Source organism: Lissotriton helveticus, chromosome 1_1 (genome assembly GCF_964261635.1).
Source record: "Lissotriton helveticus chromosome 1_1, aLisHel1.1, whole genome shotgun sequence".
NCBI lineage: Eukaryota > Metazoa > Chordata > Amphibia > Caudata > Salamandridae > Lissotriton > Lissotriton helveticus.
This window is the reverse complement of record NC_136057.1, coordinates 1,273,213,477-1,273,357,655: the sequence shown is the minus strand read 5'-3', so window position 1 is coordinate 1,273,357,655 and position 144,179 is coordinate 1,273,213,477. Positions and strand designations below refer to the sequence as shown.

Below are 144,179 nucleotides of genomic sequence, written 5' to 3'. Positions count from 1 at the left end.
GTCCATCCTTGTACACAATCAAATATCACAGGTCATGAAATTTGTGTGTTCTTCGCATAGTTATACTATTACTACTGGACTGCAGTGCCCGAGTGTTCTTTCCGTGTGTTGGTCCTGGCCGAACGGCAGCGGTTTAAAATTATTATGTATCGGTATTATGATTGGGTGTCTCATAGCAACTCGTTTGTGATGTGCTGCCTGTGTACGGTGGTGTTGAATTATCTGACCCAGAGGTCAGACCTGCCCCTAAATGAGAAGCCACAGTCACAGGGGAGGCAAGCAATGCAATCATAAGAGCAGTGCATGTAGCGCTACTGCAGCATGGCACGTGTTTAAAAAAATCTGCAATGTTGTGCACACTACCACCTCACAAAGGATATCCATCTTTTTGTTTAACCTTGTACACTACCACTAAACTGCCTTGCAGTGCGCAATGTGTTCTTTCTGTTTTATTCCGGTCGAAAGGCAGCAGTGTGAGATGTTTAAGGATCGGGATTCAGATCGGTGTGCTTTACTGCGATAAATAGTATTTAGTAACTAGCGTGTGGTGTTCTACCTGCGTGTAGTGTTGTTGAATTATGCGACTCTCAGCTTAGGCCTGCCCCTGAATGAAAAGCCATAAGCACAGCAGGCAAGGCAAGCAATAAAGGCAATACTAAGCAGCTCATGGAGCGCTGCCTGTGCACGTATTAAAAAATCAGCAATGTTGTTGATATTGTGGCAATGTATGTAGATTGTCTGTGTGATGTGGCATCAAAGGAAAGGTGCCTGGGCTAATTCCTTCACCAAAGTAGTTTAAAGGTCTGTGTTTCAGTCTTAACAAATAAATTAAGTCTGAATAAAACTACCTAAAGCAGACACTTAGGTCCAAATTCAAGCAATAAATACAAACCATTTGTTAGCACATAAATACCTGGCCAGGTAACTGATCGAAGGACATATGGATTCGGGCTGTAGTCTGCACTGTGTAAACACTGAGAAAGGAAATCCATTATAGGAAATGACTCTCTTTATTGGTGTTATCATAACTTAAGTTTGTTATAAAGAGAAGGAAGGCTTCTACCATTCAGTTTAATACATACGTAATTACATGTTAACATTTTGCTCGAACCATTATGATCATTTTAATTTTGCAATGCCCACGTGTTTGCTTGTTATTACATAATCATTATTGTAGGAAAATGTTCAGCTTTAAGTGCCAACCAGGTGCAGTGCAGAGAGTGACAACCCTGTGTCCAGGTAGGATAATGGCAGACGTTGCTTTCTGCATTGTACAATTTGAATTTATAAACTACATTAACCGTTGAACAATTTTAATTCACTAATATATGGAGTATCTTTATGTATTTTAATATTTTAAGTTTCATTTTCACACGTGCTTTGTAAAAGTTCTTGGTTTCTCAAATTTGCTTGAAAATGCATCAATTTGTCCTCTTTAAAAATAAAAATTCCTACAGGACGAATCCCCCAAACCCATTATATGACAGTCTGTCAAGCTCACTCACTTGCCAGTGGCACTGAAGCCAAACTTCCACGCCTAACCACTTTCAAATGTCACCAGCCGCCACTGCTTGTATGTGTGCTACTTAATGCGGCACACACAAGTTATAAAATGTCATTTTTTTTCAAAATGATTGTTTATGTGCAGGAAGGGCGACCTTCCTGCACATAAACAATCATAGGCAATTTGCTGTTCTATGTGTGCTGCACAAGGCAGCACACATGGAAAAAGCAAAAATGGGAAGAAATTAAGCATTTCATCTTGTTTCGCCTGTTTAAGACCAGGTTTTATCTGGTCTTAATTTTGGAGCTGCCTTCTATTTATGCCACCCTTGTAAATAGGGTGCAGCATCAAAATCAATGGGTGTTGCGGTGGGCATTCCATCGAAACACCCATTGCCCTCCACCTCCCCTTTCATGCTAAATACAGAGTGAAAAGGTACCTTCTTTACAAGGCCGCATTAAGCTACATTAAGTGGCTTAACGCTGCCTTGTAAATAAGGCGAGGCAACTATCGCCATCACAACATCACTGAAAGTGATGCTGTAGTGGCGATAGGTGCTTGGAAATATGCCCCGTAGTTTGGTGTGCATGCAAATCCAGCATTGCCAATCCCTGGTGAGTTGCACTAATACTTATAAAACAAGGACAATGGAGGTACCAATGTGTGAGGCGGACTGGCCTCAAGGGTTCTGTGACCTCAGTGGCAGATTCACTGTTGCTCTAGGGTATGCTGCTTCGGCCTGCCCGCAAGACTGGAGGTGAACTTCAGTATGGGTTGTGGTGGACAGGCCTTCAAGGTTAACCCACACTTGCCACCACTAGGTTAACCCTGCTGGTGCTAAGACACCAGGGCTTCTATGGGCTAGCAGGGCCTTCTAAAGTCTAGCACGGGAATCTGCTCCCTCAGGAGTGTGCTCTGGTGGACTGGTTATGAAGGTCGAGCCTGGTTCCTAAGTTCTAAAGTTGGCAGCTCTGGCCATGGTGCCACATCCTCTCCCCACTGAAAACCATACTTCCCCACAGAAAAACTCCCACTGCCTTTAGCTACAATACAATTGTGCCCTGCTATAACCTCCTGGATGCGGCTCAATTCAAATTACGCACTAGACAAGAGCAATATGCTGCCGGAATAAGAAAGTACCACCATCCTGGAAAAAGCAAATAAATAGCGAATGCAAGAATAAGTAAAGAATGTGAAAAGTAAACAACATGGGTACCTTTACCCTTTTACACTCATTATTCAGAAATAAATTATTGTTTTTGCCTGGAAGGGACACGTTTCAATGTCCTTTATTTAGATCATTAAAAAACGTAAGCAGTATGGTTTCAAAAGACCACTTCTCTGAACACAGAGCCACGGTACACATTTTACAAACTAAAATAAGGACAACAGCTGATTAGGATCACATTTAACGTTTTTTACTCCACAGGCCATTACAAAAGTGTCTGCCAGGATACCACTACCAGACCGCAAATATAGTTCTCGGGCATCATGTCAATACATGTTTTATTAGCTTTGGTGCCAAAGCAGCTACTTTTATTTTCTTTAGAGGGTCTTAAAACGGCTTCCAAATTGCTGATTCATTTGAATAGGTGCACACTAAAATGCTTTGCTAGCCTCTAAACACTAGCGTGCTTTTTGAGCTCATTTGTGGTCTACATTTGTCCAGCTAGTCGCAAAGGACTTGTTAGCTGGACTAGTGAACATTTTTTGGAAGAACTGCTTGCCCTCTTTGCACTTGAGCACCAGAGCGCTAATCACTGTTTTTTTGTAACTTTCACCCTTATCAGTGTTTATTCTTGAAGACTCTCCACTCCCTGACTGATTACACTGCCTACCTCCCATTTGCAGAATCTGGGTTTTCTCTGCAGCAATCAGGAGGCGGGAGACTAGTCTTGACATCGGTGGTCTCCCGCCTATATCGGGAAGGATGGAAGGATGCGGATTCAGCGGGCAGACTGTGTTTAGCCAGGCTGCAAATTGCGCACCACCATGTAATGGAGCGCTGATCTGATGACAAGGCGTCTATCTCTATCACTTCCAGCATTTAAAGGCACGCCACTTTGAGGGCCTTATAAGAAGTGTGCTAACAGCTTGCACGGCTAGGAGCAGAATGGAAAGCATGTTACAATGCAGCCTAGCACAGTCAGCACTTTCCAGGGCGGCAGTAAAGATCCGTAGGTAGCGTGTACCTTCCCCGTACATGGGCCGGCTGACCAACAGGGGCTCATAAGGGGAGAGCCCTGGCCTGGGCACGCGGAGTAGAATCTCGGTGCTCTCACCGCTGGTGCATCCGGGCTCATGGCCCCAGACACCGTCATCACCGCAGCCTGCCTCCTCCAAAAATATGCATCTCTGGGGGGCAACAGTGGCTCTCGCTATGAAGCAGCAGCGACACTCGGCTGCATCTCAGGTGGGGGGGGGGGGGGGGGGCTGGCTGATGGACACCTGAGAGCGCTGCAACCCCTGCCGTAGTACTGCGCTGCCGTGAGAAGTGCAGTCAGTGTTCATGACAGTTTATAGGACATGCGTCCTTTCAAAGGGACAGCGAAAGGCACACCACCAGGATGACAGGCCCAAAGAGGCTTCAAACACGGAGCAAGCCCGCCCAGGCCCGTCCTGATGGCAACAGTCATCAAGGCTCCGCACCGAGTGGCGATAATGGGCACGGACGCTTCCAGGCTTTCCCTGCTGTTCATAAATGCGAGCGGAGCTCGTGGTGTGGTATGGTGTGCGTGGGAGCAGGGGTCTTCAAACAGGAACCGCTTCACCCCACGTCCAATGGCGCGTCGGAACAGTACCTTCCCTGAGCCAAAAAGCTTCCTCAGAAGATACGGCTGTGATTGGCTGTCTGTGTCACGTGCTTTCAGTATGTGTTATACACACAATTCACCGTATCCAATTCATTCACATCCTTATCCAGTTCATTCAGCATTCTATGCAACACAATGTGATTCTATTACAGGACCGGAGGCTTCAGATTATGCTTCTCAATCTTTACTGCATAAAACACAGCAGCCAATGAAAATGTATATTTTCAGTAAACATTAACACAAAAACTTCATTACCCATGAACACACATGAGTATAGGCACGCCCCCACAGTCCATAAGAACCCCTTGCGTGCTCCCATCACCCTCTTTCTTTGCTGCTCACAAGCCAGAGTTAAGTGCACCTTCCCTGTCCCCTCACTCTGCTTGTTGGTTTGGGGGTGCTTGGGAGATTGTTTGTGATTATGTTGGAGTTAATGCGGGTCGTTCCGCTACATAATTGAGGACATAGGTGCTATCTGGTGTGTTTATTGTGTATTTAGTGATATTGTGGTGCGAGGCTGATCGCGAACGCTCACCTCGCGCAGCGCTCGTGTTGGGCCGGCTTTGCCTGGGGCAGCTCCCGCTGTGGAGCGCGCGCGTTCAGCGCGATCAGGACGGTCTTTGACCGGCGAGGGGCCGCCGCGAGCGTCAGTTGGGCCCGTTACCGGCAGTCTGAGGGCGCGCAGGAGCTCCCTAATGCGCCCTGCGTAAAGGCCGGGTGGCTCACGGCCGACGCGCGCGCCCAAAAACGCTGACCAATTGGGCTTGTTTTTAGTAGGTTTTGGTAGCGTTTTGGGCGGCGCGCCTCGGCACGTTACCTAGGCTTACTGGAGCACGTTTTGCACGTTCCACACACCGGCTTGCCTCTCGTTTTACCGCCAGTACTGGTTGTAATAATTCAGGGTCCAGAGTGAGCACACACTCTGTATACTTTCAGGACCTAGGTCTCTGACCTTGCAGACTACAGCTTTGCTGAGGGGGTTTGGGTACAGTTGAGTGTTTATTATCTACTTGTGTGCAGTGGGCTGACCCCCCCACCACCCCCAAGATCTGCCAGGGTTTAATCCCTGTGTTACCTTTGTCATTTAAGCACCATGGAGAATTGGGCTAAGTACCCCGAAGAGGGGGAGGCAGATGGGGAGGAAACAAATGACGGGCAGCAGGAGGCTGTCCTTGAGGATAATATTGTCGAAGCATTGGATGCCTCGGTCCAGGCTTCAGTTAATCGAGCCATGGAGACGAAGGTCCCCCAGACTGTGCAGCAGGCACTCGCAGTGGCCCTGCGCCCCATACGCAAGCAGTTGGAAGGCTTTGCTAAGCGTCACGGCTATGATAAGCACAAGAAGCAAAAGCGAGCTATTCCCTCTACCTCTACTTCAATTTCAGACGAGCGCCAACTGTGGCCACAAGCGCAGTCCATGGCTTCCTTGCCGGATCGAGACGCCCCAGCTCAACCACGTTCTGGCGGCAAGGCGAAAAGTAAGCGCCAGATTGTGGTGGACACGGATACCACCACCACTAATACGGATACCACTATGGACACTGATTCCTCGGAGGAACAGCCTCCGCCCTATAAGAAGGCCAAACCGGCTCCCAAGACGGTGGAAGACAAGGCCCCTAAGGCCTTTCACTTTGATCCTTCCGACATCATTCACCCTCGGTCTTCGGACTGGGTCCCGCCAGCGGACGTCTCTGACTACATTCACGACCACCTCCGGAAGAGTTTCACTCGGGAGGTACGCAACCGACTGCGGTCGGAGTGCCCGTGTCCAGATATTCCGGACAATGTCGCTGACACACCGGAAATTGACGCAAGTATGCTGACATTCTTAAAGAAATTTTCCAAAGACCCTAAAAGAGGGCTGGACAGAGCCTGGCGGGGCTGTCAAGACAAAATGCTTGATGTTATTGGCCCCCTGGCAAAGATCTTAGAGATGGCCCTGGCGGCCAAGGAAGGGACGACTCCGGTGGACCCAGACATCTTGGCTGAGTGGACTCAGCGCGCGATTTGCTTTCTGGGCAACACAAATTGCGCCGTCTCTTCGGAAAGGCGCAAGTCCTTGCTAATGCGAATGGACGGCAATTTGACGGAACTGGCGGAAGCAGAGCCGGGTCCTCTGGCTGGTGGTTGTCTCTTTGGAGACCGTTTCGTTAAAGATGTCACCAAGTATGTCGGTACTTTCACCGCATTAGATAAAGCCCAGAGCGGTATCAAGCGCTCCCTCACGCAGGGTGTTTTCAACAGGGCCGGGCGAGGCGGGGGTCGCTCGTCAGGCCGAGGGTTCCAGAGAGGCTCCCAGAGAGGGGATTTTGGCCGCAGCCGGGGTGAGTGGGACTCTACCCGCGGTGGAACCTTCTATCCATCTCGAAGAGGCTTCAACAAAGGACGTTTCCAGTCGGGAAACAACAGGGCGAGTTTCAAGGCCCATCAAAGTTCCGGTGAGTGTCACAGATGTGTCTCTTCTTCCATTGGGGGGTCGCACGCAGCATTGTCTTCTGCATTGGCAGTTGTTGACTCAGGACGCTTGGGTCTTGCAGACCATTCAGGGGTTCCAGCTGGAATTCTATTCTCCTCCTGCGCAGGCGTCCACCCCGCCACCTCTCCATTTTTCCCAACTAGATCACAGTTTTATAGACGCAGAGGTGGCAGACTTGCTGAGGAAGGGCGCGATCGCTCCGTGTCTGAAGAGCCCTCGCGGCTTCTCCAGCAATGTCTTTATAGTCCAAAAGAAAGGAGGTGGCAACATACTAGTGCTCAACCTCAGAGAATTCAACCAATATCTAATGTACAACCATTTCAAAATGGAAGGTATTCACATGTTAGGGGATTTGTTACAGGAAGGAGATTGGATGGTGCGGTTGGATCTGAAAGATGCATATCTTTCTATTCCAATTTTTCCTCCGCATCGCAGGTTCCTGCAGTTTCTTTGGAACGGCCGTTGGTACGAGTATTTGGCTCTTCCTTTCGGTCTCTCCTCGGCTCCCTGGTGTTTCACCAAGGTCATGAAACCAGTGGTAGCCTACCTCAGAGAAAGGGGAGTGCGAATGATCATTTATCTAGACGACATCCTGATCATGGCACAGGATCGGTCTGTGTTGCAACAACAACTGACCATGACTACTTCCTTGTTGCAACGCCTGGGGTTTGTGATAAATCTGAAGAAGTCCGTGGTGATCCCTGCTCAGGTGATAGATTTTCTGGGGTTCACGATCAACTCCCTCACGGCGCAACTGTGTCTTCCACAGGCGAAGTTGAGGGAGCTGAAGAAGGAGATCACGAAGTTACTGGACAGCCAATTGGTCACGCTCAGAGCCCTGGCCAGAATTGTAGGGGTCCTGGCGTCGTCAAACCAGGCGATTTTCCCAGGTCCTTTACACTACAGAGCCCTCCAACGCCTGAAGATCAGGCACCTTCAGAAGGGTCTCTCGTATACGGACTCGGTCCCGCTTACGGACGAAGTTCGGAACGAACTCCAATGGTGGCTGGGCCACGTGGATGCCTGGAACGGCAGGGCGATCTTCGGGTCGCGTCCAGACGTGATGATCGAGTCAGACGCCAGCAGGTGGGGCTGGGGCACGCGCTGTGGAGAGGTTTCCACAGGCGGCAGATGGTCGTCCCAGGACCTAGAACTCCACATAAATTGTTTGGAACTATTGGCAGGATCGTTCGCGGTCCGCACGTTATCCCCGAAGCAGACGTCATGTTGCATCCTCCTGCGTCTGGACAATGTGTCCGCAGTGAGGTATATCAACAAGTTGGGCGGCACGAGGTCGTCTCTTCTTGTCCAAATAGCCAAGGATTTCTGGCATTACTGCCTTCAGAACCAGATATCAGTCATAGCGGAGTACATTCCGGGACACGCCAACCAGGTGGCGGACTGGAACTCCAGGCACTTGAGGGATTACAGCGACTGGAAGCTGCTTCCCCAGGTCTTTCTCCGGTTGCAGTCGATTTGGGGTCCATTTCAGACGGACCTGTTCGCCTCCAGGTTGACGTACCAGATTCCCCGGTTCTTCAGTTGGAGACCGGATCCGATGGCGACGGCGACGGATGCATTTCTGCAAGATTGGTCGCTAGGACTCCAGTATGCCTTTCCCCCCTTTCTGTTGATTCCCAGAGTGATGACTCAGGTGATACGACAAGGGGCGGAAATTGTCATGGTGACTCCGTGGTGGACATCACAAGCGTGGTTCCCCAAATTGCTGCAGTGGAGCTGCGACCGCCCCCGGCTATTGCCGGATTTGAAGTGGTTGTTGCAGGGCCCTCGTCAGGAACAGCACCCATTGCTGTTGGAGGGCAGATTAACCCTGATGGCATGGAGGCTTTCCGGGAACAGTGGCAGCTGCCAGGAATTTCGGACAAGACTGCTGACTTTATCAAACAGGCTTGGGCACCTTCCACCAGGAAGCGATATTCCGCTGCCTGGAAGAACTGGGTGGATTGGTGCGTGGGACGGCATCTGGATCCCGTGGGGACAGAGTTATCCCAAGTTTTGAACTTCCTATCCGAGAAAGCGGCGGATGGTCTAGCTTATCGTTCGGTCAACAACTTTCGCTCGGCCATCTCGGCGGGACATGCCCGGGTGGACGGCAGGCCAGTAGGCATGCATCCGGTTGTTTGTAAGTTGTTGAAGGGCATCAGGGTGGCCAACCCTTCCAAACCCAAGTATACGGGTTTGTGGGATGTTTCGGTTGTAATTTCCTTACTCAACAGTTGGCCGGTTAATTCCCTCCTGTCCAGGAAGCAATTATGGGCTAAACTAGCCATGTTGCTTTGTTTATCGTCTTGCAGAAGATCTTCGGATATCAGAGCGCTCGACGTAACAGGTAGAGTGTTTACCCCGGAAGGGGTTTCTTTTCATATTACAGGTCGTACTAAAACATTGTCTCGACATATATCTTATAATGCTTTTCCTGAAAATGAAAAACTATGTGTAGTCCAATGTTTAAAGACTTACGAGGAATGTACAAAGGCCTTGCGGCCGCAGGGCTGTTCCCAATTGTTGATTGCTATTCAAAAGCCCTTTAAACCGGTGGTGGCTGCCACTATTGCTAGATGGCTTCGGTTCATTATGAAGGAAGCAGGTGTTGATACAACAATTTTTGGTGCTCATTCTGTGAGAGGCGCGATGGCGTCGAAGTCTTATGGTTTAGGATCAAGTATCCAAGATATCATGCGTTGTGCAGATTGGTCCTCTGATTCAACGTTTAAGACGTTTTATTATAAGCCGGTGGGAGATATTACTTCAGTGGTATTTACTCAGAGTTAAACTAGCATAATCTGAAGCCTCCGGTCCTGTAATAGAATCTAAAATTTGCTAGCATTCGCGACAAGAATTTTCAATTCTATTAAGGACACGGAGGCGAGGATTATCCCACCCGGCTTAATGTACTGTTTGTATTAAGCTTACCCACCCTTTTATGCAAGAATTACGGTGGTGTTGTTTCCTTTATTTCAGGATCTGATAAGAAGTCGGACTGATCGACTCCGGAGGTCAGGATGTTACGCCTGAAGCTGTTCTTCCACGTTGGAGGATTGTGACTGTTCAAGTTTTGTTGGACTTGTTTCGCCTCAAAGAAAGAGGATGATGGGAGCACGCAAGGGGTTCTTATGGACTGTGGGGGCGTGCCTATACTCATGTGTGTTCATGGGTAATGAAGTTTTTGTGTTAATGTTTACTGAAAATATACATTTTCATTGGCTGCTGTGTTTTATCAGTAAAGATTGAGAAGCATAATCCTCGCCTCCGTGTCCTTAATAGAATTGAAAATTCTTGTCGCGAATGCTAGCAAATTTTAGATTCATATTCGATTTCAGTGATGCACATATTAATTTTAAGAACAGTGTTATTTGATTCACTGTTATTTATATCAATTTCAAGAGTTCTTGCATTTAAACCATTCTGTAATGTTAATTTTTTTATTTAGTTTCAAATGAGCTTTTGTGTTATTTCAACTCTATTCAAAACAATACACTTGCCTACAACAAATGACAGCACCTTAACAAATGGGACAGCATATATTTTAATAGATTAACATTCCAGCAATATCCCTCTTTTCGCAGATCTTTTTCACACATCAGGATGGCACCTTTAAAGCATAGTGGCATTCATCAAAGCTGAAATAGAGCCGAGATAGCACATTCAGATACTATTACATTAGGAGCTTTTCTCCTGGAATCAGTGTGTATTAACATTCCCATAATGCCTCCATCCCTCCCCCATTTTACTCCTAGGGGACTCCACATTCTAGCTGCCATCGCTCCAGGAGGCACGCACCTGCATCTGCGGCTAGGGGTAGGAACCTATTTAGCGCTTAAAGCAATACCCAAACTCCCGCTGCACGGGCAGTGGACGGGTATGTTCTACACCCATCACAGCCCAGAGGAGGCTTGGACCACACTCTGACATTGTGATCTGGGGTGAGTGCTCTCTGATATTGTACTGGAGAGCTGAATAGTGTGAATCTGTTAACATGTTTGGGTATAGCTCTACCCTGGTTGCTATTCTTTGGATACTGCCTGTGGTGATCTTGAGGTTTTGATAACACCAAATTACAATGGGAAAACGCACACCCCAGGAGGTTGACGCAAAAGCACCTTCTCCCTCTAAGAATACCAGCATCGATAAAATGTTGCAGAGGACTATGGGGATAATTTCCACAGAAATATCCCTGACTAAGAGGACATTGTCTCTGGGAATCCCAAATGATGCAAGCTTGGATGGCTCCTTATCATACAGCCCAACTGGTACAAATAGTACAGTGGACCATTTGGGGTTGGGTAACAACCAAGGAGGCAAATCCGGTCCCTAATCCAACAGGGGCATACCTGAAAGTTACATCTCGACCTTCTTGAGCCACCAAACGACCTAAACAGCAGCACACGTCTCAGTTCCCTCTAGCCCTTGCTAGCTCATATGCTAACTCGAACATTATTGACCCTTATAATTCCAGCCTAGAGGGGACCATGCTTACACCTTCTTTTGCTGTGGACCTCATGGAGTCCTGTTTTGGAAAAATTAAAAAATATCTGCATAAAGAACTTTCCTCATTGACAGTGCAATTGGAACCCATCGAAATGGGTCTCAATTGCGTTTGATCCCAACAAAAGCAAGTTGTATGTTCAATACCAGTAGCAGAGAATGGTGCCCAGATTATGACCTCCAAATGCCAACTCAAACTGTTTAAGGACTCTAGCACTAGCTACACAGCCACTTTACTTAGAGATGCTGTAATTAGCCATGGTAATGGGACTGAAGTTGTGGGTATTTTGCACATATCAAAAGTGTTAGGAGTTAATAAGGCCTCATTGTCCTTTAGGGGAGTGGGAGTGGTCTCATGGCTAGACTGCCAATCTTGGAGCTGGGAAACCAAGGTTGGAGCCTCGGGGTCAACTCCACATCCTGTGATTCTGGGCAAATCACTTAATTTCACCGTGCCTACCAAAAACATAAAAGTGTCCTGTGTATGTAACTGGTGCTTATGTAAAGCGCTCCAATACCTTTGGGTCGAGATTGCGCCCTGGAAGTGCTGCTCCGCAAAGAACGCCAACTAATCAGGAGGAGCAGTCTGAGTATGACTGTACGAAGCTTTACAGTCATCAATATGAGAAAAATCAAAAAATACGACTCACGCTGCCTGGATACTGAGCGCCACTCGCCGCAAACTGGATACACACCCAAAGTTAGTGCTTCAGAGTTGTTTTATTTCCCTTATGCCAAGACGCGTTTCGCAGCACACAGCCGCTCACTCACTCGACAATTTTGTGATGCCCAGAGATTGTTTTTAAAGTGACAGTGCATACTAAAACAGGTTACCACGTGTTCGGCTCAATAATAGAGCTAAAAGACATACTTGTCGAACTATGAGGTACTGTAAACGTATAACTGTATAATACATTTCTGCAGTTTGAAACATCTTGTTAAATGAGGAGTTATAATCACACTGTAATAGTGGAATAGAAAAGTTAAAATTTTCATCATATTTTATATACAGTCCCCTGATAAGATGCCTTGCCATTAGATAAATACCCCGATGTAATTCACGTGGACAAAAGATCCATTGTGCAAATAAAGTGCAATACTGTGCAAGTGCAAAGTTAATAAAAAACATTTTTTTGAAAGCAGATTCCTCTGCTTCTAAATAACATCATATATATATATATATATATATATATATATGTATAGCTCCTGGGCCTTTGCTGTACAACACATACATATTTAAGATCTATACATATGTGTGTGCCGCCGGGCATCGCCAAATGACACCATGGGCCCTTTTTCCTGCTGAAACTGCAGCTGTACCTTCACCTACCACCGCCCAACAGCCCTACCCACCGCACAACCGACAAATAACGGACCCCATGCCTCAGCTGTATTCCGCTCAGCACACGCTCCCAACACAAAAACGCAGTGGAGATCTGGGATATACTCTACTCGACATCGACCCCAACATCACCTTCCTCATAGAAACCTGGATGAACTCCACCTCTGCCCTGGACATCACCATCACCATCCCGGATGGCTACAAGATCATTCACAAGGACAGCATCAACAAACTGAGTGGAGGCATCCCCATTGTACACAAAAGTACCCTCCGCCTCAATACCCAATCGGACGACTACTTAACCAACATGGAGCACCTCCACTTCCAGGTCCAGACCAACCCGAATACCACCCTCTGGAGCACCCTCATCTACAGACCCCCCCCCCCCGAGCCCGTCCACGGTTCGGCGACTTCATCATCGACTTCATCGCGCCACACGCTCTGGCCTCCCCAGAATACATCCTCCTCGGTGACTTCAACTTTCACCTGGGCAACCTCAATGACAAGAACACATCATCCCTGCTGGAGAACCTCTCCACTGTCGGACTCAAACAATGGGTCTCTTCCCCCAACCCACTGAGCAGAACACACGCTCAACCCCATCTTCTCCACAAGGGACAACATCACCTTCAGCCACACCTCCGAGCTCCTTTGGATCCACCACCCCTGCGTCCAAACCCATCATACACCACTGCGGCCAACGCTACCCTTGCAGAAGTTGGAACAAGGTCACTGAAGAACAGCTCACCACCTCCCTCAGCAAAACCCCACTTCCAACATCTGCAGACATTAATACCTCAGCATGCAACCATCATTGATGGATCTCTAACTGCGACAACACACTGGCTTCCCTAAAAATAAAATCCAGGCAAGTGACATTCCAAAAAAAGCCAGCTGGTTTTCTCCCGTCCTTCATGAGTCCAGACGCCACTGTAGATGGCTCGAGAAGAGATAGAGGAGCAGCAAGACCCCAGAGGACCACTCAGCCGTCAAAAACCGCTGTCATCGCACACCACCACCTCATTAGAACAAAGAAAGTGGCCCTACAAGATATGATCAACACCAACGTACTCAAAAGCAAAGAACTTTTCGCCAAACCCAGCACAGAGACAGGAGACAACCCACCCTCCCAAGACCTCTGCAACAACTGCAGCACCTTCTTCCACTACAAGATGAAGGAGATATATAACAGCTTCAATACCCAAGACCCAGCAACCACCGCACCTAATGACACCGGACCCCAGCAGACCCTGCTCAGTTGGACTCTCCTCATTGCTGAAAACACCCTTAAGACCATGAAGAACATTCTTTCTGGAGCCCCCTCGGGCCCCTGCCCGAACCACATCTTCAACAGAGCCACCACCTCCATTGCTCCAAACTCTGCTCCAAACTCTGCTACACCATCAACTGCTCTATCAACTCCACCATGTTCCTGAAAGACTGGAAACACTCAGAGACCAACCCCTTGCTGAGGAAACCCTCTGCCGACCCGTAGGACCTCAAGAACTTCAGACCAATCTCTCTGCTCCGTTTCTCAGCCAATGTAATCGAGAAGGCAATCAACGTCCAACTTTCTGAGTTCATTGAAGCGAACCACATCCTGGACCTTTCCCAATACTGCTTCTGAAGCAACCACAGCACGAGGCCGCCCTACTTGCAGCCACAGATGACGTCTTCACCCTCCTCGACCGAGGTGAAACTGCAGCCCTCATCCACCTGGACTTCTGTGCTTCCTTCAACACCATCTCCCACCACACCCCATGCACAAGACTCCACAAAGCTGACATCCGCGACAAAGCCCTGGAATGGATCCGCTCTTTCCTCATTGGCCAAACACAGAAAATCAGACTACCACAGTTGCACTCTGAACCCACAGAGACCACAGAGCTCCTCCCTGAGCCCCACTCTCCCTGAGCCCCACTCTCTTCAACATCTACATGGACCCACTCACAACCTCCATCAGGAAACACATTCAACATCTCCGCCTATGCCAATGACACCCAGCTGATCCTCTCCCTCACCAACAAACACACTCCGCCTGGGACAACTCCTGGTGGCCCACAGACCTTGGATCCCTACATGTCTACAGACCTTGGATACCCCCATGCCCACAAACCTTGGATCCCCCCCCACACCCACAGATCACGCATGAAACCTCTGCATCATTCTGGACTCTAGATCAACGTAGTCTCATCATCCTGCTTCCACATGCTACATTTGCTCCGAAAGATCTTCAAGTGGATCCACACCGAGTCCAGAAAGATGGTCACTCACACACTCATCAGCAGCAGACTCAACTATGGCAACACACTCTACGCCGGCATCAATCAGAAACTCCTCTGCAGAACATTCAGAATGCCTCCGCCAGACTCACCCTCAATATCCCCCGCCACGGCCACATCACTGGCCACATGAGACCTCCACTGACTCCCAGTCAACGAAAGAATCTGCTTCAAGCTCCTCCTACAAAGCCCTACACGACATGGGACCTGCTTACCTCAACCATCGCCTCGCATCACACTCACCCACCAGATTCCTCTGCTCTGCCCAACTGGCCCTGGCCACATTTCCGCAAGACCACGGCCGGAGGACGATCCTTCTACTACCTCGCAGCAAAGACCTGGAACACCCTGCATTTCCACCTCAGATAATCATCATCACTGCCTCAATTCAGAAAGGACCTCAAGACTTGGGTCTTCGACTGAACCACAGTGCCTTCTACGGATCAGCAGTCCCCCCTACCAGCGCCTTGAGACCCTTACGGGTGAGTAGTCGCGCTGTACAAGTCACATGATTGATTGATTGACTCATGTGTCAAGGGTTGCTTTTATTCAATTCAAAGCTGTGATACAGTGCCTGGAATGGTACAACACGTTGGTTATTTTATTTCTTGGCATGGATGGCACTAGCTAATCCTGTGTGTAAAGACTTTGCTGTAAAAATGACAGAAGACTTAGGGCCTGATTACAAATTTGGCAGTCCAATGGACTGCCAAACCCATGTGGCAGTGCGGCTACCGGCAGTCCTACTGGCATATTATGAGTTTGATGGTCGGACCGCCGTAGGACCGCTGTTACCACAAGGTTACAAGATCCCTGTCAGTCTTGCAGCGTCTGAGGCCCGCAATATGCTGGTGGTGCATATTACGAGATTCCTGACCGCTACAGTTTTCATGGCGGTAAGCCCACTATGAAAAGTGTGGTGGTGAGGAAACTAAGGGGGCCCTACGTGGCCCTCTGTTGCCTCTGGCCAAGAGACCCATGCAGGGGGGCACATGGTTTGCACCCCTGTCTGTATGCACCCTGTGTTCCAGCTTGGCATGGACTTCACAGTCCATGCCATGCTGGAAAATGCTGTGGCGGTTGCATGCTGCCTCCTTTCTAAGGCTCACCGCCATGGGCCAGCTTACCTCTGCAGGACTGCCTGACCTGTATTTCAATCAGAATATGGCGGGCAGCTAGACTACGGGTTTGGTGGTCTTGGAGTATGGCGCTGGCGTGGCAGCCCACTCCAAGACCGCCAAACTTGTAATGAGGCTCTTAGTCACTTTATAGCTTGGAGTGGATGGAACTGTACAAATCCTATACTTAAAAACTTTGCTAGAAAAATTGACATTTGAGGTGAGCAGATTTGGGGGTGTTGTAGAGTGCACCATAGAAAGGAACTGCACTCCATGTAAACTTGGGAACTACCCAGAGTTCCCTACTTCCTCTTTTGCATAATTTAGACATCCTGAAACGATAAAGATATATACATATGTGTGCACGCCCATGTATATGGATTTATATGTGTGTGTGTTTTCTTTTTATTTTGTACATGAGAACCCATTTTTTATTCCTTCCCTCCCTTTACATCTACCCCCTTCCTAAACCCTGAAATCACCATTACCTCCCTTTATCTCTACCCACCTCTAAAACCAAAAAGTATTCTTACCTCCCTTTTCCTCTAACCACCTTTAAACCCTAAAATCATCCTTACCTCCCTTTATCTCTACGCACACATACAAAATTATGTAATTTACAAAAATATTTACCTGTGTGATAAGTACGGTGTGACAAATGTAGAAATACCTGCATTGCAAATAGATGCATGTAATGGATGCATGATAAAGACCGGTTCCTTGTTTTATATTCTGTTAAATGTATGTCATTAATTGTAGTTGATTCAGTGTAGTCCTCATCATATCATTTCAGGCTATGTAATATTAATTTCAATATGTAATATTAATTTTAAAGCAAATCAACATAAGTTCATTGCAACTCATATTCATTTGGACAGGGGTCATATTCATTTAACCCTTTAAGTGCTGCCGTCGGCCAACGGTCGTCACGGGCACTACCTCCCCAGTGCTGCGTGCGACCGTTGGACGTCCATTCAGCACTGGATAATGGACAGCACAGCACTGGGGAGGTATATTTACGAAGCTCCTAAGGTGTTAAACATGGCTTGTATTCATTTCAATATGTGGTTATTAATTTCAAAGCATGTTACATTCATCTCAAATAGTTTCATATTCATTTTAATAAATGTCATATTCCTTTTGATGTGGACATATTCATTTTAACACGTGCCATATTCATTTCAAAGTGGTTCATATTAATCTTAACATGTGTCATATTCCTTTCAATGAATGTCTTATTCATTTCAATGGATGTCAGATTCACCTTAACACTTGTCATAATCATTTTAACATGGCCCACATCCATTTCAACATAGGTCATATTCATTTCAATACATGAAATATCCATTTTGATGTATATCATATTCATTTCAAAGCATAACATATTCATTTTGACAAGTTTAATTTTATTTTCGTTGTTGGTCATATTCATTTTAAGACATTTTAAATCAATTTCAATGGGGCTCATAGTCATTTTAATGCATGTCCTATTCATCTTAGCATATATCATATTGCTTTCAATGGATGTCTCATTCAAAATAACACATTTTATATTAATTTTAACATGAATTATATCCATTTCAACACGTATCATAATCATGTCCATGTGTATCAAATCACTTTCAAAGCAAGCTGTATTCATTTTTATTTTACTCGTATTCATTTTAAAACATGGCAAATTCATTTCAATAGACCTCATATTCATTTCAAGTCATTTCACATTCATTTTAACATGTGTTATATTTTTTTCAGTCAATGTTATATTTATTTCAATAGATGTCATATTGATATTACCACTTGTCATATAAATGTTAAGATGCAACTTATCCATTTTAACATATATCATATTCATTTGAATATGTAGCATAATAATTTCAATGCATGTCATATTCATTTTGACAAAGGTCATGAGAATTTCAGCTTTGTTCATACTCATTTTAAGGCATGTTAAATTCAGTTCAATGGGGCTTATTAATACAAGCTATATTCATTTGAAATCATCACATATTCATTTCTGTATATCTCATATTCATTGCAATGTAGGTAATATCCATTTCAACTTAATTTATATTCATTGCAACATGTGTTACATTCATTTCAGTGTATATTATAATTTCAATATGACTTATATTCTTTTCAGAATGTAATATATTCATTTCAGTAACTTATATTAATTTCAATCTGTCTTTTTCATTTTATTGTATGTCATATTCCTCTTGGCATATGTTAGTCATTTCAAGGAATGTCCCATTCTTTTTGATGCATATTGTATTTGTTTCACTGATTGCTATATTGTTTATAGTGAGGGCCATATTCTTTAAAGTATCATTGATGTATATTTCAATATGTCTCTTATTCAATTCAGAGTGTGTGTTATCCATATTAATCGCTAAGTAGTATATTCACTCTGCCAGGTTTCATATTTGTTTTGGTTCAAGTCAGATTTACTCTGCCAGGTGTCATATTTACCTTGACATATATTATATTCGTTCTGGTGTGTGTCATAATCATTTTGCATCACGATATGCATTTCAGAAGGTGTCGTTTATGGGGATCTGTAATTTGGACGCGAACGGCTTCCCATACAGTGGCATCTGAAGATATAGAACGTGGGTTCTGAAATACTTACAGATCAGAAAGCACCGTAATATCTTGGTAAGTTGTTTGCAGGAGAAAATCTATTAGGGTGCTCATCCTGTAGCCGGTGCTTCCAGCAGCCATGACGGAACACAGAGGAGGTGGCAGAGGAGTGGAGGATGCCGCTGGTCTCCAGTTGCACAGGGGCCATGATGTTGTTGGAGCCCCAGAGGTTGAGTGCCCGAGGAAGGGACTGACAGTAACTCCAGTTACTCCTGTACCCTGCAACTGGTGCACAATTTTATACTACGCCCTCTGTCAGCTCCCTGGGCAGGGTACGGGATTTCTGCAAGCCTTTAGAGTGAGAGAGGGGTGGAAGCTGCTTGGAACTGGCCAGTAACAGCCTGCGAGAGGCTGCTGTCAGCCGGTACCCATGGTGTCCTAGTGAAGGCACCTCCAGTGCTGTTTTCTGCTCTGTTGGACTGGACTATGTGCCTCTCCGTGCCCTGTAGGTGGTGGAAGGGCAGTGGAAAGGGCTTTGTTTTTATGACCGGTGTGCAAAGAGACGGTGCGGAAGTGTTTTTTTTACGAGCTCAGCTCATTGTCGAGAGATCGACATGCAACTGTGGCATATAGGAATGCTGCCCATGGCTACAGACTATGTACTGTATCTTTTGTTTACCCCCTAACTCGAAGAAATGAGTTTACTTAAAGCAAATTCCAGCTGTGTAGGAGTTTTACACGGAGGTTGCACACACACACCGACACCTCCGAAGGGTTCACCGAACAGCGCAATGATATTATTTACTGCAGGCTGGAGTGGCACTGAGAAGCAAAGTGTTTAACAATCTGCGATAGGGCATTTTTTTCCCAAATAGGCCTCCTGCTGTCACAGTCAAGAGTCCAGTCTCACTCTCAGCAAACAGTACTCCATGTTTGCAGCTTCGAACGGAAAGTGAATAGAGGAACCAACGGGAAGAGGACACTGCCTGGCTCATTTGTTACTTTATTGCAAAGTAATATTTTAGTGGCGCAACCAGCATTAAATGTTAATAATTGTAAACACTAGACGGCATCTTTATGCTTTAATTATGAAGTTTAAATTTTAACTGTTTTTGGATGCAATTGAGCTGGTTACTTAAAATGTGAAAAATCTGATACTACGTCAGCTATTCTATATTAAGGTCTCTTCCCATGAATGACAGTAGTAATTTTATTCCTTGATTTTGAGTATTTTATGTAGCGCTTAAGTTGAAAGTTAATTAAAACAAGCATCAAAGAGCATAAAACGAGACTGAAAGTACGGCCGGCCGGCCGTCCGTGAATAATTAGGGGAGGGAGGAGAAATGCCGGCCTGAGGCAGAGCGCACGCTGAGAAGCTTGAGGGAGGCTGGGCTGCCTTTGATGTGGTAATGCGAGGCAGGCAGGCAGGTGGCTGGTGGCATTGTGCACGCGCTTTTTAGGGCTTGCGCTTGCGCAATGACCAAAAAAGCACATGCACTGCAAGGAATCGCCAGTGGATATCATGCTTAGTTAAACCCTGGATAAGCCACTTTAGAGCTTCGCCAGCTATGCGCTATGCGCATCAGCAGGCAAGCCCTAAAAAACGTAGTTAAAAAAAACAAACAGTAAAAGGACACAAGTTAACCAGTAAAGATGATTTAAAGAAGTTATGCTCCTGGCTGGGACAAACACAAAATGGTCAAGGAAAGCCATCAATGAAGAAGCAAGCAATGAAAGTGCCAGCCAATGGAAAGTAACGAGTGGGCTGTAAGCCTCTGTAAGGTCTTGGTATGTTCACAATGTGTTTTAGTGACAAGATATGTCAATGAGGTTAATGATGGCCCTGTGCTTATTCCATTAATTTACCATGTGTCTGTCATCTGAGTCAGAAGCCACAGGATAATTTCCACAGATCTGAACTCCATTTCTTGTCACAAAATTTACCGTGATTCCATTGTTGGGCCAAAGGTCAAGTTATGTATAATCCAGGCTCAATTAATCAATCAAGCAAACGTGGGCTTTTAAAGCATGCTACTCACCTGTGAGGCTCTCAAGGTGCTGGGGGGAGTTGTTAGGGGGGCGTGGCGAGATGCAGCTCCGGGTCAGCCAGGTCTTGAGGCTCTTCCTGAAGGTGTGCAGGGTAGGGGAGCATCTGATTTCTTTTTTTTAACATATATTATTGGCTTTTGGTGGAACACTCATTCTCATCTTTAATTAGAATTACACAGCATAGCGTACTTAGCCATACATTGGCAAATTGCATTCTGTTTTTCACAATAGCCCAATTACAGTCTTGGTATCATCAAATTGGTTGGGTTCATTCAAACTCCCCCCCCCCCCAACTTCCCCGCAAACACTCCCTCCTCCCTCACACTGCAGGCTATTGCAAAACTCGCCTACCATCGTTTGCCACTTTTTTCCTATTAGTAGTGAGCGGTCAGTGTAGTCTTCAAATCTACCTCTCTTAGTCATATTTGGTCCATTCCACTTTACTAATTCTGTGGGCCTATGTCCCCGGGTCCCGGCTCTAAGTCAGGCTCAGCTTCGCGTCTCTTGGGGTTCCCTTGTCTGGATCCCACTCCTGGGGAGGTGCTGCCAGATTCTTGTCCATTACGCTTCATCTCCTACATCAGTGTCTCCCATGCTTGGGCCCTCTCTATTCTGCCTATGCCTAGTCTCGCGTTTCTCATCAGGACCCTACTCTCGCAGCCCGCCCATCTCTCGAGCTCCCGCCTCCATCTAGTGATGCTAGGACCATCCGGGGCCTTCCACCTGCTGGTGATTTTCCGTTTGGCTAATATGTAAGCCAGGTTCTGAAACCTGGTGGTAACTTTAGTCTTGGCTGTGTGCGGGAACATTTAGAGCAGGCAGTGTGCCGGTGTGCAGCGTACTATTTTTTCAGTGATATGGGCTGTCTCCCTCGTGACCTCCTGCCAGTAGTGAAATAACGCTCAGCAATTCCACATCACGTGGATGAAATTCGCTCCTACTTCCCTGCATCTAGGGCACTCCACGTCCCCTCTGTGGAAGTATTGGTTTATTCGTTCCGGGGTGATGTATGCTTGATTTAGCATATAAAACATTATGATCCTGAATTGTGTGTTTCTAGACATCCTTTGTGCTCTTTGTAGTATATTTTCCCAGTCCTTATCCTCTATGGGACGCTCTATATCCTCTGCCCGCGGTTCCTTATCCCCTCTAGTGTTCGGAAAGAGTCTCTTCCAATTGCCCTATACAGGCAGGTGACTGCCTTAATAACCCCACCAGCTATCCTGATATATTCACATGTGGCCTGTTGTGGTGGTTCTATCATACCTATCTGCCAGTGTCGTCTCATCGCACCCATGATTTCTCTGTGTAGCTGAAAGTGTCCCTGTGTTATATCCCAATCAGTACTGAATTCCTCAAATGGGAGCAGCTCTCCATCCTTGTAGAGATCCCCTATCTTTGTCACCCCTGCCTGTATCGTCATTGCCTCTCCATAGCACCCGGGTGGCAAAGCCCTGAGCATCATCAGCGGGAGTTCTGTCGAGTACGGGTATTCGTCCTCGTCTTCTGGAGGCACCTATTCTAACACCTCTGTATCACTTTCATTGGTGTGTATATGATGTGGTTTTGTGGTCCTCATTAGTGTGCTGAGCAGCTGATCCCTCTCCGGGGTAAAGGGTGCACCCCTCTATTTGGTGTGACCCTCCCTGGCACCCATTGTGTGAGTCTCTGCAGCTGCCCTGCCACGTAGTATTCTTCAAAGTCCAGGCGCCCATCCCTTACTCCGCCGACGGCTGTATTAATGTGGCGAGGGCTACTCGCCGCCGCCCACATCCCCAGAAAAATGCTGAAAGGTATGAGTACACCTCCCAGAACCACGCCCCGGGGATCCACACAGGCAGTGTGATGAAGAAGTACAGCAATCAGGGGATGGTCACCATTTTTAGCAAGGAGATCCTTCCTGCCACCGAGATGGGGAGTTTCCCCCTGAATCCCATATGATCTTTTATGGACCTCACCCCCCCTAAGTTTCCCTCCTGTATGTCCTGGAGTGAGTGGAAGATCTTTACCCCTAGGTATCGGAAGCAGCGAGGCTCCCACCTCAGGTCTCCCAGCCCCTCGGGTGGTTGTCGGTCTGCTACAATGGGAAACAGACTGGATTTCTGCCAGTTCATGATTAGGTCAGAGAGAGACCCAAACTCCTCAATCATATTCCTAGCCTCTCCGAGGTATTCCCCAGAGTCTTTCAGGAACAGTAGGAGATCATCAGCGTTTAACGCTATATGATGTACCTGTCCCTCCAGCTGCAGTCCGCTGTATCTCTCCCCCGTCCGTGCCACACAGGCCAGGGGCTCCACCGCCAGGGCAAACAATACGGGAGACAGGGTACACCCCTGACGAGTGCCCCTCTCCACTCGATACTGATCTGAGATCATGCGGTCAGTGCGCACCCTTGTCGTCGCGCCTGTGTACAGCAATCGCACCCAGCGCCAGAACCCCCGCCCCATTCCCATCTTCGCTAGCACAGCATAGAGAAACTCCCACTCTAGGCTGTCAAAGGCCTTTCTATATCTATGGTGAATATCACTCCTTCCCGTTCAGTTCTCCTACCCAGTTCTAAGATTGAAAGGAGTTGTCTTGTATTCAGCGTGGTATTTCTGCCCGGTATGATGCCCGGCTGGTAAAGGTGGACCAGGGAGGTCATGTGCGGGAGCAACCTGGGCTCCAGTATTTTACTTAGAATTTTTAAGTCGAGATTGGGCATCGATAAGGGCCTGTAAGCCGTGCAGTCAAGAGGGGACTTTTCAGGTTTTAGGAGTGGGATCACAACTGCCTTCTGGGTGATTTGTGGAAGGACTTCCTCCTCCCTTGCTGTTGCGTTTAGCTCCATCAGCCTGGGGGCCAATTCCTCCACGTAAGTAGAGTAGAATTCCGTGGGAAACCGTCTGTTCCTGGGGTTTTGCCCTTTGCCAGGCTCTTGATAGCTACCCTAATCTCGTACTCCGAAATGTCAGCTCCCAGCTGGTCTGCATCGTCTCCAGATATAGTGGAAAGAGGGATACCCTCTAGGTAATCACTTATTGCCTCTCCCCCGTGGGGCCTAGTGCTCTTTGGGGAGCATCTGATGTTAACTGGGAGCTCGTTCCAGGGCTTGGCTGCGATGTATGAGAAGGCTCTTCCACCTGCTCCAGTTCTGCGGATGTGTGGGGTCTCTGCTAGGGCAAGGATGATAGCGAGGAGGTTTCTTTTTGTGACGTGGAAAGAGATTCTTTCATTGAGGTATTTGGGTCCGATGTTGTGGAAAGATTTGTAGGCAATGGTGAGTAGCTTGAAGGTTACTCTCTTCTCAACAGGGAGCCAGTGGAGGTCTCGCATGTGTTGGGTAATGTGTTCATGTCATAGGGTGCCAAAGATGAGTCTGGCTGCGGTGTTCTGGCTGGTCTGGAGTTTTTGTAGCAGGAATTTATTGATTCCAGTGTAGAGGGCATTTCCGTAGTCCAGTCTGCTAGTTATGAGAGTGTGGGTGATGGTCTTTGTGGCTTCAGGGGATCCACTTGAAGGTCTTGCCGAGAATGCGAAGGGGTCTGAAACAGGGGAAGGCAATGGCGTTGATCTGGCGAGTCATGGTGAGGGAATAGTCTAGAATGAAGCAGAGGTTCTGGTCATGGTCCGTCAGGGTGGGTGGGTTTCCAAGGGTGGCGGGGCACCAGGTGATGTCCCAAGTGGTGGGGGAGGGTCCGAGGATGAGGACCTCTGTCTTATCCGAGTTGAGCTTTAGGCAGCTGTTGCTCATCCAGGCTGCGACATCTTTCAACCCTTCCTGGAAACTGAGTCTGGTGTCTGTGGGGTTCTTCATGTGGGAGAGGATGCGCTGGGTGTCATCGGTGTAGGATACTATGCTGAGCCCATGCTGTCTGGTGATGGTGGCAAGGGGGGCCATGTAGATGTTGAAGAGAGTGGGGCTGAGCGATGATCCTTGGCGTACTCCACATTTGATCTCTATGGGTTCGGAGAGGAAGGGTGGGAGTCTGATCCTTTGGATTCTGCCAGCCAAAAGGCGCGGATCTAGACGAGGGCGCTTCCGCGCATGCCAGCGTCGTGGAGTCTGGCTGCAAGAGTGTGGTGGGAGATTGTGTTGAAGGCTGCAGAGAGGTCTAGCAGGATGAGGGTCGGGGTGTGGCCCTGGTCAAGTAGCACATGAATGTCGTCGGTGGTGGTCTTGGTGCTGTGGTTACTGCGTAATCTGGACTATGAAGAGTTGAGGATGGTGTTCTGTTTGATGAAGGTGGTCAGCTGGGCATTGATGAATTTCTTGGTGAATTTGGCTGCGAAGGGAAGGAGAAAGATGGACTGGTAGTTTTTCAGGACTGTCTGGTCAGCTGAGGGTTTCTTGAGGAGGGGTTTGACCTCTGCCCACTTCCAGTCGTCAGGGAAAATGCCAGAGTCGTAGGTGGCATTGATGGTGCGGTGTAGTTTGGATGCTATGGGGGCAGTGGCTCTGTGGAAGATGTGTGGCAGGCAGAGTCTGTGGGGGCTCCTGAGTGGGTACCCTTCATGGTCATAGTGTTTTTATAGGTGGTCTGGTCTTCGGTGGTTTTGTTGTTTCACCATTGTTTCTCGAGACGTCTGCAGGAGTGTCTGGCTTCTTGGAAGTCGGTGGGGAACCAGTCGGCCTTCAGGGGGCATTGGCTGTCAGGGTGGCGGAGGGGTGCGAGCTTGTCTGTGCAGCTGGTGATCCAGCGGTGTAGTTCCTTGGCTGCAGAGTTGGCGTTGGCCGTGGCGGAGGGGGTTGTGTATGAGGGTGGAGTTGAGGTGCTCCTCTGTGACCTTGCTCCAATTCCTTGGTGGAAGGCCAAGGGCGGGCTTGTGTGCTGCTGGTGGTGTTGAAAGAGAAGTATAAGCAGTGGTGGTCTGCTCAGAGGGGCTGCGAGGTGTGGCTGAAGTGGATGTCGGTCGTGCCTGCAAAGATGGAGTCGAGGATGTGGCCTTGTGGGTGGGGGTGGTGATGAGCTGCTTCAATCTGAGGTTGGCGATGTTGTCCAGGAGGGCGGTGGAGTCGGGGTCGCTGCGGTTGTCGAGGTGGAAGTTCAGATAACGTTGAGTATGTAGTGGAGGGCAGCGGAGTTTTAGAGGTGGGACGTCAGAGATCCAGGATTCCTGGCACTGGTAGCGGTTGGGTCGCGGACGAATGCAGACGGGCTTGCCTACGGCATGCCTTTGTGGTGCCAGCAGCGCGGCAGCCATTAAATGGGGAAGGGGAAGGGAAACGCAGTTGGGAGGCGGGACGGGAAGCAGCAGGGGCGAGGGGCCATGGGGCAGCAGCGGCGGGAAGCGAACAGCAGAAGTCACACAAAAAACAACAGATAACGGTGACAAATAACAGAAAGGAACTAACATAGGCACATTAACAGAAAAGACTGAAAGAACAGGCACAATAGCAAAGAGACAGAAAAATTGGTACAAACAAGACAGAAGATGGGCACAACACAATAAAGACAACAGTGGAACCAGCAGAAGAACAATGCTCTCCCACTGGATCACCAGGGATGAGACACGGGCAGGAGCCTGTGAGTGGAGGAAGGCCTCGAACACCTACGAGAGAGGCGAGCGGGGTCAACTGCAGCAGCACAACAGTGGAGCTGCTGGGGGACAGAGCAGGTCCCTGACCAGGAGGTCTTGCCCGTACTCTCTCGCAGCGGCTGCCAATAAATAGGGAAGGGGAAGGAAAGCACAACTGGGAGGCGAGGGAAGGAAGAAGCAGGGGGGTGGGGCTGCGGGGGCAGCAGCGGCAGGAGGGGAACAGCAGAAGTCACGAAAAAAAAATGAACAAAACAGATAACAGTGACAAATAACAGAAAGGAACTAACAGAGGCACAATAACAAAAGACAGAAAAACAGGAACAATTGCTAAAAGACAGAAAAACGGATACAAACAAGACAGAAGACGGGCACAACACAATAAAGACAGCAGTGGAACCAGCAGAAGAGCAATGCTCTCCCACTGAACCACCAGGGATGAGGCTCAGGCAGGAGCCTGCAGGTGGAGGAGGGCCTAGAACACCTACCAGAGGGGTGAGTGGGGTCTACAGCAGTGGCACAACAACAGAGCTGCTGGGGGACAGAGCAGGTACCCGACCAGGAGGTCAGAGGTCTTGTGGCCTTCTATTATATGACGGAGGCATCCTCCATGAGAGAGATACTATGGGATACGGTTTTCTGTGATGTCACTTTCTGTGACAGTAAATCCTGGGGCATCAGGCAAAGGGAGAGTACTGTAGGACTTTAGTGTGTAGATGATTGTTGTGTCACGCATTTCAATAATAATATTATCTGTTATTAAACCTAGAAGCTAGAAGAATTCAGAAGAAAGTGTATATAAAAAATATGTTGTGTGCCTTACTTTCAATTACAGGTGTTAAATGTCACTGGTCAATATTTAGATATAGAGACCTTTAGCCTGAATGGAAGCCTTTTTATCACTGATTCACAGAGTTTTCTAGTAAATACAGTATAACGAAAATAGCTTTTGCAAGGAGGCCATGCAACGGATTTGCAGGGAAAGTTGTAAGAGCAGAGATACATTTTAAAAAGGGGTTCCCTCCTAATGGTTACAGAAATAACTTCTGGGAAATCAGTAAACACTATAAGCAACCATTTAATGAAGTACAGAAATCTTTATTCAGAGCACATGGCCTTATAGAGAGGCCCTCAGTGAACATTGATGACACTTCATGGGATAAGTACAAACTCTAAGGTTTCATTACTTAAGAAATGTGCTTACACTATGATATACTCAAAACGTTATACAAGCAAATATTCAAAACATCAACAAATCATATATCAAAAACCTTTTATTGGATTTCAATGAAATCAACAAAAAACAGTCATACTTTAAACTCGCGGAAGTTGAATCATTCAACTCACGTACTTTGCGTGGTTGTCGGCACACAGAATCGTACATGTAACACGGAAAATCGTAGCAGTGATGTCCTCCAGCAGAACTGAAAGCCAGAAAATTTGCAAGAAAACGTAGTTGCACTATTTAACCCCTGAAGAAGGGTTTATTCAAAACCCGAAATGCATTGGGCTTTTATTTTTGAAAAATTGTTAATCACGGAGTAAATTTGCATAGCATGTGATTATGGTACAACATGAATGCAATGAAAACGAAGAATCAATGACTGTTTTTTGTTGATTTCATTGAAATCCTATAAAGTTTTTTGATATATAATTTGTTGATGTTTTGAATATTTGCTTGTATAACGTTTTGAGTATATCATAGTGTAAGCACATGTCTTAAGTAATGAAACCTTAGGGACATTTGGTAGAGCACCTTGCAGACCTGGGCATCCCCAGGCCTCTACAGTGCAGTTTCAGATAGGGGGTTCTGGCATCACCCTAAGCAAGGTAGCTCCCTAAACAGTTGAGTCATTCACATTTTGAAATTCACAACACTTTTAGTTGAAAAAAAGAGGTGTGCAGGTCTACTCAGTTACAGACCCATAAGTACAAATGCCCCACCCTCAGTAGCAGGTAAATCTGACTTTCCAAGTATCAGGGAGAAGAGTTTTCATGGGGTCCACTGTGAGCTGTATCTTAGGCATGTAAATCCTCTGAACGTAGTTATTGCACATTGAAAGAATGAATGTCGACTCCTGCCGCACTCAGATAGTTAACCACTTTCAAATCCAGCCGGTTTGGGAACGGAATGACATGATTGTCCTGCAAAGTGATCAGCAGTTCGTCCATCCTATATTCTACGGTTAACTGCAAGGGGTGAGAAAAAGTAGAGTTCAGTGTTAAGGTAACATTCCATGTCTCAGTCTCTGCAAACCAGGTCTAAGCCAGCCTCTCAATCAACACTACTCCAATGAATGTCTTTCTCCAGCCCCACTCCCCTTTGCCACTCCACCCAAAAACCTTCAGTCAGTGCTCATCTACCCTTCTTTGACTCTTCTGTTCAGCTTGGACTTTCTCAATTCCACCAAGTTTCCCCAAGAATTATCTTGAAATCTGCCCACATCTTACATTCAGATTCCATTTTAAAGGGCTGTGGAAGATGTAAACACATGTCCCTGCAGGAAGTGGGCTGAAAGTTTGTGATTACATGCCCTGGTAGAGGAAGATAAGAGAGCTTGTAAATGCATGTCTCTCTTGGAGAAGGTCCATGGATGTTTGCAAAAACGTGTCCATAGTGAAGGAGGACATGGGAAGTTTGTAAATACATCTGTCCAGTTGAGGATAACCGAGGAAGTTAGTAAATTCAAATCTCTGTTGGAACAGGACACAGGAAGGTTATAAAGATGCATCTATGGTGAAGGAAGATTGTAGTAGAATTTAAGTATGTGTTTATGGTGGAGAATGAATGTGGAAGCTTGTAAATGCATGACAATGCATGTCGCTGATGGAGGAGGACTGTGGTAACATGTACACACGTCATTGATACTGGGGGACTTAGAAAGCTTGTATATTCATGTCAGAAACATATTGGGATTCCATGAACAATGGTCCAAATACTGGGATCTGAAACCTATTCCTAGGCTGCAGACTGTGTCTTTTCCATTCCATATTTCCATTCCACTGCATTGATGATTCAAATTGTAAAACGGGCCCTCTTACTGAAGGAGCACTTCCAACATGAGAATAACAACATATCTAGGGCAGGCAAAGCTATTTTAGTAGAGAAACAAAATGGAGACCAAATGCAACATACACTGCTAAAGAAGGAGGATGAAGGTAGTCCACTTCACATAGCCCTCAGTCACCCCCTCACTGGCCTTCAATGCAAGAATAGACATGGTGGATATGAGACAGAGAGGAGAGGAGCTCCAGTGCCTTGCAAGTTGCGGTGACCCCTCACTGTCAGAAAGGCCTGCTCAAGGCAACGCTGATGAGATCTACCTGAGGCCACCGCAAATGACTGAGACGTCCAGAGGTCACAAGATACCAGCCGCCCAGCAAGGTAGAATAAAGATCAAAGACAAAGTATGGCTTCAAATACAGCAGTTGCATCTTCCACTTCCCAGCAAAACCTGTGATGAGCCTAAACCATGACCAACCTTTCTGTTACTCCCACATTCATCCAGTCCCAGAGGTTTTGTGCTATTAAACCCTGACTTTGAGGACTGTGTTCCATTAAACATTGCCACTGTTTTGATTCTAGAGTAATTTGAAGCATCTCTCCAGGACAACGAATATCGAGATGATATCCTTTACATTTGTGATTGAACCCAAGGCCTAAATCTAAGTTCTGAATTGAGTCTGGTTGAGACTTTGGTCCCAGTGTGCACCCCTTGTTTCATGGGGAGCCCCTGGTACACACAACCTGACATAAATCAAATCTTAAGATATGGACTCCTAACGTTTGGTATCTCTAGTGGGATGTCAAAATTGGTGCTGGATTCCTAGAAGATCCAGTTAACTGGACACTGAGACTTTGGTGGAACTGATGTTGGCAGTCTGAATATGGCATGGATGAGCCATCTGTTCGTGTGCTGAGAAATATTAAGGATTACAGTAGAAGTATTGAGGTCTCCTTTGGAACCTGGTTGAATGGTGCAAAACGGAATATTGAGACTGCATGAAAGGGTGAACAGGAACGGACTAGGGGCCAATATTTACTCAGAAGTAACACGGTGCAGCAACTAAACTTGCTAAGCCGCATGAAAGGGAGAGAGCTGAACAATGCTCTATCTACTAAGATGTGGCAGTGTTTCCTCTCTCCCTGCGCTAGCACACTTTTGACTGTGGCACCGCACACTCTCTTGCGCCATAGTGCCAGGGTGTGTGTTTTCTGCAAGGAATAGTTCTTATACTGAATGTTGACTTTTCCAGCACAAGAACTATCCTTTAACACTTTTCCTGCTTTGAACATGTGCAGTACAATGCAGCATGCATGAAAAGTAGGTAGGTAAAATATTTCTTCGTTGTGTCTGCCTAGAAGAGGCATTGGATTTTGGTGCAAATCCCTGTCTATAATTGTTTGTAGATAGGGATTTAAATCAAAACCCATCAGCTGAACTCAACTCATCAAGTAAAGTTGAGATAGCCCCTTGGTGATTCTCACTGGTTGATCCCAAGCAGATGGCAGTAGGTGTTTCGTGGACTGCCAATAGGAGAGATCAGAAGGGGCAAGGTGCACAACCGACTGAGCCACTTGGGGTAGAAACATCCTCAGCAGCACAGCCAGAAGTCTGACAAGAATGCTCAGTGGCAATTCCTGGGCCTCCGCCTAAAAACAGAAGCTGAACAAGCGCAAGTGTTTCCATCAGGGTCAAATGGGTAACTGGGACAAGGACCCCCTGATTTACTACCATTAAGTGTTTGTCTGGACAAGTCTCTGGCTCCCATCCCCATACAGGCAGGGGCGTTTTTGACGATAAGCTGGAGCACACCAGTGTTCCTGAGGAACTCGCTATCGTGAATGTGGATGCATCGGAAATGGATCGTGAAGTTTGCTCAAAGGTGCCTCGGTGCATACACCAGAAGCTCCACACTGCTTATGTGGATAGGCAGAGAGTTCAGTTCCTCTGGACACTTATACAAGTATGACCATGTGAGAAGACATATCTGTGGCCCCCAAGAAGTGCATTAATGGAGCAAGTGGTATGGCCAGGATATACACAAATTAAATATTTTCCTTCCCTTTGTTGTATAGACAACAGCAGGGGGAGAGAATGCAATGAAACTAGCAGGATTGGCCAAAGGTTGAGGATAGTTAATACAATCATGACCTAGCTCAGCTAAAAAATAACGCCGGGAGGTGAACTCTGCTCCACTCATGGAGTTTGCAAAGTTTTCCACACTCTGCACACCACGGAGCATGCGGAGTTCTGAAAAACGCGAAGCAGAGTTTTTCCCTCACTCGTGCTCCCCAACATCAAGTTGGTGAGCGCAAGCAAGGAAAATGCACCTCCCAGTAGCATTTTTGCTTGTTCACGCTCCCCAGCACTAACTTGCCAATCGCAAGTAAGAAAAATCCACCTCCCGGCAAGATTTCTCAACCCCTGCAGTCATATGAGGGGGGGGAGGGCTAAGGCAGACAGTATCTCGTGCCAGTAAGGTTGCAGGCATGCACATTCCCACGGTATCTCACAGAAGAGGGTCTTATTGGAGTAATTATCCCCCATATGTGTGAAGTCCGCATCTATATGTCTACGTCGTGGACAAAGGCGAGGTTCGCCACCATATGTACTTTGCAGCCTGTGTGGTGTCATGTAGGTCATGTGTACATAATTGAATTCGTTATACTTTAATTTGGTATTTCTGGAAATCTTTTTGGGAGATGCTAACACTGTTCGAGGCATGTGGGCTGCTGAATTCATATCTGTGCATAGATCGCCGCCTAGTGTTGGGTCCGGGATGATTGCACTTTGTTGTCCTGGAAGAGTCTTCGAAGTATCACAAGATAGGTGACTCCTCCCCTAGACTACAGTGCGCATGGGCATCTTCTCCATCCTCAGATTGTTTTTTTCCGCCATTGGGTTCGGATGCTAACTCCTATTCTCCCACTTCGGAATCGAAAACAAAACTTTTCTAAAGGCCAAAAGGCCTTCGACTTCGACGGTATTGTTGTCGCTCCGTACCTCTCCACTTGATCCACCTTTCCATCTCAACTCGGTCGTCGACGCGGGCCGTTGGGCCTTTTCGACGCCACGTGAGCCTACCGTCGATGGAAAGAAGCCCGTTTAAAAGGTGCCCACAATGCCACTCCAAGTTCCCACATACTGACAAACACTCAGTATGCAACAAGTGCCTTTCCCCAGACCATAGGGAAGAAACCTGCCCAGCCTGCGCCCAGTTCCGGTCGAAGAAAACAATTCGGATCCGACGGGCCGCCAGGCAAGAAATGCAGTGACAGGCACCGGAACCGGACAACATCTCCGATGATGACCAGGAACTACCGGACGCTCCAGACTCGGACCTAGAGATCGTCACCGTCGAGGACTACTCGGACTCCGATGACGAGATCCCACCGGGGCAAATCGTGAGTACACAGCCCCCGACACCAATCAGCCCGTTACCAAAGGCTCCGGTCAGGGCATCGCCAAAAGGCCTTAGCCAAGATCCTAAAAATGTTTCGCCAGCCCTCCGAAATCGAAACCGAAACCGAAACCTTCTGAGACCCCCGGGCCAAGTACCATCACCCCAAAGAAGGTTCCAGAGCCAAAAAAGGTTGTCGACCCGAAGGGCGTCGAACCGAAAAAGGCTGTACAGCCCTAGAGCGTCGAGCCAAAGAAGACTGTCGACCACAAAAAGGCCGCTCAGCCACAAACTGTCGACCCCAAGAAAGTAGTCGAACCGAACAAGGGCACGCAGCCGAAGGGCGCCGTACCAAAGAAGGTCGCCGACCCGAACAAGCCTACTGCTCCAAAAACCGTCGACCCGGCAAAGGTCGCCGACAAAAAGGGTGCCGTACCGAAGCCCATAGCACGGCCGGAAAAACCTGCAGACCCAAAGGCAAGTGCTCCGAAGACACCAGTCGATCCGAAAAAGAACATTGACTCGGGAAAGGACACTCAACCCCAAAAACCTACGGAGCACAAAAAACGTGTCAATCCGAAAGTTCCGGTCGACCCAAAATCCCTTGTCGACCCGAAAAAAGGGCCCGAGCCGAAGAAAACAGCAAAAGTCGTTGACAAACAAGGTGTTACCGACCCAAAGAAGCCGAACACTCAACCTAGAACTGTAGAGGAAGAACTCTTCCACCCAGATCCATCAGACGACCAAGCAAAAATATATATAAATCCAGACACTGGTAAAGTTACCATCCTGCAAAGGAAAAAGAGGCCATTGGACTCTGGCTCTCATTCCCCTATTCCATTAAAGAAAAAGGACTTTGGGACTTCTCCCTCTAGACCCTTCATCCCTTTTCAGCCTATCATGCCTACCACACCTTTTGTTCCTTACTCTCCTTACTCTCCTTCTCACCATGGGGACAATGAGGGTAACATAGGGGACGAGCCACAGCCTCAATATGACTTCCCACAAGATCCTCAACCACAAGAGGAACCATGGGAGGAGCCACCAGACCCTTACAACATCCATCCCATCCCTGATGTACCCTCTTATCCGACTAAGCCGTCACCTACTGATGACACTATAGTCTTCAATCAACTCATAGACAGGGCAGCACAGTACCACAATGTAGACATGCATAATGACCCTGTCGAAGAAGACTTCTTATTTGACACCATCCCTACTTCAGAAAAAAGTGTCAGAACGCTCCCAATGTTAAAAGGAGTTCTAAAACATTCACCTGACATATTTAAAGATACAGCCAGGGCACGGGTAATCAATCCCAGAATAGAGAAGTAGCATAGGGCAGCTCCTACAGACCCTACTTATATCAGAGGGAAGTTACCACTAGACTCACTGGTAGTGGCTAATGCACGTAAAAGGGCCAACTCCCAAACAACAGGGGAAGCACCTCCCCCTGATAAAGAATCAAAAATACTAGAGGCATCAGGCAAAAGGGTAGCAGCACAAGCCTCCAACTCATGGAGGATCGCTAATACACAAGCCCTATTATCTCGTTACGACTGGGCGCATTATGATCAGCTAGAAAGCCTAATGCAACACCTACCTAAGCCTTTTAAAGCACAAGTGAATGACCTCATACAAGAGGGAAAATTCATAACAAACGCCTTCATCAAATGCGCGCTTGACGCAGCAGACACCGCAGCTAGATCAATTAACACTAGCGTCTTACTACGCAGATATGCATGGCTGCGTATTTCAGGTTTTAAGAATGAGGTGCAGTCCACCATTTTTAACCAACCAGTCAATCAGGACTTTCTATTTGGGCCTGCTGTCGACACCATTTTGGATAAAATTAAAAAAAGACACAGAAACCGCAAAATCAATGGGGGCATTGCAATTTCAGCAACACAGAGGCTCCTTTCGACGCTCCTCGTACAGAGCAACTACACGAGGAAATACCTCGCAAACATCTGCCTCATACAAAAGTAACACACAAGGTTCCTTTAACAAGAACACAAACAGAGGAGGTTATAGGGGCAACAATAATAAGGGAAGAGGACGTGGAGGCAATAACACCAGAGCCTCCACTGCCACAAAACAGTGACTTCATCACACTACCTCCAGACCACCTAACACCAGTCGGAGGCAGACTCCAACAGTTCCTACCTGTCTGGCACGCAATTACCACGGACAGGTGGGTGAGAGAAATTATCCAGTTTGGTTATTGCCTAGAACTGACTTCTACACCACCAAACATACCACCCAGACATCGACCTATGTCCACGGAACACATCACCCTGCTCCAACAAGCGAACCACAGCACCGAGACCGCCCTCATCGCCGCCACCGACGACCTTCGAACTCTGATGGACAACGGAGAAACAGCGGCCCTCATCCTCCTGGACCTCTCCGCGGCTTTCGACACTGTCTGCCACCGCACCCTAGTACAGCGCCTCAGCAACATCGGAATCCAGGAGAAGGCACTGGAATGGATCACCTCCTTCCTCGACGGAAGAACACAAAGAGTCCGCCTACCACCGTACAAGTCAGAGGCCACCAAAGTCATCTGCGGCGTCCCACAAGGATCCTCACTGAGCCCCACCCTCTTCAACATCTACATGAGCCCCCTCGCGGCCATCGCACGCCAACACAACCTCAACATAATCTCCTACGCCGACGACACCCAGCTGATCCTCTCCCTGACCAACGACCCCGCCACCGCCAGAGCCAACCTGCACGAAGGGATGAGAGACGTGGCCGAATGGATGACGACCAGCCGCCTGAAACTGAACTCAGACAAGACGGAGGTCCTCATCCTGGGCTCCACGCCCTCCGCCTGGGACGACTCCTGGTGGCCCCCCGCCCTGGGCACCGCGCCCAAACCGACGGACCACGCACGCAACCTGGGCTTCATCCTGGACTCCTCCCTCTCCATGACCAGACAAGTCAACGCCGTCTCCTCGTCATGCTTCAACATCCTGCGCATGCTACGTAAGATCTTCCGGTGGATCCCCACCGAGACGAGGAAGACGGTCACCCAAGCCCTCGTCACCAGCCGACTGGACTACGGCAACGCCCTCTACGCCGGAACCACGGCCAAACTCCAGAAGAGACTCCAGCGGATCCAGAACGCCTCGGCGAGACTCATCCTCGACATCCCCCGACGCAGCCACATCTCCGGACACCTGAGAGATCTGCACTGGCTCCCGGTCAACAAGAGAATCACCTTCCGTCTCCTCACCCACGCGCACAAAGCCCTACACGACCAAGGCCCGAGCTACCTCAACAACCGGATCAACTTCTACACTCCCAAGCGCCTCCTCAGATCAACCAACCACGCCCTCGCCGCCGTCCCCCGCATCCGAAGAGAGAGAACAGGAGGAAGGTCCTTCTCCTACCTGGCCGCCAAGACCTGGAACTCACTTCCCACCAATCTGCGCCTGACCCAAGACCACCTCTCCTTCAGGAAGAAGCTCAAGACTTGGCTGTTCGAGCAGTAGCGGCACCCCCCCCTCCCAGCGCCTTGAGACCCTACGGGTGAGTAGTGCGCTTTACAAATGACCTGATTGATTGATTGAACAAGAGGTGAAATGCATGCTGGAAAAGGGGGCCATAAAGCCAGTCCCTTTCCACCAGCAAGGGACAGGAGTATACTCCCTATACTTCCTTATTCCCAAAAAGGACGGTTCCCTCAGACCAATATTGGACCTCAGACCCCTAAATCAATATATTTTATCGGAGCACTTCCATATGATCACACTACAGCAAGTGCTCCCGTTGCTACAACAAGCAGATTTCCTAGCAACACTAGACCTCAAAGATGCGTACTTTCACATACCATCCAGCCCACAGAAAATATCTCAGGTTCACAATAGAAGGTCAACACTACCAATTCAAGGTTTTGCCCTTCGGGGTTACCACGGCTCCAAGAGTGTTTACAAAATGCTTAGCGACAGTTGCAGCACATCTCAGAAGGCAACACATCCATGTGTACCTTTATCTGGATGATTGGCTAATACAAGCAAAATCGTACCAACAATGTGCAAAACACACGTCTCAAACACTTCAGTTGCTACACAGCCTAGGGTTCTCAATCAACTACCCAAAATCGCATCTGCAACCATCCCACACACAGAAATACCTGGGAGCCACTATAAATACCTCAGTGGCAAAGGCATATCCAAACTCAGCAAGGATAGCCAGCATGCAGATACTCATTCGCAAATTCCTGCCACAACACTCTCTGCCAGCTCGAATCTTTATGCAACTCATAGGCATGATGGCCTCCTGCATATTCATTGTCCCCCATGCCAGACTCCAAATGCGCCCATTACAAGAATGCCTAGCACGGCAATGGAACCAGGCTCGTGGACAACTAAAAGACCTAGTGTTGGTAGACAGTCGCGCTCACAACTCTCTGCAGTGGTGAAACCCACAAAACCTTTCCAAGGGGCGACTGTTCCAAGAGCTCGTTCCACAACTAGTACTAACAGCGGACGCATCACTGACAGGCTGGGGAGCCCATCTCCTTCAATACACAGTACAAGGGCTCTGGACAAACAAACAGAAAAAGCTGCATATCAACCAACTAGAGTTGCTGGCGATATTCCTAGCCCTAAAAGCATTTCAAAAATACTTGTACAGCAAGACGGTGTTGATCCGGACGGACAACATGACCGCAATGTACCATATCCAGAAACAGGGAGGACCGCACTCTCCACAGCTGTCCCATCCGGCACAGAGCATATGGAAGTGGGCGATTCCAAAAACATTTTTCTCCTAGCAGAACACCTTCCAGGGAAGGACATCAGATTGCCGACCTGCTCACCAGGCACAGCCAACAAATACACGAATGGGAGAATCACCCTCAAGTTCTCTGGCCATTCTTCAAAAAGTGGGGTCAACCAGAAATAGACCTGTTTGCCACAAAAGAAAGCTCCAAATGCCAGTACTTTGCCGCCAGGTTCCCACATCCGTTGTCACAGGGCAATTCAATATGGATGAACTGGTCAGGCAGATTTGCATACCCTTTTCCCCCAGCACCGCTGATCCCGCTGGTGGCACGCAAACTGCGGCAACACTCACTCACGCTAATCCTAGTTGCTCCCACATGGGCGAGACAACCATGGTACACAACGTTCCTAGAACTTTCAGTAGTTCCTCACCAAAGACTGTGCCTTGCTCCCCATCTTCTAACTCAGAACCATGGAGAAATAAAACACCCAGATCCCAATCAGATGAACCTAGCGATCTGGCTCCTGAGGTCTTAGAGTTCGGATACCTTAACTTGCCCCCAGACTGCATGAACATCATTAGGGAGGCAAGACGACCAACCACACGAGCGTGCTATGCAGCTAAATGGAAGAGATTTGTTATTTACTGCAACAATAACCAAATCAACCCATTAGACGCTTCCATACAAAAAATTATATGTTACCTGCTGCATTCACAAAGATGTAACTTAGCATACTCTTCTATACGACTACACCTTGCTGCTATAGCAGCATACCTTCAAAACAGGCAGCACCTTTCACTGTTTAGAGTACCAGCAATCAAAGCCTTCATGGAGGGTTTAAAAAGGGTGATCCCTCCGAGACCCCCCCTTCCCCAGTCTGGAATCTAAATATAGTGCTTACCAGACTCATGGGACCTCCTTTCGAACCTCTACACTCTTGCGAACTACAATTCTTAACGTGGAAGGTTGCATTCTTAGTTGCCATTACCTCACTCAGAAGAGTGAGCGAATTACAAGCACTAACAATTCAAGAACCTTTCATGCAGGTACATGCCAACAGGGTGGTTCTTAGAACCAACCCTAAATTCATGCCTAAAGTTGTATCCAATTTCCATATCAATCAATCAATTGAACTGCCAGTATTCTTTCAAAATCCACAGTCAATAGCTGAGAGAGCCCTACACACACTAGATGTAAAAAGAGCTCTACTTTATTATGTGGACAGAACTAAATCATCTAGAAAGACAAAACAACTGTTTGTTGCTTTTGTACCACAACACAAAGGAAATCCTATTTCAAAGTCAGGAATAGCCAGATGGATAGTTAAATGCATTCAAATATGTTATCAAAAGGCAAAACCCCCTTTAACCGTCCCCCCAAGAGCACACTCTACAAGGAAAATGAGGGCATCCATGGCTTTCCTAGGAAATATTCCTTTTGAAGACATGGACCACCATACACACTTTCACAAAACACTACTGTGTAGACGTGCAAGCAAAACGCCAAGCTGCTGTAGGCCAGGCTGTCCTCAAAACTCTTTTTCAAACTGCTGCAGCTGGCACAGGTAACCACCGCTAAAGGAGATACTGCTATACAGTCTATGCACAGATATGAATTCAGCAGCCCACATGCCTCGAACGGAATATGCTACTTACCAGTATGCATCTCTTCTTGGCATGTAGGGCTGCTGACATTCATATCGCCCGCCCTCCTCCCCGGTGCCTGTCGCAGCTGCAGCATTATCTTTGGCATGGCCATCTCTTACTTTACTATCTCCATCTCTGCCACAATGGCGAAAAACAATCTGAGGACCCAACACTAGGCGGCGATATATGCACAAATATGAATGTCAGCAACCCTACATGCCAAGAACAGATGCATACTGGTAAATAGCATATTCCTTTTGGCATTCTGAGACTGATAATTCTCGTTTAAGGACTCGTTCCCATTTGCCCCGAGGCACAGGTAATGGACTTTGGGTCATGTTTGCTAGGGACCTTTAAAACCAAGTCACTCGATGTGTCGTGGCTCCTATGGAAACCACCAGCTGCAAAACGCCATGTGTCACGGGTTTTGTCCCCCCCCCATAACCCCTGAAATGCCCAAGATATTGCTTTATACATGAGAAACTGGCCAGGGGTAGCTGGTAGCAGTCCATTAGGTCCTCCATTGAGAGTAGTGCACCCTGTTGGTAACAGTCTCCAACTGTGATCAGTCCAGCCTCTGTCCAGGCAGATAAGTGCCTTTGGATAAACTAAGTGAGGGGGTCTCTATGTGGCAGTCCTTCTATGGGTAATGCTGGTGCATACAAAGTCGTTCCTAAAGTTTTCAGCACACATCTGCGCCAGCATTTTAGTGCCCGTGCCAACAAAATCCCAGGTTTGGGGATCACTATGGAAGGATTAAGTAGTTTACCCATTAAAAGGTCTATTTGTGCCACCTGTCCCATCTGTCTTATCTCTTCTTGGTCGAACCCGTCTAACCACAATGTAATCCACGGGAGTTGCGACGGTAAAAAGTATAGTTCAAAGTTTGGAATCCCAAGAACCCCCTCTTCAATGGGACGTCTGAGTGTTGCCAGCGACAACCCATGGCAATTCCCATCTCAGATCAGGTCTTGCAGCAAAATATCTAGTTGCTTAAACCAGGAAGCCGATATGGATACCGGCATTTTTGTAGTAAAATACAGAAGCCCCGGTTACATCACCATCTTGAAGATTGCTATCTGGGCAATAATGGATAGTTTCAGCGATTGCCAAAAGGGTACACTTGATTTCAGAGAACGTAATGCTCCCCCCAAGTCACTGTCTCGCTGGTCTTCTGTCGAATGAAATATCTGTATTCCTAAGTGCCTAAAGGAAATGGGGGACCAAGTCAGGTCTAATGGCAATTCCGGAGGTTTCTCCAGTCTACAGTAGAGGGGAAATAAATGTGTTTTGGATTTATTAACTCATAGGCCTGATACTCGTTCAAAGCGTCATAACTGTTCCATGGCTTTAGGGATGCCCTCCATCCCGTTGCTGAAATACAGGAGAATATCATCGGCATATAATGAAAAAATATGTTCTCATCGCTTGACCACCAGCCCCCGCCACGTCCCACCTGTCTGAAAAGTTCTTCAAGGGGTTCAATTGCTAAGGCAATTGCTAATCGTGTGCTACCTGTCCTGACTCTTGCTGTCGGAGCTGTGTATAATAACCTGACCCATTTGATACAATCGTCACCCAAGCCCATTCATTTCATTACTGCAAATAGGAAATCCCAATGAACTGTGTCAAAGGCTTTCTCCAGATGCACCAACATCAGCATCGCTTATTGTTCAACTTGTATTACTGGGTGATACATTTCATGATAAAGCCTCCTGAGCTTACGGGTAGTGCTGTGTGTAAGGATAAACCCATATTGGTCTGCATGTACCAGCTCCTTCATATGTGGAAGAAGACTGAGGGCTAATACCTTACTGATGATTTTAAAGTCTAGGTGTAGCATGGGAAGGAGGCGAAATACAGTGACTTTGACTCCTTGCTCTTTGCTCTTTGCTTTTAGGTAGAGGTATCTCTGGTGGTTTCTGGGAGGGTTTTCAATAACCGGGACTCAGCGTATAGTTGTTCGAGACGGGGCCAGTGGCGTAACGAAACTTGAGGGGCCCCCCCTGCAAACTACATGGAGGGGGCCCCCCTCCCATCCTCTGTGCCAGTTTAGAGCTCTCAGACCAGCTACCCCCATACTGCAGGGGATGCAGAGCTATTGTTACACCACTGTAACTAATCCAGATGTTATAAGTAACACTGCATGGTGGAGTTAAAGGTTGGGCTTAGTCTGCCAGCAAGCTATCATAGGTGGCGGTTCATTCATTACAGGGTCCCTGCCATCAGTAGGCCAGGGAAGTTTGCCCAATGTTAGGTGGGTTTCCTGATGCAGACTCCTGTCATGATATACAACATCGGGCCGACTCATCGTTCAGTTATGACAAAAGTGCATCCACTGCTCCTTCTCGTTTCCGTTTTAAAACATTACACAATGCGACAATGCAGTATTTCAAAAGCAGATGTAACTACAAAGAGCACATTTTGATAATACATTTTTATTAGTAGACAATAGCAATCTCAAGAGGCATTGCATAGCTCCATACACACTGTGACCCCAATTCCACCACAGTCTCTCTCTCTCTCTCTCTCTCTCTCTCTCTCTCTCTCTCTCTCTCTCTCAGTGAGTCAGTCTCTCTCTCTCTCTGTCAGTCTCTCTCTCTCAGTCAGTCTGTCAGTCAGTCAGTCTCTCTCTCTCTCTCTGTCAGTCAGTCAGTCTCTCTCTCTCTGTCAGTCAGTCAGTCTCTCGCTCGGTCAGTCTCTCTATCTCTCTCTTTCTGTCAGTCTGTCAGTCAGTCTCTCTCTCTGTCAGTCTCTCAGCCAGTCAGTCTCTCGGTCAGTCAGTATTCAGTCTCTGAGTCAGTCATTCTCTACTCTCTCTCCACTCACTCTCTCAACTCTGTCAACTCTCTCTCCACTGTCTCTCTCTCCACTTTCTCTCTCTCTATTCTCTCTCCACTCTCTCACCCTCCCTCTCTCTCCACTCTCTCTCCACTGTCTCCCTCCACTGTCTCCCTCCACTCTCTCTCCACTCTCTCTTCCTTCTCACTCTCCACTCTCTCTCCACTGTCTCCCTCCACTCGCTCTCCACTCTCTCTCTCCATTCTCTATCTACTCTATCTCCTCTCTCTCCTCTCTCTCCTCTCTCTCCTCTCTCTCCACTCTCCTCTTTCTCCACTCTCCACTCTCTCTCTCAACTCTCTCTCTCCACTCTCTCTCTCCACTCTCTCTCTCTCCACTCACTCTCCACTCATTCTCTCTACACTCTCTCTCCACTGTCTCTCTCCACTGTGTCTCTCCACTGTGTCTCTCTCTCTCTCCACTCTCTCTCTCTCTCCACTGTCTATCTACACTCTCTCTCTCCACTCTCTCTCTCTCCACTCTCTCTCCACTCTCTCTCTCCACTCTCTCTCTCCACTCTCTCTCTCTCTCCACTCTCTCCACTCTCTCTCCACTCTCTCTCTCCACTCTCCCTCTCTCTCCACTGTCTCTCTCCAGTCTCTCTTCACTGTCTCTCTCCACTGTCTCTCCACTCTCTCTTCACTCTCTCTCCTCACTCTCTCTCCACTGTCTCTCTCCACTCTCCCTCCACTCTTTCCACTCTCTCCTCCACTCTCTCTCCACTCTCTCCCTCCACTCTCTCTCTCCACTCTCTGTCCACTGTCTCTCTGTCCACTCTCTCTCCACTCTCTCTCTCTCTCTACTCTCTCTCTCTCTTCTCTTTACTCTCACTCTCCAATCTCTCTACTCTCACTCTCCAATCTCTCCACTCTCTCTCTCCACTCTCTCTCCATGCTCGCCACTCTCTCTCTCTCCACTCTCTCTCTCCACTCTCTCTCCACTGTCTCTCTCCACTGTCTCTCTCTCTCTCCACTCTCTCTCGCTCACTCTCTCCACTGTCTCTCCACTCTCTCTCTCTCTCCACTGTCTATCTCCACTCTCTCTCCACTCTCTCTCCACTCTCTCTCTCCACTGTCTCTCTCCACTGTCTCCCTCCACTGTCTCTCTCCACTGTCTCTCCACTGTCTCTCCACTCTCCCCCTCCACTCTCTCTCTACTCTCGCCACTCTCTGTCCACTGTCTCTCTCTCCACTGTCTCCCTACTCTCTCTCTATCCACTCTCACTCCCTCCACTCTCTCCACTCCCTCTCCACTGTCTCCCTACACTCTCTCTCTCCACTCTCTCTCCACTCTCTCTCTCCACTCTCTCTCCACTCTCTCTCTCTCTACTCTCTCTCTCTACTCTCTCTCTCTCTCTTCTCTCTACTCTCACTCTCCAATCTCTCCACTCTCTCTCTCCACTCTCTCTCCACGCTCGCCACTCTCTCTCTCTCTCCGCTCTCTCTCTCCACTCTCTCTCGCTCACTCTCTCCACTATCTCTCCACTCTCTTTATCTCTCCACTGTCTATCTACACTCTCTCTCCACTCTCTCTCCACTCTCTCTCTCCACTGTCTCTCTCCACTGTCTCCCTCCACTGTCTCTCTCCACTGTCTCTCCACTGTCTCTCCACTCTCTCTCCACTCTCTCTTCACTCTCTCACTCTCTCTCCACTCTCTCTCCTCTCCCTCCACTGTCTCTCTCTACTCTCTCTCCACTCTCTCTCCACTCTCCCCTCCACTCTCTCTCTACTCTCGCCACTCTCTGTCCACTGTCTCTCTCTCCACTGTCTCTCTACTCTCTCTCTATCCACTCTCACTCTCTCCAATCTCTCTCCACTGTCTCCCTACACTCTCTCTCTCCACACTCTCTCCACTGTCTCTCTCTCCACTCTCTCACTACTCTCTCTCTCTCTCTCTCTCTCTCCACTGTCTCTCTCCACTCTCTCCCACTCTCTCTCACAAAGTAGTGTGATTTGCCATGGGCGTCCGCAAAAATATTTCCGGGGGGGCACATTTTTAACTTAATCACCATCCCCCTTGCACCCTTCTCCCCTCTGCCTTGCACCCTTCTCGCCCTCCCCTTGCACCCTTCTCCCCCTCCACCCTTGCACCCTTCTCCCCATCCGCATTGCACCCTTTTCTACCTTGCACCATTCTCCCCTCTGCCTTGCACCATTCTCCCCTCTGCCTTGCACCCTTCTCCCCTCCCCCTTGCACTCTTCTCCCCTCTGCCTTGCACCCTTCTCCCCTCTGCCTTGCACCCTTCTCCTCTCTACCTGGCACCCTTCTCTCCTCAGCCTTGCACCATTCTCCCCTCTGCCTTGCACCCTTCTCCCCTCTGCCTTGCACCCTTCTCCTCTCTACCTTGCACCCTTCTCTCCTCCGCCTTGCACCCATCTCCTCTCTGCCTTGCATCCATCTCCTCTCTGCCTTGCACCCATCTCCTCCCTACCTTGTACCCTTCTCCTCTCTACCTTGCACCCTTCTCCTCTCTGCCTTGCACCATTCTCCCCTCTGCCTTGCACCATTCTCCCCTCTGCCTTGCACCCTTCTCCCCTCTGCCTTGCACCCTTCTCCCCTCCCCCTTGCACTCTTCTCCCCTCTGCCTTGCCCCCTTCTCCCCTCTGCCTTGCACCCTTCTCCTCTCTACCTTGCACCCTTCTCTCCTCCGCCTTGCACCATTCTCCCCTCTGCCTTGCACCCTTCTCCCCTCTGCCATGCACCCGTCTCTTCTCCGCCTTGCACCCATCTCCTCTCTGCCATCACCCATCTCCTCTCTGCCTTGCACCCATCTCCTCTCTACCTTGTACCCTTCTCCTCTCTACCTTGCACCCTTCTCCTCTCTACCTTTCACCCTTCTCCCCTCTGCCTTGCACCCTTCTCGGCCCCCCCTTACCACCTCCCCTGCGGATGCCCACATGGTGCCTTCTAACAAGAGTGCTTACCTGAGGGCACCATTTTGCTGCCTCATCCCTTCTCATATGAGCTTTGCCCTTGAGAATGCTGACTCTGAGGGCCCCCACTCCCGAAGGGGATACCGACTCAAGACATTCTCCACCTTTGTCACAGTTTAAATTCAGAGAAACAATATACTGATGTTCTGGAGGCAAATTCACTAAAGAATACAAACTTTCCGTACCACCCTCATCAGAAAGCTCGAAAATATCCAACCCAAAGATTTCCTATAGGAATCAAGCTATTGTTTAAAATACTTCACAGTGGAGAGCTACAGCTAAAGGTGCGGTGTTACATGACCACCAAAGTTGTGAAATAGTACTACAATATTTGACAACATTGATAAGATAGAATCTTGCAAATGTAACATGGTGAAAACATATTCAAGGCCCTGTAATTACACAACAACAAAAGTTGTCAAATTGCACTACAATATTTAACGACATTGAGAAAATAGGATCTTGAAACCATTAATTCAAAACATAGTCTTGCAAGTGTGTGTGGGACAGGGTGTTACCCGTCTGCCCATTTTTCTTTAGGAAATGGCAACCAGTTCATGAATAACATGCATATTTGCATCCATACTCTTGTCATGAGTGTGGTATGTGCCTTCAAAACCTGCCGGAAGAACACCATCTCCATTTCCCCTCTCACAACTAGGTAGACCTGACCTCATGACTTGTTCTGCGTCCTAATTGTCAACTCCACAGAATTGTCCACTCCACTCAAACCTTGTCAGGGTCCCAGCAGTGCTCTGTGCTGCCTCCTGCTCTCTGGGGCCCCACCTCATCCTCTTTCCGGCCTCGCTCCCTCTGACTGAAGAGAAACATTGCAACTTGTTACATTGTTTCTCTTCAGTCAGCGGGAGGGGGCGAGGGGCTCAGGGCAGGCTGCAGCACCTACTTCAGAGGAGACGGAGAGAGGCTTGCTTCAGCGCAAGTCTCTCTCACAGCTCACTGAAGAGCTGAGGGGGGACCCGGGGCCCACTTCATTTACTGAAGGGAGTGGGACCTCCCCGCACCGCGGGGCCTGCGGGAGCATTTGTTACGCCCCTGGACGGGGCCAGGGTCCAATGTATGTTGTATAAAATTCAGTTGGCGTTTTACCTGTCGCCATCCCCTTTGCCGCTGTACGGATTTCTTGGGTGGTGACAGGAGCTCCTAACGCTTTACAGAGCTTACTAGACAACTGTTTCAAAGGTATTTGCGTAAAATATGTGTCTAATTTCTCGTCTGAAAGATAAGATGGCGCTGCGTACAAAGACGTGTAATGCTGCAATATTCCTGATTAATCAGTGTGGGGGAGTGTAGGGGTTGGCCGTCTCGGGTCTGTATCCTAGTGATGGGGGCAACGCTGGACTCTGCTTTGATGAGCCACGCTAACAGCCGTCCTGCTTTGCCTTCTTCTTTGTGTGTTTTAGTTATGTATTTACCTGCTATTCTGACCTGGTGGGGGGGATCCGCATTGCCTCTGCTGACGGGGGTAGAGCAGTTAGAGTCCTCTGACCGGCCGTCACGAGTAACGTCTAGACAGCGGCCATTTTTCCACTTGGAACTGCTAGAGCGGTCATTTTCGACAGTGCGTGCTCTAATTAGAACATGCGTTTAAATGGGGCCGCTGCGCAGACACACAGCGGATGCACGCAGTGGGCGCACCGCCGGCATGCGTCTGCGGCCGTCAGTGTCCCGGAAGTATCCAGCGCAAGCCACGATGCCCAAATGAGCATAACTTGTAAGCACCACCATACCTACAGCTCTCCACAACTTCATGTCCTCAATATTACCCCTAGTTGTACAACGCTGATGTTTGGACACTCTAGGTCCCTCTGGAAATGTATGCACCTCCTGCACATTTTATCTTTACGGTTCATAAACCTACCTCTCTATACTACTTTGAGCAGCTCCCTCAATTTAAAGAGGCATTAATTAATGGACGCTCCCTCCCAAAGCATGCAATCGATATATATAACATTCTAGGGGAGCAAGACTTCGATGCTCTGTTCGTAACAGAGACCTCGCTCACTGACTCCTCGGGTCCTGACATTTGGACAGCTGTTCCCATGGGTTATAAAATTGTATGGAATAATATGAATGGGGGCAGGGTGGAGAAATAGCCATCATTTTTGAAGACTCCTACACCCTGACCCAGTTGCCACAGGTGAATCTGGAGGTGGCAAAGATACTGGGGTTTACCCTTTCCCTCTCTCCTAAACAATCACTTTCCGGGGTCCTTATATACTTACCCCCAGGCACGTCTGCAGGATTTGTATCTGCACTTTGTGAAGTGGTATCCCATCTGACACTACGGTACATTGTGTCCTGTTGGGGGATTTCAATCTTACTATGGATTGTGATCAGCTAAATAATAGACATACACTAATGGAGAGCTGCACCGCCATGTGCATTGTGCCTACCACTTTGGCCCGACCCTCCCGGCCAGGCATACGCTAGATCAAATATTTATTTCTATGCCTCTTGATGTTGATCCTCTCTCTCCTTTAGTCTAGTCTGACAATCTTATGCTTAGATTCAGATGGCCTACATTCAGTAACATCCTTTTCAAAGAGAGCAACTTTCCCTGCACGGGAAGGGCCTTTTGAAAAATAAAATCGAACTCACTGAGTAACAAGCTTAATGCCACAAGACCCTCTTTGAATGGCATGATAAGCAATGATGTGGGCCTGGTTGAGGGCTGGGTTGAGTTTGCTTGCCAAGCTCTGGCTCCAGAAGGTAGGACCAAACAGCGTCGGTCAAAAGTGCCCAGGCCTTGGTTTACTCCGTCCCTAAAAAAAATCTAGATCGGCATGTAAACGTAAAGAGAGGCTATGGAGGATAAACTACAGTCCAGCATCCAAAGCATGTTATAAATGAGTGTTTGAAGACTACTATAAAGAAATTAAGTTAGCAAAAAAGCCCATTTTGAGGCAAAAATGCTAAAGGCAGGCAACCATTCTAGAGAAATTTTCTAAATTGTGAAGTCCCTCTACATGCCTAAAGTTAGTTCTAGTTAGAAACCACCCTCTGGTGCGAGATGCTCGCCTCATTCTTCCAGGAAAAGATTGGGTCCATTCAGGCCAGTCTCCCACCACCTACGATGGGATATTACACATCAGGCCCTGCCTTAGAAGTGGTAAGATACATTTAACTACAGCTCACCCTACATTACGGATATATATTCTCTGAACTTTTTTGATCCAATCTCTCTGGCAGACTCTTTGAGGGCCCTAAAAGGCCCTAAATCTGGCTCTCCGTTGGACCCTTCCCCCGCTTCTATTCTTGTCCTGGGAGCAGAGGACATAAATCCATCCATGAACCAGGTATTAAACTGCTCCCTCTCGTCTGCAACGGTTCCCACTAAATGAAACCAGTCAAAGTTTATCCATTGCTAAAAAAGGCCCAGGCGAACCCCTCAAACCCTGCCAACTATAGGCCTATCTCCATTTTCCTGGCCTTTTCAAAGCTCCTAGAGAAGCATGTGACCCAGCAGTTATCTTCCTTTCTTGAAAAAAACTGCCTACTTCACTCTAGCCAGTCAGGCTTCCGACCTACCATAGTACAGAAACCGCTCTACTGGAGGTGGTCGATTCCATTCGGCTGAGTCTGGAGGCAGACGAGAGAGCGTTGCTGGTCTTGTTAGACCTATCGGCCACTTTCGATATGGTCTCGCACCAGATACTCCTGTCTCGGCTGCACGCAATTGGCATCAGGGGTCTGGCCTGGAAATTACTGTCATCTTTTCTCAAGGGGAGGGGGCAGGAAGTCTTGTGCCTTCTGTATTCGGGCTCCTCTCGTCTGTTGAAGGTTGGGGTCCTGCAGGGCTCAGCCTTGAGTCTGACCTTGTTTAACATCTACCTCACACCTGTGGTTGCGTTGGTTGAATCGTTGGGGGCCTAAATTGTGTCCTATGCAGATGACACACAGCTGCTGTTTATGTGGAAGAACAACAAGCCCTGTCCTGATATGTTAATTAGGACCTGCCTCTCAGCTGTTTTCGGGTGGCTGGCTGAGAATCAGTTGAAATATAATGCAGGGAAGACAGAACTACTCTTTTTTGGCAAGGGCGCAGAGATACCGGTGCAAGTCTACTGGCCATCGTACACTCCCGCCCCCTCGGCTAACAACTCTGTGGTGAAAAACTTGCTGTCCAAATTTGACAACCAGTTGCTATTTGGAACCCAAATTAACACTGTAGTAGGCACCTGCTTTACTCTGTTGAATCTTCTGTGAAAATGTCTATTTTTTCTGTCGAGAGCTGCTAGACAACAGGTGATTCAAGCCCTGATTATATACCAGCTGAATTACGGGAATGGCTTCTATCTGGGCATCCTTGGTTATTTGGTGGACAGGCTTCAGCTTGTCCAGAATACAGCAGCCCGTATCATCTTTGAGCTCCCCGGAATACGCATGTGTCCCACCTTCTGCGGAGTCTTCACTGGCACCCAGTAAGGAAAAGAGTATTCTTTAAGACTCTGCTCGTTATCCAGAAAGCCCTATATGGGACAGGACCAGGGTATTTCAAATGCAAGATTAGATTTTATGCCCCACGATGAAATCACCGGTCCTCTAACCTGCTGCTATCTAACTTCGTCCGTATTGGAAAGCCAAGGACAGGAGGCAAGGCTTTTTCTTGCCTTGGACCTTCCCTCTGGAACAAAATGCTCCTCCACCTGAGAAACATTGAATCCACACCTCTGTTCCGGAAGAAACTGAAAAGTTGACTCTACTCATGCCTGTGATCTTTCCTTCCCCCGCTGCTACCCTTTCAGCTCTTAGCGCCAGGACCCTACTTGGAGTAACAGTGTGCCCTATAAATACCCCCAAATAGACATAGACATATTGTTTGTAGTTGTGGGATCATAATTTCTCTAAGATGTCGTTTTGTTTCCTCGCATTGTGTGCTTCTGTTAGGAATATAGCATGTCACAATGCATGCTATTACATTGCATGTTCTTACAACGACTGTGTTGTTAGTACACAATACCTTTGCTGCTCAATTCATTAGGAATGTCGACATGTAGGGGGCGCACTGGACTTAGGAATAGTTATATTTACTATTCCTACTCCAGTTTACGCAACAGTAGGGAAGGTGTTGGAATTCATTTCCAATACTTTAGCGACCCCAACAGCAATGACTTGCGATGTAAAGGTGATGAAGCAAAGCTTCGCATATTTTGCGGACTTGCTGTACTCATGAACCTCATTTATGTGTAATAAGGTAACAAATGTATGTTTTACTAACGTTTATATTAAGTTTGAATAAAGATCACGAAGCTTGCACATGTGTTTTACTAAAATAATTTACCCGAGTCACGTAAAATGGCCGCCGCTTGTATTTAGTTACTGCGCATGCGTCAGCCATACTCACGTGTCCTGACGCGTCTGCAGAATTGGAGGGAAATTCCTGCGCATGCGTAATACATAGCTTATACTGCTCGTGCAGTTCGCTCGTGTCATTGTTTCCATGTAGCTAACATTTAGTCTGCATAAGTATAATTCTTGATGATAAGTTTAAAGTACCAACCATGTGATGTGTTTTCATGATGACAGTATTATGTATTAATATGTTTTCGCTTACTTTTCATGTACCGCGGGGAATGGGGGTCTGAGAGAGAGGAGAGCCATATTGGAGGTCCCTTCTGCGCCTGCGCAACTCTGAGGCACAGTGGACCTTGACTGATGGAACACAGCCAGTTGGCAGTGATGTGCAAGATGTTCCTGAGAAAGTCACCTCTGCCCCGCGAGAACAGCGAATGTGGCTCCTTATATGTTACATTGTAATATTGTGCTATTGTTTGCCGTGTAGTTTCTCATGGGAACCCCAATCTAGCTAGGCGGTACCCAAGCATGCAAATACAGGCTTAAAAGGTTGTATTGTGATTGGTGTGTTACCCAAATCCTACCTTAGGACCAATCCAAACTGAGGGATTCTGACACTTTGCAACATTGGGGGGTGGTACACTGCCCCAAAACAGTATATCTACCCTGGGTTCACCTAGGGAACTCGTCCGACTTGTCTGGTTTAGCTGACCTGTCACTGACCCATCGTACTCAATAGGTGACTGAAGATACAGAGAGCTGCGGAGCACTCTGTCCGAATTTGACCATAGACTAAGGTTCTACTGAACCTTAAAGTGCTGGCGAAGCACTTTGCTGGGAGTTCGCTGACCCAATCGGGGTCTTGATCGATAGCTGCAGAGAGGGTGGAGCGCAGGCGTTGCTTCCAAACTGCGGGTGCGGTCCTGTCTTGAGCGGTCCTGTCCTGAGCGGTCCTGTCCTGAGGGTTTGCTGTCCTGTCCTGAGGGTCCTGTCCTGATTCCTATTCCGAGGGTATCCTGTCCTGTCTTGGGTGTCCATTCTGCACCTGCTGTCCTTTGAGGGGTATCCTTCCTTGAGGGTTTCCTGTCCTTAACTGACCCGTGGCCAGGGTTTGGTTTCCACACCATTTAGGTAAATATTGCTCTGAAGTTCCTTAAAACTTGCACCTTTCTATATTTCTACCTTTTGCTACAATAAAGTGACACCTTTGCATATGTTATTTTTCCATGTCTTTCCGCAACTATTGAAAGTCATTTGCATTTTTCTCATAAATTTGTTCCTATGTCTTCTCACTTGTTAGAAATTATATTTTGCATTGCAGTTTGTCATTTTCTGATATGGTCTAGAACTTCCTTACCTAGACTATTTAAAGGTCCATTCACTTTAAGCTTAGCGTGTTACTCTTTATAGGCCCTCCTATAGTTATACATGCATAGTCTGCCCATGCTTAAATATTACTGAATTGCATAGTATCTTCCCGTTGCATTTTATGTCAGTATTTCAATGATTACCCTGTCTTTATTTCTCTATAGTTATATCATTTATATTATCCTAGTTATTGAATGTCTCATTCTCGTGTATTTGATGAACGAAAATAATGAACTTTAGATAAACATTTTAAAACTTCCAGTTGTCCGTGGTCATTTTCAACAATATTTGAATGTTATTGGTTGGGTTTGTATTTGGTTGCCTTTCCTTTTACAGCTAGCTCCCTGATTCATTGTGGTCATTAGGTACCCGTGTTAGTGGATGGTAAGTCGGGTACATTGGAACAATAGTAGAGAACACACACAAATTGGTAGAGCTCGTGAAGTCACCTGGTCAATGTGTATGGTGATTTGAAAGTATATGGGCCCGAAGCCGGAAACGGCGTAATTATTGGTCGGGTGGCCTCGCGCGCTCTATCAGTTTTTCTGGTAGATCAGAGGATGGTTAGGGACTAGCTAAAGGTTAGGTAGGACTAGTTAGGCTAGTTAAGTCGGTAGCTGCTAGTATATTGATGCTGCTACAAGAGCGGCTGTTCTGGGGGAACTGATCACTCTCTTGTGAATACGCTGCTGAAAAATTCATGAATTGTTGTATTGTTATTATTCTTGTTCTTATATTATTGTATGTACTAATCCATGCATTTGTCAACCGTTTAGTTTTGTGTTGTCCGAATGCCCCGGGGAATTGAAAGGGCAAGTGGTGAATAGAATCCATTGTCCTGAGGTCACAGGCTCGAGGAAAGTTAGGTGCAGGTTAGGATAACCGGGAAGCACTAACTAGGGTTTTTCTGAATACATGTGTGAATAAATGTTAGTAACAAGGTTCATTGGCAAAATTCCCATAGTGGCGTAACCTAGTAAGGGTCACATCGGAAGAGTAGCAGGTTCCTCGGAGCTTGGGTGAAAGCAAAGGGGTCCGCTGAGAAACCTTAGACTCAGATATATCCCGGAGAAGTGGATGAGTTTAGGGGAATAACAGGTTCACTGATGCTAGAGTGAAGGGTAGGCGGAAGAGATCGACCCGCAGCGCGTGAAAAGTAAATGGAAGTAGTTTACTTGTAGTAAAAGAAATCTTCCTGTCTAGACACTTGAGCACTGTGGCGAATGTGTATTCGTTGTTAAATAACTAAGCACTGAGCACTTTAGAAAGAAAGAAAGTTTCCGTTACCTTGTGAAGGGAGGGAGTCAGCCGCAAAGCGTCTCTGACGTCACTCCGTGCCGCGCTGGGATTGGTAGACGCAGCGGGCGGGTAGCGGGGCTGGAATTGTAAAGGAGGGGTGAAGCGCCGAGGAGTGAGAACTGTCTCACGAAGGGGCCGCGCACCCATTGGTTGAAACTATTTGAACGCGTGCACCCCATTGGTCGCACGGCGTTGCAAGGCGCATTCTGATTGGAGGTAGTTGTAAACAAAGTTAAGCGTGGAAGTCGTATGTGGCACTCGCAGACTACAGGAACTAGACCTGATCCAAGGCACCTAGGGTTTGAAAGGGATCAGTGGAAGACAAATAGATACGATATTATGTACGGAACAAAGAGAAAAATGTCCCTTGTAAGTAAGGTGAAAAATTATTTTAAAACGGACAAACAAATTAAATCTAGAGAGGGTGTTCTCGTCCCACCACCCAATACTCCCGCCTCATTCATGATGTTTGACCGAGGGTACAACACCTGTGTGTGGTTGGAGAATTGGGTGAAGTACACAAAAGATGACGGAGTATTGGCTTTTCCGTTAGATGGTACTTTCAATGGTAGGATCTTATTTAATTTAAGAACTCGGATGAATGAACTGCATCCCAGACCGAGACTAACGCAGTATGAGGCATTAGAGGAATGGGAGATTGAGGCTTTTGAAAGAGAAAGACCCCGAATGGACAAGGGTTTGACCAAGTGGTACCCCAGGCTGAAACAGGAGTCCAGGGACAAAAGGATGAAACAATGGAGGCAGAGCATGATTGTTGAGGGTCTGTTTCCCATGATGCCAGCATGTCATAACCCTGCAGCGGGTGAGAAAGGTACTGAAAAATGTAAGCATTGGGGGGCCCCTGGGGAGTCAGATGATGAATTAATAGACGAAATCTGTACTAGAAGTCCGCCACCTTATAATGAGGGAACCCGACCTTCCAGTGTAGGAGATGCTCCCCGACGCCACTTCCTTAAGGAGGAGGACAGATCATTAGGACTGGGAGGGGGTGGTCAAGTATTGCCCTATTTTGAGAAACCCGAACCGGCGGAAACAAGGGATATATATCCCAAAGTGCCCGCCAGCCAGGAAGAAAAATATTCACGTACAAAAGTGTTCCTTCCCAGACCTATGTATGAAAACGAAGAGAAACAATCAAGTTCAGGACTGCCTTTTGTTCAACCTCCATATGAGGAAGAGCGCAGGTCCTTTAACACCGGAACTTTATTCCCGAAACCAAATTATGGTGGGGGACCAAGTGAAACGCATCCTACTGCCCCGAGTTTTACTCCTCCATTGACCCCACAGATATTGCATGACACAACTTTAAGGAGGATACTAGTAGAAAAGGAGCAAGAGGCTCTAGCTAGACAAAGGACAGAAATAATTCAGAAAATCTCACAGTTAAATACCAGTCCAGAGGCGTTGACTATTCCAGTAACTATTGGACCAGTGGTTCCGTTATACGGAAATGGTCAGGGAAATCCAATTACTCCAGTTATGACCCCAGTCATGGCACCCCCGAGACAGGAACCGATAATCATAGATGATCAGTCCAGTGAGTGTGAGTCTGAAGTTGCGTTCTTGGACTTGCCAAATAAACAGACCGGAAAGGGAATGCAGCAGAGGCATAACCCTTTTAATGCGAAAGAAATTAAAATGGAATCAGCAACAGGTACTAGGAGTGTCTCTTTGGTAACTCCGGAAGAAATTGAAAATTGGAGTCGGGAACTAGAAAAACAAGTTCCGCAAACGAAACCTTTAGACCTCTACAAGCTGAGGGTAGAAATAGAAGAATTAATGGCAGGAAATGTGGGGTTGGATAGATTGAATACCTACTCTGAAGAAGAATTGTCGTTTATGTGTAAAAGCTTTACAAGGAACACTAGAGTGCTCCACGAGAAACTGACAGACACTGCAGCCAGTATGGGGGTAGATATTTCAAAATCCAAGCCCTTACAGAAACCGTACAGAGCAGACTTCTCAGACAAGGATATAGAACACCTGAATGTGGCAGGAAAAAAGTTGCAGATTAAAGAATTATTGGGGGTACTGCAAAAATGGGGAGATGTGGAAAGATGGAGAAGCAGGTGGGCGAGAAAGAAAGAAGAGGCTCGCTCCCGACAAGCGACTCCTGAGTTTGCTTTAAGGGAGGTAGAAAAACCTGAGCAGTTATGCCCCATGCGCGAAGTACCGGGAGGGAAATATGTGCATGTCCCTTGGTCCAGACAGGATATTGTGTCCTTTACGAATGATTTTCCAAAATTACGAGAGAAACCAGTAGACTGGTACAGGCAGGTGGAAAGGTTCGTGAAAGTACAGAAATGTCTGTGGAAAGACCTGGATGGGTTTTTCGACATTGTGGTTCCGGTAGATCTATGGACCCAGTGTAAAATAAACATAGACTGGCCTAGTGAAGAGTACCCAAGAAATAAAGAAACAGGGGAGCCATCAAAGGATGTCATGCGAAAATATGAGCAGGTAATTCAGCATTTGAAAGAAAAAGTGCCCGCAAAGGAAACTGATTGGACCAAGATAGATAGAACAACACAGGAAAGGGACGAGACAGTGCACTCCTTCTATGAGAGGTTATTACAGGTGTTCAAAACATACAGTGGTATTGATAACATTGAGATGAAAGACATGACGCATTTTATTTACAAGTTTGTAAATGGTTTAAGACCCGAAATTTGTCAGTGGATAAAAGATAATAAAATCTGCTGGCACACCAAAAAGATGGATGAGGTCCTGCGGTACGCAAAATACTGCGAGGACGAGATGGCAGAAAAGAAAAAGGCCCTTAAGGAGAAAGTGATGTGGGCTCAAGTTAAGCTCGCAGAACAGCAGGAAAAACAGTTGAGTAACCTGGTTAAAAATGCTGAGAACAAAGGTCCTGGGGGAGGGGGTGGAGGAAAGCCCCGGCCCAAATTTAGCAGGGAAGAGGCTATGAAGAAATTTCCCTGCCATCAGTGCGGCGAATTTGGACACTGGCGTAACGAGTGTCCCTATTTGATAGATGATATCGCCAAAACAACTGATTTAACTCCACAGACGCAGAAAGAAAGACCAAGAAAGACTCAACCGCAGGTAAAAACAGTTCAGGTGCCTCGGGCACCAAAGCAGGTATACAGGGGAAAACAGGCGGAGGGTGAGGAGATAGAAGTTTGGGAAAGCGGTGAGAACAGAAATGCAGCAACTTCGCAGTATCTGTTGAATGATACCTTCCTGTGTAATGACCAGTACTGACGGGGCCTGAGAGGGGAGGACGAGGAGTGCGTACTTGGCGCTTCCTTGCCGGTAGACCAGTCCGGACCATACATTGAAGGAAAGGTTGACGGAAATGATGTCACCTTTCTGTTGGACACTGGCGCTACCCGTTCTACTGTGAGAACAGTGGACGTTCCAAACCTACCCCTCTCGGGAGAAAATATCCAAGTAGTGGGTGTATCTAATCAATTGATTAGTACTCCTGTTACCGAACCAATGGAGATTTCAATTGGAAATTTTAAACAAATGCATAGGTTTGTCGTCTGTGACACCAGCCCAGTGAATCTACTGGGTCGTGATTTGTTGTGCAAAATGAACTGTACTATCTTTTGCACACCAAAGGGGGTGGAAATTCAGACCCCGGATGAAGATGGCATTTATAAATTATTGTTACTCAGACCTGACTCAGAAATTAAAAGATTGACCCTGCAGTAACCCTGGGCGTAGTTCGCGTAGCCGCACTCCGCGAGGCTACGCGAAGACGCACTTGCACTCCGCGAGCTACACGTAGCTCCGCGGACATGCGTAGTTGCTTGCTAGACCCGTTCGCGCGCCGTTTTTCGTCTTCGGGAGCGCGGTGCGCGGTGCGCGTGTTCGGGGCGCTGCCTGCATGCTCGAGATAGCTAGCGCGCTAAGTTACTCCAGAGGTTTGTCCCGCCCGCTTGCGTTCCCTTATATCCTGTTCCGGGTCACAAGTAACGTGTTCGCGTTGTGTTAGACATGTTCGGGAACTCATCTTCTCGTTCGCACTGCCAAAGTGCGTGATCGCGTCAAATATCGCGCGAACCTACCCAGGCGGTTGCGACGGGCCAAGGTAAGCCATTGCCGCGCACGCGATAATGTTATTCAGCGCGCGAGAACTACGCTACGCACCGGATCGCGGAGTAATCGACAGCTTCGCGTTCTCCGTAGAACGCGGAGTTGCCGAAACTCCGCAAGCTCCGCGAACGGAGCGTAGTTCTTCGCCCAGGGTTACCCTGCAGGACTTGCCCAAAGAACTCCAAGAAGCAGTAAAACCAGATGTGTGGGACTTCACTGGAAAAGATGTGGGATTAATGAAGGATGTAGACCCCATACAGATAGCCATCAAGGATAATGCAGTATACCCTAATACCAAGCCCTACCGAATGAATGCTGAAGTGAAAGCCGGTGTGACACTGGAAATACAAAAATTGCTAGAAGGAAACATCATACAGGAAGTAATGAGTAGCCCATGCAACTCACCGATTATGGGCATCAAGAAGCCTAGTGGCAAGTACCGGGTAGTGCAGGACCTGAGAAAGGTAAACAAAATTGTAGTTCCCTGTTGCCCTATTGTCCCGAACCCTGCAGTAATTCTGTACCAGATTCCCTGGGATGCTGAGTGTTTCACTGTGATTGATTTATGTCATGCATTCTTTTCGATACCCTTGCACCCCGACAGCAAATTTCTTTTTTCATTCGCCTTCGAAGGTCACGTGTATTGCTGGAACCGGGTCCCTCAAGGGTATACAGAGAGCCCCTCTATCTTTAATCAGATCTTGAAAAAATGTCTAGAAACTTTGATCTTACCTGGGAACTCTGTCCTAGTGCAGTACATAGACGACCTTCTACTGGCGTCTAAAAGTCATAGGGACTGTGTAGTTGACACCATTGCCCTACTAAATCACCTGTGTGAGAAAGGACATAAAGTGGCCCCTGACAAACTACAGTTTTGTGCAAAATCAGTGAAATATCTAGGACACCAGATAGAAAAGGGCGTAAGAAAAGTAACATCAGAAAGAGTGAGAATAATTCAAAAGATGCAGTTGCCCCGTACCCAAAAAGAGATCAGAATGTTCCTGGGGGTACTAGGATACTGCAGGCAGTGGATTCTGGGATTTGCAGTCCTAGCCAGGCCTTTGATAAAAATGACCAAGAGAGGAATGCCAGATATTGTAGAATGGGATGATGAAAGCCTAATGGCCTTCACAAAACTGAAAAATTGTCTGTGCACAGCCCCTGCGTTGGGAATGCCAGATTATTCCAAAGAGTTTGCCCTATTCTGTGACACTCGCGATAATTGCGCATTGTCAGTCTTGACTCAAGAACATGGCACGACCAAAAGGCCTGTGGCCTATTTCTCTGCCACCTTGGACCCAGTAGCTGCTGGGTTACCAGGCTGTCTGAAAGCAGTAGCAGCTACCTGTGCAAGTTTGGAACAAAGTGAGTCCATTGTCATGGGACATCCTGTGACTGTGTATGTTTCACATGGAGTGGTAATTTTATTGACCAGAACAAAAACTCAGTATCTCACCCCTAGTCGGCTGACTAAATACAAGAGGATTCTTGTGGGTGCAGCAAATGTAAGCATTGTTAGGTGTGGTATTCTGAACCCTGCCACTTTACTCCCCGACCCCATAGATATGGAAGATGGGTATGATGATGAACATGACTGCATCGATCTGACAGAGTTCAGTACCAAGCCACGCCCAGACATTAAAGAAACTCCATTGCCTGTGCATGACATGGAATTATTTGTGGATGGTTCCTGTCTAAGACATGAACTAGGAGGCCTGAGTGCTGCCTATGCTGTAGTCTCCTTAACAAAAATTGAAGAAGCAGGTTATCTATATAACATAAAGTCTGCACAAGTAGCCGAATTGATTGCTATGATAAAAGCTTGCCAAATTGGGAAAAACATACGCATAACAGTGTACACTGACAGTCAGTACTGTTATGGTGTTGTGCATGACTTTGGCCAATTGTGGCTACAGAGGGAATTCCTGACTTCCTCAGGTACTCCCATTCGAAATGGAAAAGTTGTTCATGACCTTTTAGAGGCCATCCAGTTACCAAAGGAACTGGCAGTGGTAAAGTGCGTTGCTCATAAGAAGAGCATGGACAAAGTATCACTGGGAAATGATTTTGCTGATCGCGTGGCCCAATGGTGCGCCAGAGATCACTATATCATTAATCCTAAACGAGGGGGGATCGGAGCCAGCTGCCAACTTCAAGTGTTTGAAGAAGTGCCTACATGGGATGAAGTGAGAGAGTGGCAGGAGGCGGCCCCATGGCAAGAAAGAGAGAAATGGAAGGAGGATGGGTGTAGACCGAGACGTGTGGATGGTGTCATCTTGGGCCCAACTGGTATGCCTGTATTACCCAGACATTTGCTTGGCACAATGGCAAGATTAATACACGAGGGATCACACATTGGTAGGGATGCCATGATTCTGGTATTTCAACAGACTTGGTACAGTAAAAAGTTCAGGAAAGTAGCAGAGTCCCTCTGCCAGAGGTGCCTGTCATGTCAACAGATGAACCCAGGCAAGAGGACAATGGTAGAACTGAGCAAAATTGGGAGATCAGGGGGTCCTTTTGTAAGGATGCAGATTGACTTCATCACCATGCCCCGTTGTGAAGGGAAGCGATATGTCCTTGTCATCGTTTGCTTATTTTCAAAGTGGGTAGAAGCTTACCCTACTCCCCAAAGTGACGCACTGACAGTAGCCAAGTGTTTACTAAAAGAACTGATACCTAGATTCGGGGTACCATTCATTATTGAATCAGATAAGGGTGGACATTTTCAGAATGAAATAATGGCTGAACTCTGTAAGGACTTTGGAATAAGGCAGAAACTTCACTGTGCATATCATCCAGAGGCTTCTGGAGTAGTGGAGCAAATAAATGGAACTATCAAAAACAGACTAGCAAAGCTGTGCGATGCATCTGGCATGAACTGGGTGAAGGCCCTGCCCCTGGTCCTGATGGGACTAAGAAGTGTTCCTGACCGCAAGACAGGCCTAAGTCCCCATGAAATCATTATGGGAAGAGTGATGAGACAAGCATGGGTGCCAGGAAGCAAACTGTTGAGTATTACTGATGATTTGGTGCTTGAATACTGCAGAAGATTGGGTGACCAAGTGCGTTCTATCTCTCGCCAGATTGGAGACGACGGCATCCTCAATCCAACGACTCCTCTCCACAACTTGGTTCCGGGAGACTGGGTCAAAATAAAGAAGCACACTCGGTCAAGCTGTCTGGCACCAAGGTGGGGAAAGAAACGCCAAGTAATCCTGGTAACAACCACCGCAGTGAAGTGTGCAGGTGTTCCCCAGTGGATCCACGCTGGCCACACCCAGAAGGTATTACCAGACAAGGAACCTGAAGAAGAAGGGCGTCCAGCAGAGGACTCTGCAGGAGCCAGACCAGAAGCAGCTGACAACGAACAGCCCAGCACCAGTCAAGCTGCAGGAACAGCAGACGTTGGCCCAGGAGTAGTTGACTACGAACTGCCAAGAATCCAGCCTGCTGAAGAGGTCCAGGAAACTGAGCCAGGAGTAGCTGATGACGAGCTGCCAAGCATATGGCCAGAAGAGTGGATACCATTGATTGATCTGACCGAAGATCCCATCCGAACAAGAGAGCGACTTTGTGAAGGTAGAGAGTGGACTAGTCAGGAAAAGCAAGGCACAGGCGAAGAACCTCAGCCTCTTGAGATTCACATCAAAACTGAGGAAGGAGAAGGTCAGACAGGGACAGAACAGGTGTTCGATACACCTCCACTAACTCCTGATGTGGATAAGGGACAGCTTAGACAAAGAATAATAGTTCAAGCAGAAGAAAATCAAGAGATCGAAGTGCTTGAACAGGATCAGATAGGGATAGAAGAACGGGTTCAGGAAATAGAAACTGAAACTGAAACAGAAACAGAGACAATCGAAAGTCAAAAACAAAATATTCCTGAACAAGGCCAGATTAGTAACCAGGCAGAAGAAATAGATGCTAGCCCTGGAACTAGCCAGATAGAAGAAGAAGAAGAGAATGAAGCAGAATTGCCACATGTTAAAGAGAACAAGAGGGTAAGAGAAGAAAACAAAGTCCAAGTGCCAACTAAAAGACTTAAGAAAAGAAAGCACCTTGAGCCTAGGTTCATAAAGAAATTGAGGCTAAGGATAAAGACAGTGGAAGAAAAACGTGCAGAAGCAAGGAGAAGTGCGCGGATAGCCGAACAAGGGGAAAACTCTTCCAAAAGAAGGAGTGATCGAATAAAAAGACAAAATAAAAAGTACAAGTCTCCTGAATGGACACTAGTTTTGGAAGAACTTGAAGATCTTGATATAACTGACGTAAGCGACGGAGAGCCCGTCCCTGAGTACTCTGCGGAAGAAGAAGACGAACCACCGTGAATTTGCACAAAGTAAGCTAGTTGTGTAAAGACACAAAGAGGGGCCGAGAAACCAGGGGCGGCTGGTGACATTTGAAAGTGGTGGGGCGTAAACTAATTTGCATATTGCACCGCAGCGAGCGCAGCGAGCGAGCGCAGCGAGCTGGCCCGAACCACCTTGCATCCATCCATACATCATTCATGCATCCACCCATCCATCCACCCACCCATCCATCCACCAATTCTGCATCCATCCTGCATCTATCATTCATTCATGCATCCACCCATCCATCCAGCATCCATCATTCATTCATGCATTCACCCATCCATCCATCCTGCATCGATCATTCATTCATGCATCCACCCATCCATCCATCCACCCATCCATCCATCATTCATTAATGCATCCATCCACCCATCCATCCACCCATCCATCCACCCATCATCCATCCTGCATCCATTCATGTGTCCACCCATCCATCCACCCACCCATCCTGCATCCATCATTCATTCATGCACCCATCCATCCATCCATCTTTCATTCATCCACCCATCCATCCATCCAGCATCCATCATTCATTCATCCATCCATCCACCCACCCATCCACCATCCATCATCCATTCCTGCATCCATTCATGCATCCACCCATCCATCCATCCATCCATCATCCATCATTCATTCATGCACCCATCCATCCACCCTGCATCCATCCTGCATCCATCATTCATTCATCCACCCATCCTGCATCCATCATTCATGCATCCACCCATCCATTCATCCACCCATCATTCATCCTGCATCCATTCGTGTGTCCACCCATCCACCCACCCATCCACCCATCCTGCATCCATCATTCATTCATGCACCCATCCATCCACCCATCCTTCCTGCATCCATCATTCATTCATGCCCCCATCCATCCATCCACCCATCCTGCATCCATCATTCATTCATCCACCCATCCATCCATCCACCCAGCATCCATCATTCATTCATCCACCCATCCATCCATCCACCCAGCATCCATCATTCATTCATGCATCCATCCACCCATCCATCCACCCATCCATCATCCATCCTGCATCCATTCCTGCATCCACCCATCCATCCATCCATCATTCATTCATGCACCCTGCATCCATCCTGCATCCATCATTCATTCATCCACCCATCCTGCATCCATCCTGCATCCATAATTCATTCATGCATCCACCCATCCATTCAGCCACCCATCATTCATTCATCCATCATCCACCCATCCTGCATCCATCATTCATGTATTTTTATGACCATATAACTTGCACACAGCTTGTCAGTGTTTAATACCAGTCTCGAACCTTGTACTCCAGCACCAATGATACATGATTAATATTAATTGTTTTTAAAAACATGTATTTATTCGACACCAATTTCACACCTTAGTGGGAACATCATTTTTATTTGTTTTTTAAAATATCTATTTATTTAACATCAAAGTAAGTAATGTATACATTTATATGGTTTGATAAGAGGCTCGAACCTGGTTTCCCAGCACCAAAGTCGGCCGTGCTATCCGTCAAGGGTTATGTAACCGGGCTATGTAGTGACCAGCCAATCCTGCGCCAGACCCCCCCCCCTTGCGCACTCCGGGTAGGTCGGGTGTCTCCCGGTTTCCCGGCCGGCAGATAGCGCGATTTTTTGAAATAATTGTGTTTTGCTTCTAGTGACGACGTGGTGGGTCCATGGGGCTTAGTGGGGCTTCGCCCCTACGCCCCAATGGACGCACCGCGCCTGCGAGAAACTTCTTCTGAGCCGAAAATGTCTGATTCAACCATGAATGGTAGACCTAGTTGCAGTCGTTTCAAGACGTGCTGCAAGGTGTGTATATGTAGTATAATAGTACTGATAGTCATCTGGATAGGACTAACAATTTTCATTCCCTTTGCTGTAAGTAAGATATTAACATTGTCCCTACTGAAGTTGTAAATACTGACAATGAGGAGCTGACAACACAGAGTGTAGCAAGACATGAGAGAGCACTGAGACAAACAAAACAAGACTTAGAAGCATCAGATGAGGGAGGACTACATTATCATGGAGTTAAGAACAAGACACACTTAAATGTTTTCGCAAACTTGTTAATACACTATGTAGAGACAATGGAAATTGAAGATTGCTATGTCTGCATGAAGCTACCTACTTCTGTGGCTGAAGGCGTGACATACCATCACTTGCCGTTGACATATGGAATCTCCTGTAGCATTTTAGCTAGTTTATTTTACAAAAGAGGACCGTTACAGTACTATTATTCTAACAATGACGTGATCTTTTCTGAACTTCCTATACGTGGGAACTTGAATCATGTACATACCAAAAGTGACACCATAAGATATATGGGAGACTACTTTCTGACTATAGGTAACATTGACATAGCAGACGCACACAGAGATAACTTGACTTGTTCTTTGCGTGAGCAGGAAAAGATGTTCCTGAACATGGCAGAGAAAAGGAGAATTAAAATTCAAAAGAAGGCTAATGACGAAAGTCAGAAAAGGCCAAGATGGGCAGAGAACATGGAAGGCACCTCATCTGGTGGAGCGGGTCCTGCTCTGTTGCTGGATTTTGAAAAGAAAGGCAAGCTATGTCTTCACCGCGAGAAGACTAGCTATTATAATAATATTTTCATTGGTTCCAGTGAATGCGAACACAATTACAAGGTAATTGGGGGTTGGGGTTTCAAAAATGGGTCAGAGCCTGTGTTTCCTGGAATTTATTATATTTGTGGGGACAAGGCTTATTTCAAATTGCCGGATCACTGGTATGGAAGTTGCTATTTTGGCATTGTCTTCCTGAAAATATACCATGTGAATGGAGTTGCTGGAAGCAATGAAAATACTAATGGCTTAGTGCGTAGTAAAAGAGAAAGTATAGGAGAAATTATGGGTAGTATTTTCAGTGCACTGATACCTGGAGTGGGAGTGGTTCTGAACACTCACAGAATTTGCAAATTGTCTACTATAGTGGATGTATTGTCTACTGAGACAGCTCATGGATTTCTGCTGATCAATACCGAAATGGTTGCGATTAGATCAATGGTTTTGCAGAACAGACTTGCTCTTGATACCTTATTAGCGAAAGAGGGCGGAGTCTGCCGGATGTTGAGGGCGCAACATTGTTGCACTTATATTCCGGATAAAAGTGTACAGATCAAAAGATATGTGAAAAATATTACTAATTTGACAAAGGAACTCAAACCACTCGAGGTTGATAGTGCCTGGAAGAGACTGGTAGATGGTCTCTCAAATGTAGGTCATTGGCTTGCTAGCTTAGGTAAAAGCTTATTGTTTAAGGTACTGATGCCAATTGGAATTATAGGTCTTATCATATTATTCATTTTTATTTGTTGTAAATACCGCAAGCGCACCAAAAAGCACGAGGTAAATGCAAGAGGAGTGAAACGAAGTGTGGATGAGATCGAATTAGAAGAAGTGAATGATCAGATATACAAAAAGGTGAAGACTTCTCACCCTACCAGAACTGAAAGAGAAAAGTTAGAACGATTGCTGGAAGAGATAGAGCTGTATAAAGTGTGAAAGAAAGTTGGCATCTGGTTCCATTTTTGTGATGATAGTAGATATCATCAAAGAGGGGATTGATGAAGCAAAGCTTCGCATATTTTGCGGACTTGCTGTACTCATGAACCTCATTTATGTGTAATAAGGTAACAAATGTATGTTTTACTAACGTTTATATTAAGTTTGAATAAAGATCACGAAGCTTGCACATGTGTTTTACTAAAATAATTTACCCGAGTCACGTAAAATGGCCGCCGCTTGTATTTAGTTACTGCGCATGCGTCAGCCATACTCACGTGTCCTGACGCGTCTGCAGAATTGGAGGGAAATTCCTGCGCATGCGTAATACATAGCTTATACTGCTCGTGCAGTTCGCTCGTGTCATTGTTTCCATGTAGCTAACATTTAGTCTGCATAAGTATAATTCTTGATGATAAGTTTAAAGTACCAACCATGTGATGTGTTTTCATGATGACAGTATTATGTATTAATATGTTTTCGCTTACTTTTCATGTACCGCGGGGAATGGGGGTCTGAGAGAGAGGAGAGCCATATTGGAGGTCCCTTCTGCGCCTGCGCAACTCTGAGGCACAGTGGACCTTGACTGATGGAACACAGCCAGTTGGCAGTGATGTGCAAGATGTTCCTGAGAAAGTCACCTCTGCCCCGCGAGAACAGCGAATGTGGCTCCTTATATGTTACATTGTAATATTGTGCTACTGTTTGCCGTGTAGTTTCTCATGGGAACCCCAATCTAGCTAGGCGGTACCCAAGCATGCAAATACAGGCTTAAAAGGTTGTATTGTGATTGGTGTGTTACCCAAATCCTACCTTAGGACCAATCCAAACTGAGGGATTCTGACACTTTGCAACATTGGGGGGTGGTACACTGCCCCAAAACAGTATATCTACCCTGGGTTCACCTAGGGAACTCGTCCGACTTGTCTGGTTTAGCTGACCTGTCACTGACCCATCGTACTCAATAGGTGACTGAAGATACAGAGAGCTGCGGAGCACTCTGTCCGAATTTGACCATAGACTAAGGTTCTACTGAACCTTAAAGTGCTGGCGAAGCACTTTGCTGGGAGTTCGCTGACCCAATCGGGGTCTTGATCGATAGCTGCAGAGAGGGTGGAGCGCAGGCGTTGCTTCCAAACTGCGGGTGCGGTCCTGTCTTGAGCGGTCCTGTCCTGAGCGGTCCTGTCCTGAGGGTTTGCTGTCCTGTCCTGAGGGTCCTGTCCTGATTCCTATTCCGAGGGTATCCTGTCCTGTCTTGGGTGTCCATTCTGCACCTGCTGTCCTTTGAGGGGTATCCTTCCTTGAGGGTTTCCTGTCCTTAACTGACCCGTGGCCAGGGTTTGGTTTCCACACCATTTAGGTAAATATTGCTCTGAAGTTCCTTAAAACTTGCACCTTTCTATATTTCTACCTTTTGCTACAATAAAGTGACACCTTTGCATATGTTATTTTTCCATGTCTTTCCGCAACTATTGAAAGTCATTTGCATTTTTCTCATAAATTTGTTCCTATGTCTTCTCACTTGTTAGAAATTATATTTTGCATTGCAGTTTGTCATTTTCTGATATGGTCTAGAACTTCCTTACCTAGACTATTTAAAGGTCCATTCACTTTAAGCTTAGCGTGTTACTCTTTATAGGCCCTCCTATAGTTATACATGCATAGTCTGCCCATGCTTAAATATTACTGAATTGCATAGTATCTTCCCGTTGCATTTTATGTCAGTATTTCAATGATTACCCTGTCTTTATTTCTCTATAGTTATATCATTTATATTATCCTAGTTATTGAATGTCTCATTCTCGTGTATTTGATGAACGAAAATAATGAACTTTAGATAAACATTTTAAAACTTCCAGTTGTCCGTGGTCATTTTCAACAATATTTGAATGTTATTGGTTGGGTTTGTATTTGGTTGCCTTTCCTTTTACAGCTAGCTCCCTGATTCATTGTGGTCATTAGGTACCCGTGTTAGTGGATGGTAAGTCGGGTACATTGGAACAATAGTAGAGAACACACACAAATTGGTAGAGCTCGTGAAGTCACCTGGTCAATGTGTATGGTGATTTGAAAGTATATGGGCCCGAAGCCGGAAACGGCGTAATTATTGGTCGGGTGGCCTCGCGCGCTCTATCAAAGGCACCGCGTACTAACAATGCGGTCATTGTAACAACTGCATTGTAATAGCACTACGATGTGATGACAGCGTTGTAAAAGCTGTTTCCATTCTGTTAGGGACTCTTGTTGCATACCAGTCATGTTATCTAATATGCATACATTTTTTTCAGAGTCTGTAACTCTTTACGCAGCTCTGCTTATATTCCTACTGTCTGGCCAATACATTGCCCTCTCGTCGCTACCTTAAAGGCTTCCCACTCAAGCAGTCTCATAAACGCTGATCCTTGATTATTAAGACAGTAATTGGACACCACCCCTGCTATCGAGTTTTGGTAGCATGCATCTTCTAGCGATGCTTGTTTAAGCCACCACATTGGGGCAGGATGTCCCTCCCCTATGGGGGTAAATCGTAACAGTATTAAACTGTGGTCCGAAATAGTTCTCCCAAAGTATTTGGGCTGTGTTATATTCTGGGTCAATTTATGGGAGCATACAAAGCAATCTATTCTAGAATGTAGGTTGTGTACATGTGAAAAATAGGACAAAGTGCGGTCCGTACTGTGTTGCGTACGCCAGACATCTATCAGTCCCCAGTGTTCAGTCCAGTCTTGAAGCCCCTCAGCCAGTTTCTTTACCACAGTCCCTTTTAAAGGAGGAAATGACCTATCCAGATTCATGTCTAGCACGCAATCAACATCGCCTCCCAACAGGCAAATATCTGGGGGTGTGCTCTCCATCTTTGTAGAGAGTAAATGGAGGAAAGTTAGCTGGTCCTGGTTGGAGGCATGAATGTTCTCTAGAGTAATCACTTTACCATATAATCTGCCTTCTATTAAAACATATCTGCCATCTTGTGTCTATGACAGAGTGGAATAATTCAAATGGCATCCCTCGGTATAAGCCGAGTAGGATGTAGCGTAGAGTTGGCCTCGCCATCTCCATCAGTAGGGGGACTTTTGTAACAGAAAGATCTAAAAAAACACTAAAAAGATAACGCCAAACAAAGAAAAAAGACAGTACTCTAATTAAAGTTCTAATTTCATACCAAGTTTGGTGTAATTACATTTAGAGGTTTTTGCTTTATTGGAGTGCACATATTTCTATTGGAATTGTCGAAAAATGTATCAAATAGCGCCAAAGTTATAAACAAACCCCAAAACGTGTTTTCAATATAAAAAGTGAGTCTTTACCATTAGTACACAGTCGCTAAAGACAAGCACGTAACTTGCAAAAATGTGCATTAATGTGAGAAATGGCCAAAGGTCCACGTATTCTAACCCTTATGGTTCAAAGCAACCAATATTACCCAACACACAAAAGATGGTGATAAGAAGGCTTGAAATGTGTCTAACCTCTGGCAATCACTCAGAACCAGAGAACAAGCAACCCAAGGCCGGTTTTGCTGTGAATAGGGCTGTTCAGCCAGGTATACCGCCAAGTATACATTGGTTCCAGTGGTACGGTGAGCACAGAACCCACATCTGGGAAAAACTAAGGTGGGCAAAAGAACAATGGTTTGGAATGCTACCCAGAGCGACTGCCAGTGGTTACAAAATGTGCAAGCATTCTTCTCATCACATTTTGTGAGTATGATAAACCAATAATATCCTCACAGGAGTAACATGTATAATATAGCCTTATAGCCCGCAGTAGTGGGCTATACCGGCTATTAAAGGCCCGCTGCAGAGTTAAAGGGCTGAGCCGAAGGCGAGGGACTTTAACAAGGGAACAGGACTTCAATAGCCGGTATAGCCCTGCTACGAAGGGCTATAAGGCTATTAGAACATTCTGCCACTAGAGGGCAGAATGTTCTAACAAATAAAACATAGGCCTCTTGGAGCACAAGGGGATTTAAATCCCCTCAAGCTCCGAGAGGCCTTTGTAAAACATTGGAATGTTGTATCTAGGATTAGTATTTTTTTGTGTAACGAGGAAGATTGGCTCTCAGACTAGTGCGTGTTTTGGGTGAATAATGCTTTGAGTATGTACGGTTCTACCAGGTCGGGGGAACTACCCAATAACCCCCGTTGGTTTGTGAGTCAGAAACCCACAACAGTCTTGTAAGCACAGTCCCAGGCACACGTGGTGGGGATACAATAGAGGTATGGCAGTCTCTTTCAGATCAAAATTGCTGTGGTCGACACCCGTGTAATCTTTAAAGTTATTTAATCAAGATATGACAGAGTGAAATCAAACAGCAAGTCGGCACGTGTTTTGTCACAAGCCAATTGGCCTGTGACTCTTCAGGGCTGGGGAGGATACAAAACATGGGGTGAGGGGAGTTTGAAAACAAAATGGAAAATTGAGTATGGACGGTATAATAACCCCTGATGGGACATAGGAAAAGGATCACCCTAAGTGTTAGCGGAGCTAGTGTTTAAAGAAAAAACATGAGCGAAATGTGACTTGAGTGTGCATGCTGCTTTCATGGTATGATCACCATGACAAAGGCGCGGGAAAAACATTGTTCATGAGTGATGTGACATAGTAAAAACAACAGCAAGTGGGTATACGTGATAATGTGTAACATAGTGGGTGTCCTGTGCTCTTGCATGCCCATCACGTGTACCCGGGACTGTGCTTACAAAACATTTGAATGTTGCTCTGCGGGCCTTTACAGGACCGTAGAAGCAGGGAGCACTCCATTGTCTTCAATGGAGCTCCCAACATTCCAATGTTCTAATATTTATTAACATTTTCATACGTACCATAAAAACTTCTCACTGTGATAGACAAAGATAAGGGTCTCCCGAAAATAGCAAGAGTAAATATCAAGAAAACATATACATGGATGTGGAGAACATCCAAGGACGACAGATTTTAAATTATTCCTATTTGAAGCAGAAATGTACCCATTTTCTTGCACTTTATTTTCATCTCAAATGTTATTTTTTGAGCTTGAAAAAGATGTGTATAATAAACCCTTATCACTGGAACTCACTTATACCCTCTACTCTAGTGGCCATAGAGCGTGATTTTTGTAATATAATTGTTGAAATGTTTACATATGCTGCTGCATCCTGCAGTACTGGGCTTAGGGATAGCTGACCCGATGTACTCTCTGGTGTACTATCTCGTGAATTGTCTGGGATGTCTGGGGCTAAGGCATCGTCATGGGACACGGCTGCCTGGACATCTGATAAGAGTTCTATGTCAGTCTTTATACCCTGTCCTGAATTAATGTCATCTGCGTCATAGGCTGGTGGATGTGCTGTGGGTGTTGACATTATCCTTCTGTGTTGTGTGTAGGTTGGCGTAAGTGTGCAACGCCACCGGGTATAAGTCATTGTACAGTCATTTTGACACTAATCTCAGCCCTAGGAATTGACATAACATACTTGCAGCAGGTAAGGCTGACAATAATACCCGGTGGCGTTGCACACTTACGCCGGCCTACACACAACACAGAAGGATAATGTCAACACCCACAGCACATCCACCAGCCTATGACGCAGATGACATTAATTCAGGACAGGGTATAAAGACTGACATAGAACTCTTATCAGATGTCCAGGCAGCCGTAGCCCATGACGATGCCTTAGCCCCAGACATCCCAGACAATTCACGAGATAGTACACCAGAGAGTACATCTGGTCAGCTATCCCTAAGCCCAGTACTGCAGGATGCAGCATCAGGAATGCCAGGTCAAATTGACACACCATTGATAGTAAAAATGAGACGTATCCAACTCTGCAGCCCCCAGCAGGAAGAAAACAAAGAGAGCCATGAGGCCTCGGGTGGTTCGCAGCACAGCTCCCACATGTCACTCCCCAGACCTGACCGCCCAGCACCTACATCCCTCACTGAGAATGACGATACTCCAAGAACAAGATCTAGACATTATGGCCCATTCCGATTCCCGAGCCACCAGCATTGCAATACACAGAGTCAGTATAATGAGTGGCAGCCCCTTAACACAGGTCCTAATAGAGAGGAAAAGAACATGCTACAGTTCAATGATGTAAAGAGAGACAGCGAACAGTATCCCTCTGAGGTAGTAACTGAGGGAGACATTAGCAGGACTAGGGCAGGAATTGACATACGCCAAAGAACAGGTAAAGAAGAAGAGGACATGTCACACAAACGGTACTCGAGAAGCCCCATAGAAAATACAGCAGCACTCCAGCAACTTGCATTATACCTAGCCAGTGTAGGGGATAGAATGACTGAGCATATGGGTGCAAAGAAACGACCAGCACCAAATGAAGTAGCTAGCAGTGTGAAGGAGGTAGAGCCACACAGTGGTGGGGTCCCAACTATCATGCCACAGCAAGGGCCATGGATAGACTTGCATCAGGAAGCACAAAGTGCAGCCCCACCACAGATCAACATAGCATTCTCTCTCGCAGCCAACTTAAGTGTACCCCAAGCTCCGTCTGCAGTCATTAATTATAACACTCAGGTGACACGACAACATACGCCTATGCCTCAGGCATCACCTCTAGTAGTTACACCACATAGACCAATGACACCACAGCTAGAGCAAGACTATTTGGATCTGCAAAAATTGTTTGAACAGGCAGAAAAGAGGAGAAGGCAGAGAAGAAGAGAGATAGAATGTGTTACTATGTTAGGTAACGAAGGGCGACCTGAGAACATCCCACAGGAATATGATGTATCAGGTACAACACGCCTGCGTACAGCAAGATCTAGAGAACTGAACAACATTGCCCTTTACAGGCCAAGACAGCCATTGACCAATGGCCTGACGCCAAATGAGATAGTAATACTTGGAGAAGGGAGTGACCTTTATGTCATTCCATTCTCAGATAACTTGGCAGACTGGACAAAGGCTAATGCATTTCAAGAGAATGTCTGGCCCCGAGAAGGATCTTTTGAGCCAGAGCAAATGGCCACTGCTGAAGAATGTATCTTGCAGGAAGCAAGAGATGATGATTGGAACTACACCTACATGCGCCAAGGCCTAAGGGTCTGGAAGAAATACGCACGCAGGTATGAGAACACAAGACCGACAGGGGTAACACACCAACTGCCCCTGCTGTCCAAGGAGGTCAATGACCCCCCTACCTCAGTAACTTGGTCCCTAACAGACAAAGAAAAAATGAAGAAAGAACTCCCACCCCTCACAGAGGGTGCGGGAAAATGGATAGAAGCCTTTGAAAATGACACTACAGGTGTGTCATTGGCTATTTGGGACATGAGAAGCCTACTCACATCCCTGATTGGAAAGGATGCAGAGGATATGTTTTCACGCATCGACGCAAGGCTTTCCACCACTAATTCAGAATTGAATGGTGATCCTTTCAATAAAATAAGATCAGCGCTATGGAACGAACTGCGCCAGAAGTTTCCAGATGTCTCAGACATCGGATCTCTAATGTCACAAATAAGGCAATCAGCTATTGAGAACACAGCTGCGGAATTAGAACAGCAGAAAGCAAAGAAAAGAAAGACTCTTGATGATGCAGTTAGGCTAGCTTCACCAGTGAGTCAAGTGACTACTGTCACTAATGTTTCACAAAGTGCCTTAAAAGTGCTAGGAGGTAACGCACAGGTAACAACACATCAGATACGACAGCTACCTCAGCAACACATGCCTGTGTACAAAATGGTGTCCCAGACACAAGCTCCTGTATCACAGGGAGCTACAGTACTGCCCCCCATCAATCCGGTTTCACAGGGCACCACCCAGCAGGACCAGGCAAGTTAGAAAAGCCCACAGATAACTCTAGTGTTTCCCTCATTGACATTAGAGAGGACCCCATTGTGAATGTCAGGATTAATAACATGTATAGTTTTTTGATTGACACAGGTGCCACATTCTCCTGTATCAAGGAGGGGGCACTGCCCATCTCCAACCAGAGCGCAAACACACAAGATTTCTCTGGGGCGATATTAAGGGTCCCTTTCACAGAGTCAGTACAAATAGAAATAGGAGGTAAAAGTATTCAACAGCGTCTACTTTATACACCACAGTCCACATGGTCTGATGGCCAAATTAAATATGAGAATATGTTTCAATGAAAATGGCACAATGCCCTTTACGGTTCCCAAATGCACGCAGACTGTCAATTTTATGTTTGCATTTTCTATATAGAAATAGATAGTTGTGTTATGTGAATTGAATGGTCACATATAATTCACACACACACTGTAAATTTCACCTAATAATGCAAGACTGAGCAACTAAATAGAATGATTCACTCCCACGTCCCAGCTGACACAGGCACAAGCCAGAGATAAAAAGGTGGAATGGAATGCACACTAGTTGCATCACATTTCTTTTCAGATAAATAAATATCACGAGTTACGAGATCATGTGCTGCTAGAGCATTTCATCCTTCTAAGGTGGATTCAAAGAATACCTTGAGTTGGAATACAATAAAGATCTGCTGTTTATTACCAATACACCATTGTGAGTGAACATGTGCATTACAAATAAGCCATCTTTATTTTATAATACAACATGTATATTTTGCATTTTGCAAATAGAGACAACACATGTTTTCAGATATTATAAAATGCAGATAAATTAATAGAGTTTCTTTTTATTTTCGGGCCATGTTCATAAGTAGCGTTCCTGGCCAGAGTGCATATTCTGGGCGTAGAGCCAAAACAGGAAACAGGCTTCCTGTAGTTGGAAGTGAACAATAGGAAGAGATAAGGAATACGTTTCCAGATATGCACCGCCGTGTACAGCTATTACTTCACACATGCCCAGTGCTAGGGAAAAGCAAATTAATGCAGAAACACAGTAGATTTCAATGTTAAAAGTACGAATGCAGGGAATAAGCAACGCTCAGTATTACAACATTGTCAGACTAGAATGTGACACCATTGATAATACTCAGCACTATGATTTCATTGCACAGCTGCACCTTAGAGAAATACAGGGAAGTGCCCCACCTGAAGGAAAAGAGCTGTGGAAGAAGAGGGGAGTACACAGGGATAAGATTGTATTTGTTTAAATTTTCAGGCACACAAGGATAGGAAGGCTTTTTACAAATAGCACTCACTCAGTTACACCTTCCTACACATGTCCCTCGTGATATCATGTCCACTACTTTGCAGACAGAGTGGTTCATTCCCAATGCACATGAACAAATACAACTCTTTGTGTCCTTTTAGAGTCCTTTTTGGAAAGACAGATGCCTAAGATAAAGACACATCATGTTAGTGGTGTGCCCTTTTTCACGGTGGATTTGAGTTGGACCGTGTGTCCATTGTGACGCGAAGGCCGCAGCTACTTTCCTACTTCATGAGGTCATATGTAACTGGGGATTACTGGATGCTGTTGCAGTGACCCGCAGTGACAGTGACAGTCATTTTTTTTCATTTTTCATTTTTCAGGCACTGTGACAATGTTAGGGTAAGCGCCTTAACGGCCTGTTCAAGTCTCACCGGCTTGTCATTGACAGATCAATAGATGTGGTTGTTCTCTCCACCAGACTTAAAAGAAGTCACTGGGCCCTCTTCTGATATTGTAAGCGATGAATTGTTGTTTATTTATGTGCACTAATGCGTGCTCCAAAGTTCTTTTTCATTCAGATATCAAAGACAAAGACAAGCGTCCTATCTCTGATCAACTTCCGCCTGTCTGCTTTGGGACACACATCTTTTTATGAAGCAGTTCGGAAGTGGAGAAACTTCAATTCAATGAACACTTGCAAATGAACTTTTTGAGGTTCCACCCGTCACCGTCCAAGATCTGAGCATTGACAGCAAAGAAGACATCATGTACAAACTAACTATCCAAGATAAAGAAGTGGAGATTGTATGATGGCCTACGGACTGAGACGCAGCAATAGAACAACCCTCCATGTCAAGCTTTCAATTAAAAAGATATGTACAGCTATTATTTTCTTTTTTATGTTTGTAGCTGCAGTAACAGCATTTCACTGGTTAGCAGTGCGATCAGAGAGAGAGAGAGAGGAGCTACTAGTAATATTAAATTTGTCACGACCACAGAGCTACCCATGGCTAAGACACTTCCTGATAACAAGCAAACTGGGAAAAGCACCAGTAGCAGCTATGACACCTATGCACCACCCACCTCGACACCTTTCTCACCCCAAGCAGACCCCACAGATAGGGACTTGGTACCTGAACCCACCCTGAATTCCCCTATGACAATTACACCTGAACGTCCCCGCCAAAAGAAAAGAAGTCTTAGACATAGACTGAGTGGCGAGATAGTGCCAGTTAGATATACATCGTGTACCCAACCTAAGGAAGAACAGGCTTTGCAAATTCCAGACTGGATCAGTAATTTCCAAAAGACAGTTGTTTACACCTTCGACCAGCACTCTATGCCTGATTTTCATTCCCAGCGCCCCAGTATGTCAGGGGAGATTATGGTATATACAATGCATTGTTAGATAACAAGATGTGGTATGGAGACATGAGGGAGGTTGGAAGAAAGGTCACAATTAGTCCTGCTTTGTATGTGTACACATTCCTCACGCTGTAGGCGCAGATGAATTGTACTTTACGTAAAGTAGTCCCAACACCCACATCCGAATGCCACTCACCTGAACATCACCAATGTAACCACACCCATGACACATGCCCTTGTCAGTGGAGACATATTCTACACCTGAAGGCCAACATTTATTTCAATATCAAATGGAATGGTCCACATGACTTGATATGTAAGGCAGCCTCCTTAGGAAGCACAACTGTAGGACAAGAGCACAAATATAATTTAAATGAGGAGATAGAGAGGGAGTGTGCTGAGATATGGGGTAGGGAAACTAGAGGATACACATCCAGTGAAGGTACACCATACACACAGAAAAGAGCATACAAGCTAAAAGTCTCCTCTCCTTTGCTTCCTAGGTAATGGGACGGTACCTGTGGGCAGGAATGCCAATTGCAAGAGCACTAGATTTAATTCGAACCTGAAGTACGGCACATCCATCCTCATTGGTATCTACGGATCTGCGGAGAAAATATGTATCTGCAGTTGCCTCCCCAATGGCAAGGACTTTGTTCTATCGTGACGATGCATGAATGGCATCTCGTCGTCCCAGCAACGAACATTTCCCACATCCATACACACCCAATGGCAGGTGATGTCACCCTGCTCCACCACAGAAAAAGAGAAGTCAAAAAGTACTCCTCAGATGACACATTCCATGAGATTCCGGAAGATTTCAACGATGCTGAACTTTACCTTGGGGGAGTTATCCCCATGTTCCAGACCAAAGCCAATGCCCGATGGCTCCAAGTAACGAGATATGAACTGATGCCGCTTGTTAGCAACACCCGTGATGGGTTCAACGCCGTGAAAGAAGAACTACGACCTTTGAGACTCGTGGTTCTGGAACAACGCTATGTTTTAGACCAGTTAATTGCGATGACTAGTGGTGGATGCGCCAGGATGGGAAAATGTTCTGCTATGCCTTGATATTGGCCGATGATGCGGATAACAGAACACTTACAAAGGCCATTGGGGATTTGGACAATTTGGGACAACAGATGCCTGAGGATGGAAGTGCAAAAGCAGATGTTTTAAGTAATTGGTCCAACTTGGACTGGACGCCTTTATGGCTATCTGCAGTACTAAAATTTATAATACCTATATTATGTGTGCTTGTAGTTGTGTATTGCGGAACACAGATTATGTTGCATTATGTTAGAAAAATAAGGTCTAAAAGAGTTGAGATGAACTACACAGATGTGAACACAGGTATGCACGGGGGACAAGGGGAAGATGTAGAGATAGCAGTGTTGAACATAGAGCGTACTGTCCCCGACCCTCACTTAGAGCAGGTTCCTTCTGAAAGTCAGTACCAGTCCCCAGTACATGGTGGCCCACCACTTCTCTCAGGGAGAGACTTGGTACGTCCCTATGAGACAATGTGTAAGAGACTAGGAGGACCAGGTGAGGATTTAGGAGCTACTTCTTTATAACTCGCCCTGGCCACTTCCCCCATCTCCAGCTAAGTATGCAGTTCGTATGATGTTCGAGATGTTGATTGGTTCAATAATTTGAACCAGAGGGGGGAATGTTGGAGGGTGAATTTTTACCTGCATAAGCTATCCTAGGACACATCTATCACCTGCACAACATGACCCCAGTGTAGGCCCTGCTGTCTAGAAGTTACAGGCCTCAGTTACGTTGCCCTGAGCACTGCCATTTTCTCTTAGCTTAAGCAGAAGCAGAAAGCAGGTCTGACCCAAGCTTCACCCAGCTGCTCTTGTCTGCAAGGACCCGCACCCCTACCAGGCCCCACCTCATTGTATATTTCCCACAAGCTGTAGAAGTCAAGTTCCTCAATAAATCTTGCAACATGCCCCACGTCCCCCACCTAAGCCATGAATAGAATAAGGGAAGCTCGCACCACAACTACGTCAAGCAAGATATCCGATAAACTGAGGATAATTGTGGCGAAATATTATCGCAAACTGCCTGATTGACACATGAATAGAACCCTTCGAAGCAACAATACACATTTCTGATTAATGACAAACTTCCAGTCAGAATGGCAGGAACTCAGTCTAGGCTAACGTATGTGCCACACAATTACGAGAAGGTAGTCACATTTACACCAATGATGGGAAAGTCACCAGGCAGGGGCGTGAGAGGCGACAGAAGGATATGTGGTTCGAGGTGACGTGATATAGCGTGACCATAGGCCCCTCACCCCTGAACAATATAAAAGGCTGGTCCGCCAGATTATCGTTGAACTACTCCGCGTCTGCACTTGAGTGTCGGACAGGAGTTTTTCCCAGGGGTTACTCGAGATAGCCCTTGTTTTATGTACTTAGGCTCTGCTCCTCCATTGTATACTTTGCTTTATAATACTTTTTCCTCATTGCATTCCAGTTATATTTCGCCATCTGAAATGTTATATTTGCTATGTTTTCTCTGACCTTGTTTTATTTTCACTGCATTAGAAGTGTTTAACATGTACTTGCAGGATATGACTTTATATACAGTAGTGTGTGTACCAATATGTGCTTAACCTTTTTCTATGCAATTTGCCTCAGCTCAAAGTGTACTTAAAGCAAAGCCTCTCTCATAGCAGCTGCAAACTGTACTTTGTAAAACTCAAACTGGTCCATGTGACTTTCAAGAGAATGCTGGGTACAGGGCCAAGTACTACGTGGTTTTTATGCTATCATTGATTATTTCTAGAAGCTGTGTCTTCAAATAAATTGTACGACTCTCAGCTTCAGTCTCCAGTGGCTCATATATATGTTTTTTCCTGTTTTTAGAGCAAGCGTTCCAGGAGCACCGGTTACAAATTAAGGTGTGCCATTTCCCTTAGTTCTCTCTCACGGTCTCCCCAGCGCGGCTTCTGAGCGGCTGCTCTGAGTCCCCTGGCCCCCACCTTGCCCTAATTAATCATCCCCTCCGACACTACTGTCACCTATAAAAAAATATGACTTTATTTTTTGTGTTTGATGAATACATATCTTCTGTAATAGTGAGGTTTATGAAGATGCTGCCAGCAAGATTTGGCTATCTATTGTCCCTGATTTGCAATTATAGTGTTCAGGTTTTGCATAGCTTTCAGGAGGAGGATGCTTACTAAATAAAGAGAAGAGATTAAGGTCTGCAGAGTGGTTTGGGAGTGCTGTCTAAATATAGTGTCATCTTTAGAGACTAATTAGCAGGAGAGAAGGAACTTAGGGCCAAATGTACAAAGTATTTTAAAGGTACAAACACGAAATTGCGATTAAGTAACATGTTAACAAATCGCAACTGGCGTTTATGACCCAATTTAAATATGTTATTTGGTAGGTGCGTGTTTAGGACACCACCTCCAATATGTAATCGCAATGGCATGTATTAAGGATTTCTGACCAAATTCCAGTCTCAAAACAGTAATACTTTACCACCAATCCAAAATTGGTGATAACCCATTCACAGTGGGAAGAGGTCCACATGGGTTGTACTACACCCTATGGAGAATATAATCCTTTTGCTTTGAGGAGGACTTGATTTATTTTCTCTGTTGCCAATCGAAAAACAGATTCATAAACCGAGCATGGACTTTACCCTTGTTGCTGGACCACTGGTGTTAGTATTTTATTATGCACTCAGACATGATTTATACACCTTTTGCTCTGTCTACCCTGGTGGCTTGATTAGGTATGTGCCAGACTCAAAGAGGCGTTTCTCAGCTATGGCATTAACTCTGGCCAAGAGTGGCTATTTGTTGAGTAGTGGGCTCAGGGGCAGCCATAAAGGATTGACTGAAATACTCAGGCCCATATTTATCAGGGTTTTGCATCGCTCTTGTGCCATGCGCGGGGGGGGGGGGGCGCAAGGACGATGCAAAACCTAAGTGAGATTTATCAAGCCACACAAGGCTACCTTAACTGCTTTATTTCATGTACTGCGTTGGGACGTTGAAGTCCTCTGTATGATGGGCAGCTGTGTTCCCCTGACCAAAATGCCTCACTGTGTGTACATGTTATCCTGGGCTTTTATTTTGACACTAGCCTCACAGTAATCTAGAGTGTGTGCAGAAGCCTAGGCTTGTCTCTTGAAACGAGTGAGACCCTGTACTGGTCCCATGACTTTGAGGGTCTAAACAAACATATCATCATTGTACAGACAGTGGACCACTGTCCTCGTCATGGGTTTAGTACATAGAGCGGTGAAGACAGCATACAATGTTTGGAGAATCTATAGTTGTGATCAGATATTTTTATCTGAGCCACTGGCATGGCGTCCAACACCTATGAACTTACCCAGAACCTAGCACCAGCTACCGAATTGTATGGGGTGTATGGGTGTTTATTTGGCACAGGGGTATATGCTTTGTGCGTCTGAGTGAACCAGAGAAATGGAGGCCTGCTCGATCCATTTCAGATGTCTGCGTGCTGGCCCTTTACACAAGATGGACTCGAGGAGTGAGGTTGTTTTGCCAGACAGTGGAAGTGTATTAATTACTCTGCTGAAGCTGGATAGAGGAGACCTAGACACTGACATTGAAAAACAGGGGCGAGGCTCCCTTAGAAATTCAATTAGGCCTTTCCCTGAGAGGAGTTGCTGATTAGTCTTCCTGAAATCCCTGGTAGGGGTGAAGTGTGGAATTACCGTCTCTATTGGTCAAGGTAAAAAGGGCTCCTTATGTGAGATCAGACTGTTGTCTTTTCTCTGGTTATTCTTCAGTGTGGCTGATGACAGCTAGGAGCAGAAAGCTCATACCTCTTTGGGCCTCCGTTGAGTGAGAAGTGTCACTACACCAAATCTGTTTTTGGAGGGTGTCGTGGAAAGAACACTTGAACAGAGAACCACCCAAAGCCGGCCTATACACATCATCTGCCTGCTTTGACGGTATACATGTGGGGTTAATTGACCTGTTTGCTGTTCTGGCTCAAAGTTCTCTTTGACCAAGGAAGGGAGTGCTCTTCAGAGTACTCAGAGGACTGTTGTGCAACCAGAGCTTGTGTCAACTTGACATACAGCTTCCCATCATCCGAGTATGTAATTTGCTACAAGAGCTGATAACTTATCTTGAAGCACATTGATGTCATCCATCCAGCCTGTTGATAGATGAAAGGAGCCTGCTAACTCTGCAAGAGGCGTGACAGTGCAGGCAGAGCGAGGTGCAGTGTGACCCTGGTGCGGTGGGTTTGCTAGAATAGACAACTACAGAGAGCGATCTGTACACCCTGGTGTCAGTGGGCTCCAGATGCTCTACTATGATGATGAAGGATGATGCCCTAAAACCGGTCCCAGGAGGCTTGTTTCTGGACCAGGGAAGACCTGGCTTGGCAGTTCAGGCTAGACTGTTCCCACAAGGAACAGGGTTGAGACTGATTTGCCTATGGCTGGCTCCAAACTGGGGTGGTGTGGTGAGCAAATGAACGATTGATTCAACCCAGATCCTTGTAACTGGGGGTGAATGTTTGCTTTGTTCAGCATTCCATCCATCAATTCTTCCTTTTACATATGTCCCCTTAGCGCTACGAGGCCTCCGGGTAGTAACGCGCTTTATAAAACTCTATTTCATTTTCATTTCATTTCTAAGTGGGAAGGGTATGCCCAGACGTGGGTCCCATGCTCACTACACCACTGGATTCAAACTAGCCTGGCTGATGAAGGATGATGCCCTGAAACTGGTCCCAGTCTGCTTGTTTCTGGTCCAGGGAAGACCTGGCTTGGCAGTTCGGGCTGGACTGTTTACACAAGTAACAGGGTCAAGACTAATTTGCATATGGCTGGGTCCAAACTGGGGTGGTGTGATGAGCAAAATAATGATGGATTAAACCCAGGTCCTTGTGACTGGGGGTGAATGTTTGCATTGTTCAGCATTCCGTCCATCAATTCTTTCTTTTACATATGTCGGCCTAAGTGGGAAGGGTATGCCCAGATGTGGGTACCAAGACGTGGGTCCCATGCTCACTACACCACTGTATTCAAAATAGCCGAGCTGATGAAGGGCGATGCCCTGAAACTGTTCCCAGGATGCTTGTTTCCGGTCCAAGGAAGACCGGGCTTGGCACTTTGGGCTGCGCTGTTCCCACAAGGAACAGTGTCAAGACTTATTTGCATATGGCTGGGTCCAAATTGGGGTAGTGTGGTGAGCAAAAGAATAATTAATTAAACCCAGGACATTGTGACTGGGGGTGAATGTTTGCATTGTTCAGCATTCCATCCATCAATTGTTTCTTTTACATATGTCGCCCTAAGTGGGTAGGGTATGCCCAGACGTGGGTCCCATGCTCACTACACCACTGGATTCAAACTATCCTGACTGATAAAGGGTGATGCCCTGAAACCGGTCCCAGGATGCTTGTTTCCGGTCCAGGGAAGACCTGGCTTGGCAGTTCGGGCTGGACTGTTCCCACAAGGAACAGGGTCAAGACTGATTTGCATACGGCTTGGTTCAAACTGGGATGGTGTGGTGAGCAAAAGAATGATGGATTAAACCCAGATCCTTGTGACTCGGGTGAATGTTTGCATTGTTCAGCATTCCGTCCATCAATTGTTTCTTTTGCATATGTCGCCCTAAGTGGGAAGAGAATGCCCAGACGTGGGTCCCATGCTCACTACACCAGTGGATTCAAACTAGCCTGGATGATGAAGAGTGATGCTCTGAAACCAGTCCCAGGATGCTTGTTCCGGTCCAGGGAAGACCTGGCTTGGCATTTCGGGCTGGACTGTTCCCACAAGGAACAGGGTCAGGACTGATTTGCATATGGCTGGGTCCAAACTGGGGTGGTGTGGTGAGCAAAAGAATGATGGATTAAACCCAGATCCTTGTGACTGGGGGTGAATATTTGCATTTTTCAGTATTATGTCCAACAATTGTTTCTTTTACATATGTCGTCCTAAGTGGGAAGGGTATGCCCAGACATGGGTCCCATGCTAAATACACCACTGGATTCAAGCTAGTCTGGCTGATAAAGGGTGATACCCTGAAACCGGTCCCAGGATGCTTGTTTCTGGTCCAAGGAAGACCTGGCTTGGGAGTTTGGGCTGGACTGATCCCACAAGGAACAGGGTCAAGACTGATTTGCATATGGCTGGGTCCAAACTGGGGTGGTGTGGTGAGAAAAAGAATGTTGGATTAAACCCAGATCCTTGTGACTGGGGGTGAATGTTTGCATTGTTCAGCATTCTGTCCATCAATTGTTTCTTTTACTATTCAATTTCCGGCATGAATCATGAAGAAGCGATGTGACCTAAGCCACTGTGCCTGAAGTAATCAAGGGCAGTGTGACCTGAATCACTGCACCTGAAGTAATCAACTGCAGCGTGTCCTGAGCAGATGCACCTGAAGTAATTGACAGAGGTGTGACGTGGCAAGTGGCCACATTGATCTGGACATGCACAGCTAGAGATTTCTACAACCACCTTTAACAGCTCAGAGACCTGCATATGCAAATGTTGAGGCCACCCAGAAAGGACAGTCGGCTTGCGCTCTACCCCAGAAGTGTGGAAACACCCGAGCCAAAACAACCCAATCTACAGACTTGCATGCATGTTTGGTGACTACAGTGAGAAATACAGACTATGTCCTTTCCAAAAAAGTGTTGGGGTTAAAACTGCATCTGAGTTGATTCTTGCTACAATTTGCCCAAAAGGGAAAAATGCACCTGAGCAAAGGGTTGACACCCGGACGTCTAAGAGGAGAAAGGCACTAATGCACTCTAGCGCTAGGCCACTAAATTGCATTATGTATATATGTGAGTATAGTATTTAATTCTACTGGGCCTTATTTTTTAAAGTCGGGCACTGGGTTGGACATTTTTTTATTATATGGATGTGCATTTGTTCAGTGAAGAGCTTGTGCACTCCCACGGTGAACAGTCAAAATATCGATTTTAAACATCGAAGTACATTTATATCGAGTTTTAAATATCGTAGGGACAGAATACCGACATCAAGAATATTGACAACCAGATTATCGAAATTAAGGTAAGAAATATCGATGTTACAAATGTCGATGTTAGTAATATCGATAGTTAAATTATCGATATTTATATTAGTGTTATGTATTTTATATGTATGTGTTCTATATTTTTTGTTAAATATTGTACTGTTTTTTTAAATATCTTTTAGACATTAGTAATTTTTTTTAAAGTAATTTTGCATTTTAGTACTATAGAGGTTGTCGGTTTATAGGGAAATAGGGTGGGAAGTAATTTAATTATAGTAAATTAAATCATCCTTTTTAAAAATGATTTATTATTTTTAATTACATTTTGTGTTTTAGTTCTGTAGCGGGTTGTGGGTTTATAGGGCAATAGGGTGGGAAGGAATTTACTTTCAATTTCGTGATTATTATTTTTTAATTATTGGTATTCATAATTAATGTATTGTTCATTAATTATTAATTGGTAATAAATTATTATTAATTGATCATTATAATATTTGTATTAATTTATTATTGGAGTGGGTTGTGGGTTTAGAGGGGAATAGGGTGGGAAGTAAATTATTTGCAATGAAGTAATTAATAAAATAAAATTGGGTATTGATAAAAAGAATTCCTGTTAATTAATTATGAATTGGTTATTCATTTGTATTAAATATTATGTATTGGTATTGATGATTATTTTGTGTAAATTAATTTTTATTGGGTTATTAATTTGTATTACATATTATTTATTGTTATTGATAATTAATTTATTTGTAATTAATTATTAATTGCACATTCTTTTTTATTAATTGATTAATTGAAAATTACATTCATTGTGTGAAATTTTATGTGGAGTGTGTTTATTGGGGACTAGGGTGGGAAGTATTTACTATTATTAAAGTAATTATCAATTTTGATATATTTCAAGTTTTTATTTTATTTTTTGTAAATGTATTCATAAATCCTTATTTAATTACAATTTTTATTTGATTTATAAGTATGTTATTTTTAACACCTACGCTGTTCAACACTTTCCCTACTGGTGCACTCTCTAGAGTCAGCATAGTAATTTTTACCCCTACGCTATCCAGCGCTTTCTCTACTGTTGCACTCTCTGGAGTGGGATTAGTAATGTGTACCCCTGCGCTATCCAGAGCTTTCCCTACTGTTGCACTCTCTGGAGTGAGAATTGTAATTTTTACCCGTAAGCTATCCAGCGCTTTCCCTACTGTTGCACTCTCTGGAGTGGGAATAGTAATTTTTACCCCTACGCTATCCAGCGCTTTCTCTACTGTTGCACTCTCTGGAGTGGGAATAGTAATTTTTACCCCTATGCTATTCAACGCTTTCCCTACTGCTGCACTATGTGGAGTGAGTCTACATATTAATTTATATGTATATGTTTAATTTATTTTAACATTGTATGTATTAATTATTATTTTTAAATATGTTTTAATATTTGTAACTATATTTCTTTTAGTTATATGTATTATTTACTTAATTTTACATTATTATTTAAACATTTTTAAAAAATAAAATGTTTAACATCGATATTTTTTCTCTCGTTATTTTTGTACTTACCATTATGTAGATTGGACTTCGATATTTTTGTGTCAATATTTTTGTAGGTCGATTTACTCTCCGATGATATCCGGTCAGACATCCCACTCCCACCATACCACCCTGAGAAGCCTGTGAGGGCCTCTCAATTATTACCACTGAGCATCAAGTGCTGAAGGGGATGCACTTGGCCCAGTTTGCTGAGCCGTACTAGGATGGTCTCTGGGGCAAATGAGGCACATTATTTTAACCTCAACAGTTGGTGCTCAGTAGCACTTGTTTGCTATTGAAGACCTGTTTGCCACTTTATTATATATACTGTCTCCCTGAGAAGCCTGTTACTGCTTGCAATTGCTGTCACTAGAGTCAAGTACTGAAGGGGTCGTACTTGGCCCAGTTTGTGGAGCCATAGAAGGACAGATCTCGGGTCATCACAGTCAAACAACCTCTACCCCCATGGTTGAGACCTAGTAAACCTTTCTTGTCCCGTGTCCCTAAATGTAGCCTGACATACTGTAAACTGATAATGCAGGTTTTGCTTTTAAGTATTTTTGAGCTCTGCTACTTGTCTATGAACACACCTGCTCATGCAGTGTCTGCTACTGGCACTATGGGCCTGTTGATTGTTGGTTGAATACTTCAATAAAGTGTTAAAACGCGCAAGCATAACTTTCATCAAAGGTTTTAAAAACAATGTATTTGGCAAAACATATTTTAATGCAAATTATCTATTGTTGGGCCAAAGCTATAAACCTCTAAAAAAACAAACTCCTCTGCTATGGAAGTGTCACCTCAATTTTCACTATTGAGTTACGAATGGTGGGAGATGAGGGCAATGTTTAATTGCAGGTGCCAAAGGTTCACACATTTTATTACCAAAATATAGTTAACTTGAATTGGCTTCTGTGGGAGAGCCCTAAAAGAGACAGAAGATTTTATGACTGGGAAAGTGGGGAAAGCAGGAGGCAAGGTTGAATTTGAGTGCTTGATTCGGTTTCTAGCATTTCCCTGGCTCCACCCCAACCCTGCTGACTTCCTTACCTGTACTTTCTGCCCCTTTTGGAAGGGAAAGTCATTGTCTCTGACCTCTTGATTCCAAACTCCCTGGTAACGAGAGTTGCAGACGATGGTATTGACGTCGCTGCCTATTTTGAAGCGAGGGGCGAAGTGCAAAACTAAGTTGTCAAAGTCCTGTCCAAGGTTGATGTGAAAACTGTAGGGCACAAAAAAGACTTTCCTTGAGTCCTGTCTAAAGTTTCAAAGACCTCTTTAACCACAGCTCAAACCTCCCAATTCAAAATACCCCAGCCTTTTCCCACAGCCCCTTACCCAGCACTGACATGCCTATCACCTGCATGTCCATATCATGCCATTCCCAAGCCATAGATACATGCTCTCTTTACCACATTTCTTTTCTGCTCACTGCTCCATCCGCCTACCACCAAAAGACACAAACCCTCCACTTCCAGTGCCTGTCCTCTGTATGCTGTCCCCAGTACACACCATAAAGTCCCAGATACCCCATTACTTACTCATTGATGTCATTCTTTATCATGCCTGTTATAAATACACTGTGGCCAGGCGTTAGACCAAGCTCCCGAGTCACCACAACCTATTAGAAAAGAGAAAACAAAGTGAGACATTGGAAGGAAGAGGGAAGGCTTGCTGTTTGATTCTGAACTCCTTCATTTGCACCGCGATCAGTGGAATTCAACACATCTGTGTCTGAAATTAAAATTCCCATATATATTTAAGTCATCGACTCCATAACATGATTGTGAAACGTTTGTGTCTAAAACGGGAATTATTTTTCTTTTTTAAAACCATATTATGACATGAATCAAAATTGGGCGATAGTATTATGACAGAAAATCCCATTACGTGTGATGGGATGCATGTCAAAGAAAAGGACAGATGTGGCTTCTGACCCAGATGCATCATGAGAAATGTCACTAAGTCGCCCGCTTAAGTGTCGACGTTGCTGGTAGATCTCGCATTGTTGATACTCCCGCAGCAGTGCAGGACTTCTGTAGATTCTACAAGAACACTAGCAACCTTCAAAAAGAGGCCAGATCCGGCGCCTCTCCACCACATAGCGGTTCGGGGGCCAGTGTCGAACTTTTCTCCAATGAATAACTACATTACCCTGTACAGCTCCGCAGAATGTCAGTCTAGAGGATTTTTTGTATATGTTTAGACAGACGAATATCTACATTTCAATATGGTACAGTGCTGGGCGCTGTTGGGGCGTTGCCTCCCCCCTGAGTGTATATCACGTTGTTGATATATATTTATTTTTTTGTATATCTTTTTATGAACTTTGCTCAGTGACTCAGCAAATACACAACAATGTATACATGGCATGTGCAGGGATAACAACACAATCCGCCCATGAGAGATAACAATACAATGTCGTAGGACAACAATGCTTATCCGTTCTACGTTGTTGATCTTTTGATAGTAATGCATCACGCTGTATATTTGTATTCTCGACTTGGATGTTTACTGGATGCATTTGGTTACTGTTCGACGGGGTCTGTTCCACACGTCTACTGGCTTGCGGCGGGGTGGGGAATATTTGCAGATTGGTTTATTGGGTTGTGTTTACCTGCAAAGACATCAAATAGATATTGCGTTTTTACAGGAGACTCACCTTCCTAAGTCCAATCATATCCATCTTGCAGCTAGCTGGGGCCCACATCACTATTTTTCTAGCTACAGCTCATACGCATGGGTACAGCGATACTGATTCGTAAGAGACTTCCCTTTCATTTGCACAAAGCTCACTGTGATGGAGAAGGGCGCTACACCATAGTGACAGGAAAGTTAATAGGTCACAACATCACACTGGTATGCTTATATGCCCCTAACGTAGATTGCACTGTATACTTCCAGGATCTCCACTCCCTGGTCCTTCGTTCGGGAACCAACCACATTTTCAAGGGCGGGGACTTTAATCTACTACTCAACCCCACATTAGACTGCTCTCCGACCTCCCCGGACACTAAGGCATGCTCACGACGCGCTCTTGGAGAAATGTGTGACTCCTTGAACCTGTCTGACATCTGGAGCCGGCACAAACCGACATCTACACACACTACTCAGCCCAACATAACAAGTGGACCATGCTAGATTATTGGCTAAATCCCCCTTGTTTAAATACATGATATAAGACCACCAAAACGGTCCCCAGAACTTACTCAGATCACTCCCCAGTGATGTTGGAGGTTAGTCTCCCTAGACCAGAAGGACACGAACAACAATGGCGGTTCCCGGGGTCGAGCCCTGAGCGATGATATGTTTCACACCAAGATCAGGGAGCAATAGAGGAATACTTCAAACTAAACACAGGCTCAGTAGACACCTGGGCGGTGCTCTGGGACACCTTTAAGGCCTACATCAGGGGGGGGGGGTGGGGGGTAGCATTGTTAAACATGCTGGAGTGTTGAAAGATCTTAGGACCAGTTTAGCCCGCCTCGAGCAGCAATTGGAAACCGTAGATCAAGAGATCCTGCGTAGCCCGACACCAGAGGGTATTAAGCATCGCTTATCGATCCTTACTGAGTTTAGAGAGGCAGCTGAGAGAGAGAGAGAGAGAGACATTTCCTGAACAAATAAATACATCACTGCCTGCCGCTACGGAGAGGGTGAGTGGCTGGAACGCACCTTGGCTTGTCTTCTGAGACCCCCTTATGGAAAATCTTACATTACTGAACTCAGAGCCACGTTCGGACGTCTCCACAAATCCGTGATGATTTTTTTGCATACTAAACTGCGCTTTACACATCTAAAAGCACACATAAACAAGAAGTTTATCTGTCCAAAATAGCCTTAGTATATATAGAAAAATGTAGGCAAGACTTTCTAGCAGAACCTTTCTCTTCAGGCGAGATTAACAGTGTGATTGAAGCGCTGAATGGCTCCACCGCACCAGGCCTTGATGGCTTCACTGGAGACTTTTACAAATCATACAAGGACCTCTGGCTCCCCGACTGCTCAAGGTGTATAACGAGGCACTAGAACGGAGGGAGTTACCCCCATCCCTTAGAGAACCAGTGACAGTATTATTACCCAAACCAGGGAAGGACCCATTGCTCTGCGGTTCCTACAGGCCGCTTTCCTTATTAAACTTGGATTGCAAAATCCTCACAAAAATGATCGAGCTGCGGCTCTCTTTATTACCTGACAAACTAATTTCCCCCGTCCAATCCGGTTTCGTCCCCCACAGATCCACCTCTCTAAATTTAAGAACCCTTTTTGTGGTGTTACACAGATTTAATCCGGAAACTCCAGCTGCAGCAATTCTCTTGGACACAGAGAAGGCCTTTGATTCCCTTGAGTGGCCTTTCTTGCTATCTGTTATGCGCACAATGGGAATTCCCAAGGGATTCTTCGATGTCACCGCACTCCTGCACCATGGCCCGACCGCTAGGATACGCCTAAACAGCACTCTGTCTCGCTCCTTCGCTCTTTCCCGGGGCACTAGACTGGGCTGCCCCTTATTGCCACTAATATTTATCCGCATGCGTGCTGCGGTCATTTTTGCGCTGTGCAGCTTTTTTCCAAAAGCCGCGTTACATGACGAGCTGAGCTCGTCATGAGCATGCGAGCGGCGCAACTCATGACGAGCTCAGCTCGTCATGAGCATGGAAGGGGTTAAACTAGCTATGGACACTCTTGTCAGACATTTCCAGGAGCGGCATCTGCAGAGAGGGCTCCAGTTCTGCACGGGACCCCTGTTAGTGTCTTTATAAGCTGACAATGTCATTCTGTATGACAGGGAGCCTCAGGAAAACCTTGAACCACTGTTTAGGGAAATAATCCAATTTGGTCGCTTTTCGGGCTTGGGTGATCAATTGGCACAAATCAGTGTTGTTGCCCCTCATCACTGGCACTAAAAAATGGAACTCAGAGTTCCCCCTAGAGTGGTGTGAGGATTCGACTAAATATCTGGGACTACATTTCCACTTAGACACTGCCCAAATACTCCGACTAAACTATGGCCAGGCTGTACACAAACTTCAATCGCAGGTGGAAAATGGCTTAAGCTCCCTCTCTCGATTTGCTGGCCGAGATGCTTTGATTAAAATGATCGTCCTTACCAAATTTTTGTACTTCTTTTCTGACACTGTGCACTCATCTCATTAGACTTACCTGGGGAGGCAAGAGGCTTAGGGTCCGTTGGGAGGTCCTGACATTACTTTACGGCAGAGGTGAATTCTGGGTTTCAAACCTACCGCTATATTACCTAGTCGCAAAAGGCAGCTACACACACGCCTGGCTCCATCCAGATGCCAGAATCCCGTACCGAAAGCAAGAGGCAGACCTTGCCCTGCCCGACACCCTCAACACAGTCCTGCCTTGGGGGTTCCCGCGTTACCCTTGCGACATTCAAACAGTTTCAAATACCAGCTAAGCTTGGAAAAAACTGATCAGACTCCTGGGCGCCCCTATGTTATACTCTCCTGGGCTACTGATTGTTAACCCCCCATGGATCTCAACCACTGATGAAAACCTAGTACAAAAAACGCTCTTCAAACATGGCATAAAAAGCCTTGGTGACTTGTTTACTGGGGGGCAGGCTTTCTCTATTTCAGAGGAGGAGAAATTCATGGACCGATTCATTCTTAATTGGGTTCGCTCTGCATTCAGGCTGCTGCTTCCAGGATTCCCCCTGAAACCCGAGCCTTTTGCTACACTCGCCATATTAACTAAATGTATAGGGCATGTGCGGACACTATCCCTATTGACAACACCATAATCTGGGCGGCATGGGAGACAGAGCTTGAACACCCTCAGTAGACATCTTAAACTGATTCATTTCAAGTTTTTTCTGAGACTATATACCCCAGAGCAAACACATAAGATAGACCTGAGTGGACCCCATAGCTGCTTAAAGTGCGGGACTCCGCACACGGACTTTGCTTACCTTACTTGGACTTGTGTACAGACTAAAACTTACTGGGCAGAAATCTTTCGAACACTGGGGGAAATGGTCGAGATGGACATTGTACTCACTCCTGAGGTCGCACTATTGGGTTATGTGGTCACTTCCCAAAGGGAATTCGGAAGTTTATTTCCATGGGGATACTTTTGGCTAAGAGAGAAATCGCAATTATATGGGGACAAAAAACTGCTCCGGCACTAAAGAGCTGGTTAAACAGCTTAGCATATTGCAACACAAACTGCGATCTATACATTAGCATCTTGCCATGGTCATCACGTCCAAAAGATATCTGGGGCCCCCTAAAAATCTGTGTCGCTGCATCACACACACAATACGCATCACAACACGAACATGGGATTGTCCCCACGGGAGTGGGTTAATCGGGCAATCCAATTTACAATGTATAGTTACATCGAATAAATGTAATAACAAATCTGAGATTGTCGCAGTTATGGATATACCAATGTAATATATGTGTTTGGTCTGTTCAGGTGGGAAAGATGGTCGGATAAGAACTATTGTTTAAACTTTTTATTAATCACAACTGCATTTCGTTGTTAACATTCTCCAGATGGTGGTGATTTAATTTTTTCTATCTCCGTATGATTGATACTGTATTGTATTACTATATGGCCCTTATTGGAGCCGGTAATATGCTAGTAAACTGGTAAATAAAGTTTAAAAAGAAGTCACTAAGTCCACCAGCTGATCCAAGACATGCATCACAAAACAATGCAGCTTTCAGGATCTTGCTTGCAACTCAGGCACCGTTCAGAAGCTAACTTAGTTTTGTGTTTTACAAGTTCAATCCACGACTTTCGCCCAAATCAGTACCTGGTAACCTTCCAATTTCCATATTCAATAGGAAAATAATGATCCAAGTGAACAATGAGATCCTAGCCTTGTTGGCAATATCTTTCCTGCTCTCAAACCAAACACAGCAAATTCACATTTCAACCCTTTGGATTGCTCACCCTCTAACCCTATTGCCCCTTGTTCTTCTTCTCCCAACATTCAACACTTAACACCTCTGATTTCTGCTCCACTCAATGCACATTCATCCATCGCCAACCCTTCTGGTCGCTCACCCTACTCCTCCTTTTTCATCTGCCCCAACAATCTACACTTCACACCTCTGTCTTCTCCTCCACTCCTCACTCCTTGCAACACCACACCACCTAATGTATCCTCCTTCTCCCCAGCTTCAATCATCCCCACACAAAACTCTCCAGCAGGTTCCAGACACCTACCCCCCACACACGGTACCTTTAAACAGAGTTCACATACCGTCCTTCAACTTCCTCTCCACACCTCCCATAATTTGCTCACCGACATCTCCCCGGGCCATTAACCCTTCCTGGCTCACCATCTTATCCAATAGGAACAATCAACTTCCGAAACCTTCCCGCCTTAAATCTCCATTTCTGCCCCCTTCATCCCACACGTACATGACTCCCTGGATCAGCAAACCTTCCCCAACACCTACCGCGAAAGAACATGATAAGCCTCAGTCCTCCCCTGTATACCACTGGAGCCCTCTCTCTGCCCCCCTGTACTCTATTTCTTATCTCACAAAGAAAATAGACATCCTTACACATGCCTTCACTCGTTTCAGCAACTCAATTACCTCTAACAAGTGCGATCCACCTCATCCAGCACAGGTCAAGAGCCTCTCCCCAATCATATTTCCTTGGGATAATCATTCCCCCAGACCCAATTGGACATACTCCCCACTCAAGGAGTACAAAATACAAAACCTTCCATGAAGCTATGAAAACACTGATGCCTCCAACACTCAGTTCCCCAGTCAAACACAAAATGCTCTCTCTGTCCCCACTGTTACCTCGAACCCTACGTGTAAAGTGCTTTGACACCCTACACTGGGATGAGTAGCACCACAAAGGAAATTAAAAAATTACTCATACAGACCGATACATCTGACAATCTTACAGCGCACACATATCTCTTATATGCAGGGATTGAGTAAAGTCAAAAGCTTGCCTCCAAATCACAGTTTCTCTTAATTACCTGTGAAGTGATGAAGTGATAACAAAGTGGCCACATCCAGGGCATTGGCGGACTTACAGGGCGGTCCGGTGGCATTTTGGCCCATAGGGGTATCATCTGAGGGAGCTCAATGCCAAAGCCCACGAGTCTTTACGGCAGGACCCTGGGATGTAAGCAATGGTGCCCTGTTAGTCCTTCGGGCGGTTGAAAAAACCTGAGGAACGGGTCCACCCCTAAAAAGGTGTGAGTAACAATCGGAGACTGGCAGTCATGGGTTTAAGATGGTAGCGCTGAATTAGTTGGCCCAAGGAGCTGTTTGGCTCATCAGGCGGGTGGGCAAATTAGGTTACTGACCCCTGCCTGCCCTTGGATCGTCCGTAAATTAACCCACCACGTTGGCATATTTCGCTTATGAAATAAATTAAATAAACCTGCAGCAAACTGTTTTTCCATCAAATCATGTGTTGTCTGATTTATTTCATTTCTTCTGTACTAACTCGCTATTAACCAGGTTCGTCGGGGAGGGTCGCCAATATCTGCGCTATGTATAATGTGTGTGAATGATGTAAAGTGCTTTGACACCCTACACTGCGATGAGTAGCACAACAAAGGAAATAAAGAAAGTAGTAGTACAGTCCAATACACCTGACATTCTTACAGCATGCATATCTCTTATTTGCAGGGATTGAGCAAAGTCCAAAGCTTGCCTACAGATCAGTTTCTCTTAAGTACCTGTACAGTGATGAAGTGATAACAAGCCCTCCTCCCTGGACCTACATAAAATACTCGCAGCCCCCGCTCCACGGGTGCCGCTTACAGTGGTTTGTTTGGCTTTTGAACTTTGGGGCGTTTGTGAGCTGACGGGACTGCGAGGACCAGCAGCCCGTGATTCCCGCAGCTGTGTGACTCTTCCCGCCCTCCTCCCTGGACCTACATAAACTACTCGCGGCCCCCGCTCCACGGGTGCCGCTTGCAGTGGTTTGTTCGGCTTTTGAACTTTGGGGCGTTTGTGAACTGACGGGACTGCGAGGACCAGCAGCCCGTGATTCCCCGCAGCTGTGTGCCTCTTCCCGCCCTCCTACTTGTTCATATTTCTTGGCGTAAGCATCCCGCTTCGCGGAACGCGCGCGTTTGTGCCCGTTAGTGGCCGTAGGTGGCTGGGCTGGGCCCCCCCTCTGTTATCTCGTGTTTCAAAAAAACTGAACATTGTATGATTTGTTTTAGGGGTAAAAGGCCGGGTACTATTATCACCTTTTCATTTCATTTTTATTGTGTGTGACCCACAATAGTTGCTCTATGGCAGCCAAAAGGGACGCAAATGGGAGCAGTACTAATGCGGGTGGTAGTGTGGTAGGGACACTTGACAGTTTCTTTATCAGAGCTTCCTCGGTTCTGGAAAAAAGAGATAGAACTAGTGGAACGGCGAGTATCACTTGATTTAGAGCAATATAAACGCTCCTCGTTGGGGAAATTTGTTAACATCCCGTCCCCGGCTAAACTCCCACCCCCAGATCCCAGCCAAATACCCTACGACACAAATCTTGGCCTACCCTCTGGTAATCTGGTTGAAACCACTACACCCGAAGGATTGGGTAGCCTTCCTGTCCAAAATCCACCAGCATCCCGGGTTTCCACCAGATCCACAATGCACTTGGTTTCTAACAAGACAGAGTGCTCTTCTAAAGGAGGCCAGGCTGTCAAAAGGAAAAGGGGGGGTGGCCCGCAGAGGATGAAAAATGTAAAATCCACCAAGAGCAATAATGGTTCCAAAATAGGGAGGGGGGCGATAGATGACTCCCCAGCTCCTGCTAGTACGACTATTCCTTTAGACCAAGAGATGGGCCCGTTAAATTTTGAGCGGAGAAATTGTGTCACCAGGACTAATGGATAGTTTTTGGGTAAAAATGGAGAAATTGCTTTCGTCTTCTCTATGCCCATTAAATGTTCGATTAACGTGTATTGAGGAACATCTCCGTGTATTAGACACAAGGGTGGGCCTATATCCAGCTGTTAATAAGGTAAAGTCTCATACACAGACTAATCGGCCAGCCCCATTTCCATGCCAGACCTGCTTGACACCAAACCCCGGTCCTCCGGATGAGTTAGTCGGGGGAGGGGCACATTCGATAGTTAACAATGCCCCACTAGCAAGGCCAGCTAATGTACCAGATAGAAGAGCATCCGCCCCTAGCAGCCATGGGGTACATGACCCCCAAATACCAGCCCAACCAGCGGTTAGTGCTCGAAACATGCTGCGCCCAAACCTTGCAGTAAAGAGATCCAACAAAACTATCTTGAATCTCCCCCCTGAATGCACGCCCTACGTAGTAGTTCTAGCCGGGGACCCGGAGCTGGGCAGAGAAATCGTATAATCTTATGAAGAACTTAAGAATAAGACCACACACTGGCTGAATATACACAGGCCTCTACCTCCACAAGTGTCTAGTGAGATTATCCACATACGAAGAGTAGGCTGGGTTGGGAAGCGTGAGAAAGACACCAAAGGAGATTGTGTAGTGCTTAACTTTAGAGATAGGAGAACAGTAAAGTATATCTGCGATTGGGGTCGAGTGGGTAAGGTCTCCAGTATAGAACCACATCCCCTATCCCATTTCCATCAGCATTCCAACCTCACGGGGAGCAAGCGTGTGGTGGATCCACCCTACGATCCATGGTGCATTGATAGGGGTTGGGAAAATGATTTTAATTTTAACATTCCAGTATCAAACAGATTTGGAATATTGGACGAGGTGGATTGACTAACCCGTCCTATCCCCCTAATCTCTCCATTGGTCCTTGATGGTATAGGCACACCCACCGGAAATGTTTTAAAGGATGATGCAAATCTGCTTAATCAGACCCTCATCAAACCAAGGCTAGAAAGCCACTTTTGTAACCATGGCAGATGTCGGACGGGCCCTTCGACTTTTAGTGGTAGGGCTTGCTCGGGATCTGGTGACATTTTAAGACCCAGAAGTTTTAGATCTAGGGATCCTGGAAGTAAAGATCATCTGGAAAGTGTTCGGCGATTGGAAGGGGGAGCAGGCATAGCGTGGACAAACTCCGTTGTGGCAATAGCAGGGGGCACCTGCTTGGTTACTAGCGAGTTTAAGAGGATGGATTCAGGGCTCCTTGAGTATTGGTGCAATTGCATGAGTAGGGTGTCAAATATTGGTCCTACGAACATGGCAGCCCATTCCCATCCCATCAAGTTTCCCCCCCCGTCTGGATAGGTAAGCGAAAAACACACGCTTACGTTAGCTTCCTGGAACATCGCGGGTCTAAAGAGTAAATTATCTGTAGATGAGTGGTCAGATCTGGTGGAGGAACATGATATCTGGGCCTTCCAGGAGACGCGGGCTGTCGACCCTATCCACCGCCCAGGGTATCTAAACTTCTACAAAGCTGCAGTCGGAGGACAAAAGGGTAGACCATCGGGGGCCTGGTTATTTGGGTTAGGCAATCAATCAACTATAGACCAGTGGAGACTGCCGTAAACAGCCCGGATATCCTTGTAATAAATCTAAATCGGCCAGACCAACAAGATATCCTTATTGTAAATGTGTACATAAGAGGGCAGCCAGGCGGGCGTGGTTCTAGAACCTTTCTAGACTTGGATATCTTTTTTGATTCTGTTAGACATGATTGCTATACGATAATCGCTGGGGACTTAAACTGTACGTTTGAGCCTTTAAACCATGAAGGGGAAAGTCTATTGGTGGAGGAGGATGCCCAGTGGAATATTCCTCCCCTTGACCTAAACCCAATTAAGAAGTGGACTGAATCGGCTCTGCAGTGGATGGGTTTCTGCTTGGAGCGTGGTTTCAGGGCAGTAAATGGGCGATCCACCTCCGATAAAAGTGGCAGGGCAACTTTTGATAATGGCCTACATAAGAGCAGAATAGACTACATCCTTATCAATATTGAGTTTTGGTCAATATTAGGGGACATGACGATTCTGGAACGCCCAGAGAGTGATCACAATCCACTTTTACTGAGTCTTCATCTCTCGAGAGACCCCAAAGGTAACAATCCAACAGAGATAGTTACCTCTGACACCCTGCTTACCAATGACCTTCGCAGGGTTCGTTGGGCTAGAATCCTAGATGACCCAGGGGCCTTGGATAAGATTAGGGGAGAGGTAGTAAGGTCGTTGGCCATCTTGCGCTCCCTCCCAACCGAGGAAGATACCAATGGGAAAATAATCTCAATTCATGAAGATTTATTCAAGGGATTAAAATCCCACTTTTCCAAAATGAGCAAACCTCCAAAGCCCGCTTGCCAACCCACTGGCAAATCATGGTACAATAAATCATGCCGTGAATCTTATAGTCTTTTGGCGTTAGCTAAAAGGTTAAAAAATATGTCAGATATTAGAAAGGCCAGGCTAAACTATCGTAAGGTCTTAGACTGCGCAAAAAAAGATTGGGATGAGCAATATTGGCAAGAATTGTTAGATGCTAGCAGGATGAAAAACTTGACAAAGTGGGGAAAAACACTTTACTCCCAAGTACCTGTTAACCCAGTAGCGTAACGAAACTTGAGGGCCCCCCCCCTGCAAACTACATGGAGGGGGCACCCCTCCCATCCTCCTTGCCAGTCTAGAGCTCTCAGGCCAGCTACCCTCCATACTGCAGGGGATGCAGGGCTATTGTTACACCACTGTAACTAATCCAGCTGTTATAAGTAACACTGGATGGTGGAGTTAAAAGTTGGGCTTAGTCTGCTAGCAGGCTATCATAGGTGGCGTTTCATTCATTACAGGGTCCCTGCCATCAGTAGGCCAGGGAAGTTTGCCCAATGTTAGGTGGGTTTTCTGATGCAGACTCCTGTTATGATATACAACATCGGGCCCACTCATCGTTCAGTTTTGACAAAAGTGTATCCCCTGCTCCTTCTCGTTTCCGTTTTAAAACATTACACAATGCGACAATGCAGTATTTCAAATGCAGATGCAACTACAAAGAGCACATTTTGATAATACATTTTTATTAGTAGACAATAGCAATCTTAAGAGGCATTGCATAGCTCCATTCACACTGTGACCCCAATTCCATCACAGTCTCTCTCTCTTTCTCTCAGTGAGTCAGTCTCTCTCTCTCTGTCAGTCTATCTCTCTCAGTCAGTCAGTCTCTCTCAGTCAGTCAGTCTGTCAGTCAGTCAGTCTCTCTCTCTCTCTGTCAGTCAGTCTCTCTCTCTCTCTGTCCGTCAGTCGGTCTCGCTCTCTCGGTCAGTCTCTCTATCTCTCTCTTTCTGTCAGTCTGTCAGTCAGTCTCTCTCTGTCAGTCTCTCAGCCAGTCAGTCTCTCTCTCTCTCTATGTCAGCCTCTCAGCCAGTCAGTATTCAGTCTCTGAGTCAGTCAGTCTCTACTCTCTCTCCACTCTCTCTCTCAACTCTGTCAACTCTAACTCCACTGTCTCTCTCTCTACTGTCTCTCTCTCCACTGTCTCTCTCTCCACTTTCTCTCTCTCTATTCTCTCTCCACTCTCTCACCCTCCCTCTCTCTCCACTCTCTCTCCACTGTCTCCCTCCACTCTCTCTCCACTCTCTCTCTCCCTCATCTCTCTCCTCTCTCTCCTCTCTCTCCTCTCTCTCCACTCTCCTCTTTCTCCACTCTCCACTCTCTCTCTCTGGAACTCTCTCTCTCTCTCCACTCTCTCTCTCTCCACTCACTCTCCACTCACTCTCTCCACTGTCTCTCTCCACTGTCTCTCTCCACTGTCTCTCTTCATTGTCTCTCTCCACTGTCTCTCTCCACTGTGTTTCTCCACTGTGTGTCTCTCTCTCTCTTCACTCTCTCTCTCTCTCTTCACTGTTTATACTCTCTCACTCTATCTCCGCTCTCTCTCCCTCCACTCTCTCTCTCTCCACTCTCTCTCTCTCCACACTCTCTCTCCACACTCTCTCTCCAGTCTCTCTCCACTGTCTCTCTCCACTGTCTCTCCACTCTCTATCCACTCTCTCTCTCCTCTCTCTCTCTCTCTCCACTGTCTCTCTCCACTCTCCCTCCACTCTCTCCCTCCACTCTCTCTCCACTCTCTCCCTCCACTCTCTCTCCATTCTCTGTCCACTGTCTCTCTCTCCACTCTCTCTCCACTCTCTCTCTCTCCACACTCTCTCTCTCTCCACTCTCTCTCCACTCTCTCTCTCTCCACTCTCCACCCTCTCCACTCTATCTCTCTCCACTCTCTCTCTCTACTCTCTCTTTCTCTCTCTACTCTCTCTACTCTCTCTCTCTTCTCTCTACTCTCTCTCTCCAATCTCTCTCTCCACTCTCTCTCCACGCTCGCCACTCTCTCTCTCCACTCTCTCTCTCCACTCTCTCTCTCCACTGTCTCTCGATCTCACCACTCTCTCTCTCCACTCTCTCTCTATCCACTCTCTCTCTCCACTCTCTCTCTCCACTCTCCCTCCACTCTCTCTCCCCACTGTCTATCTCCACTCTCTCTCCACTCTCTCTCCACACTCTCTCTCTCTCCACTGTCTCTCTCCACTGTCTCTCTCCACTGTCTCTCCACTGTCTCTCCAATCTCTCTCCACTCTCTCACTCTCTCTCCACTCTCTCTCTCTCCACTGTCTCTCTCTAGTCTCTCTCTACTCTCTCTCTACTTTCTCTCTCTCTACTCTCTCTCTCTACTCTCTCTCTACTCTCTCTCTCTACTCTCTCTCTCTACTCTCTCTACTCTCTCTCTCTCTTCTCTCTACTCTCTCTTTCCAATCTCTACTCTCCCTCTCCACTCTCTCTCCACTGTCTCTCTCCTCTCTCTCCACTCTCCTCTTTCTCCACTCTCCACTCTCTCTCTCCACTCTCTCTCTCTTCACACTCTCTCTCCACTCTCTCTCTCTCCACTCTCTCTCTCTCCACTCACTCTCTCTCCACTGTCTCTCCACTGTCTCTCTCCACTGTCTCTCTCCACTGTCTCTCTCCATTGTCTCTCACCACTGTCTCTTTCCACTGTGTTTCTCCACTGTGTGTCTCTCTCTCTCCACTCTCTCTCTCCACTGTCTATCTCCTCTGTCTCTCTCTCTCCACTCTCTCTCTCTATCTCCACTCTCTCTCCCTCCACTCTCTCTCTCCACTCTCTCTCTCTCCACTCTCTCTCCACATTCTCTCCACTATCTCTCCACTCTCTCTCCACTCTCTCTCTCCACTCTCTCTCTCTCCACTGTCTCTCCACTGTCTCTCCACTCTCTCTCCTCTCTCTCCTCTCTCTCCTCTCTCTCTCTCTCCACTGTCCCTCTCCACTCTCCCTCCACTCTCTCCACTCTCTCCCTCCACTCTCTCTCCGCTCTCTCCCTCCACTCTCTCTGTCCACTGTCTCTCTGTCCACTCTCTGTCCACTCTCTCTCCACTCTCTCTCCACTCTCTCTCTCTTTCCACTCTCTCTCTCTCCACTCTCTCTCTCCACTCTCTCTCTCCAGTCTCCACTCTATCTCTCTCCACTCTATCTCTCTCCACTCTCTCTCTCCACTCTCTCTCTCTCTCTCTACTCTCTCTCTCTTCTCTCTACTCTCTCTCTCCAATCTCTCCACTCTCTCTCCATGCTCACCACTCTCTCTCTCCGCTCTCTCTCTATTCACTCTCTCTCTCCACTCTCCCGCTCTCTCCACTGTCTATCTCCACTCTCTCTCCACTCTCTCTCAACTGTCTCTCTCCACTGTCTCTCTCCACTGTCTCTCCACTGTCTCTCCACTCTCTCACTCTCTCTCCACTCTCTCTCCTCTCCCTCTCTCTCTCTCAACTGTCTCTCTCTACTCTCTCTCTCTACTCTCTCTCTATACTCTCTCTCTTCTCTCTACTCTCTCTCTCTCTCCAATCTCTCTCTCCCTCTCCACTCTCTCTCCACTCTCTCTCCACTGTCTATCTCCACTCTCTCACTACTCTCTATCCACTCTCTCTCTCCACTGTCTATCCCCATTCTCTCTCTCCACTCTCTCTCCACTCTTTCTTTCCACTCTCGCTCCCTCCACTGTCTCTCTCCACTGTCTCTCTCCAATGTCTCTCCACTGTCTCTCCACTCGCTCTCCACTGTCTCTCCACTGTCTCTCAACCCTCTCTTCACTCTCTCTTCACTCTCCACTCTCTCTCCTCTCTCTCTCTCTCCACTGTCTCTCTCTACTCTCTCCCCACTCTCTCCCCACTCTTTCTTCACTCTCTCACTCTCTCTCCGCTCTCCCTCCTCTCTCTCCACTCTCTCTCTACTCTCTCTCCACTCTCTCCCTCCACTCACTCTCTACTCTGTTTACTCTCTGTCCACTGTCTCTCTCTCCACTCTCTCTCCACTCTCTCTCTACTCTCTCTCTCTCCACTCTATCTCTATACTCTCTCTCTCTCCTCTCTCTCTCTAATCTCTCTACTCTCTCTCTCTTCTCTCTACTCTCTCTCTCCAATCTCTCCACTCTCTCTCTCCACTCTATCTCCACTCTCTCTCTCCACTCTCTCTCCACTCTCTCTCTCCACTATCTCTCCACTCTCTCTCTCCACTCTCTCTCCACTGTCTCTCTCCACTGTCTCTCTCTCTCTCTCTCCACTCTCTCTCGCTCACTCTCTCCACTGTCTCTCCACTCTCTCTCTCCACTTTCTCTCTCCACTGTCTCTCTCCACTGTCTCTCTCCACTGTCTCTCTCCACTGTCTCTCTCCACTCTCTCTCCACTCTCTCTTCACTCTCTCTACTCTCTCTTCACTCTCTCACTCGCTCTCCACTCTCTCTCTCCTCTCTCTCTGTCCACTGTCTCTCTCTACTCTCTCTCCACTCTCTCTCCACGCTCCCCCTCCACTCTCTCTCTACTCTCGCCACTCTCTGTCCACTGTCTCTCTCTCCACTCTCTCTCTACTCTCTCTCTCTCCACTCTCTCTCTCTCCACTCTCTCTCCACTCTCTCTCTACACTCTCTCTCCACTGTCTCTCTCTCCACTGTCTCTCTCTACTCTCTCTCTCTCTCTCTCTCTCTCTCTCTCTCTCTCTCTCTCTCCACTGTCTCTCTCCACTCTCTCCCACTCTCTCTCACAAAGTAGAGTGCATTGCCATGGGCGTCCGCAAAAATATTTCCGGGGGGGCACATTTTTAACTTCATCACCATCCACCTTGCACCCTTCTCCCCTCTGCCTTGCACCCTTCTCGCCCTCCCCCTTGCACCCTTCTCCCTCTCCCCCTTGCACCCTTCTCCCCATCCGCCTTGCACCTTTTCTACCTTGCACCATTCTCCCCTCTGCCTTGCACCCTTCTCCCCTCTGCCTTGCACCCTTCTCCCCTCTGCCATGCACCCTTCTCCCCTCCCCCTAGCACTCTTCTCCCCTCTGCCTTGCACCCTTCTCCCCTTTGCCTTGCACCCTTCTCCTCTCTACCTTGCACCCTTCTCTCCTCCGCCTTGCACCATTCTCCCCTCTGCCTTGCACCCTTCTCCCCTCTGCCTTGCACCCTTCTCCTCTCTAACTTGCCCCCTTCTCTTCTCCGCCTTGCACCCATCTCCTCTCTGCCTTGCATCCATCTCCTCTCTGCCTTGCACCCATCTCCTCTCTACCTTGTACCCTTCTCCTCACTACCTTGCACCCTTCTCCTATCTACCTTGTACCCTTCTCCCCTCTGCCTTGTACCCTTCTCGGCCCCCCCTTACCACCTCCCCTGCGGACGCCCGCATGGTGCCTTCTAACAAGAGTGCTTACCTGAGGGCACCATTTTGCTGCCTCATCCCTTCTCATATGAGCTTTGTCCTTGAGAATGCTGACTCTGAGGGCCTCCACTCCCAAAGGGGTACCGACTCAAGACATTCTCCACCTTTGTCACAGTTTATATTCAGAGAAACAATATACTGATGTTCTGGAGGCAAATTCACTAAAGAATACAACCTTTCCATACCACCCTCATCAGAAAGCTCGAAAATATCCAACCCAAAGATTTCCTTTAGGAATCAAGCTATTGTTTAAAATACTTCACAGTGGAGAGCTCCAGCTAAAGGTGCGGTGTTACATGACAACCAAAGTTGTGAAATAGTACTACAATATTTGACAACATTGATAAGATAGAATCTTGCAAATGTAACTTGGTGAAAACATATTCAATGCCCTGTAATTACACAACAACAAAAGTTGTCAAATTGCACTACAATATTTAACAACATTGAGAAGATAGGATCTTGAAACCATTAATTCAAAACATAGTCTTGCAAGTGTGTGTGGGACAGGGTGTTACCCGTCTGCCCATTTTTGTTTAGGAAATGGCAACCAGTTCATGAATAACATGCATATTTGCATCCATACTCTTGTCATGAGTGTGGTATGTGCCTTCAAAACCTGCTGGAAGAACACCATCTCCATTTCCCCTCTCACAACTAGGTAGACCTGACCTCATGACTTGTTCTCCGTCCTAATTGTCAACTCCACAGAATTGTCGACTCCACTCAAACCTTGTCAGGGTCCCAGCAGTGCTCTATGCTGCCTCCTGCTCTCTGGGGCCCCACCCCATCCTCTTTCCTGTCTCGCCCCCTCTGACTGAAGAGAAACATTGCAACTTGTTACAGTGTTTCTCTTCAGTCAGCGGGAGGGGGCGAGGGGCTCTGGGCAGGCTGCAGCACCTGCTTCAGAGGAGACGGAGAGAGGCTTGCTTCAGCGCAAGCCTCTCTCCCAGCTCACTGAAGAGCTGAGGGGGGCCCCGGGCCCCCTTCATTTACTGAAGGGAGTGGGGCCCCCCCGCACCGCGGGGCCTGCGGGGGCGTTTGTTACGCCCCTGTGTTAACCATGTCTCTCCAGAGGACTGGGTTGAGCATTTCGAGACCCAGTTTTCAGGGTTACATTTGGAAACTGATTGCTCTCCTTACGAAATACGACCCTTGCCCTTCTCCCAAGCCCTAATGTTCGATAGTAAGGAAGTAGAGGATGCCCTAAAAAAGGTTCCTGGCGGAAAAGCCCCGGGATTGTATTGTATCCCAGCAGATCTCTTTAAGTCTGATCCAACTAATTGGGTGCCCTCTATTGCTTTTCTTGGAAATGCTATTGCAAAGAGGGCAAGCATTCCGGATTCATGGCGAGGAGCAGAGATCCTGCCAATATACAAGAAGGGGGATCGCTCCATCCCGGGGAATTATCGACCAATCAGTTTGATCGACTTCATACAGAAAATAGTCGCTAGGATGGTTTTAGTAAGAATCCAGAGCTGGATAGAGCTTGAGGACGTATTGTCTCCCTTACAGGCAGGCTTTAGATCATGCACAAGTACCATTGAGCAGGTCCTTAGGTTTCTATTGATTTACTAGAGAGTAGTAAGTTTGGGCGGTGGAACTATTTACGCAGCATTCGTTGACCTTAAGTCAGCGTTCGACTTAGTACCTAGGGCTAAGCTGTGGAGGGCTTTAAGAAATATGGGGATACCCCAGGAGCTTTTGCATATAGTGATTAAGCTACACGTAGCGAACTTTGCACAAGTACGCTGGGGAAATCAGGGGCAGGTTACCAACAGATTTGCAGTGTCCCGGGGTGTCAGACAAGGGTGTGTGCTAGCGCCAACCCTGTTTTTGTTGTTCATCAACAGGGTTGTGCAGTATATTTCTGCCTTCCCAACAGATGCCCCCTCCCTGGACGGCACTAAGATTCCGCTGCTCATGTTTGCGGATGACACCCTATTATTATCTAAGACCCAAATGGGGCTGCAAGCGGCTTTGGATAAATTTGAGGAGTTTTGTCATGACAACGATTTACAGGTTAATGTAGCAAAAACCAAATTCATGATTCTTTCTAAACATAAGCCAGTGGTTGGTCATGTCACAATGAACAAAACACAGTTAAACCAGACTAATGTCATGACCTACCTGGGGCTAGTCTTGGAAAGCAAACTAAACTGGAAGCCGCAGATTGACTCTTTGTCACTTAAGTTTGCTCAGTTAACAGGGTGTTTAGTAAAAGAATAGAGATCGGCGCTGACAAAAAGAATAGGTCCTGCATTAAAGAGCTATAATTCCAGGATAAGGAGCTCTGGGGCTTCGCGGACCTTTCTCCGCTAGTTAAGGTTCAGAATACATTTTTGAGAAATTTAACAGGTCTCCCTCGTTCTATCCCTCTGAAGCCACTTTTAATGGATTTAGGATGCCACTCAATTGAGGATGAGGCACGTTTTAAACCGGTGGCTTTATGGAGGAGGATCTGGACAACCCCAGAGTTGGCACCATTCGCAAAGGCAATATTAGATGTTAGATCTATTGTAGGTTCGGGTAAGATCCAATGGCTCAAAAAAGTAAGAATGCACCTAGAGAATATGGGGCTGTGCAATTTGTGGATGGATCTCGTTAACAACCTATTTCCTCCAAAAAAAAGCCTTCAAAGAGTTATACTGGCTATCAGTTCGACAAGAATACATTGCACAGTCTTATGCCACTTCCTTGTCCGGGATGTTCTTTGAACACATACTCGATCCCCTACTAGAAGGCTATTGGGACATCATCACCAGGCCTAGCGATAGGAAGCTATACCATCAGTTTAGGGTTGGTTCCCTCCCAATTAAAGTCTTTACTAAAAACTGGAATGACCAGGAGGATGATTTTTGCCACTGGTGTACTGGCCAAAAGGAATCAATCGCTCATCTATTTTTTGTATGTCCTGCCTACACAGCCCCCCGGAACAAATGGCTTAAACCTATATGTCGAAATATTGGTACCCGGGTAGGGCTAGAGGCATTGAGGATCCTAAGGACCAATACAATGGAATCGCTGGTTATTGCAGTGGCAACATTTCTTGGATGGATGTGGATTATTAGGGCCAAAAAATAAGACATGGGCTGGCTGAAGTGCAGCCTTGGATGTGTATATCCTTTCAAATGCTGCTAGTTCCTCCTATATTATTACATGATGTAACATATTTGCTGTAGCACCCTTTTTTGTATACATTGTCTTAAGTGCAAATTCATAGTCTTAACTTATCGCTTTTTAAACTTGATGTGTTCTTTATGATGATTTTATCTTGATGTTTGTGTCTTTTATGATGAAATATTCGAAATGAAGACTAATGAAATGAAGAAAAAAAAATGATAACAAGCTGTGCCCCTTTGTTTCCGGCCATTGCATTGGCATCTATGTGTGGGGCTCAGATAGCTCCTAGCCAGGGTCCTTCTGGAACTAAAGGAGGGCTGATGGCCCATTAACGCCGCCCTTTGTTTGCAGCCAGTCACCCAGCTAGAATATAAAATGCAAAAGCCTCGCCGCCTGCACGTTGCTGCTCTGAAAGGAAAGCAGACAACATGTAGGAGCTGCTGAGTGCGCCCCGGAAAATTACACAGGGACAAGTTCAGCCTGTTTCACTATGGTCCAGTTTGGCAGGGAGGAAGGGGCCCACCCTGTGAAAACAGTGGGTGGATGCTGCCCACCCCCGTGTACAGTACCCCGACTTGTGCCCTGCCTTAGTTTCCTGTCTTCTATGGTCCCTTCTAACATCCCAACTCATCTCGGCATGTGCATCTTTGGCCCTCACCTCCATCGTCATGCCCATAACCCCCTCTCGCTTCTGTCATTGACCCTTTCCTCACCACCTCTAACTCATCTCTATATCCGTTCCCAGCGCTTCCGTTGTCCTTCCTCACACCCTCCTCTTCCACTTCCCTTCTCCTTCGTTCCTTCTCACCCACCCATGTTTTACTTCCGTCTTTGTACGTAATTTTATATGCATCTCGCTCTCTAGGCTAACTCCTGTTATGCACACAGAGGACTGTACTGATCATCTTTGGCAACAAGGGCTAAGGCTGGTCCAATCTCCAATCGTGTCCTGCGACGGTGGGAGGGAGTGGGTGGGGGGGGGGGGGGTGTCGGTGGTTCTCCACTTCTAGTTTATCAGGTCTCGTATCTAGGAGTCATGTTTGAGAACATTTTATTTATTTCTCAAATTGCCAGGCTGACTTCTACCTGTTTCTACAACTTCAAAACTCTGAGTAAAGCCTAACACTTGCTGTGCCGCTCCCCTCTCCCACTGTCCCACTCTCACTCATTTATTTCAACGACCCACTCACCTCTTGCACTGTCCCACTCACCTCTTCCACTGTCCCACTCACACTCACTTCTTTCATTGACCCATTCCTACTCACCTATTTCATTGTCCCACTCACCTCTTCCACTGTCCCACTCCCACTCACTTCTTGCCTCGACCCATTTGTACTCACCTCTGTCATTGTCCCACTCACCTTTTTCACTATCCCACTCACACTCACTTCTTCCATTGTGAGACTCACAAATCTCTTCCAGTGTCCCACTCACACTACCCTCTTCCACTGCCCCACCCTTACTCATTTATTTCATTGACCCATTCACACTCCCCTCTTCCACTGTCCCACTCACACTCACTTCTTTAATTGACCCATTTGTACTCACCTGCGTCATTGTCCCTTCACCTCTTCCACTATCCCACTCACACTCACTTCTTCCATTTTTGAGAATCACTCACACATCTCTTTCAGTGTCCCACTCACAGTCTCCTCTTCCACTGCCTCACCCTTACTCATTTCTTCTATTGACCCACTCCCACTCACCTCTTCCACTATTGCACTCACGCCTCACCTCTTCCTTTGTGAGACTCACACATCTCTTCCAGTGTCCCACTCACACTCACTTCTTTCATTGACCCGTTCCTACTCACCTCTGTCATTGTCTCACTCACCTCTTCAACTGTCCCACTCACAATCACTTCTTTCATTGACCCATTCATACTCGCCTCTGTCATTGTCCCACTCACCTCTTCCAGTGTCCCACTCACACTCACTTCTTTCATTGACCCGTTCCTACTCACCTCTGTCATTGTCTCACTCACCTCTTCAACTGTCCCACTCACAATCACTTCTTTCATTGACCCATTCATACTCGCCTCTGTGGGAAACATCCTTTACGATGCAACTTTTACCACTCAGTGCCTTTACAACGCAGGTTTTTCAACGCAAGTCATTACAACGAATTGCGCTGGGGGGCACTCTGGGATAGGTAATAGTTTAATTTACTATCCAACACCTTCCCTACTATCCACGGGGACTGGAGTTGGAATAGTAAATTAAACTATTCACTATCCAGCACCCCCCAACACAAGTCGTTGTAACGACCTGCGTTGAAAAAACTGCGTTGTAAAGGCATCCGTAGTAAAAGCATGCGTTGTAAAAACGTACATCCGCCTCTGTCATTGTCCCACACACCTCTTCCACTGTCCAACTCACACTCACTTCTTTCATTGACCCATTCATACTCACCTCTGTCAATGACCCACTCACCTTTTCCACTGTCCCACTCATCTCTACCACTGCCCCATCATCTCTTCCACTGCTCCACTCACCTCTTGTACTGTCCCACTCCCCTCTTCCACTGTCCAACTCACACCCACTTCTTTCATTGACCCATTCCTACTCACCTCTGTCATTGTCCCACTCACCTTTTTCACTATCCCACTCACACTCACTTCTTCCATTGTGAGACTCACAAATCTCTTCCAGTGTCCCACTCACACTACCCTCTTCCACTGCCCCACCCTTACTCATTTATTTCATTGACCCACTCACACTCCCCTCTTCCACTGTTCCACTCAAAGTCACTTCTTTGATTGACCCATTTGTGCTCACCTGCGTCATTGTCCCACTCACTTCTTCCACTATCCCACTCACACTCACTTCTTCCATTTTTGAGAATCACACATCTCTTTCAGTGTCCCACTCACAGTCTCCTCTTCCACTGCCTCACCCTTACTCATTTATTTTATTGACCCACTCCCACTCACCTCTTCCACTGTTCCACTCAAAGTCACTTCTTTCATTGACCCGTTCCTACTCACCTCTGTCATTGTCCCACTCACCTCTTCCACTGTCCAACTCACACTCACTTCTTTCATTGACCCATTCATACTCGCCTCTGTCATTGTCCCACTCACCTCTTCCACTGTCCAACTCACACTCACTTCTTTTATTGACCCATTCATACTCGCCTCTGTCATTGTCCCACTCACCTCTTCCACTGTCCCACTTACACTCACTTCTTCCATTGTGAGACTCACACATCTCTTCCAGTGCCCACCCTTACTCATTTCTTTCATGGACCCAATCCCACTCACCTCTTCCACTGTCCCACTTACCTCTCACCTCCTCCACTGTCCCACTCACACTCACTTTTTCCATTGTCTGACTCTCACACATCTCATCCACTGTCCCGCTCCCACTCACCTGTGCCATTGCTCCTCCTTGCTCTGCTGCTCAGGCTGAATCTTTGATCTTCGATCTCTGCTGCTCAGGCTGGATCTTCGATCTCTGCTGCTCAGGCTGGTGTTGCTCAGGAGGGTTCCGCCTTATATAGCTGGTAAGTGACTCATATAGAAGGCGTGACCTCCGATTCTGAGGAAAATGACAAAAGAGTGATCCGCAGAGAACCCAGTGTGAAGTCGGGAAGGAGGGGCAGCAAGGGTCAAGGTTTCTTCCTAAGAAGCTTATCAACCTATGAGCATCTATGAGAGAATTAAGTGGAAAGATAAATAAATCAAAGAGGCAGTGTGGGTGTGAAAGGGGAACGTGCAGAGCCATACAGGGTTGACTAACAGCGTTCTCTTAATTTAAAAAAACAGCTGCAGCAATGCTCTTTGATAGAAATACGGTGCTTCATTTGTATTGGTTGGCAAGGGGGTGGGCAATACAGGCTCGTGCCAGGGGCTTGTTTCCTATTTGGTCCTGATCCCCTGGGACAGCTTGCTCAAAGTGGAGCTGAACTCAGCATCCTGGGCACTGCTCCATCTCTTTTCCCTCAGTAATTTAATCAAAGATCCTGGCCCGGACTGGCCTACGGGGCACTGGGCATTTTCCCAGTGGGATGGCAGGGTGGGTACAGGTTTCACTGTGGGTAGGGGCCGATTTTGTTGATGGGGTGATCCCGTTTCCTGCCTGCAATGCATCTTTGCTTTAATAATCAACAACACAAAACACATTTTCTAAAGCGCGCCCAGTCAGACCATGATCGCTTCAAACCCAGTTGTTTTGCATTCGGGTGGTTCCGGTCTCCTGCAGGGTCACCACGAGCAGGGCTCACCTTCAGGGCGAGGTTTGGCGAGGAGTTTGCTGTTGCTTGCCTCAGAGAGTCCAGTACATACATGATGAAGACTCTTCAATTTTTAGAACTGTGCATTTCTTTATAATGTGAACAGTGCAACGCAAGGAGGAGTGTGGCTCACTGATTAGAGCGGCAGACCCTGATGCAGAGGTCTGGCCCGGGACCAGGGTTCAATTCCCGGGTCCTGAGCCCAAAATGTCCACGGACTCGATAATTCTCGCCTTGGTGCCTATTCTAATCATGGGGTTCCTCGCTGCAACTCTGGGCAATAGTTGCTGAATCTCCACTACAGCGGCCCACCTGCTGCGGGATGCCTGGCTTTCACCCTGGGGATACCCAGTAGGGGTTATCTCACAGGGAAAAGCCAGGACGGGTTCCCAAGGCAAGCGCCTTGATGCCTGCGGGTAATACGTGCGCTATATAAGTCGCAATACATACATACAAGTCAATTTAGTATACTAAATTATACCATTGGATTGAGTGGCAATTGTTAAAAGTGATATATTATGATCATGAGCATGGAAACATTCTTGCACACGCTGCCACTGCCCTGGCGATGTGGTCAAGTGGAAGCCAGGTTTGATGTCAGGTTTCCCGGCTTCACGCTGTGCAGTTCAGCCACTACTTGCTATCTCTTTCTTTCCCGCATTTCAAATCAAAGCTTAATATTTGGTGTTGAGTTCCTTGAAGCACTGAGCCTGTGCACTATTTTACATACATCGAGGCATGTTTCATAAAGAGTGGTGGTGGCAGTGTTTGGAGAGGGTGAGGTTTGAGTGAGGAAGCTAAAATGAAACCAGAGCACCCACCCTTGGTCATTGCATTGAGACCATTTGCTCACCGCAGCTAAAAGTCTGTATTCATTGTCACCCACTGTTGAATTTTCTCATCCACCCGCTCATCACCATCCAAATAATTGTTCATCCAGACATGCAGCCCTGTCTCCTATCTGTATCCATCAGGTCAATGATTGGACAAGGATCTATAAAGAAAAATGTGTTGTAAAACACACCATATTTTCAATGTTTTCCAAAATTTGCAGGGGGGAGAAACCCCTCCAAACAGGGCTGGCTTTAGCATTTGTGTCATCCGGTGCAACAATCTTTGTAGCGATCCCTTGACCTCCTCCTTTACGGATTCGCTTACTTCTACCCGCCAATGGTGCCCCTCATCTTACCTGAGCCCCGCTCTCACATTTATTTATTTAATAGCGCTACTTATCTGAATGAAGGGTGTCATAGCACTTTACATCACAAGCATATTACACAGAGACAATGAGTCATAAAATTGTGTACATCTTTGTATAATAAATGTTACTTAAGTCAATGAGCACTACAAGGTATAGTAGTCACATATGATCCATACTAGTAGGTGTCATATGCTAAGAGTGCTTGGTCTTGAGAAATGAAGGGCAGATTTACTACATTGTTCCACAGCGCATTAACCAATGTTGCTGCACTGCTTGAAAACGAGAGAGCACAACAGCAACATACCCAATAAGGTATAGCTCTGTGGCTGGCTCCTCTAGCGCTGGATTACCATAGGCAGCCTTGTGACAATACAAACACCCTTGCACCAGAGTGCAAGGGTGTGAACGTGATGTAAAGCATAGGCTTTATTTTCAAAGAGTACCCTTCAAGCAGACATTTCTATGCTTAGACAAAGTTTAGCACTTTGACACTTTGTATGTGTGTTGTAAGTTGGAAACATTTGGAGAAAGAAAGTCTGTTCTCGAACTTCTCACCTGCCTCTCTAAATTCATTGGTATGTGCATTGAATCTTCCATGTACCAGCCATGGTGCACCTCCGTGATGCAAAGTTGCACACTTCAGGATTTGTGCCGGAAAGTGAACCCCAAAACAACATTTTTAACCAGATCTGAGTCACTTTTGTGTATATCTTGCAATTTGCGTGCAGCGCTTTGATACCAATTCATAGCTCATTGTGCTATAGTCGACGAATAGTAACTTTTGAACGCCAAATATCAAAATTATTTTTGTGCTAAAAGCAGTAATCCACTGAGCTATCTACATAAAACACACATCTGATACCTACATGATACACGGTGCACTGTGCACCTTGAACATTAATCATCTGTGCTACTTTATAAAAACAGTGACTAGACAAATCACAGATCTCTCCATCAAGTGCATTAACCACCAGAGTTATCACCCGTTATTATCGTCTGAAAAATGCCAGGCAGACAAAGATCTTCTCTGCAAGCTGTTCTTAGCTAGCAGCAACCTGTGAACAGGGCCGGACTGGCCATTGCGGGCACCGGGCGTTTCCCCGATAGGCCGCTAGGGTGGGGGCTGGTTTTGGCCCCTGAGGGGCCCTTTTTGTTACCGGGGTCAGCAATATTGGCCCCCCCCGTAACAAAATCGGTCGAAACCGGCACTCGCAAACTGCTCGGCTGCACTCCCCCTCACCCCAGGGGGTGGCGGCTGAGCAGTTTGTCAGGGCCGGCTTCTGTTCCCAGTCCGGCCCTGCCTGTGAAGCAAAGGGTGCACCCTCAAGCTTGGTGCCCTAATGCTGACATGCCACCAAAGCCTCCTTGCAGTGGTCAGGCCTTCACTCACAAATGCAATATGGGGTCTAATATGACAAAATCTGCTTTTGGTCCCAGTCCGGCCCTGCAAAGATTGTGAAAATTAATTTCCTAAAAGACAGCCACGCACATATAAAGGCTCTGTGGCGTAAACGTGGATACAAGAGAAGAAAATATAAAGTGGGAGAATTACTGACTCAAATCCTGGCTTCCCCACTTAGCCAAATTGTGTGATTGTGGAAAATCCCTTTGCTATCACTTTCCCAAACTCCAAAATTTGGAAGCACCTAGTAATGAGTCAGTGATTTGCAGTGTGTTTTACAAAAAATACTCAGCGTCATGTGACTGTTAGACAATGATGAACCAAAAGCTCATCTGTGACCGCAAAGCCAAACTTGCTGTTGCAGAACTCCAAAGGAAGTCAAAGAAGGCTGTGCCATCACTCACTCCCAAGGCCAATCTCACAATCAATCATCGTCAAAGTGACAGATTCAGTAATTCTAAAAAATAAAAAAAACAAGAAGTCAAGACATGTCTCTCCTTCATCCTGCAATTCCCATGTTTCAGAGTCGAGCGACGACCCTGGTAGCTCCAGAATCCGGAGTCAGTCTTCAATTTCAGAACTGATTCTCACTCTGCTCTCAATGTGTCACTTGAAATTGGTGACTCCTTGTAGTTCTGAAAATTCCGAACTCGTGAATAAAAACTTCGTCGTAGCATGACGATTTTTATATCAAAAGACCGAGAATAGCTAGTACACTATGTATAAGCATTTCCGTCTCATTCGAGTGACGATTTCACCTCGAAATCGCCACTTTCGTTCTGAACCCTTGGCTCCCATTTTGTGTACAGCAGCCATTTTGTGAGTTGCCCTTTACATAGGCTTATAATCCAGCTAAATTCGATTCCAAAAGGACACGTACACCTTGATTGACTTTTCTCTGACCTAGGCAAGTAGGAACCGTTGCCCCAGGCCGAACCTGTTTGGTCAGTTCCTCTCCCAGTGGCCGAACAAGATAGCATCAAGGCTCAACAGGCCATAAAACCCTTTTCATCACACACACACACCCTGCCGAATCTTGCTCACACCTGTCCCTGCTCTTTTCTCTCACTTGCTTTATGATGGGGAGGTGCCCATTTTTATTGGGGGTCCAGCGATATCTGATGAAATATCGGGCCTTGCCGGGTAATTTATTGTGGGCTGGACAAACTGAACTATGGCCTTGTCATCATGACTCTGCTTTTCCTTTGTAATGGAAACATTTCTATGGTATAGTAAAATGTGCAGAATGTTTGCCTAAAGCACAATATTTAGTATAAAAAGAGAAGCCTGACTTTGTGAATTGCGACAGTCTCCTGAGAATATACTTACCGTGTGTTGTACTTCTAGGACGCTTGTTACCTTGGTTGCAGCCAATAAAATCGATCCTTGACTTCACCTAGAAGACTCTGAGTTTCTGTGGTCTGAATCAGGAAAGGACTCGAGGTCTTTGGGTGTGTTCCCTGACACCGCTGGATTACCGGTTTATTACCGGATCTGAAAAACCCGGTACCTCAGTTGGAGCCCAACGTTTGGGGCGATTCCAGCGGCGCCGGTCCAGCCAGAGGTTCGTGAGGAGCTTCATGTGAAAATTCTGGAGGAAGGCCAACCACCATCGATCCCTGCATGTCGACGTGGTCCGAAAGTCTTTGCTGCGAGGTTCCACGTTTCCCGACGGCTACAAAGGACTGCTGCCCTGGCTATCGCCCTGATTTGGACCCTTGAAGTTTGGTAGAGCGAAACACTGAGACGAGTCTTCGGGTGACGTCATCGATATTTCAGTTAAGTATAAGTGGAGCGTCTCCCAGTCCCTAGTTGGTCTTAGTTTTGGTATCCCCTTGGGATCACTTTGTTTGGAACTTGCAAGCGCAAAAGCCGAAGGACTCGTGTATTCACGAGGAAAAATCGTAATCGATAATCCTTTGAAGTTTGAAGCTAGACTAGAGAGCGAAGATGCCTGGTCTTAGCAGACTTGGAAACTTGTTTTGTCTTGGTTGTAATAATAGGGACTCCCGATTGGAGGACTCGTGTCCGGTTCCTCCAATTGGAACTCCAACATATGAATTATACTTAAAACATGGAGTAGGCCCCATCACATATAACGAAGTATGGATCAAATACACCAGAAACGATGGTGTTTTAAAATGGCCCCAATATGGTAGCTTTGATACCGAAATTCTAGATAATCTTGAAGTTAAACTTTTTAAGAAGAAAGCCCGGCCGGCAATGTTTGACTCTTTCCGCCTATGGCGTAAGGAGGCCAAACAGAAGGAAATTAAATTAGAGAAGAAAAATAAGAGAGAAAGGGGTATTTCGATAATGCAAGCTGCTATGCAGTTTAAAGACAATGAAGAAGAACAGAAGAGTGAGCAGTTGCACAGGCAACGTAAAATGGTAATAGACAAATGTTATCCAGTTTTACCGACTCTTAAGCAAGATGCAGCAAAAGAACTTGAAAAAGATCCGTTAATGACACATTTGTTAAGTTCGCCACCGCCCTATGCGCAAAATGCCACGGCACCCCCGCAACCTTTAGTTGCGCAACCTGTAGTTGTTATGCCTCCTGTTCCTCCACAGCACCCACCAGCTGTTCTTCAGCTGGCTCCTGCCCCTTTGGTGCAGCCTTCTCAAGGCCCACTGATCACATCTGCTTCACCTGTGCTTTCTACGACTTTGCCTAGTGCACCCTCTATTTCTCCTAATGCTCCCTCTGCTATTGCCGATACTCCTGCCTTATCTCACCCTGGTTTTCTGCCTGTCCTTCCGTCAGTTTCTCCTTCCGTTCGACAGAGAATGGCCAACACTGTTACTAATCTTTTCTCACCTTTTCTCGGGTCGCCTAATACGACCCCTAACACGGAACGAAGACAGTTGCGGAGTCAACTGCCTGACTATCGAGAGAGATTTACTTAATCGTTTAGCGCATAAATGGGTTATGGACACTGTAAGATATGATATAGAGTCTGTCATGGAAGTCGTCCGTCAATGGGAAGCACCAAAGCAGAGATATGTTTTTGAACAAATGTGTGTTTTTCTCTGTGAAGATTTGGAAGACAATGATCTAGAATGTAACCCGCCCGAGTTGTGTCGTGTGCGGTTCGATTTCGCAGAGGGCATGATTGTGGGTCCCGATGTCGGGAGAGCAGTTGAGATATTGTTGTCGTATCGGAGTAAGGGGAGCACTTCTCGATCGCAATCTGAGCGTGAAGCATCCGGTAGGAAAAAGGCGCGACAATACCCCATGAGAGAAGTTCCCCCACAATGGAGAGAGGGTGACGCAAATGCTAACCCACCTATTCAGCCTCATTTGCAGCGTGTGTGGGTACATGTTCCATGGAAGCGAGCTGAAGTTTTAGCCCTTAAACAGACATTGCCTGATCCGCGCAAAAATCCCGCAGGGTATTACAAAGAGTTGTCACAGACTGCTGGGTCATGTATCATGAATTTAGCCGATATCGATATGTTATTTGGGGACGTTGTTCCACAGCCTTTATGGGGAAAGATTCGTCATACAGATCATGATCAGGAATTAGGTGATTCATGGGCTAATATTGTTGCTGCAGATGCCCTACAAATTGGTGGTGCTAAACCTGAGCCTTTAGTAGCCGAACTCCCTGGTAAAATAATTGACTACATGAAAACGATAATGCCTGCGATGCGCGTAAACTGGGATAAGTTGTCTGCGTGTAAGCAGAAGAAAGATGAAACGGTGTCTGATTTCTTCACCAGGTTTGAAGAAACGTTTGTAGACCACAGTGGTCAAGATATGAGCACAGAAGGTGGTCAGCGATTGTTCGTCGATAAATTCGTGCACAATCTGCTTCCAGAGTTGTGTAAAAAGTTGAAAGATTCAGAGAGTTCTTGGGCAGTTTCCTCTTCAGCACAGATATTGGCTACTGCACAGTACTATGAAAATCGAGACAAAGATGAGAAAGATAAAGCAGAAAAGAAAACTAAAGAGCTGAAAACGAAGGTTTTGTTACAGCAAGCATATCCGCCACGTGGTGGTGGTGGTCAGAATAATGGTGGTCAGAATAACTATCAGAGTAATTATCAGCAGCCTCAACAATATCAGAGGAACTCGCAAAGAGTAGAGTATACTCAACCACGTGTCTCTGTAGGTCCCAATCAGTGTTCATATTGCAAGGAAGAGGGTCATTTTAAGTATAGTTGCCCTATTCTGTTACAGCGCGCAAATGGTGGTTCAAACACAAGAGGTAGAGGTGCTCAGAAAGCGCCTAGAGGTAGAGGACGTGGAAACGTCCCTCAAGACGCACGTCCCCTTCCACCTCAAAGTTCTATGAATAGGTTCGATCAGCAGAATAACGCATCTGGTAAGACAGCTCAGTACTATGCTGACGATTACTATACAGAAGATGAGCATTTGGAAAGTAATGATTGCTAGGACAGCCATAGACAAAGAGAGGGAGTTGTTTCAGTTCCAGTAGATCAGAATGGACCATACGTTGAGGTGATTACATCAGGTGTGTCAGAACCTTTTCTGTTGGATACTGGTGCTACAAAGAGTTCTATTATGCACTCCAAACTCCCTGGTGCACCTTTGTCTGGCGAAACGAATGTATCAGTAGGTTTTTCTGGCGCCCCGGTTAGAAATCCTATTTCTGACCCTTTGTCTCTTTCTGTTGGTCCTTGTGAATTAGAAGCACCCCTTATTCTGACAACAGGTTGTGGTGAAAATTTGTTAGGATTGGACCTATTAAAAAGATTGTATGCGACATTGTACTGTTCTCCTTCAGGAGTACAACTTACTTTAGGTAAGAAAGTGGTTTCTCCAATATATTTGTCAAGGGATAAACTTCCAACAGAATTGTCGTTTCTTCCTGATACTCTTTGGGCTACTGGTCCTAATGATGTGGGTCTTTTAGAAATACCACCATATGTTGTAACATTGAAAGCCAATGTTAAAATGCCACGCATTCCCCAGTATAGAATCTCCAGTGAAGGTGAAAAAGCTTTGCTAGCGATCGTTTACGATCTAATTGAAAAAGATGTCATTGAAGAAACAAGAGGCAATGTTTGCAATAGTCCTGTTCTACCTGTTTTGAAACGAACTGATCCCTCTCAGCCACCTGTGTACAGATTTGTGATTGATCTGAGAGAGGTGAATAAAATAGTTGTGCCACAATTCCCAGTTGTTCCTGATATTACTGCCCTTTTGACTATGATTCCAGCCTCTGCTACCTGGTTTTCGGTGATTGACGTGAAGAATGCTTTCTTCAGCATCCCCATTGCTGAGGAGAGCAGGGATATTTTTGGCTTCACTTTAGGAGGACGAAGCTTCCGATTTAAATGCGCTGCCCAGGGCTACTGTGAAAGTCCATCGATATATAGTCAAGCTCTAAAGACACAGCTTGATACACTTGTTTTACCTGACGGCGCTACCCTCATCCAGTATGTTGATGATTTGCTTGTCGCCGCAGATACTGAGGAAATTTGTAAAAAAGCCACATTGTCATTGTTGCGTCATCTGTGTGATTTACATCACAAGGTGTCACTTTCCAAATTACAATATTGTCGACAAGAAGTGACCTACTTAGGTCATCTCTTATCGAAGGAGGGAAGGAAACTGACCCCAGAGAGAATTCAGGCAATAGCGAAATTGAGTATGCCATGAACACAGAGAGAAGTGCGTGCTTTCTTGGGCATTACATCATACTGTAGACAGTGGATTCCAAATTTTTCGTTATTGGCCAAACCATTGGTGGCATTAACGTGTAAAGATACACCCAATCCGGTTCCTTGGTCTGAAGAGTGTCAGAAAAGTTTTTCTGAATTGCGCGCAGCATTATGTTCGGCTCCTGTGTTAGGTACCCCCAACTACAGTAAGCCCTTTACATTGTATGTCCATGAGAAAGAAGGTTGTGCATTGTCAGTACTGACACAATTGTTTGGAGACAGGCAACGTCCATGTGCATATTTTTCGTCGACTTTGGATCCGGTAGCTAAAGCATTGCCAAGTTGTTTAAGAGCAACAGCGGCAGCAGCTGTCTCTATTCGACAGTCTGCTGGTTTAGTGATGAATAACACCTTGATCGTTATGGTTCCGCATGAAGTAGACACGTTGTTAAACAGAACCAAGACACAGCACTTAACTAGTGCTCGATTGTCAGGTTACGAATTAACATTGTTAGCAAGTCATGTGCACATAAAAAGATGTAACGTGTTAAACCTGGCTACGTTGTTGCCAATTGTAGAGGAATTAGATGCTTCAGAACAGCATGATTGTTTTCTTAGAACAGAAGAAGAAACAAAAGGGAGAATAGACCTCTATGATACTCCTCTTGCTGAATGTGATGGTACATTATGGGTGGATGGTTCATGCTTCAAGCTTCCGAATGGCGATACGACTGCAGCATATGCTGTCACGACTTTGCATACAATTGTTGAAGCTGCACGTATTCCACATAATTCAGCTCAAGCAGCAGAATGATTGCACTCACGAGAGCATGTGTGTTGTCAAAAGGAATGAAAGTGACTGTCTATACTGACAGCCAGTATGCATTTGGAGTGGCTCATAGTTTTGGACGATTGTGGAAAGAACGTGGGTTCCTGACTTCGCATGGAGCTAAGATTCAGCATGGTCAGTTGGTGAATGAGCTTCTTGAATCACTGACCTTGCCTCTGCAAGTGGCGATTGTGAAATGTAGTGCTCACAAGAAGGTGACTGATGATGTTGGTTGTGGAAATGCATTTGCCGACGAAATCGCGAAAGAAACTGCAAGGAATGTGATGAGCCGAATGTATGTTGCAAGTCCTGCAAGATGGGTCTGTGATGTTGGAATGTGTGAAGACACGATAGAGAGTGTGAAGTCTATTCAAGCTGAGGCTACAGAGAAAGAGTTGAGCACGTGGAGAGAAAGTACGGGTAGAATGGATGCAAATGGTTGTTGGATTGAATTATCAGAGCATCAGAGATGGTTGTTACCCGATGCGTACGTGCTTGCAGTGGTTACCATGGCTCATGGAATGAGTCACATTAGTGTGAAAGGGATTTGCAAGTTGTTGGCTCCAGTATGGCAAAATTCAGGAATTCCCAAGTGTGCAGAGAATGTGGTCAAGAATTGCATGGTGTGTCTGAAACACAATCCTGGTAGGGGAACCCCAACTCCAGCTGGTCATTTTGCGCCTCCTACGTATCTGTTTGAGGTTTTGCAGCTAGATTTCATCCACATGGAGAGGTGCAACAACTTAAAATACGTACTCGTTGTTGTTTGCGCTTTTTCAAGATGGGTAGAAGCATAACCCCTAAAAGACAATGCTGCCTTGTCCACAGCGAAAGCCCTTGTGAAAGAGTTCTTCCCTAGATTTGGAATGCCTAGAATGATCTGGAGTGATAATGGAAGTGAATTTGTGGGTCGAGTGATGAAGAGAGTATGTGGAGGATTAGGCATTCAACAGAAGTTCCACGCTGCAAATCACCCCCAATCAGCTGGACTAGTAGAATGTTACAATGGCACGCTTAAGTTAAAACTAGCCAAAATTCAAGCGAACACAGGTCTTAAATGGCCTGACGCTCTACCCTTAGCACTCCTATCCACCAGAATGTCTGTGCATTCGCGAGTGAAACTTAACCCCTATGAGATAGTCTTTGGCCGCCCGGCCAACATATGGGGAGTGCCAAGGCCCACGAAGTTCAGCGAGATAGAACACCCTGTTTTGCTTGATTATCTGTACGAATTGACGGCTTAATTGCGTGTTTTGCATCAACAGGTTCACGACACCCTGCCTCCGGTCTCTGAGACTCCAGGTCACGCCATCAACCCTGGATCCTGGGTGCTGGTCAAGAACTTCCAGAGAACGAAGAACGAGCAGCCCAGGTGGACCGGACCACACCTTGTCCTTCTCTCCACAAGATCGGCAGTTCGAGTGGAGGGGAAGAAGCACTGGATCCACGGGGTCCATTGTAAAAGGATCCCTCTACCTCTGCCGTATGACCAGTGGGTCCAGGAGGGTGTTGGCGACTCAGAAACTGAAACCGTGCCCCGTTTTCTGCCTTTCAGTGATGCACGTGTAAAAGGAACACTGACTGAACAAGAAAGCGACAATATTTTGCAACCAACTGTATCACCATCCGTCCGATTGAACACTGCAGGGCCTGAACTCCTGTTTCAGGATCAGACAGTACCTGGAAAACAACGATACAATTTGAGGCCAAGACCTATGGACAAGTAAAGAAAAATTTTCTTTTTCCCTCCAAGTACTATTTTTGAAAGTGCAGCTCTCTCATCTGAGAAACTTGCTTATTTTTGTTTTTCGAACCGCCATCCGGGTTCCGCTGCTAGGGCTGCGATTGCCCAAAGTCTTTGGGGTGCAGCTGACGACGTTAGGTCGGCAGTTCTGGTCGGTCTAAGGGAGTTGCCCTGGACTGACAGAAGCATTCCTTAGCAGAATCAACCTCCCATCGCGGGCAGCACTTTAGAGAGGATGGAGTTTTCAGAGATGGAGAGACCTGCCGAGAAAGTGAACTTTAAAATAAGGATCTGTAATATAATGACAAAGAAAAGCTTTTTGATATTGTGCATTTTTATGTTATTCAGTGTGATGATATTTTTAATAAGTTATGTTTTATTCTCTTTTCGAGTAACATTTGCACCCACTGCATCGCCCACACCTCCTCCCACTGTTTCCTCTCATTCTTTTCAACTCCTTCCTGAACACGAATCCGCTAGGAGATTAGAATTTATTAATAACTCCTTTGTTCAGCTTTTACACCAACACCAACTAGTAATGAACACGACTAACTGTTGGGTGTGTGGTCTTATGCCTCACACAACAGATAAAGGTATCCCTTATCTGGTCCTGCCTTTCAGCCACAATGGTTCCATGTAGGCATACAGAACCATGTTCATTTACGCACGTGAAGTCCAACCCCTACGTTCTGTAAAAGACAATCCTAAGACTAGTGCTCTGGTTAAGGGTATAGTAGATATGGTTAAGGGAGATATTTCATATGAAGCTACCCCGGACGATGAGATATTTGCATATATAGGTTGGAACGTGACCGGATATGGGGCTACCCTGAGCGAGAAACAGCAAGCTAAGAGATCGTCCCCGATTTGGATTGTACCCCATAAGGGTCACTTGTGTCTGCAAGGTACTGGCAAGAATCCCAGAGCTCAGTTAGGGAAGAGTGTCTGTACGGAAACGTATGTTTTTGGGTCTCAGACTTCCCCTGCGTTTTTAGCAGCTAAGGGTACCTATTTCATCTGCCATGATAGAGCCTATACATGGTTGCCCCCTGACTTTTCGGGCTCATGTTTTGTTTCATTCCTGTTGCCTCCCACCTACACAGCAGCGGCAGATTACCACAAGACAAGGATAGTTAGAGGTGTCTTGAGTAAAGAAGACACTGCAGGTCAAGAATTTGGGGACTTCGCAAAGGGTTTTCTGCCGTTCTGGGGACAAATGGTTAACAGCAGGAACCTAAGGCAATTGACAAGGGTGGTTGAGTCCACCGTGATTGAAACTGCTGGTGCCCTTAGTAACTTGACTGCTGAGCTTCAGTCGGATCGTCTTATGACCCTTCAGAACAGAGTCGCTTTGGATGTCATACTTGCAGACCGAGGTGGGGTATGTAGATTGATCCAATCAAGTTGCTGTGTTTTCATCCCAGATAACGCTCCAACAGTGTACCAGGCCATCTCCAAACTGCATAAGATTTCCGAATCTATTCATGTGGATAAAGGAGATTGGTCATTAATGGGATGGTTCTGGGAACTGATATCTGGCTGGGTATGGAAATTTCTGATGGTCATTGGGATGGACTTAGCCATTCTTTTCCTGTTCTGTCTATGCGTGCAGTGTGCTCCTGCAATATGTGGCCTCTGTGTTACATCATGTGTAAGGAAACCTGTATCAAGAGACGAGCTAAGTACTAGGATGATGTTACAGCAACATCTCAATGACTTTAGGAATATAGATCTGGACTCAGATTAGCATGAGGATAGATTAATTGCCTATGTAAGGGCAAAAGGAGGGTTTGTAGTTCTGAAAATTCCGAACTCGTGAATAAAAACTTCGTCGTAGTATGACGATTTTTATATCAAAAGACCGAGAATAGCTAGTACACTATGTACAAGCATTTCCGTCTCATTCGAGTGACGATTTCACCTCGAAATCGCCACTTTCGTTCTGAACCCTTGGCTCCCATTTTGTGTACAGCAGCCATTTTGTGAGTTGCCCTTTACATAGGCTTATAATCCAGCTAAATTCGATTCCAAAAGGACATGTACACCTTGATTGACTTTTCTCTGACCTGGGCAAGTAGGAACCGTTGCCCCAGGCCGAACCTGTTTGGTCAGTTCCTCTCCCAGTGGCCGAACAAGATAGCATCAAGGCTCAACAGGCCATAAAACCCTTTTCATCACACACACACACCCTGCCGAATCTTGCTCACACCTGTCACTGCTCTTTTCTCTCACTTGCTTTATGATGGGGAGGTGCCCGTTTTTATTGGGGGTCCAGCGATATCTGATGAAATATCGGGCCTTGCCGGGTAATTTATTGTGGGCTGGACAAACTGAACTATGGCCTTGTCATCATGACTCTGCTTTTCCTTTGTAATGGAAACATTTCTATGGTATAGTAAAATGTGCAGAATGTTTGCCTAAAGCACAATATTTAGTATAAAAAGAGAAGCCTGACTTTGTGAATTGCGACAGTCTCCTGAGAATATACTTCCCGTGTGTTGTACTTCTAGGACGCTTGTTACCTTGGTTGCAGCCAATAAAATCGATCCTTGACTTCCCCTAGAAGACTCTGAGTTTCTGTGGTCTGAATCAGGAAAGGACTCGAGGTCTTTGGGTGTGTTCCCTGACACCGCTGGGTTACCGGTTTATTACCCGTTCTGAAAAACCCGGTACCTCATCCTCACCGCTCCATAAACCTGAGATTGGCCATGGACAAGATATTTGGTACTCCACAGGATCCCTCTGGAGCGCCTTTGCGCCATAAAGATCTAAGGTGACCTCCAGTCAGGCTGCAGTCAACAGGTTGATCACAACTGTGCCACTCGACAAGGTCACCACCCTCCTCACGCTCGACTCTGCTGCCTCTGACTTCAGTTCTACATCCAATGCCACCCTTGGTTCCAAAGCGATACCAAAGGGGATAATGGATGGAGCGTTTGAGCAAATCAAACACTCACCCCCAGTCAACTGATCTGGGTTTAATCCATCATCATTCTTTAGCTCACTTCACCACCCCAGTTCAGACATGGCCATATGCAAATCAGTCTGACCCTGTGCCTCATGGGAACAGTCCAGCCCGAACTGCCAAGCCACGTCTTCCCTGGACCGTAAACAAGCAAGCTGGGACCGGTTTCGGGTTCATAACCCTCATCAGCCTAGCTATCTTGAATCCAGTGGCAAAATGAGCGAGGGCATACCCTGCCAACTTAGGGCGAACAAAGCGATACCAAAGGTGCCACAACCAAAGCCATCAGCCCAAGCCTCAATGCTGCCATAGACGTCATGGTGCTGGAAGTGGAGCTGATAAATCTGTCAGACTCCAAAACTCAGCTTGTGTCCCCCAACCCTCTGAGGTTGCAAACACCACACTGGAAACATCAATTACAATGCAGTCATTACATCGCACTGCTTTAACATCACAAGCCATTACAACGCATGCCATTACAAAGCATGTCACTACAACACATGCCATTACAACACATAACATTACAACACATGCCATTACAATAAGTTATAAGGTAAGTAATGGAGATTTTTTAGTTTCAGAGTCAGTATTTGTTTTGGGGTAGTTGGGAATAGTAATTTTTGTTTTGTAATTGTTTGCGTTGTAACGTCATATATTCACACCACACCTGTACTCACTTTACGACCCAGAAATATCTCACCAATATACTGGCAATAATGTCAATGATGACACCTATGATGAGAACCATTTCCAAATCTTAAAAGATGGCAATGGTCTGAACACATCTCCAGAAATTTGCCTTTCCTCCCCTAAACCCTGCCAAGGCCTCGGAGGAATCATCCTTTTTTATGACTCTGATCAAAAGAACGGCAGTTGTCTTGGAACTCTAACTGCCTAAAATGGAGGCTAAAACAAATACCCTGACAAAGGTCCTAAAACCAGGTCGGACGAGTCAAGAACCTATACTCCCATTTATTGATCCTCTTTCTGATGTGCTCATGCACACCTGAGCAAAGCCAGGATCTTGCTCCAAGTAATTTGGCAAGTGGCAAGGTGGCGTAGGCCAGTACCTGGAGATCTGGATTTTCTCCTACAACGCTCCACTTCTGTGAGCCTGCTGGGACAACTATCCACAAGTTGGTTCATTCCAAAACATTTCTGACCTCTCTGCTAGATAGAAAGTCAAAGCACATGAAAACATTCACCAAGCGTATGTTCTCCTTGGCTAGCTGTGCACTCAGTTCAGTCAACACCAATTGCCTCCTGGTAGATACTTTCATGCATTTTGGGACAGATAGGCAGACATCTTGCAAGCTGTTTCAATGGGGGCCATCTATCACCCCAGCTATTTACTAATGCCAAAGGACGGAGGCCTTCACCCCATCCTAGAGCTTTGCCCTCTTAACTGTTTCCTCCGGAACCACTAGTTTCAAAACAGTCACCCTGGCCCAAGTTGTTTCTGCCATAAATCACGGAGAATGGTTGGAAGCATTGGATTTGCAGGACACCTACTTCCATATCACCGTCCTGCAATCTCAAAGGCACTATCTGCAGCTTCAAGTAGGCTACAAGCACTTTCAGTTCCCATTGCTCGCCTTTGGCTTTTCCAGTGTACCTAGGTGTTCACAAAGGTGATGGTGGTAGCTGCAGCCCATCTGCCGAAGTAAAGAATACCAGTCTTCCCATACCTCGATGACTGGCTGCTATTGACTGGCCTGCTTCAAACAGTCATAAACAAACCTACAAACAATTGGAGACGTCTGGACAGTGTTGGATTTTTCCTTCAACATGCTGAAATCACATCTGACTCCTTCACAATGGCTCCACTTCATTGGAGCCATCTTGGATACGGTGCTCTTCCAAGCCATCCCTTTGCTGCGAGTCCAGAACATTCAGGCTATGAGCCGATGTTTCAAACCTTGGCCCGGGTCTCAGTGAGAGTCTCTGAGACTGTGTGGCCTCTTGGCCTTTTGAATCCTACTTGTGGACCACACTAGGTGACACTTGCCGGCTCCGCAGCGGGACCTGAGGTCTCAATGGGTTTAGCACCAATGGGACACAGCATAGTCATCCAAGTGTTGGAGAAGACCGAGTGCTACTTGATCATAATTGGACCTGCAGTAGACTCCTCTCCCTACCCCAACCAAACCTGACTGTCGTGATGGATAACATCATTGCTGATTTAGGGAGGTCATCTGGGAGTGGTGGAGCTCAAAGGACTCAAGTCTCCAGCGAAGACTCCACTTCAATTTGCCGGAGTTGCGAGCAATTCAATTAGTGTACAAGGTGTCCCTCCGGACCATCAAGGGGGAACATTTACAGGCTCTCATGGACAGCACAACTTCCATGTGGTACTGCAACAAACAGGGCAAAGTGGGGTCATGCGTCCTGTGCCGGGAGGTGCTACATCTCTAGGAGGGGCTAAACACTCAGGTAATGTCTCTGGTCATCCAACATCTGGCAGACAAACTCACCCGCCATTGTGTAGTGGATCACAAATGGTAGTTGCACTCACAGGTAGCACAGGGCATCTTCCAGCACTGAGGAGAACCCTGGCTCAATCTATTTGCCACCGCAATGAATGCTCAGTGTCTAAACTTTTGCACATTAAAGTTCCCAAGGCAGTCCTCCCTCAGTGATGTATTCCACCCGGATTGGGGCTTGAGACTCCTGTTCACCTTTCTGACCCTATCTCTCCTGCCAGAGTACTGAGAAAGATAAAAAAAGACTGGCACCAAGTTACCTTAGTAGCCCTGTACAGGGCGAAGATAATGTGGAACAAGGAATATCTGGCCATGAGCCCTTTTTCGGAGGACCTCCTGTCACAACTGCAGGCATTGGTCTTGCACCCAAGTCTGTGCAACCTACATATCCCTGCATAGAGATTGAATAGGGACAGTTAATTCCTCCCAAAATAATTGGTGTCTTCCTAACAGCCAGGTGTCCCTGCACCAAAACTGAATATGGGTGATGCTGGAAGAAGTTTGTTGTTTGGTGTACCTTCCGTGATATTCAACCTTTAGAAGCCACATTTTGTCTTTCTGTAGCCCAGCATGGCCTTGGAATGGCAATAATTAAGGGTATTTATTTACCACTCCCAGCCTTCGTACACTTGCCAGATCAGCTATCTCTTTTGAAATCGCTTGCTGTTATGTGTTTCTTGGTTTATCCACATGTTCCCGCCAACATCTTTCATGATGCCATGGTGGGACGTTAATTTGGTCCTCACATACCTGATGTGCACAACTTTTGAACCAAAGCAGTGTTGCTCTCTATGCATGCGGACAATGAACACTGTGTTTCTCATCACCATAACATCTACCTGGTGAGTGAGTGAACTTAAGGCCTTGTCCGGGCAACAACTATATACATCGTTCTTCCGAAACAAGTTGATTCTCCAGACAAAAGCGTCCTTTCTGCCAAAGGGAGTTACGTCCTCCCACATACGGCAATCCAAAAGCTAGCCGGCTTCCTATACTCCACCTCACCCCCCTAAGAAGGAGAAACTGCTCCACTGTCTTAACCCTAAGATGGCCCTCAGGTTTTAAATGATTGGACCAGAGGCCATTGATTGGATGATCAACTTTATATGAGCTTCGCTGGAATAAAAAAGGTGAAAGCAGTGCAGAAGAGAACCATCTACCAATTGTTTTATGTATTAAAATCTTCTATGCTCTAGGCAAGAAGGAGCACCAAGAACGCTTGTGTTCACTGCACCAGAGCAAAGGCTTCTACCACTGAGCTGGTGTGCATTATGCCAGTTCTGGACATTTATGAAGGATGGTCAAGAACCAACAGGCACTTTGGACTAAAGTGTGCACAACTTTCAAACAATATATCAGCGATTTGACATTATTTCATCCCACGATTATTTAATACATCACTTTAATTTCAAACAGTGAGTACATTTTTTTACTTTATGTGCTCTTTACATCTTTGAGCATTAATCAGATACACACTTTGCACATTATATATTCAATGCGTTCAATTAACACCTTGGGCGCGGCCGCGATTCTGCGCCTGTGCGGCACTTCTGAAGAGTGGGCGGGTTCATGACGGCCCCCAGCCGTCATCAGCACACGAGCACCTTGATGCATGATGGCCGGGGGCCGTCATCAGCATGGAAGGGGTTAAAGTAACAAAGTCATAAATTCCAACAATGACAATCCACATATGAGCCCGATGCATTTCGGGACTCAAGTCCCTTCGTCAGGGGAAAATTGCGGAAATGCGGCGAAAGCGAACATATCAGTTAGCCATTACGATCAGGGTATCTAACGATATCAACTTCATCCAGTGACTGTCAAAATCTTAGTTGTCACCCCACCTGCTCGGTTCATTTCAAACTTGGGTAGACCTTCATATCGGAGTCCCGTTCCCTGTTGTAGCGGGAATTCCGTTCTCCTACAGAACTGTGCATAGAGATTTGGAACCTCAGTGAATTAGGGTGGCCCAAAACCCACCTTAGTACCCAAAATTCCCTTACCGAGCTAGCTACAGTGTCTCATTGGTCATAACAAACTCCCAATGTTTAGACAGACCAGAACATGAACTTAGAATACCTCAGGTATCGTGGAACACATGAAGACTCTTTCGCTATACAATCATTTCCAAGCAGAACGTGGAGTAAAAGAGGACACGTGCATATTTGAAATATTTATTTACTAATGCAGGGTTCTCAAACGCAGTATCTTATATAATACAAGCAAACATATTATAAGAAACAAAGTTATCAGCATAGTTACTAGTCCATAGAAAGCAAAAGGTGACAGCATGCTAAAATGCTGAAATGAATAGGAGTTAACAACACCTAATTTTCACCCTCCCTAACTAGCATAGGACATTATATCTATGAAGGTCTCTTTGGGTTTTAGCAGGGCGGGCCCATACCTCAAGATCTCAGTGTCAGAGGATCACATCATCTTCCACCAGCTCTCTGCATGCGAAGCACCATCAAGTGTGTGCAACGTGTGCTCTAAGCAAAGCTATATAAAACGCACGTAAAGCCAGATTTTGGCAGCAGCTGCATTCATGTTATGTCTAGGAAGGTGCGAAGATCAGACCTCACAACAACACTGTGTCGAGTTATCCTTGGAGGCTTCAGCACTCACTGTGCAGACATATTTCATCAAGCAAAGCTGATAGCAGAGCAATAACATATTATTCTCATGTAAATCACAACGCTCTTCTAGGTTGAAAGCTAAAATAACAATTATGTGTCGTGTGCAAAAGCAGCAAAAGGAAAAATGGCATTTAAACTTTTAATAAGCTCGTGCTAACTTAACACGGTATATAGGTAAGCAGTAACTATATGACATCCCCCCAATGATCCGAGCACGGACAAAATAAGGAATGATAAGACCAGAATAATGGCACATCATGAAAGCAGAGTTCAATAATAATGAGCTAGGTTAATTTGGAAAAAACGAGGTGAAAAGGCCTCATAGAGTTCAATTAAAAAGTTCTCAACTTGCCAATCTATCACTCAAGCCAATAGGTCTGGGTGTAAAAGAATTTGTACGCAAAAGGTCCAAAAAAATCTTGTAATCAGGGACATGCTATAAGCAAAAGTTCCGAAGGTGTTCAGGACAGGACTGAATATGCAAAATATGCAGCAACAGCCTCCAGCATGAAATTACTGTCATCATCCGAAAACAGTTCAGCCATCCAATTCATTAGTGGGAAAGAACATACGTGCTCCTCCAGCACCGGAGCCTCTAGGATCATCAGAGGACAACTCGGTGGGTTCTCAATATAGCTCTGTGCCAAGAAATCTCGTGCTGCTGCGAGTATGTTCCAATGACCCATTAGTCCATGCATCGCTGCCAAGGCCATAATCCTTTCGCCAGAACAAACCAACTCTTTTTTTTTTTTTTTTTTTTTATAAGACCTTTATTGATAGAAATCGCAATTACAACACAGCGAAGAGCCCCAGGGCTCGCAAATACAGTACATTGCAATACAGAAACGCGAAGGATCTGGTCCAGGAGTACAGAGGTCTAATTTTAAAGGTTTGCGTTCCGAAGGATAGACAAGAGCAGGATAACATAGCACAACAGGGTGATTCCGGCCTGTAATAATCAGGATAGCCAATTGCACAATACAACAAAAAACACCAGAATCGCTGCGCACCACCTAGAAAAACGTCTAAACCCAGAAAAGAGGAAAAAGAAAAAGAATAGAAGGCCCATAGAACCAAAAATAAAAACAACCCCCCCCCCATCCACCCCTACCCTGCACCTCTGCAGCTGGCTACGGCCTTCCCCCCCCCTAGCAGTGTGCCTGTCGCCCAATAAAAGGAGTCCCGAAATGTAGAGAGTAAGAGAAGAAACCCAACTAAGCTCCCATGAAAGGAAAAGCGGGGAGGAGTCCACCACCCGTCCCCCGGCCCCACCCTCCCGTAAAGCCAACAGCACTAAACATGACGTCCGGCGGCGGCGAGCATTACAAGCAAGAGAAGCTGGAAACACAAAAGCAGCCCACATCGTAAGCAAGGATAGCGATCCACATCCCACATGTCTGTCCCCAGCATCACCCTCCCATGGATCAATAGGGATGTAGAGTCCGGTGCCAAAAAACATTACCAGCAGAGCAATTCACAAGGCACGAAGCCGGCACAGTGCATAGTCAAAGAAATCAGCACATCAGATATCTGGCTCGGTCAGCAACGATAAACCCATCAGTCAATAATAGGAAGCGTTCAACCCTGTCCCGTTTTTTCACGTGCACCACAGTTTACCAAAGTGTCCCAAAAAAACGCGAACATCAACCCAAAAATGGCAAGTCGGTACAACCACCCAATCATGGCAGCTACGCTCAAACCCAATGATCCCATCCCGGGCAAAGAATGAACCATCCCCATGTCACAATGCGGAACCGAGCCAGGAGGGAAAATGTCAACATCCAACAACACCCGAGGCGACCCCCGGGCAATGGGGAGTATGGCTAGGGGCAAGTACTCCCGTCGCGATTCCAGTCCGAGGTCTTCACAGCGCCCCAGGCATGCAACATCCGCAGCCTTGAATTTTTCGAGGTCCGGAGATTCAGATCCGCCATTGTGAAATAGGGCAGCCATCTTGGTGGAGACGGACGAGGAACAAGAACAATCGAAATGTACCTGCGAATCAGCCATTCGCAATCTTCCCAGTGCACACACGATATCATCCACCTTGTCGATCAGGGTTTGAGCAGAGTGCGCCAGAACGTGACGGAGGGAGAGAATAGCAGCCAGAAGATCGCCATATCCCAAATCTCCACTACTCTCCCCTTCGAGTGCGTCCCCTTGCACTACAATTCCGCCACCACACTGCAGAACAGACTTCCCCAGGCTGTGTTCCATCATGGCCGCCGTTTGCGTGGGGGTAGACACTCCGAAACAGGTCAGGGCACTCAAAGTGGGAAGCCAGAGTTCCACGCACTATAATGTTGACAAACAATGCCAATATGTTGCCACAAGCTTAAGACCCATAGAGACGCCGTCTTGTAAAATATAGCGGGAGCAGAAATTCGGGAGCCTCCCGTCGATTGCGGAGCTCCACGAAAGCCGTTTTTCGGCAGCCAGCAAATAGGGCACTTGCAGCCGTGCGGTTGCCCCAAACAAAGCGCCAGGCACGATTCGACCCGTACCTGTAGTACAGCGGGGCGTGCGTGTTGAAGTTCGGCTGCCTCGCACTAAGAAGGATCTGACCGGCTCACAGCGGTCGGTGGCATCCCGAGTTGTGCACTGAGCGGCCGGCCTCACCATCCACTCGAGGCCCCGGTCTGAGAACTGCTGCGGGCCGCATATTGCAATCAGTCCTTTCTCCCGCTAGCGAAAACGGTACAGCATCAGGATTTCTCCACAGGTCGCTGGACGTCATCACCATCAACAATCCGCCATGGCGGGCCAGGATAGACGGCAGGAGAGTTGCAAAGGAGGAGATGATCCTCGGAGCCGAGGGACTGAGCGTCCTACCCGGACGCCATCTTGGCTCCTCCCCCAACAAACCAACTCTTGAGTAACTACGGGACTCATCAGGTGATTAAAATCGACATCAGGAGACACCGTCTTGCAGAGACACAAATCAAGGGCCCAGTCGTAATCGCAGCTCAGGCAATGAAACACAGGCTGGACACATGTGAAATAGGAAAATCGAAACGATAATCCAAATGCCGTGCTTAAAGTCGCAAGCGGCAGTGTGCCATATTATTCAAGCATCCAGTTGCGAAACAGTGCCAGGTGGGACTGAGCGGCTTCTAACACAGGACGGGCATCCATTTTTAATAAAACAAAATATCACCAGAACGCCTGCAGCCAGCACCAGCAAAACCGGAAAGCCACCAAACAGGCTAGAAAATATATAATGAAAGAAAGCAGGGATGACTCCACATATTTTCTTGAAGGAAGTCACGAGACCACTGCTAACTATTTTTAAAAAGTGTGCGAGGCCAGAAGTGGAGGAGGCATTAAAGATTTGATGAATCAGCTCGCTGAAATGCAATGGCAAATCAGTATTCAATAGCGCCTGCACTTCTGTGCGCGTGTTAGCTATGTGAAGGACAAATGTTTCTCGAGCTGAACTCAGGGCCACCTCTTTTTGAGACAAAAGGGCTCTTATTCTACTCATACCATTGAACTCTGCTTTCAAGGTTGGGATTCGTGGCAAGATGGAAACATCTGAATTCCCATGTGTAGGAGGATACAGAACATTTTTGCAACAGACCACACGTTCTGATACTGTCACCACATAAGCGATACCTCTAACTAACCCACAACAGTCCTCGTTATTCAAGAGTAAATAACTGGCGTTTGCCAGTAATGTGAAAGTAGGAACGATTGCGGGAACTGGAGTACCTTTCAAAACACAGGCTAAATTTGGCCGGTCCTGGTTAAAAGAACCGTGCAATTGGATGTGTCTACATATTAATGAGTGATCTGCCACAGAGAACGGCAAAGACTCCAATCTCTCAATGTGTAACATGGAAAAAGATGCATCCCGCATTGAAAGCATGCACTGTTTGTCAGTCAAATTAAAAGGGGCAACGAGGGAGGACACGTTCATGTATGACCAAGGCACCTTACCAGACTTAAGCGTCTGCAGGGTCAACACAAATTGCATAATGGAACGCAATTGATTCTGACCATGGTATAATACAGACACTTCATCTTGCACAATATCAACAACAGAAGACACAATGTTATTCAACATGTAAATTCGGGAAGAAAGCATGTTAATACTATTATCCACAACTGCAAGCACCTTTTCTAAATTAGCTTGATCAATAGCTCTAAGGCGTGTAGCAGCTTCAATGTGTGATGTCTTCCAGATTTTATTGTAAATCGCATATATCCATCTTTTAGACCTACCACTATCCGGGCCCTTTATGAAATCGTTTAAATCTACATCATCAGTGAGCTTGGATAGATGCAGTTTAACTGCAGCCAAGGTAGAATGTTTCAGCCAATTCTGACATAATTCGCCTACCGAATAAGTGGTGACAGAATGGTCAGTATCAAAGCGGGGATCAGGCCTGACTTGTGTAAACCCATCAGCCAAACCCAGAAAACGACGTTGGCATGCATCAGAACTTCTGTGCCACATCAGCCAACCTTTTGGATCCAAACTGGAAATGTTAAAGGACGCATTTTGCAATAGAGCTTGCAATTCACTAATGGAAAACAGTGTGATATTATTCCAACCAGAATATTCTTCTAAATCAGGGACAGTAGGTGTATTACATTTTTTAGCAGTAGCCAATCCAAAGCATGTTGTTTGATAAATGGTAGAATTTAAAAACAGCATATGATTTGGGATGAGACATGCACAGTGCAAAGCCTCAGTGCCTTGTACCTGCCAACTTTTAGAACCCCAAACCGATTTAAGGTCAATGGTTTCCTTCCATAGCTCGTAGCCCTCTACAGCTAACCTGTCTAGAAAGGACTTCGAATACAACAATTTAGTATCGGTAAGTCTAACCTTGGACGTGGACTTCTGTGTCATTTTAAAATAAAAAGACTCAGGGTTGGACTGATTAAAGTCGGTGAAATAAGTGTACTTTTTCAAGAAAGTGCTCGAACTGCCTTGTACAGGAGCTGGGCAATGTTCCCACTGTGTGTAATTTACAGTACCCCTCCTGGAACTTGTTTTATGCAGATAATGTTTGCCAACATGTTGGAAGCAAAACAATTCACCATAATTAGCAGAATCTAAGTATAAATCTTCAGCATCAAAGGCAGCATAATATTTCAAATCAGAGAATAATGATTCTACGGCCTGAACATCCCAATCATCAGAACGTATGTTTTGTTTCACTACATCTCCCATGTTTACCCAGAGCACATTAGGGACATTAACAACTTCAGTAGGGCCATGGATTTGAAATTTAACCGCATCCCACACAATCCCATCAAGAACAGGCCAAGCGGTGATTTTAACAAAATTTAAGTCTCTCTTCAGTCTCTGTGCTGAATGTGGCGAGGAAAGAGGGGCCAAAGTTCCATTAAGATGTCGAATGCAGCAATTGTGGAGTGACGAGCTGGAGGAGCCTCTGACGGATGAGGCGTGGACTTTCTGCTGTGGGCAGCTGCTGGCACTATCCCCAAACTATAAACTTAGACTTGTACACTTCAAGTTCCTACATAGATTCTACCGCACCCCGATCTCTCTTCACCGCATGGGCCTTAGAGAAGATGACAGATGCTGGAAATGTGGGGCGAGGGGGCTTCCTTTCTACACGTGGCCTGGCACTGCCCGGCGCTCTCTGAGTACTGGATCGAAATATTTGATGCTATTAATCAAATCCTTGACAGGTCTGATGCCCCATCGCCGCTACTGGGGGTCCTTGGCTGGGTCGCGGACACTGCGCCTGCGAGCCGGAAGCTCCATGCACTACTGCTGCTATACGCCAAGAGGCGGGTGGCGATTACCTGGGGGCGGAAAACTAAACCGAGGCTCAGCGACTGGCTATCTGATGTGACATATGGGCATGCACAGCTGGGCTCCTATTGGGAACTGATGCCATCAAATGCACGCCCGAGAGACATTTGGGAACCCTTCCTGCAGTGGTCACGTGGCAGACCGTCCCCACCCGAGACTGCTTCTGGGAGCCCGGCTGTGCACACCTAGCCTGTTGTTGTGCTTCTACCAGTGCTCTAATGGGTTTGCCGGACAATGTTGCAGTTTATGGAGCTGCCGAGGTCATTGGGAGTCCTGGTACATAACGCTTAGACTCCAGTGGTTGCTATGCGCATTGAGTTGCACTTTCCACTCAGGCTGATATCATTGTTCTACGGCGCTGTCTGATTGCCATTCCGGACCCGACATAGCGCAATATTGTATTTATGTTTTCTCAAATCAATGCTGCTAGAATTGTTTTCATTAATGGTCACACTGACGAACACCTATGTTACTGTTAGTAATGTTACAAAAAGAAAATTGCATCCTTTTGATGACATCAGGCAACATTGCTGTATTACACGTGCTTATTGTACATTCTACTTGATCTAGTGATGTAATTGTTGCTTTCATGATTTGCAAATGCTCAATAAAAAAAGGATAAAAAAAATAGATGTCGAATGCATGTTCTCTCTTTGACATAATGTCCATCGACAAGACGAAAAAAATAAAACACAAAGCCAATTGACATAAAAAGGTAAATTGTAAAAAGAACCAGCCAAATATATGTCCAAGGGGGGATCAAAAAATGCTTTTTAAATAATGTGGCATAAATTGCAAAACGTGAGGGTTTTTTCGAATTTTGTGAAACTGTGTCAAAAGAGAACCTGGATTCTGTGGCCAAACGTGTTTGCAAATCAGGCATCGATAAGTCAGTTGGGTAAGTGTACTCAAGTTCATCAACCTGATCAACAGGTAAAGTACTTAATAAAGGACTGGAAAGAGCAGGCATCTCGAGGGCCACCTCAGGCATAGGATTAGAAGCAGTTGCCAAAACAGAATTTCTCACAATCGAAGGACAGGAGACCGCTGGAGTCATACTAAGAAGAATCGGCCACTCTGTGTATCTTGACATTGTCAATCGAGATAAACCTGTTTTCTTTATGACCTGGTGTTAGGAATCAACAGCCTTGACTTGTGTGATCGATGTGGTCTGACACTTTACTGTGGCCCCTTATCTTGTGAGCCTGTAATTTACAGACCTTCCCTAATGGGAATAAGGAGGAGCAGCGAACTACCGCCGTTGCTTGGCTTACTCCTTCGTGACCACGCCCCCTCTCCACTTCCTGGTTCCTGTTCGTGTGCTTTGCTGGCGTCTTGAGGACTCTCTGTTGGGTTCTTGAGAATACTTACGCTAAAATCTTGTTGCTACCCCTTGTCCCTGTTGTTTTCTACTCTTGGAGTGGTGTGTGGATGCCTGCCGGTCCTCGGCATTTCTTCGCCGCTTCACGAACCGGTGAACGCGACGCCCCTACCAAAGCTCACGCATTTTGCGGGCGTCGGCAGTTCTCTGCATTTCATTCCCTTCTTTCTTGGTAGCTGCATTACCTCCTTTGCTTGTATCATTCTTTTGGGTAATTCCTATTGAGAGTGAGCGCTCCGCCCTGTCATTCTAGGGGCCGGGTGTCTCACCTCCTGAGTGGGCACTGCTCCGCTGTACTTGCCCCCTGTGCAGCCGGTCGGTGCCCCTCACTCCTTTTCTGTATTTGTTTGGTTGTGTTTGGTGTATGGTTGTACTGCTCCGCTGCAATTGCCCCCCCTTCATGCAGCCGGTCGGTGCACCTCACCTTCCTTTATGCTTTTGGTTTGCGTCTGAGGTGTGTTGAGTCCTTCGTGAGTTCTTCTAGCCCCCTCCCTGGTACCTGAACTCATCGATGAAGCTCGCCCGACCTACAGTTGGGGTAAGATCAATGCTTAAATCACACATGTCAATGTTTTTCTATGTTTAAACAGAATAGCATTTAGGAGTGTTACTGTTTATAACTTGCTTTTGTTTCCTAGCCTGGATCATCCCCTGAGACGCCTTCTGTTATACATTACCCCTCGTATGAGGAGAGTGGTGGACACTCCTTGGGTAAATTCCCTCATACTTTTAGGAGACAGTAGACAGGAGTGTTTTATATTCTTATATCGCATTCTTGCTTCTGTGTCCTGGAGGTGGAGGGATTCTTCTTCGCTTCCGTGGAAGTTGGCCCTTCTCCTAACAGAAAGCCAAGCCCACGAATTATCCTTCCCCTGAGCGAGGATGAATCCTGACACTTCTATGGAGGCTACGGGCCCTGCACCCCAGACCCTTACTATGGAGGATTTAATGGCGGCTTTCGTGGCCCTTCAGACTGAAGTAGGCAGATTAGGAACAGAAAATCAGAGATTAGTAGCAGAAGTTCATCAGTTGAGAACAGGCACTATCCCTAAAGCACGCAAAAGCTATATACAGCCTGCCAGATTTACGCTTGCGCCCACAGAACAAGACACGAGAGCTAGCACTGATCCCACGGTTTCCCCTGTTCAAGTCACGGTACACACCCCTAACCCTGTACCCTTAGCAATGCCCGAGAGATTCACAGGGGATAGCACTAAATTCGATGTCTTTATGAATCAATGCCAACTCCAGTTTCTATGCAAAGCTGCCTCCTTTCCAGACGATTCAGCCAAAGTGGCTTTTATCATTTCCTATCTTGCAGGGAACGCAGCAGAATGGGCTGTACCTCTAGTGCAGAATAACGATCCCTTGTTGTATGATCTCGATCTGTTTAAGGACAAAATGAGGAGTCTTTTTGCTAAGCATTCATACATGCAAGCTAGTGACACTGAGCTACTAAATCTCAAACAAGGTTCCAAGGATCTACTCTCCTATATAACCAATTTCAACCGCTTGGTAGCAGAAACCCACTGGCCCGAAGACAAACGAACCTCCTTGTTTTACCGGGGACTATGTGAGGAAATTAAGGACTTACTCTCCCAGATAGTGAACCCCCCGGAGGACTGTGCCTCCTTTATTGACCTGGTAGTGAAATTAGACCATAGGTTGCATGAGAGAAAAGGAGAAAGGAATCGTAATGTCGTGCCCAGAATGGTCTTCCACAGAACTGACAAACCCCTACTGAAAGATGCCCCAGAACCCATGCAAATAGGGGGAATCCGCGGGCCTCTATCCACAGAAGAAAAAGAGAAGAGAAGGAAACTGAATCTTTGTCTTTACTGTGGAAAAGGAGGACATTTCGCTAGAGAATGTCCAGTGCGCCCTAAAACACCAAAGCAATCCGTTAGCAGTCTTTCTAGTTCGGAAAACTCGAAAGCTTGAGGAACAAAGAGGTCGATTCCTCAAGCTCAACACCTCCACAGATCTCCTCCAGCCAGGTACTCGTGGTAAAACACTTCACTGTACCCATTACTCTCACTTATTTGAACAAAAGACAATATACAATGTCTGTTCTTTTAGACTCCGGAGCGATGGGGAATTTTTTTGACATCCAACTAGCTAAACAATTGGGTCTTACTTTTATCACTAAACCCCAGCCTGAATCCATTTGGGCGGTGGATGGATCTGAGTTATCTTCGGGAATGATCAGTTATCAAACCCCACCATTGATTATCGTTTTCAATAATGGTCACTCAGAGAGCCTTGTTTTTGATCTGATTGATGCTCCCAATTTCGGTGTTATCTTGGGAGTACCATGGTTGCAGATACACAACCCCGCTATAGACTGGGTGAAGAGAACCGTTACCTTGAGTTCTCCCTTTTGTAGAAGACACTGTTACCAGGAAGCCAGAGAACCGGACTTACCGTCATTTTGTGCAGTGCAATCAGGGGTAGACTCGTGTTTGCCTGAACAGTATTCAGAGTTTGCCAATGTCTTTAGTGAACAGGAAGCTACCAAATTGCCTCCGCACCGGAGCTATGATTGCAGGATTGACCTGATACCCGGCGCAGACTTACCCTGTAGTCGTATTTATGCCTTGACTCCCTCAGAAAACGACTACCTAAAAAACTACCTAGATGAGATGCTTGCCAAAGGATTCATCAGACATTCCACTTCACCTGTGTCGTCCCCTTTGTTTTTCATCGATAAAAAGGAAGGAGGGCTCAGGGCTTGCCTGGACTATAGAGCCTTGAATAAAATAACCATAAAAAACAAATACCCTCTTCCTCTGATTCCTGTTCTACTCGACCAGATTAAAGGAGCAAAGATATTTACCAAAATAGACCTAAGGGGTGCTTACCATTTGATCCGGATAAAACAGGGAGACGAATGGAAAACTGCCTTTCGCACCAAATTTGGTCTTTATGAGTATTGCGTTATGCCGTTCGGCTTATGCAATGCCCCGGCGGCATTTCAATACTTCATTAACGACATCTTGAGAGAGTACATCGATATTTTTGTAATCGTCTATATCGATGATATTCTTATCTTCTCACAAAATGAAACCGATCATGTTGAGCACGTCCACAAAATACTACACAAGTTGCAGGAGAATCAATTATTCGCCAAAATGGATAAGAGCACATTTCACACTACAGAAGTAGACTTCTTGGGTTTTACCATTAAACCTAGTGGCCTGCAGATGGATCCCAAGAAAGTAGAGGCTTTGGTGCAATGGAAAAGTCCCACTTCAGTCAGGGAAATACAATCCTTTCTAGGATTCGCCAATTTCTATCGGCGATTCATTGACCGTTTTTCTGAAACTATTTCCCCAATCACAAAGCTCTTGAGAAAAGGGGTGCCTTTTGTATGGACACTCGAGGCAGAACAAGCATTTTGTGTCTTAAAAGACAAGTTCACTTCAGCTCCTGTTCTTCGACACGCTGACAATACTCAACCCTTTAATGTGGAGGCTGATGCATCTCAATATGCAGTAGGGGGTATCCTTTCCCAACGAGATACTGATACCGGTCAAATGCATCCCATAGCTTACTTCTCCAAAACATTACTACCTGCGGAAAGAAACTACACCATAGGGGAGCGAGAACTGTTGGCCATCAAGTTATCCTTCCAAGAATGGAGACATCATTTGTTAGGGTCTCCCTATGTGGTTACCATTTATTCTGACCATAAAAACCTTCAATTCTTTAAGTCTGCCAGAGCGCTCACGCCAAGACAAATGAGGTGGTTGTTGTTCTTCAGCGAATATGATTTTGTGATTACTTATCGGCCTGGTACACAACAGGGAAAAGCTGATGCGTTGTCACGTCTAGGACAGGAAAAAAGCACCTACAGCGAACAACCACTTCCTATTATCCCTGAAAACAAGATCCTTGGGGTGGGGGAAAAGGACCACACGCTTCTTGAGGAACTCAAGGGCCTACTCTTAGATATCCCATCTGATGAGTGGTTACACCATCCCCTACACACCATCAAAGAAGGGTTGTATTATCACGACACTAAGATGTTTGTGCCTGCCTCTCCATTGAGACAAAAGATCATAGCATGGTGTCATAGTAGCCCTTTGGCAGGACATCCAGGTGGGCGGAAGACTATTGACCTATGCCGCAGATGGTTTTGGTGGGACTCTTTGTCACAAGACGTCTTGGAATATGTACACTCGTGTGCGGTATGTGCCCGCCAAAAGGCATCACATTATGCACCCACAGGGCTTCTAAAGCATATAGCCATACCCCCTGCACCCTGGCATACTATTAGTATGGATTTCATGACGGATTTACCCCCTTGTCAAGGCTATACTACTGTTTATGTAGTGGTGGATCTGCTGTCCAAGATGGGTCATTTCATTCCTCTAAAGAAAGTACCTTCCTCTAAAGAACTAGCGGCTGTTTTTCTGGACACAGTGGTGAAATTACATGGGTTACCCACAGTTATCATCTCAGACAGAGGTCCCCAGTTCGTCTCTAATTTCTGGAGAGGAATGTGTGCGGTGTTGGGTATTGATCACAGGCTTTCTACCGCTTATCACCCCCAAACAGATGGGCAAACTGAAAGAACTAACCAAACTTTGGAGCAATTCCTGCGTTGTTTATTAACAACTATTCCTACTACTTGGGTTCAAGCACTTCCTTTAGCTGAATTTGCATACAACAATTCCAGCCATGCAGCCACCAAGGTCTCTCCCTTTTTCTTTGTACATGCCCAACACCCTAGAATGCTCCCCATTGTGTTACCCCCCGATGACATTGCAGTGCCCGCATTAGAGGAACACCATGCCCACATCCAGGATATATGGGAAGCAGCCAAGACAGAGCTAGAAAAGGCTAAAGAAGCAATGAAGAAACAAGCCGATAAGCATCGTAGAACAGAGCCTGTGTACACGATAGGAGAGAAAGTGTGGCTGTCCACAAAAAACCTCAGAATGGAAGGGTCGAAGAAATTCCAACCTAGATTCATAGGGCCCTTCCCAATGGAGAAAATACTAACCCCTGTCACCTTGAAACTTCATCTACCCCCGTGCATGAAAATCCATCCAGTGTTCCACAGCTCTTTGATCAAGAAATACATACCTTCTCTTGTCCCTGAAATCCCTCCCCCTCCAGTGCAGATAGACGGGGAAACAGAATACGAAGTACGCAAAATCTTGGACTCTAGAAGATTCCGAGGTAAACTCCAGTACTTCATAGATTGGGTGGGTTATCCCCCAGAAGAAAGATCATGGGAACCTGCTGAAAATATACATGCAGTTCGACTGATCCGACAGTTTCACAGACTGCATCCCTCGAAACCTGGTCCAGTGAGTAGGTCTTTAAGGAGGGGTACTGTTAGGAATCAACAGCCTTGACTTGTGTGATTGATGTGGTCTGACACTTTACTGTGGCCCCTCATCTTGTGAGCCTGTAATTTACCGACCTTCCCTAATGGTAATAAGGAGGAGCAGCGAACTACCGCCGTTGCTTGGCTTACTCCTTCGTGACCACGCCCCCTCTCCACTTCCTGGTTCCTGTTCGTGTGCTTTGCTGGCGTCTTGAGGACTCTCTGTTGGGTTCTTGAGAATACTTACGCTAAAATCTTGTTGCTACCCCTTGTCCCTGTTGTTTTCTACTCTTGGAGTGGTGTGTGGATGCCTGCCGGTCCTCGGCATTTCTTCGCCGCTTCACGAACCGGTGAACGCGACGCCCCTACCAAAGCTCACGCATTTTGCGGGCGTCGGCAGTTCTCTGCATTTCATTCCCTTCTTTCTTGGTAGCTGCATTACCTCCTTTGCTTGTATCATTCTTTTGGGTAATTCCTATTGAGAGTGAGCGCTCCGCCCTGTCATTCTAGGGGCCGGGTGTCTCACCTCCTGAGTGGGCACTGCTCCGCTGTACTTGCCCCCTGTGCAGCCGGTCGGTGCCCCTCACTCCTTTTCTGTATTTGTTTGGTTGTGTTTGGTGTATGGTTGTACTGCTCCGCTGCAATTGCCCCCCCTTCATGCAGCCGGTCGGTGCACCTCACCTTCCTTCATGCTTTTGGTTTGCGTCTGAGGTGTGTTGAGTCCTTCGTGAGTTCTTCTAGCCCCCTCCCTGGTACCTGAACTCATCGATGAAGCTCGCCCGACCTACAGTTGGGGTAAGATCAATGCTTAATCACACATGTCAATGTTTTTCTATGTTTAAACAGAATAGCATTTAGGAGTGTTACTGTTTATAACTTGCTTTTGTTTCCTACCCTGGATCATCCCCTGAGACGCCTTCTGTTATTCATTACCCCTCGTATGAGGAGAGTGGTGGACACTCCTTGGGTAAATTCCCTCATACTTTTAGGAGACAGTAGACAGGAGTGTTTTATATTCTTATATCGCATTCTTGCTTCTGTGTCCTGGAGGTGGAGGGATTCTTCTTCGCTCCCGTGGAAGTTGGCCCTTCTCCTAACACCTGGAAGTGGTGGTAAAATGACTGTTCTTGCGCCCTTCACTCCAAGTACAGGAACCGGAGCTCGATAGGAAGGACCAAATTCTTTCTTGTTATCGATCTTCTCTCCAACCAGTTCTCCAACTTGGGGTAGCCAGCCAACTACCGGGATCTGCAACGCATCATCCGATGTGGAGGGCAAATGTTCCTTTGCAAGACTGTCTCTGGTCTTTTGTAGATCCTGTAAAACATTGAAATGTTCATCTACGTCAAAGGTTGTGGCTCGGGCCACGCCGTCTAGACCGTCAAGGTGCGGGACAAACATCTTGATACCAAAGAGCATTTCGTACGCGGTCCGCCCACCCAGAGACCTTCTAGGGAGATTATTAAGAGCACGCTGCACGCCATTGAGATGGGCCAACCAGTTTCTGCCAGTGCCTATAACACGTGCTGTCAAAAATTGCTTTAAGTCACGGTTCATTCGTTCCACTACACTGTTACCCTCAGGTCTGTAGGGAGACGAAAACTTGACTTGGACCCCCATCGAAATCATGGCATCCTTATACGCCTTAGAGGCGAAAGCCGGACCCTGATCCGAATGGAAGGTGCCACAGGCAAAAATCCCTGCAAAGACACGCAAATCTCTTATGACAGTCCATGAATCAGCGCTGCGATGGGGCCATACCCACACAAAGCGTGTGCATGAATCAACTGCAACTAAGATGTACTTATACGCAGTATCAGAAGAAAAAGGACCGCAGTGATCTAAATAAACACAACCTAGCGGTTTATTAGATATGTACAACTGTGTCTGAGGCGGACGCGCAGCAGTCGAAGGTTTAATCTGCTGGCAAATGTCACTTTGAAGGACATAGTCGCGCGTCTGTTTGTACAGTCCCCGCCACCAGAAATGTTGTTGTAATTGAGCTACAGTGGCCGAGACGCCCGCATGCGCAGACGCCACACCTTCATGCTCCGCTGTAATCAAGCTAGCCCTGCGATCCGAGTTGGGAATCAAACGTTCTCCAACTTCAGGAATTTTCACAAAAGGAACCTTTTCAGGACTTAAGTGGTATGTGTACTTCGAAGGGAAACCCGTAGGATGTTTACCTCCCTTCTCAGTGGCAGCAACTGCCGCTAAGATGTCATCATCAATCTTACTTTTGGACCGTGTAACTGCTGCAACTAAATATGTAGATACCGCTGATTTCGCTGCTTCATCAGCAAGCGAGTTACCCACAGCGTGGACTCCAACACGCTGATGGCCGAGAGTATGAATCACAAACACGAGTGGCAACTGCTCTTTGAGCTCATCCACTCGAACCCAGATCATTTTATGTTTTATTGTGCTACCCTTGGAATCACGAAAGTCATTTTGAATCCAAAAGAACAAGTTTTCATTGTAAGACTGGACACAGTAATAGGAATCACTCACAATAAGAGTCGTCACACTAGGATCTGCGTACTCTAACGCGAGTAAAAGAGCACGAAGCTCCGCCAATTGTGCGGTGCAGTCCCCTAGAGTCTGCGTGTTCACAACTCTGGACTTGAACTCATCGTCCACCATGGCACCGACCACAATGGCGCATGCGGAAACGTAGGCGTGTTTAGAGCCATGCGCAACCTGCGCCGAACCATCAGTGTAAATGATGCAATGGAAATCCTCCAAAGGTCGCATTGCTAAAGGAGCCGGATGAACGAATTCATACTGTAAATACTCCTGCGACCGTAACGTGGCGTCAAAAATAAACGTGACATCCTGAGATGTCAAGGATGCAGCCCATTGAATCCACCGAGGGTGCAAAGCTTTAGAATTTGGTACACTGGCTTTCGTAACTGCCTCCAAGGCAGGACACGGGGTAACAACCACGTTCTTTAAGAATTGCCATCTATGGGGGGAGGAGCCAAGCTCGCGTCCGAGATGGCCGCGTTTTAGCTCGGCTCCGCTCGCGCTCCTGTCTGTAACATCTATTCTGTATTTTATCCTGCCCCGGGAAGTATTCTTCGGTAAGCAATGGAATGAAGACATCTCACAGGCACTTACC

The 144,179-nt window shown here is 46.4% G+C and overlaps 1 protein-coding gene across 1 annotated transcript; it reads right to left on the bottom strand.

Annotated features, from left to right (window-relative positions):
• Nucleotides 1-27,264: 27,264 nt before the first annotated feature.
• LOC144772608 (galectin-1-like) lies at nucleotides 27,265-108,884 on the bottom strand. The gene is made up of 4 exons (XM_078657049.1): nucleotides 108,787-108,884; nucleotides 86,199-86,278; nucleotides 85,708-85,879; nucleotides 27,265-28,377 (listed from the first exon to the last, which is right to left on the bottom strand). The coding sequence occupies exons 1-4, from the start codon at nucleotides 108,793-108,795 to the stop codon at nucleotides 28,234-28,236; spliced, it is 405 nt and encodes a 134-aa protein (XP_078513175.1). The 5' UTR covers nucleotides 108,796-108,884; the 3' UTR covers nucleotides 27,265-28,233.
• Nucleotides 108,885-144,179: the final 35,295 nt, after the last annotated feature.

Coding starts and splice junctions, on each gene's coding strand:
- LOC144772608 (XM_078657049.1), bottom strand. Junction 85,880..86,198: donor ATAAAGAATGACATCAATGA/GTAAGTAATGGG, acceptor TGTGCCCTACAG/TTTTCACATCAACCTTGGAC. Junction 28,378..85,707: donor AAAAGGGGCAGAAAGTACAG/GTAAGGAAGTCA, acceptor CACCCCTTGCAG/TTAACCGTAGAATATAGGAT.